The sequence below is a fragment of the Chanos chanos genome, chromosome 2 (assembly GCF_902362185.1).
Source record: "Chanos chanos chromosome 2, fChaCha1.1, whole genome shotgun sequence".
Lineage (NCBI taxonomy): Eukaryota > Metazoa > Chordata > Actinopteri > Gonorynchiformes > Chanidae > Chanos > Chanos chanos.
The window spans coordinates 26,954,837-27,096,271 of NC_044496.1; the positions used below are offsets into that span (position 1 = coordinate 26,954,837).

General features: G+C 41.5%; 2 protein-coding genes across 2 annotated transcripts in view; both read right to left on the reverse strand.

Annotated features, from left to right (window-relative positions):
* arhgap42b (Rho GTPase activating protein 42b) overlaps positions 1 to 19,306 on the reverse strand; it is a 56,315-nt gene extending 37,009 nt beyond the window's left edge. The window contains exons 1-3 of the mRNA XM_030794380.1: positions 19,049 to 19,306; positions 7,046 to 7,141; positions 2,990 to 3,051 (exon numbers count right to left, since the gene is read on the reverse strand). Of these exons, the coding sequence (XP_030650240.1) occupies positions 2,990 to 3,051; positions 7,046 to 7,141; positions 19,049 to 19,202 (312 nt within the window). The 5' untranslated portion in view covers positions 19,203 to 19,306. The remainder of the gene's footprint in view (positions 1 to 2,989; positions 3,052 to 7,045; positions 7,142 to 19,048) is intronic.
* A 28,393-nt stretch (positions 19,307 to 47,699) lies between these two features.
* On the reverse strand, positions 47,700 to 121,521 carry cntn5 (contactin 5). Its single transcript, XM_030764617.1, has 22 exons — positions 121,329 to 121,521; positions 109,068 to 109,191; positions 108,311 to 108,486; positions 96,421 to 96,516; positions 91,603 to 91,806; positions 86,276 to 86,378; positions 80,921 to 81,102; positions 78,244 to 78,380; positions 76,718 to 76,847; positions 73,443 to 73,587; positions 66,952 to 67,079; positions 65,671 to 65,846; positions 63,256 to 63,376; positions 61,828 to 61,986; positions 58,994 to 59,143; positions 57,482 to 57,552; positions 52,269 to 52,503; positions 51,160 to 51,269; positions 50,428 to 50,614; positions 49,836 to 49,948; positions 49,546 to 49,714; positions 47,700 to 47,803 (listed from the first exon to the last, which is right to left on the reverse strand). Exons 1-22 carry the CDS (start codon positions 121,465 to 121,467, stop codon positions 47,700 to 47,702), a joined length of 3,159 nt encoding a protein of 1,052 aa, XP_030620477.1. The 5' UTR covers positions 121,468 to 121,521.
* Positions 121,522 to 141,435: the final 19,914 nt, after the last annotated feature.

The following is a 141,435-nucleotide window of genomic DNA, read 5'->3' on the forward strand; positions in this document are numbered from 1 at the left end:
ACAGGTTTCATCTGTTTGCTGGGACCTTGCATTCCACATGGCTTCTCATTAACTCTGGCTGTCCCTGGACCGTGCAAGGGCTCTGACTAAACGCACGGCTCAGAATGGCCAATTGTTCTAACATTCTAGTGGCAAAGAAGGGGGAAGTCCCTTGTATATAATGTTCTGAGTGACCAAACATTCTTGCTCTGAGAAGCCATGTCCAAGCTCCTAACTGTTTAACTCCTAAAGGCATTGACTCATTCCAAGAGACAGCATTTCCTTCATTTTTTTCCTCCAGGGTTGTGTTTTAGACATCAAAAACTCATCACAATTCTAATGCTACTGTAAAAACTATAAGCTCTGGCCCGAACTTTGTTTCAAACCATGTAAACAGCTTTGTGGCCGTTAAGACCGAGGAGCGAGAGCTCTGTCTCTTGTGTTAAAACATAAAAGCAGACAGTGGTCACACCAGTCAGTTCATCCCAAGAGAGAATCTATCACATAGCCTACTGGAGAGAGGGTGGAAAAAATGTCAGTCAGTTAGCTGTTTGTATTAAATAGACTATTAATCTCTCCATCGGAATGTGAAAGGCTAAGATATCTCCATTTTCCCTACAGAATTTGACTTGGTGATCTGGAAATCTGGGATCCAGCTGCATGTTCTAAAATGTGCTCAGATTTGTCAAATTTTGACATGAAAAGAGTGGGCGTTAGGGACAGGACAACCAAGGCCACAAACAAATCATTAAACACTTCTGTGGGATTTCCTTTGGCAGATTCTTCTCTGAACAAAGAAATTGGTGGGAAAATGTGTAAATACTGAGCCAGCGAGCGAACGAGGATGCATTTCCCCTGCTGACCAATAGAAAACTGAACCATTTCCCCTCTCTGCTGTATTTATTTGGTTTGCTGAGCGTAGTGATTAGAGCCTCCGTGTGCCCCTGATGTGCTGTTTTCTTCGACATAAACATGATTTACTCAAGATAAATTTCTGAGACTACATCAGCAAGTAACAGCACAAAAAATGACTAAATAAATAAATGAATCTCTCCAAATGAGCTCCACCGTTATGAGAGGGTAGCACTATTTTTTATTGGATTCAAAATGGGCATTTGTTAGTGCGTGTGGGTGCATGTCTTTCTGGGGCCCAACATAGACATTTGGAGACATATTAGAGACATATGGGGGCATCAATAACCCATGTTAGTCAATTAAGGCATCTAAGGTTTCAAATATGGTGATGTCAGCGAAACAAGCAGTGAGGTAAACAACTTGCCTGTCTCTTTTGGGGACTAAAAAAGTCACAAATGGAAGCCCCTGAAGTAGACTTCACTCTTTCATAACTAATACATTCATTACCCCACTCTACCACATCACACTGTCCACTGGGTACTAACACTACATAGAACAGTACCATCAGTAATGCCATTTGGCCATGCTAACAAATTGTTTGTTTGTTGGGATTTATTTATACGTATACACACCCTGCATAACCCTGGAAGCTACTCTGAACATCAGTACTTTGACAGTGATCACATGCCACTGTGTTGCCTGTACCAGCCATCATTTCCTCTCCTCGACTCTATCAAGTGCCAGAAATTGGGTGCCAGCTCTTGGACTGGTGGACGTTAGGGGTGTAACGGTACACATATTTGTCCCGAACCGTTGCGGAATACGCAGTAGCCTATGTGCGAAGATTGATGAATGTAACGCGGAACCAAATTTCACAAGCACGAGTCTCCCATTTCACTTTCTCATAGTTGGTTTGTTCTGTTCTCTCTAAGATCTGGGATCTGACTGTGGTGCAAACATATTAAAACATAAGTTTTCAAGGACCTCATGTCCTTGTTTACTGGTACACTGTAGTAGTAAGGTAACCGCATTTCTTAATGAATAATAGATGGCAATGCTGGCTGTCAATAGCCTACGATTGGCTACACGCCGCTGTACGCGGCCATGTACAGTTGTGACATCACAAACATACGTAATGAAAGGTTTGTTTTCTTCACATAGATCGTACGGCTGTAGAAGAAGAAGGCGTGTTTCCATACTTTGACAAAGTTTTCATAGCACGTTCATCTCAATGAATTCAAAAGGGCAAGGAAAATCGTGATTCCCATTCTATGGCACCCTTTATGCGCTACAGGCTGTACAAACTACCTCAGGGGGGGAATATATGACACTACGTGGAACAAACTGTAACTTGCACTACTGTCTGTTCAAAATAAATGAAAGAAACGTAGCCTTATGCATTTAGGGGATTTTGTTGCATTTTCCCGTTGTACCGAACTCGTACCGAACCGTGATGCCTAAACCGTGGTGTGAAATGAATCGTCACTTTTGTGGACCGTTACGCCCCAAGGGGACGTACAATGTGTCAGAGCTCACTGAGCTCCAGTATTGCAGAGAGTAGCTTGTTGCTAGTGCTCCATATCTCTGCCTGTCTGTCTGGATCTACTGATAGAGCTACAGCGGGGAGCAGAGCTGAGGTTATCAGATACATATGGACACAAACTGACGATAATGACTGGTTTTACCGACACAGCGGAGATAGGATCTTTTTATTTTAAAGTGAGAATCTCTCTTCATGCGTATTCTTTTTGTAGATCTCTCTGCAGCGCAGTATCAGCCCTTCAGCGAAAACAAGGCTGAGTACAATCAGACTTTGTATAGAATAGAGTGAACACGGCAATCACGAGGCTGTATGGCACAGGAATCCAGACGTAATAGCAGAAAGCGGCATCTCCTAAACAATTTTCCCAGCACTAAGCCATTAACAGATTAACGCAAAAAGCATGTCTGAAAAAGTAGTCAGCAATGCTTTGACTAATCAGTATGTAGAATTGAGTTTGGCTGCTCACTGTTAGAGAATTGTCCATACAATATTACATTATACATGCTAAAAGTATAAAATGAAGAGGTAATGCTTAATGTATAGGAAAAACATGGTGCACTGAACAATAAAATGAATAAATATGTAAGTGCACAGTTGTGATAAAATGCTCACCAGGCGTCTCCTCTCCTCCTCCACAGTGTTTAAGAGCTGAGAGAACTCTTTGAAGGACTGAGCTGAAAGAGACAAATACATGGTCATTACACCATAAGCATTAACCTGATTAAAGATCAAATATGCAACAACGTGATTCATTTGGATCAATGCAAAAAGCATTAAGAAAATATAATTTGCATTGATGAATTGCCTGTAAGACTAATACTAATGATGAGGCATTTGTGACTCATGCATGCTGAACAATTGGAAAGGATCAATGAGTATAAATCAATATTTCATGGCTTACAGACCCTCTCCCTCTAATACCTTCTCCAGTCATCTAGACCTACACTTCTGGCAAAATAACCAACAGTAACAACAATATCAGCTTTCATAACATTCGTAGTGTACATATATATCTATAGTCAATTTAACAGCTGAGCTTCATCATAAACCAATGCAAGACCATGAAAGCTGAACTTGACATTTGATGTCTGGACACCAAAAAAAAAAGAAGAGAACCTGGTCAGTGGCTCATTATTTTAAAGCATTTGACATTGTTGTTAGGACTTGTCAGTAGCACATCGTTATATTTGTATTTGAAGATTTGGTATCATAATTTTGTTTAAAATTCAAGAAACAGAAGGAGAGTTTCTTCACCACTATGTTTCAAGTTGCCACTGGTTCAGTTGCTCGGTTACCACTTTCAGCTCTAAAGTCCTCTCTTAAACCAAAGCTCTGAGCTCAGAGTTATCGAAATATTACTTTTACTAAACATCCGGCTGCAGAACAATACCACATTAAGACACACATGCTTCTTTTGTCACACAGATGTATTCATTGTCTAGCCAGATCATGAACAGTCAGACAGATTGGGCAATCACAGCATCCTAGGTAAGAGCTCCAGGTATGAGAGGGTGGATGTGTGTTGGTCAGATGCAGCGCTGACCAGTGCTTGGCCAGTTAGCAGAGCTCTGAGCTTTGATGAACCTCATGGGCTGGCCAGCATGTCTCACATTATTATAAAGGTGTAAGCTGGGTATGGCTGCCCATGCATCATCTCAAACGTTCTGTCACTTTAAACACAGGAGAGAGGACCTGGTTGGCCAGGCCAGCAAGGATTACATTAAGGGCCCCATGTGTAAGTCTGGGAAAAGAGCATATATGTGTGTGTGTGTATGTGTGTCTGAGACAAAGAAAGAGAGTGAGAGAGAGAGAGAGAGAGGGAGATAAAAGAGAGAGACAGAGTGAGAGCGAAAGCAAGAGGAGAGGGTATTTTGGTTTTAATGCAGAGGAAGGGGTGAAAGCTCACAGCTGGAGTCATTGATGGGCTGAGATTAGAGGTTTGAAGCAGGAAATTGATGCTAAAAGGAGTTACAATGTGCATATCATTCATGGGTTAATGGACAGAGAGGCAATAGATTTGATGAGTCATTGCCTGCAATGTGCTCTCACTGTGTCCAAGGGGAAAAAAAAGGCTGAGACGGCAAGATCTGACGCATATTCATAAAACCCTGATGAGAGGGGCAGACACGGAATGCAAGTTAATTTTGAAATTCCTAACGTGCTCTCCATATATTTCCACCAATCACCCTGTTTTAAGACTAATTCAACTCTAAACATTTATTCAGACGCTCCAATTACCCTGGACCATTAATTTTGTCTGGTTTATATGGAAAAATCGCTCTCTTCTTATGCCACAATAAACTTTTCAGAAAATGAAAGTTGCAAGGCCCAGCCAAAAAAATGACCTTAAAGAGAAATAGAGAGAGAGCAAAAGAGAGATTGAGAGAAAAAAAGATGTTGCCAACTTTTCGAACTATTAATATGTCTATTGTCGCATCGGTCTTGCTGTCAGATTGATTTCTGGATAACTGCCGTGGATTCTGAATGTCACTGCAGGAAACCAGGAAATGAAATCGATAAAAGGTCAGGTGACCTCTCTGGCTCGCTCAGACAGACCGGAGAGACTTCAGCGGGTAGCGCCTAGCATCAAAGTAGATTACAAACTCCGAAGAGTCGAGATTCAGGGGCTGAGGTTTGCAACAAGGGTCCGGTCAAGACTTGGCTTTCATTGATGACCAGACTGATTCCAGAAGACAATTACATCTCTCTTCACCCAATGTAATTCTGCCCTTTCAGAGCCTGGATGGGGCTAGATCACAGCATCAATATTTCACGTGCGCTTTGGAAAGTTTTGGGCGATTGATGGCAAACCCTTGCCCCCTAACAGATCGATAGCTACTCTTTGGGACCAAGTTAATCAAACTGATTGACTATATGAATGATGTAGTAAGACACCTATACTGAAAACTGCTATATTCACCAGCCTGTCAAAGACACACATCAAAGACATCAAATGAGACACCCTGATAGTCAACCTCTCGTAATGTCAAGCTTCACTCATTATTAGAGATCACACGGTGATACATTAAAGGCTTCTCCCATTTCTTATTCCTGAATCTCCATTCCCAAGGCTTCCCTGCAGCTCCTTCACTTCTCACTATCCACAACCCTTCCCGTTCGGATTGAGTCCTCTGTCATCCCATTTCACTGGCTATCAGCTAATTTGCTGAAATCCAAACTGTTCAAACTTCTGAAAACAGCAATATTTAGCCTGGAGCCAGATTAGACAAAGGCTGGTCCTACGGGGAACTGACTCTCTCATTAAGCGTGTATGTATGACTGAGTAGACCTGGTATTCTAAAACCTGTCTGTCAGGCAACTCTGGACCTGGGCCATGTGATAAGAAACATACAAATTCACTGCATAGCGCGCTGTCTCCTGTAGTAGGCAGGGGCATTCAGTATCAGGCTTCAGATGCAGATGGACTGAGAGTCAAGTTCACAAAGCACAGAGGGGGCCAACAAGATAACAAGCAGATAAGAAAAAGTGTGTACTGGGGAGGGGGGGGGAGAAAGAAACAGAGTGAGTGAGAGTGTGACGAAAGGGAGAATAATGAGAAGTGTGAAGAGAGAGAGGATACACAGCAAATGGCAGGTGGACAGAGAGGGTGTGAGAAAGGGACCTATAGACAGATAGAGGGTCAGTACTCAGAACGGGCCAAGCGGGGCATTTGAACCCTCAACGCATCTGCTTCAGAGTTTTGTCTGAAGCTGAGCTGCTCCATGCTTCCATTAATCACTGACACAGATCACAATTAATCACTCTGATCTCTAAAAGCCATTAAAGAGATGCCTCTGCTTCTACAATAGGCAAATCAATACGATAAATTATGCACTGAATATAGACGATCATAAGGGGACACCATGTTGGACTTAGCCTGCTTAAATCCTCTCACTGTAAATTAGCAGGGTGACCATTGTTGTCTCTTCCACCTGACCACCCTGTCTGCTCACGCTGAGACAAACTTGTTATCTTACCACAGTATTCATACACTCGAAAAACCCTGAAGTAGAATAATATGTTCAGTATGTGGTCTAAAGGCTGCCAGAGACAGAAGGAAGGAAAAAGAAAAAGAAAGAGAAATAGAGAAAAAGAAAGAGAGAGAGAAAGAGGGAGAGAGAGAGATAGAGAGAGAGGGAGAGAGAGACAGAGAGAGAGAGAGACAGGGAGAGAGAAAGAAAGAGAAAGAAAAAGAGAGAGGCGGAGAGATGAAGAGACAGACAGACAGCGAGAGAGAGAAAGAGAAAAAGAGAGAGAGACAGATAAAGAGAAAGACAAAGAGACGGAGAGAGGGCCGGCAGCCAAGCCTTACAGGGATGAGTCCCCCAGGGGCCCTCTTACGGAAATGCCAGGGAAAGGTCATAATTAAGATGACAATCCTGCTCATCCGGGGAAGGCCGTCTGCTTGCACGTGTGTGCGTATGTGTGTCTGTGTGTGCGTATGTGTATGTGTGTGCGCGCGAGTGCGTGTGTATGTGTGCGTGTGTGTGCGTGTGCATGTGTGTGTGTGCATGTGTGTGTGTGTGTGTGTATGTGTGTGTGTGTGTGTGTGTGTGTGTGTGTGTGTCTGTGTGTGTGCATGCTTGTGTGTGTGCGTGTGTATGTGTGTGTGTGTGTGCATGTTGGGGATAGCTGTTTAGGTAATAGTGTGGTTTAGTCTAGACTCACCGATGTTCAGCTCATCGTCTGTTTCAGCATCACCAATACACTCAAACTGGAACTCCTGTAGAGACTGGGAGAACTTCTGCACAGCCACAGAAAGGTCTGGAGGAAGGAAAGAAAAGTTCGAAGAGCAAGTTAGTGTGGGTGCAGGACAGAAGAATGCAAAGAGAATGAGTCTGTGTGTGTGTGTGTGTGTGTGTGTACGTATATGCGATCATATACGAAAGAGAGAGAGAGAGAGAGAGAGAGAGAGAGAGAGAGAGAGAGAGAGAGAGAGAGAGAGGGACAAGGGAAGTGACAAAAAGTTTCCATTTATGTTCTAAGTTTTTGCTTTTAGCAGAAATGGAAACCAAATTTGATGTTTCCAAACTCCAGCACCAAATATTCCAATCCCAGGAGCCAATCTTCCATACCAATCCCAATCAGCAAAGGTTTTAGACAACCAAGAAGGCCCCTGTCATCTCTGTTTAAAAACTTCTCTTCTCTCTCATACCTGATAAGGAAAAACTGATAAAGTTATTATCAACTGGATTTAAAAGACAGCACAAAAAGAGTGTCTAACTAAAGATGAATCCCACAGAATCTGCAGAACTCTGAAAAGACCTACCTATCATTAAAGTCACTTAGTAATAGCTAAACTCCGCAACTTGCCTTTCATTTGTGATGAAATGACAAAGACTTGCTTCTGTTACGGTCCTAAACATATGCACCGGGCATGTGTTTCTCTGTGTTTCTCTCTCACAGTGTGGGCAGAGAGCACCTAAATCAGCAGCCATGGAAAATTTAAGCAGCGATGGCCATACAATCCTCTTCTAAAGAGGTCATGATACACTTGAAAAACACTTTACCTCATATTTGTATGTCTTCAAAGAGACGATAGACGACTCACGTGCGACTCTAACATCTCCTGTCTTATAATTTTCTACTAATTTATCCTTTGTCATCTTTGATAGAGACATTTAACTTTTCCCACAAAATGCAGAATGGATTACCAGAATTACACGTAAACTCGTACTGTGAAAAGTTGTCAGAGGGGAGAGCCATCCTTTTGTTGATGCCTCAGTGAAGGCCCAGATAGAAACAGACTGAATCTTGAGTTGACCTACTGCTCTGCTCCATTGTGCCATAACTGGTGGCTTTCAGATGTATTTGAAATCCAAACCACTCGTTGCTGTTGACGCTGACAAGAGGTCAGTTATAAAAGTATAAAAACAACTAAAAACAACAACAATGACAGTTTTTTTTTTCCTTCTGTTGAAGTCTAAAGGACTATATCATAACTCAGATTCTTAGAACACACACTGGAAGGCCTGCCTGACTGCCCGCCATCTCATTCAAAAACTCTGAGGTCCACGATGAAGTTTGAAAGATCAAAGAAAGATCTTTCAAACTTCTAACACTGCACCATCACAAACTGCAGCTTTTTAATTCCACAATCTTTTTTTTTTAATGTTTAAACCTGTTGATTTAGGGGAAAAAAAAGTTTGAGACCATCTGTTTTCTTTCTTTCATGTTACAATATCAAAGCCAGAAAACACAAACAAAAGCAAAAACAAAAAACAGGTGAGCCAATCATGGAAAGATCCACATCCCAGCTCTGGGGATCTGAGGTCTAAGAGTCTACATGCAGTACTATTTTTCACAGTCACATAACCCAAGCGTAAAATGCAGCTAAATTAGCCTAAATTAGCCAGTAACAATAGGAAAGAGAGGATGTGGGAAAGGTCAGCCGTATGAAAATAAACAGTTTCCTTATAGCATAAAAACAAACAAGTGGAGAGGACCTACGACACTGGTTAAAGAGGGTTCATTATTTACTAAGGCTACTTATAGAATCAGTTCAGTGGACCCGATCATGTTCTTTCTGGGAACAGCTTCAGCCAATACAAGGAGGTATATCTAGACAGAGTCTTACTCTTAGATCAGTGTCACTGTCTCATCAGCCTTACTGTCTGATCTTGTGTGCATGTCAGAGGCAGCATTTGGGTGATCTATACTGATTCTTCCCTGTTAAGGATCAGTGGAGATTCTCTGACATAGATATAGTATAGTGTGGTATAGTGTAGAAATAGACACAGTGTAATGGAAAAGAGACTTTGGGAGGAGTTGAAACCTATAAGGCCTGGAAGCTAAACAGACTCTTCACTTTTCTGAAGAACATTTCTATAAATACCTTACAAATTAAGAGAAAACAAGGAAACACTGAGAATCTTCTTTGAGTTATTTTTTTTTTTTCTCAAGAGGAGAGTCCACAGATTTCACTTAAACTGACACGCAGAACAAAGAGAAAAATTCATTTCAATATATTTCCTCCATTAAGACACTTCTTTTGACTTCACACAACATGGTTCATGTATACCACCTATTACTCTCACTGACATAATCCAACAGAGCAGGTTTATGACCTTCCACTACCTCAGCCAAGCCTTTACCTAGTTTTCAAAGGCTATTTCAGCCAACTATTTTCTGTATATATTCTGGATTCCAGAAGCAGAGACATGCAACAGGTCACACTGAGGATGTGTGTGCATGTCTGTGTGTGCCAGTGTATTGTGACTTATTCCGCATGATGGCTCCAACGCTGTAGATTTCTGGTCAATAATCTTCTTTTCCTGGCTGTATGCCCAGTCAAGGTGAGTGAGATCCATCAATAATGCATTACCTTTGATACTCACAATGGAAGGACCAAGAGATCCTCAGAGAATTTACGGGGAAAGTGCTGATCTAGGAGCAGCGTTCCAGCACTCCACATCTCCAGGAGACCATTACAAAGTAAAAGGCTCAGTTGAGTTCAAATCACAGTCCAGGAGTGAAGCTGATAACACTTCATTAGAGATTTCCAAAGGAGTGAATCATTTCCTGCTATTTACATGTACAGTATAACTATCTTAAAATATCTTTTTAATGGGGTACATTTTTCAACAGCTTCGGGTGGCTCACAAAGACTACAATTCAAACACTATAAGGAGCTTATTAAGGAGCTTATTCTTTTAACAAGTTTTCTGATGCACTAGCCTACAACTTCTTTACCAAGCAGTGCTCTGTCTTTTTTTGTGAAGTCATCTAAGAAGAAGGCCATAGTCAAGCCGTAAGCATCCTCCAATTACACTGAAGATGGGCAATCACTCATCTCTCCCTCTCCTATTGTTTACAGAGATCTGTCAGGTGCCAGTGTTATCCGACAGGAAAACAGGACATCTCATCTAGCCCTCATATCCTGCCCTCTGTTCTCCTCCACTGGCCTTTTCTGTGGAGAGGATGGGGCTTTTCTCTCCCCATCCTTCTCTCCCCTCCCTATTTTTCTTGAGTTTCCCTCTTTCTTCTCTCAGGAGGATGACAAAAGCTGCACAGCCTAGTCCCATAGGAATGCACCTCTCATTTAACATGAGCTCTTCTTTAACCCTTTCCATATCCATTCTTTTCTTTCCTTCAGAGAGGTTTCTGTTTATCACAACACACTCCATAAGTGCTGACAGCTATCTGTTTCATCATGTCTGTGTCGTGCTGTTCTGTTTATTACCAAGAGACCAGACGAACGATGAGCAAATGAAGAGAAAAGAAAAATACAATGGTAAAGCCCCTTTGGCATGGCGTGGTGTTTCATTTTGGGGGGGGGGGGGGTGTTTTTTCAGAGATGCAGAAGTCAGTGAACAAGAGAGTGGAAGCTGAAAGCCCAGGATTACACCACACAGTGCGACGTACACGCTATGAACTGTCAAACCCACTGACTCACAGGAGGTGGGCAGAGGGTGCAAGGATTAGCAAACACTGCGGCATTTGACACATTTACGCACCATGGACAGACACACAGACACCTGCTTTCTGACTAGTGACTTCCCTCAGCTTCGAAAGTAGAGCGACAAAACACATCTCTCAACAGGAGTTGAACCACTCAAAGGGCAGCACTTGAGCTGTGAGAACATTTGTACCAGCACATAGAGAGGAGAGAATATTTTAAAAGGTCAGAGACAGCTGACTACGTCCTGTGCGGGAGACGTTTATCTTTCTTTCTTTCTGCCCTTCTTTTTTCCTCCTCCTCTGTTCAACTTTGGGTTTCATTTCAGGAGACAAAAAGGACATAAACATATAAATATATGCAGTGATGTACCAATATGTCGGATCTACACCAATCAAGAGACAGCACAGACAGCTGTTGAGACTTCCAATCAACACTTATTATCACCGTGACTACCTGCAGCTCAAAGGGATGAGATAACTGCTCAGGGCCTGGAGGGCATGGTGATTCCATAGCGGCAGACTGGGCACAAACATTGCAGAGTTTCAGTAGGTTATAAACACACGTTTCCATTTGGCACAAAGCCTTGAAAATGAGCTGGCCGTGAACAAGTGGTCCCCAGGGTGCACCGTCTGTGAGGGCTGGGCAGCACTGGCACTTTCCAAAAGCTTCCACACAACAACACTGGGCCTCAGGGGAGAGAGAGATTGTGTGTGTTTTGAAAGTCGTGGGCGGGTACAGGGGGGGATGGGGGTGGGGCGGTCCTCAGGGCCATCTCTAGGGAAACCACATTCCACCGAATTCCATAAGTTGGAAATTTAACCACATCAGAGACAGGTGTCACACCTTGGCTGCGTGGATTCGTACTCACACTTTTCATTTGGAAGAACAGCTGCAGACTGTCAGTGAACACATCGAGAATCCCACCATCACTCACTTGATCTGAGCTGCGCTAGAGGCCCCCACCAGTAAATCAGAGCTATGGCTGCTTCAGCAACTGGAGTTTTGAATTTAAAAATATTTACCTTTCAATGGCAAAAAAAATTAACACAAAGAAACAAAAGGATTTCACACATGAAGATGCTAATGCCCCTTTTGGACTTGATATTTAAACAAATGGAACAATTTGTTTAAATATCTGGGGGTGGGGGTGGGGCAGAGGTGACGCTTAACAGAGAAGATCAGTCTGGAGGCAGAGAAAGTAGGCTTAAATGCTTAAATGATTTCACCTGCTCGGGGTGTTTCTTAACTCAGAACTTTTTCATGCCATGTTTTCACTGCTATGTTTTTTGACTGCTATGATTTCTGACGTTATCTGCCAGGTCCCATTATGTTCACTATAGACTGGTGACAAATAGCTGAGATTGGTGCTGACAGACAGCTGAACCAAACATTAATCCAGAACTGACATTTAACTGAACCCCAACGATATGTTGATAACTTGACGACTTTCATGTGTAAAACATCACATGGAAAAAAAAAAAAAGAAATTTTTTTTATACAATTTACCACTGAATCGAACATGTGAAGACTGCATATTTCGAACATCAAATCTCGTCTTACTGCACTTCAAAGATGACGTGAATTACATGTGCGCCAAATTACCTGAAATCGCAGATGACGCTTTCCAAATCTTTGACTTGAAAGGGATTGACAGCATGCCTTTTCAAGTGTAGTCCTCTGCTCGCTTTCACATGAAAGCTCAGGCAAGAAAACTCATAAAAAACAATGTTCCTTTGAAGGCGAGAGGAAAGTGTGACTGGATGCGCTTGGCCTATCCATATACCAGACTCTCTTTCTCTCTGCACTCGGCCCGCATTTCTCATACCAACCATAACCTGCCAGAGAGACAATGCAGATATGCCATGGGGGGGGTGGGGGGGGGGGCATCAAAGACAGCGTCTCCCCTCCCCCTCCCCATTCTCCAGCTTAAAGAATGGCAGGGGATCTGCCTCTGATCCTACAGAATATTCTCTCTGTTCTTTGATTCCTCTTGGAGGGATTCAGCATGAGGCTTTGCTTCGGGGTGACTCCTCTAGCATCTGATAACAATGACAATTGCTTGTCAACCTCTCAGCAGGGGGCTACCTTCATGTCTGCCAGAGGAGATGAGGTTGGTCAGGACTGCTTCTACCCCACCCTCCACCCTCCCAAAACCCCTCTCATCCACAACCCCTCTTCCCCTGGATCAGTGTTCCTTTAGCTCCTGCCAGAGTCAACTTTCCACTAACTCACCAAAAGCATCTCAACTAAGACTTGGTTTCGAAAACAGCCCCACCCCAATCCCCTTGCTCTCAGACTGACCTGCTGCCGTGGTTAGAAATTAAGGAACAGTAATGCATTTCTGATGCAAGAGGAAGATGAGTGGTAACATCAAATCCCTGAGTCCCCCCCCCCCCCCCCCCCCCCCCCCCCCCCCCCCCCCCCCCCCCCCCCCCCCCCCCCCCCCCGAGTAAACAGTCTAACTAACTGAATGTAAAAAACTACTTCACAATCTGACTACAGGGGAGGATTTTTTTTAAATTAAGTCATTTACAGCGAAAGAAAAACGACATGCAGCGAGTATATGCAAGTTAAGCTTTTAGTCAGGACGTTTTGGACTAATCTGGAGGACACACAGTGCTACTAGTCTGATGTGGATATTGACAAAACTTTTAACTGTCAAAACAAATGGAATAAAAGTTTAAAAAACTCTTATTAGCCTGTAAAGAGACACCACAGTTCTCCTAAAAAAGGGATTTTTTCCACAAATAAAATTTTTCTCTAAATTGAACTACCAAGGACAGGCCTTCATAATACTTTGCAAAACACAAACAAGTCTGCTGAAAGTGGATATTAAAAGAAAAACGCTCAACTACTTAGCCAGCTGATGACCTTTTTGAGCTGTGTTCTCACAGCAGCAGTAAGGGAAGGGCTTAATGAACTTCATCTAATAACTGCACTACTTTACTTGTACTTTCTGATAGCAAAACAAAAACAACAGATGATTCTTTGCTCGATTTACTCTAGAGCTCTATGAACGAAGTTCATCTGAATATTTAGACATACGTTCAAGAAACCCCCTAAAATGAAACAAAAACAAAAAATGGGTCTAAATCTAGGAACTTGACGAACAGTGTCTCTGATGATTATCATTCTCTGTCTACGTGAAGAGGAAGAGACAGAATGACAAAGCAGTCTTTGTGTCTGCTTGAAGGGGCTAGGAAGATATTTTTAGCAGGTGGCTTGTAAAAAACTCACAAAAAATAACAATAACAGCAACAAAAAGGACAATAACAGTAGCTATAGGATACAGGATAGCTGGCAGACAGGCAACACTCTTCTAAAACAGACGGAGATCAATCACTTTTGTTTCATCACCTTGTGTCGCTTTCAGTGCATATTGTCATACCTGTTCCTGGACTACTCCTCCTTACAAAAAGAAAGAAAAAATCATACTTGGGTGATAAGGAGTGTTTCTGTCTTGCATACGACTCAACGGTACAACGACTAAACAGCTCAGACAACACACAACAAATTTACAAGATTCATTCAAGATTTGTTTCTACAAACCGAAATGAATGGAGGCTTCAAGACATCATGAACGTTGGAGGGAAATTCAGAAGCCAGAACGGTTTTGGAAATGGAAACACAAAAGAATCACGCAAGTTCCTCAAAGAATAACAAAATACACAGATTATTTGTCGTGAAAATTGAAAGTGAATGAGGTGAAACATTGTGTAACCAGTCAATCCACCACACATGCCACTGAGGACTGGACTCATCCACAGGTGAAAAAGAATCTGTCCGAGACAGATTACTTGTATAAACTTCAGATGCATAACATCACCTTTATCTCTTATCACAAACACATCCTCAAGGTCCCATGACTGAACGCAAACCTGAAAGGGCACCTGTACAATTATTGGTGTCTGAACTTAGACCAAAGAACCAGGATAAAATCAAATAGTTAAGTGACGACAAAAATTCTTCAAACACCAGACTGTTAGCTCCTGTTGGTCTATTATATGTGTCAATAATTACTTCAAAAATGCACTTGTGAACCCTGCTATCGAGGTGATTTTTTTCTTTTTTTGCAGTGCGGCCCTTACACAGAATAAACTATACTTGATGATTTTCCGCTACTTTTAAAAGGATCTCAAGGACAATTATAACTTGCATACGTTAACAACATTTGCAAAATGACGGCACTACAAATACTTTGAGAAATCATTAACTACATTAACTGCTATAGCACAATGGGGATCTTATTAAACCAGGCCTGTGACTGAAGACCTTCAACAATGTCTTTTAAACTTTAAAGAGGCAGCACTTAAACCCAATAATGTGAAGACTGTCTGACTAACTTTAATCAGGCTGTCACAGAGTTGCTTGACAAAGAGAGTGTGTCACCATTCTTCTTGACTTAATATACGAATGCTGTAGCTCCAGGAATGGAAACCAAAGACTGTTTGCAGGCAGTCTCACGGGAGTTACGCATCTCTGATACAAACGTTTACACAGATATTTACATTTAACCGAATCATTCATCTCTAAGTGAACGGAGAATTAGGTTACCTGCTTCACCAGATTAAACCCTTGGATGAACATCAGACTGCTAATTCTTCTTCACGCCATCAGATGAAAGGGCAGGGAAGGGACTTTTATCAAACCTTGATGAGGCTTAAGTCATACCATCACAGGCTTTCCCAGCATGTGGTTATCTCCTGAGGAGAGCAAACTGACTAAAGTTGCTAAGTCATGTGCATGTGCACAAAATTATTCTTCCCTATGCTGTTTTGGGATATAAGAGCCTCAGCCATGCCAGAAAACTGACTTCACCTCACAGCGATGAGATGTTTTAATCCAGTCACTGAGAACAACAAAGCCTCCCCAGCTCTTTCTTTTTTTTATTACACTCATTCAGACAAACAAAAACAATCCCCAACGATGGTTGACACCAAGCAAAGACTCATGGTAGTGAATTTGTAGAGGTCAGCAGCTCAGATGTCAGTGCCCTCCTGTCACCCTAATAGAACCACTCCCTATTAACTGCAGCTTTCATCCTTACACTCTCATTAACAAAACATGGAACTTTCCAGCAATGCTATTTACAACAAGTCTATGTAGTAAACTGTGTTGCTCACTGAAGTGAATCAAAGTCATGATCAGATTAAATAGCAGAGCGTCCACTAACAGGTCAAAGCTATTAGTCATTGCATTTATCTCCTTCTCTCTCACGAGCATGCATAAGCACAAAAAGAACACAGCATCAGTGGCAAGCAGTGTCAGTGGCAGCTAGGACACAGTTACACAACACTGTTTACAGTGTATTTCCTGTAACCAAGCCCTGGGAGAAAAGGTCCTCTATTCCATAAACACGCACACACACAACACACACAACACACACACACACACACACATAGAGAGAGAGAGAGAGAGAGAGAGAGAGAAAGCCAGCAGAGTCATACTGACATCAAGGACCTCTAAAATACCACCAACGTGCTTACTGACATATTAAATCCCATTGTTCCATACAGCCAGACCAGTGGACGTCTGGTGAAATTAATTCTGTGCCCAACGACCTTATTAACTATGAAATGAACTGACACTAGATGATCAGTTTTTTTATTCCACTATAATCCAGCTAAAAAAAAAAAAAATCTATCTTCAGTGATGCCCCTGTATAAATAGTTGTTCAGAATGAGACAGATGAAATTACGGTGTGGGCAACAATTACATTTCCCCCTCTCTTAAAAAGCCTTCTACCTCATCAGAGGGCAGATCATTATCTCCGGAGCAAGGAAAATCAGACATACACATTCATAATCCTGCTCGTGTAAATCAAGGTCCTTAGCACTTTGACCAGGCCCTTTGATCAAACAGGATATCGAAACCACAACATGTCAAAGGAACATTAATTGCAGGCTCTAGAGCTCACTCTTTTTTTTTCCTTTCTTTCTTTTTTTTATGATGAGACTAGAAAGCTTTCAACTCCGAAATTGGCTGGGACTAACCTGTGTTTCAGACAGGGCAGGAGCTTATATAAAAACCCTAGCTCTCAGGTAAATGCATGAATAAGAGGATTATGTGAAGGCAGACAGTGAAAAAGACTAGAATCCACTTGGGGACTGAACCTCCCTCTCTCGGCGAAACATCCATCAAATGTACCAAGAGTGGGTGGGGATGGCATTCAGATCTGTCAGGGGAGATTTCGACTGGATACGCCCGGCATAGACTGAGGTCTTACTTAGGACACTGTCAATAAAAGAAATGGATACAATGCTACATGCGTCCTTTTTTAAGTCCTAACAAGAACTGAGTGAGTGAGTGAGCGAGTGAATGTGTGAGTGAGTGAGTGAGTGAGTGAGTGAGTGAGTGAGTGAGTGAGAGAGAGTATGAGTGGGTGGGTGAGTGAGTGAGTGAGTGAGTGAGTGAGTGAGTGAGTGAATGATTGAATGTGTGAGTGAGTGTGTGAGTGAGTGAGTGAGTGAGTGAGTGAGTGACTGAGTGAGTGAGTGACTGAGAGAGAGAGAGTGTGAGTGGGTGAGTGAGTGAGTGAGTGAGTGAGCGAGTGAATGTGTGAGTGAGTGAGTAAGTGAGTGAGTGAGTGAGAGAGAGAGTGTGAGTGAGTGAGTGAGTGAGTGAGTGAGTGAGTGAGTGAGTGAGTTAGTGAGTGGGTAGCAGTAATCTCACCTCCCCAGAGACAAGAACTGTATGAGGAATTAACCACTAGAGCATTTGACCTTTACAAAAAGACAAGCCCCCACTGCTCCAGCGAATGAAGCGAACCAAACTGCATCTTCTCACAGGACGGCTTTAGTCATGTGGGGACACAAGCATTTAAATTAGTTTAGTGTGCATGGCAAGGAGATCTGTCATTGTTTCCCGTTGGTGAGGGGTTCTCTGAGCATAGAACATGCTCCTAATGGGAACAAAGAGAACTTCCTGTTGGAAAGTTTGGTCAGAAAGATAACATTCCTCCCAAATGAATGCACAAAAAAACCCAACAACAACAATGGGAAAAAGTGTGAATTCTGTGCAATTATAGGCCATCAGTTGGAAACACACACATCTTTTCATCCGTTGGAAACTCACATCTTTACATGTCCAACTACTATGCTATTTCTTCAATTATACCACCCTAAACATAACAAAGACGGTAAGAAGATATGTGTGATAAACTGATAGAAGAGACTGTGGATGTTGGAAATGCATCTGTTGAAGAGCTCCGACTGTGTGTATCCCAAACACATCATCTGTCAGATGCTGGTGCTGGCCCAGCTGACGGTCCATTAAAACAATCCCTCTTTTGTGTGTCTCTATGGCAAATGAAGGCCACAACTGTTGCAGTGCTTTATCTCTGAGAGAAATAGTTTGGCAAATATTGATGGTAAGAGAGAGACATTGTAGACTCTGACATGGCCTTGATAAGGCAGACAGACAACCCAATAACCTTGAGGATAGTGACTCTGGCCTTCCAGACTGCATCACCTCACACTCATTGTCCCTTCTCCACTTTCTTCACAGAATCTAATCTTTCCTCAGACAGTAATCATAATATTACATATTCATTCTGCAGCTGTGAACTCTGTGTGAGTGTCTATGAATAAATTTCACAAACAAGGCCATTATTTACTTTTCATACAATGATTCAGTTCCTTCAAAAAAAGAAAAAAAAAATCATCAGAATCACACTGTAATATAGTGGCCAGTGGTAAAGCACTATTTCCAAGGTTGCCCGTAAGGGCGCGCGTATGTGTGTGCCTCGAGGCCTGACAGATGAAGACACAATACAGCAGCACAGTCATTAGAACAGCTACGTAAGCATTGTGTTTCTCTCCTTCAGTCAGATAGCATTCCTTATTGATGAACTGCGCAAACAACAGAAAGAGGGAGTGAAAGAGCATTTCGTAAATCATCGGCTCTGTAAACACACAGGTGTATAGTTACACATACACAAATGATTGGAAGTACAGACAGGCACTGAATCTCAGCCATCAATACATTGGCATATGAAAACGATGTTTTTATGATTTATCTATAAATATGAACACATTTTCATTATCATTTCATTCTTACACTGTAAGAACAATGAATATTGAGTTTTAACAGTATAAAGCTTGACATCAAACGTATACATACATTTAAAAAAAAAAAAAAAAACTGTACGGATGAAAAATGCATGAATTGTGTCGGAAAACTCTATTTTAACATGTATAGGGAAAATAAATGAGCGGGAATGCCTAGGACTCTTTTGGGTGATCTCCAGAATTTCTGTATTTAGTACTTACTTTTCAGCGCAGTAATAAGCGAGTTCCCGTCTTTTATGAGTTCCTTAATGAACTTGTTGGTGCGATCCAACTCAATTTCATGGCATTTGAGTCTCTCTCTGAAGTCAGGACTGTCCAAAAAAGAATCGCTAAACTCCAAAGTTGGTAGTCCCATTCTGAATTCGTTGCTTTATAACCGCACACAACGAGACGTATCTCTCCAGGTCAACACACTGTATAAGGGTGTTTGAGTTAGTACTCTAATTCGGTAAACTCATATTTTCGTCAACACTCAACCCCGGAGTTATTCACAATTGACACAGTAATTCACATCATAGCTGCTGAAACTTTTCCTTCCCCTTTTCCACTGCACTTCCGCCCCCGGTAGTTTCTTGCCAAAAATGTACTTTCCCACAAACTTCTCTTTCAAAACCTGAAGTGGTGAGACTCCTGCTGGCTACTTCTAATCGCATTACCAACACCCGTCTTTGAAATGGGAGACACTTTGGAGCAACGCGGGGTGCTCTGCTGGAGGACCTGAAATAAATGTGTTAAACTGGATTAGCGTTTGTTAGAGCTGTCACACAACTTTCATTACGATTCGACGTGAGAGAGATAGGTTCCCATCCAAGATTATTATTTTTTATCGTTAGTAGTAGTGATAGAAGTAGTAATAGCACAGTGGTAGTGGCGTTATTGTTGTTGAAATGAGACTTCAGCGGGGTGACACAGTGATGCAGTAATCAGCTGAAGCTGAGCACTTAACTGAAAACATATTCAAATGGTGACAAGCCACAGTTGCTTTTCAATACGACCACCATCCCTTACAGAAAAGTACTACTACTTCCTGAAAAGACACTCAGTTTGTATGAGGGCTGGGGTTACAAGTATGGTAGAAAGTAATGATAATAACAACAACAACAACAACAACAACAACAATAATAATAATAATAATAATAATAATAATGATAATAAATATTAACAACAACAACAGCAACAATAATAAATGTATAAATGTTTTTATTTGACAAGAAATGATGCATTTTCACATATGAAGTGTAAATAAGAGGTTTTTCCATGAGATGTTTTGAAGTAATGAGAACCATCAGCTTGAACCAGTAAGACCAGTAACAGATCAAACCTTTGGTCAGCTTGCTCCAGTTTCACCAGTAAACAGTGGGACAGCTCAAACTTGAAGCTGCTTGCGCTGGTTAACGAGGCAGATCCATATGGGTCCCACTGGTCCCAGTGGGTAAGTCTCAAAACATGTCAGTGGAATGAAAACATGGCTAAGGCTAGTACGTGCCCTGACCAGTTCAAGACGAGTTTTTCATTTGATCATCATTTTGATAAACATCACAATTTTTATGTAGCCTAAACAGAAAAAAACCCTGAATGATACTTGTCAACCTGGATAACAAGCATGGTTCAAGCAGGAACGTTGAGAGAAACTGAACATAGCTGGAGGGCCAGGACAAAAGTCAAGATTTATTTCTGTAAAATACTGGTAAAGCTGTTTGATTTCGAAAGCCCGAGAGCCACATAAAATCTGATGAAAACAAGGAGACATATTGTATGTAGTAAACAACCCCCAATACAACACATCACCAAGATGAGCTATGCAGTCCCTATGCCCCATCAAAAACCCATGTAAAAGTTTGTTGAAAATACAAAAATGTCTGGTGAAGCAATAAACGAACAGAAGTGAATTATAAATCAGGACATGTGTGATTTTAGCAAGTGTCAAAAAGAAAGAAAGAAAAGAAAAGACAAGACAAGAACACACGTCAGACAAGGTATCCCTTTACCCTTCCTCATCCCTGTCTGAAATTGAATATAATTACGTGTTGTGGTAGATCACGCGAGAACTAATGAGACTGGGAAGACATTGAGCACCGAATTAAAACCTTGCTAAATGAAAGTAATTAGGCTTGAATCTAATTGGAAACCAATGAAGTTGGACACAAATAAGGGGCAGCTAGGGGTAATAACGATGTCAAATTACAGACAAGTGTGCTGTCTACGGTTGAGCAAAATATCATCATCTCATTTGTATGCACCTCTGTGTTCTCTCGCTTGTTTTTCGCATCTTTTTTTGAGCAAAACTGAAAATAATTGCAGAGAAGGAAGGGGACACGAGCAGCAGAACTTTGTGGCCCTGTTCACATATTGGCAAAGTACAATTCACTGACGTCTACCATTTTCAACCTAGCCTCAGCATCTGGATGGTAGTGTCTGCGGAAGAGTACTTAAATTGGCCTGTGTAAGCTCACAGAGGCGCTAAAAACAAAGCTTATTTTGATTCTTACAGTTCCATACAACTGAGGTGAAGTTTGTGGCTGCATAATCATGCTTGTCTTCACATGCTGAAATGACAGTACGGTGGAAAGGGGCGGAAATGAACATGTTTAATTAAGGCTGGTTGTCAGGTGACGCTACAGTGGAATGCAAACAACGTGTCAGAGTTGCGTTTGTAGTGTAATGAGAACTGATCAGCTTAAGGAGCTGGACAGCCCCAATCCAATCATTCTGGTAACACCTGTGTGAACACCTGTTTTGTAAAGTGAGATCACTGAAATGCCGTCAATATCACAATACAAGGTATATTTAGGTTCCTGGTCTAACTGTAAGATAAAAAGAGACAATGCTTGAATATTGTTGACTGTACACAGATAAGAGCCCAGCTCTCTGTGTGTATGAAGCCTTTTTAAGACATCACTGAGCAAAGTTATGATCACATATGTTGCGATGGCATCTCATCTGAAGCAATACGCCACTGAATGGTCGATTTCTCTGACAGGCACAACCGAGGGAATTTTATAGCTTGATGAACTGTGAACTGAGCTTTAATACACCACAGTGAATTAGCTTTCCCACTCCTTGCAAACACTATACACGAAAAATAGTCTTAAATTGTGGTAATAGCAGCAAAAATGGCATTGTGAATGTGCCACATAATGTCATTGCATGTTGCTAAGGGACATGATTCGACAGGGAAAAGGCCTTTTTAAAAATGGCATGAGAGCTTTTGCTAGGCTACAATTGGCTGTATGAGGTACGGCTAATTGCAGTCTAGAATGGCTGCCTGCGGCGTCTTTCAAAGCAATTCAGTTTAATTAGGATGATACTCGGCAAGGAAACAAATAAGGTGCTGTGCTCTTTGCACTAAAACAAGCTCACAGAAATGCACAGTGTATAACCCATCGATCACACGTTGGATGGCAACTGTCCTTAGCGAACAGATGTTGCCAACTCTCTCCACCCACCCACCCACACACACACACACACACACACACTGATGGTTAGAATTATGGCTTAAAATAGGGACAGCTTTCAACGTTAACAAAAAGCATACACTAACGCTGCCCGGATTCGCCCCATATCAATAAGCCATGTAAAAAATGCATTGATTAGCTTTCCCCCGTGTGGTTGGGTTATCTGCGTGTCAAGTGACTTTTGATTAGATTTCCTCAGATATCAGCGCACTACTCTGTGGCCCATGCTGCACACATGTAGGGAAGCCTGGCATGGTGGGGGTAGAGGTATGTGTCTCTTATTTGCCTATGCAGCCACCCCCCACCCCCCACCTCTCCCCCAAGCCCCCAGCATCCCTTGCTGGAAGCAGGCCCTGGGGTGCTGTTTGTCTCATTAGTGTAATACATGAAGATATGTGATACATCAGCAGCAATGCTGGTGCTCAGACTGCTGTGTAGTGGTTATAAAGTGGAATCGACCATGGTGCTTTGGTGCTTTGGACAAGAGTGTGTGTGTTGGCAGAGCAGTAACAAGGCCCAGTCTGGGTCACTGCACCGTACAGGGTCAGGCACTGGAAAATACTGTTAAGAACTATTGATGACTCCTAATGAATTATCAAGCACTGCAATTTCTATTTACCCGAAGGTTAAAGCAGCTGAGATTGAATCACTTCAGTCAAAAGACTGGGGATGATTGCTTGAGTTTACTGTGTGAAATGAACTGTAATTTTCCATAAAGGTCAACATAGGGTAGTCAAACAGTGAGCAATGTTGTTTTCACAATATATATAATGAGCAACACACACACACACACACACACACATATTTATATGTATATGTATATGTATATGTATTTGTATATATATATGTGTGTGTGTCCGTGTGTGTGTGTGTATGTATATATATATATATATATATGTATGTATGTATGTATGTATACACACATATGACGAGATTTACAGACAAATGAGTAAGTGGAGGTTAGACAATTAGCCCACAGCCACCAACATGCATAAACAAGACTTAATTATAACCAACAGTTTTGATTAAGTCTTGTTTATGGTTTTAGTAACAACCCAAGTCCATGTCTGAGACGACAGGTCTTTTTTTTGGGATTTAGACAGTATGGGGGCTTGAGAGGCTGTTGTATGGGTTGTTGAGGTAATTTCACAATTGCGGGCAGTGTGGAGTCACAGACGGGAGGCTGTCGAGCAGAGAGCCTGTCACAACGTCACCGTCCTTGCATGATTAATGGCCCTAATTGAGATTCATTTCTTATCAATTAGAGTGTGGCATTTAGTATTGGACAAGCCCCCCCCCCCAACACACACAAACACACACACACACACACACACACACACACACACACACACACACACACACACACACACACAACTCCCATTTTATTTACATTCTGACACAAAGCAATCTGCCAGTGATGGCAGGACTGTAGTCTTCCACTTGTGACAAGCATGTCCAGGCATATCCGGAAAGGTTATATCTGATTACTTTTGACTGAACAGTATGCTGTCACACAAGTTGTGACGAGGGCTAAAGACCACAGCACTTTTACTTTGCAAGAAGTGAAGGACAGCATCCCCCCCCCCCAAATATATGTATATGCACAGAGAGAGAGTGAGAGAGTGAAAGAGAGAGAGAGAGAGAGAGAGAGAGAGAGAGAGAGAGAGAGTCTGTGTGGGAAATGACACCAAAAAGCATCACGTTCTCCTCTCAGTTCTGTATATTGGTCCACTTTCTGAAGTAAACATCAGTCCTTACACAGCATTTTGAAACAGTTCAGTTCCCCAAATGAGAACAAATATGAGTCATCTTCTGCAAACTTTACAGCTATATATTTTTAGAGCTTTTCCTCATTTTTATCCTCTTAAAAAATGTCTTTTCTGACCTTCACAAGGAAAAACTTATCTAGTTAGGACCCCTTGAGTAAACCTTAGACCAGATGATGAATTGCCAAACCCCTGCCTTACAGGTCTTGTAAGCACACCCAGTGTGTGTATCCTACTGGGAGTTTTGCTCCTGTTTGAGCTTGTGGGCACTCAGGGGGCACTCATCCGCTGCCCAGGCAGATAAACGACCCCAACGGCAGTCTGCATCACCTTTTAGATAATTTGGATAAAAGGTGCTCACTGTGGAGGTATTTCAGCACATGAGGATTCATTCTGTAAATCAGAGGCAGGAAAAGGGATGTGGGATAGGGGAGTAGGGGGCTGCAAATCCGAAAATCACATTGCTTCGAGTGCACAGGGATTTTTGTGCACCAGTAGGAGGCCTTTGTTCTGGGGATAAAAAAATCAGGCTGTTTTTTTTTTTTTTTTCATTTTTAGTGAGAATCATTGCTTTTGATTTTCATTCCTTCAAAAAATAAAAAATCAGAACAGGCTTTGGAGTGAGTGACCGAGTGAGCGTGCACGGCAGGGCAGTGCGCTTGGACACGGACAGGGGGAATGGCGGGAAATGAAGCTCACTGATTTAATTAGTGCTTCATTGAAATGACGCCTCTCAGGGTGGATGTGTGAAGTGGAGTAGACTGCAGATTTCTTCCTGCGGTACCAAGGCTCCTTCAGTGGCCATGGGGAGGGGGGTTGAAAATGACTGGGTGGTGTCAACATAATTACGGCATGAGGATATGAGCATCAGTCATGGGGACGCTCGGGCTTATGGGAAAAAAGAACTCAAGCACAGAGCTGGAGCTGGAGCTGGAGTTCAGAGAATGACCTCAGGATGAAACCAAAACCACTCATGATTATCAATGTAATATGACAGAACATGAGAAACATAATATGAGAATTAATTTAGACCACATATGTACGAGACAACAGTTTACATCTCTTACGTATGTTTTACATGCATAATCTTACATTTCCAGCACGACTAGCCTTCCTATTTCAACATGTGCAACAATCTCTTATTACTGCAAATGTAAAATGAAGTATTGAAAAAGTCATTCATCCAACTTTTGCTGTTATTAGTAATGAGCGCTCACATTTCACATGAGTGGTAATAACGTCCCCAGAGCACCTTATCCACAGCAGCATCACTAGTCTCTGAACCAATGAGTAAGAGGACTCACCTGCAGGGGGCGATATTATCCCTTTTCACATGCTCCTTCTATTAAGGTTGGGTGAGCTTCGAGAAATGAACCAGTGACAAGACCCTTAACCTAAAACTCTGAGTAATAGGGGAAAAAGAACCATCTTGTTATTTCAAATGATCTGAAAGCAAACACATATAGGAGATTTTCAGTACTGCTCTGACCTAGGACTGAATCTCTTTCATATCAGAATTTAAATAACAGAGGGCAGCAGTGATATTCCCAATTATCTAACAGCAAATAGATTTTAAATACTACATTCCCAGCAATATCATATGGGGATGAAAAAAGTTGCTATGGTTTGCACTAAATTTATGTCACAATACAGAGATCTTTCGCTGCTGCCAATGTCATTTCTGAGGGAACATTAAATACATGCATAGACACATTTGACAGATTTGTAGGAACGGCCAATTTGATCAGCCTTTCATCTTTCACACCGAGGGTGGAGAGCAGTCCATCTACCCCCTGCCGAGGCCAACAGATTGCCTGGATCACAGTCGTCCTCCATCGTGGTGTCCCTCACCGCTCTCTCCATCTGGACCGGCCTCGGCAGACCAAACTGCCCCCACGCACACGCTCTGTGTGGTACGATAAAACCATAACCTCAACCCTGTGCTTGTTGCACCACATTAGAATGCTCTGCATGTGCTGTCCAAATGAATTCTCACGGCGTCAGAAGCACGGTAAAAAATCTCATACCCGCAAGCTTTAAAGCTCTGCTATTAGTTAGTGCCTAAAGCACATTTCTCATTTTGAACGGCTCTGAGTCATCGCCACACTACAATTACTCCATGGTCGTGAATTTGGAAAAGAAAAAAAAAGGACAGAGAAAGAGTGAGAGAGATTCATGCTTGTTTTTGGAGAGATCTGAGGGCAGAGTTACATAACAATGCCATTTTCAGTGAAGTGCAGAGAAAGAAACACCAAAGGATTGCTAAATTCTGACTTCAATACATACAGCGCCGACAGCGCTGAGCACAACTCGACGACCTTGTTGACCTTTACTCTGAAGTTAAGGTTTTCATCTGCAGCCGCATTCAACAAAGCAGAACTCGCAATGTCAGAAAGGAGCTTTAAAAAGCCATCAGCTTGTGCAGAACTCAAAATTTTCTTTGTAAAGGAATACAGAAACCTTCAAAATGATTTGTTCGCAGCAGAACATGACAACCTTGTAGCATTAGGTTGTATCTAACTGACTGGTACAGAGGCAGTTTTCACACACTATCGATGTTTTGTGTCACAGTGATGGCCAATGGTAAATTCCATTGATGTGAAAACAAGCACTAGCACACTGTGCATTATCTGTACTGGGGAAAAAGGGGGAAAGCAAAACGATCCAAACAACTAACTGACATGCCTAAAACCAAATTTTTTTCAGAGCACAAAAAATGACAAAACTCCCAACAAAGAAAAGAGAGTAGATTCTGAGAGGTGAAGTTCTATGTGGAATGTTATCAGTCTCAAACCGCAGTGCAGTTTTGTCTCACTATCCAAGGAAATTAGAGTTGCCAAGGTAAGAATTAGACAAGCTCAAGGAGATGTAAATAAAGAGAGCTAAGCTGCACAGGTGCATGTCGTATTTCTCTCTCTCTCTCTCTCTTTTCCACTTCATCTCTTGAATGAAACCTCATTTTCTTTTGGTCAACACATTAGTATTCAGACAACGGCGCTGGAGCGCAGGCAGTGGCGGAGGAACCTTGATAAGATAGAAATGGCATTAAAAGTCTCCATCAGGCTGAGAATTACGAAGGTCGCCTTTGGCGTGTCGTTTTCCCTCAGGGCCCTCTCTGAATTCTGTCCTGATGCTTCTTCAAACTTTTTTTAATCATCATTTTTCTCATGGTTAGATTTATAGGCCGTTAGTCTTCTGACGTTAGCCAAGTTCTGCCAAGAAATATGCATTTCATTGACGAGCAAAGAGGAGGTAAACTGGAGAAATTAAACTCTCCCCACTGCAGGCAGAAAAAAAAAGAATAGACTTGTGAGATAGGAAAAAAAAACATGTGATGCTATTGCAGCTTTCCTCCAGAGATTGTAGAGAGGCAGTGGTTGTGAAATGCCTGGGAATGTGGGAAAACACAGTGACGCGTTCTTGATTGGGTAGATCTGCTTTAAATAAGACGTGATCCAAAAGTGAGACGCCAGTCTGATTGGAGGGCACGTTCTAAGGCAAAGAGTCAAGAGAAGGGCCCAGTAACACACACACACACACACACACACACACATACACACACACACACACACACACACACACACACACAAGTCCATAAAATCCAACTATGTTGTCGAATAGATTTTTGTCTACCTATATCAATGACATAAAATCTCAAATGGAAAATATAAAAATGTAGAATGGAAGGGAAATGAAGAGTCAGCTTCACAGTGAAATGATGACATAACAGCTATAGTGTGGAATTCAAATCCATCATCAAAAACCTGTTTTATGGGAAACATTTTTTGTTCAGTGACAGGTTTGTGGATTTCCAAAGGATTCAAACGCACACACACACACACACACACACACACACACATATATCTGAGCACTTGTAAACCTGCACTAACCTACTGGTGATTCCTAAGACTGTGGGTATGTTCATTGCCTGTCAGGAGGACTCATGGGAAATGTGTAAACTTAAGCCATAGGACACTAAACATTTTCACTGTTACCCAGCTGTTTAAAATGACTTTATTTATCTGCTGCAATAATCTGAATAAATTTGGAGAACTGGAACAACTAATGGATGCTGTAAAGAAACAGAGACAACAACTTTGAATACTCTGACACATTCAGAAGGAGACCGTTCTTTACCTCTTGTGTTCTTCTGAATTTCTTTCCAAAGAACACAGTTTACTCCTGCACAGATGGTTTTGATAGTTCTTTAGACTCTTATGGTATCAAACAGGAAAATATGTAGGACTTTCCTTTTGGTTGATCTGTGGGTAAAAAAGAACAAAACAAACAAACAACAACAACAACAACAAAACTGGGAGAAAAACAAGTCAAAGTGAGTAAAATCAGTCAGCTTCAGCCGGACGGAACATGCTTTCATGTCTTTCATGTTCTAATTGTCAGTCTAGTGATTACACCTACTCTCACACATGCAATTAAATTCAGTTACACAGAAGCTCCAATCATTCCATGATACCTGACCTTGAATGTGATGTAGCGCTCCTTGTTGGATTAAATGGTAATTTATACTTAATCAGGCACGATCTTGATCTGAAAGTATGTGTAAACTCTCTAAAGACAGTCATTAAATGCAAATCTGAAAGAGAGGCTATATTTAAATGGTGATTTAATTGTCATAGTTTTCACCGATAGCAGGACACGTAAATGCCAAGACAAACAGGCACTGGATGCTGATCCACTGGCCAAGAATCACAGATGTCTCCCATGATGCCATATTAAAGGGGGTAGAATTGTATCCTGAGCCTCTGCTTCTGTTAGACAGCTCCCCCCCCCCCCCCCCAACACACACTTCCCTCCCACCCAGCGTGGCAATTGCACTCACCGTTTATCTTAAAAATGATAAAACTCATTATTTTCCCGTGAGACCACTCAAACCGGTCTCAGTAGGCAGATCCACATGGATGAATGTTTTAAGTACTCACTGGACGCTCCTGTCTATGGGTTTCAGCAGAAGGTTATTTCAGATAAGGATCGGTTTATGCAGGAATGGATCTGATTAATGATGGTGTGGGTTACCATTTTTCAGTCCCCACCCCCATTTTCTCCTACACAACTCGTTTCATCTGTCCAGTAACCTTACTGCAAACTGTGGCATACAGCAACCTACTTTAATATAAATGAGGCTTTTGTCAAAGGTTGTTACCATGCCTGGTTAGGCCCTAGGCTGACGGCACTCTTGTGGACCTGTCATCCATCTCATTTGCACCTGTGCTTTATTTCTTTTTCTTTCGTTCTCTTTTTCCTTTCCTTTTTTTCTTTCTTTTTTTCTTCCTTTCTTTTTTTCTTTTTTTTTGTTTGGCCCCTCTTTGGGGAAATCTGGCCTGTGAACATTTGAGAGAACTGCAGAAAGTGACAAGGGCTCAATAGCTCAAGGGCATGACGTTTAACACACAAAGACAAAAAGCTTATCTAAGGTCTTTTTTTCTTCCCTCCCTCCCTCCCTCTCCTCCCCAGCCATGCCAGTCAAGAGGCATTGAGTGACAAGACCCCATTAAAGATTTATGGTAATGTTCGGCCATTGTCGTTCATCGACTGCTGCCTTTAACTCAGCTTCAAACTGACTGTCACTCGATTGCAGTGTTCAAAAACAGATGAGGACAAACACGAGTGCATAATGTGACCACAGAGGTCAATGTTACTGGAACAAAAATTGAACGTGAATAGCATTTTTGGTTTAGTAAGAATCAAGGCACTGGGAAAATGATCCTTCTCATATCTCTTTAAAACAAATCCATTTCTCTCATTTTATTTGTGTGAATATATGTACTTTGTACATTACTCAGTGTCAGGTTTTATGAATTCTGTGGAATTCATATCGGGGGACAGAATAGGATATGTTTTTTTTTTCCTCAGACATGCTCTATTGCTTTTATGGCAACTTCAATATGGAAATTATTGATGACAAAACAACAAACATCTAGACATGACAGAGTAAAACACGGAGGCCTAGTTTTTTGCCTCCTACACTAGTCTGTGTGCAGGACAACAAAGAGCTTTCCCTAGAGACCATACTTTGGAGCAAGACCAAACTCTCAATCCAGCATGGAAGAGTGATACAACTTTTAGGCTTCACATATTTCAAAGCTCCTTGTTCACAAAGTTGAGCTGCTGTTTTTTGTAGTTACAATGGGTGTTTACCAAGCCTTTGGCTGATATGTCTCGCTTTATTTCTACAGCATAATCTTTAAAAGGTCTGTGATGTTGTGAAAGTTTGTTTCTCTCTTCTCCATAGTTTCGAAATTCTGAGTAATTTTAGATCAAAGGAACTCCGAACTCATCTCTTTTCAAACTAAAGCGAAACACTGTGCTTCATACAACCACTCCATTTCCTTATTCGTCTTCTACTGCTTTTCTCCACAAACAATACCCACTCCCTTAAAGACACAAGACAGGCAGCATTGTAGTTTAGAGCAGTCTGTGTATTAAAAAAAAAGTAGTAACTGAGAGAAAGCTGCCATTAAATTGGTCCAGACAGACAACCTTCCTGCATGCACCAGCAAACTATTCATCCTCTCAGGGAAATGGAGAAGAAGAAGGGAGGAAAGGAGGAGAGGAGGACAGGAGCTCTGCTTTCAATGTCCCTCCAATTGCTCCATCACTCTGGAGCTGTAAGTAGACCTCCAGAAACTCCAGGCAGGCAGCTCTGTCTTCGCCTTCAGGTACTGGAGTTCATTAGACAGTGCTTCTAGGTTCCCCACCTTCCACACAGCCTGTGCTAAGAGCTGAGCTGGCTCTTGCAGGGAAGGGTGCTGACGTTATGCAATCGGCTACCGGTGGTTACTTAGCGAAACATGATACATCTGGGCTATGTGGTCCAGCTCTAGCTTTTTTCACGATCAGAGAAGGCTTAAAGGGTGAGAGCTAATGGACTATACTGAGCGACAAATTAAGACTCCAAATATCCAACTGCTGCTGCATGAAGGTTTTCTGAGAAGTAGGGAGTGGATGGTTGGAATAAGTGGATTTTTTTTTTTTTTGTTAGTTTGTATGCTGAATGCCTGCATTCTGCCGTACTTTTATTACAGTAGTGATTTCAGATATGTTCAGTGAAATTTAATATTAAAACTGGTATCTCCTTATGGTTCACTAAATGAGTGTATCTCTCTGAGACTTTTCACTGTTACAAAGTAACAAAAGATTAATATTTTAAATCATATTTTTCAAATATTTTTTTCTGTATATGTATATGGAGTAGTAATTCATTTTATTTTTGGTTCTCTCTTTCTTTATTTATATATCTATTTAAGTTTTGAAATTAATCTGTGTCAATTCATCTGTACAGATACAAATTATCTGCTAAAAATGATCCTGGCACTCTTAACAAATCGATGATTATGATTGTAATGCATTGATTCTCTGTATTGATCAACAATGTAAATATTTTCATTTCCACAGAGGGAATAAAAACCACCAATATAAAATTTGCAGGCTTTCTAACATGTAATTCAAAATTGCAAGGTTAGCTGCAGTTGAATTTAGATGGATCAATTCTGCAGAGGTCGATAAGAAAACAGCATGTCATAAGCTCAGCGTAGTCAATTAACCAGTGGGTAATTAAAAAGCAGAATGTGTTAGCCACTGTCATATCAGAATAACCTGTTTTCTTCGTATGGTCTTCAGTGTAAAAGAAGTTATACTGTGATAGAAATTATAAGTTTTATCATCTCTCAAAGGTATGATAGAGAGCCTCTCTGACACACACACACACACACACACACACACACACATCTTTGAGCACGATGAGATTAAGATAAATAAAAAGATAATTTGTTAACTAACCATGATATTTCCCCACCAAAACTAAAAATGACATTTTATTGTATAGATTGTTGACAACAGTCACCATTTGGATTTGGAGCTTCTGGAGGCATGGTTATGATCTGGAGTTGCTTTAGTTGGTCAGGTCTAGGCATAGCAACATTATGTGGCAATACAGTGAAGTCAGCTGAGTACCTGATTGTACTGAATGACCAAGTTATCCCATCAGTGGGTTTTTTCTTCCCTGGTGGCAGGGGCATATTCCAGGATTCAATGCCAGGATTCATCGAGCTCAAAATTGTGAAAGAGCGGCTCAGGGAGCATGAGGAATCATTTTCACACATCAGCTGGTCACCACAGAGTCCTGACCTTAACCCCATCGAAAGTCTTTGGGACATGCTGGAGAAGACTTTATGGAGTGGTTAGATTCTCCTGTCGTCAACAAGATCTCAGCCAAAAATCATTGCAACTCTGGACGGAAATAAATGATGTGATATTGCATAAGGTTGTTGAAACAATGCCATGGCAAATGTGTGCTGTAATCAAGGCTAAAGAAATATTCCAATGAAATATTAGAGTGTGCTGCTTTTTTTTTGGCCAGGCAGTGTATAATACGTATGTTCACAGTGCCTCCACAGTAATCCCCCACTCACACTCAGCTTAATTACTCTGACTCAAACATTTTCACCCTCTCTTGTATACAGCCACACATTCAGAAAATGTAGAGTAATGTAGAGTCTTTTTTTATCCCACCTCTAATATTTGGAGGCTCATTAAATTTTTATAATCATGTTGTCTCATAATTATTGTGTAAATTGTAGCAATTCTAAGAGGACAAAAGCTTTTGCAGAAGGTCAGTCTTAAATGCCAAGCCTATAAACAACTCTCTTAAAATCCAAGCTGAAGTTATAGCCCCGATGACAACAATAAATACATAAATAATTATGACAGATATTTAACCAAGGTAGGTTAATCAAGTACAGGCCAAATAACATGTCACTGATCTCTCACCAAAACAGTAACTGTCTCAGGACTTAAAACATGACATTAAACAAAACTGTCGACATTGACAAACATAATTGCCATTGGCTTTACTGATTAGCTATAGCGCTTGGCTTTCATTGTGAACACTGATTATCCAAATCAGAATGCCAAAATCCTTTTGATAAAACACATAGAATGTAAATGAACGTGAAATTTAACATACTGATCAAAAGGAATGAATCTGATATTCTTTCCAGCTGAAGCCCATTAAAGAGATGCTTTGATGGCATTTTGTTGTGGGAGTGAATTGAAGATTTAATGAAGGAGAACAGTTTACACTGGCTGAAGTTCAGGCAGAGGAATGATGGCTAGAGCTTTTTTGGCCACACTGGCTGGGTCAAGGCTGACTTTTCTTTAAAGGCAGGCAGATACACAAATGAGACATTACAGTTTAAAATGACAAATTTCCTCTCAGAGAAAAAAAAAAACACTCTCTGTTTTGAAGTAAACATTTAGGAATCCTGGAGTGTAATTAAAAACATGATTTGTAATTACATAGAAAACTGAAAAAACAAAACAAAACCAAACAAAAAAATCTGTACTTGACTTAAACTAGCTTAAAGCAGCGATCCAAAACAATGCACACTACAACCTGTAAAATCACATAATTTGGGTAATTTCTCACTTTTCTTTCTCTAATTCTTTTAAAACATTAATTGCTATGTAAAGATGTCTATACTTTATAGAAAAATGGCTTGCAAGCTTGAATAAGCAAACTTAAGTAAGATGAAAACCTCCCCTGTTCCACAGTGCTTTCCTCCCTTCTGTCTGTCTGTAAAGGAAATGTCTTTGTTGATTCCGCAGTGGGCCACCTTTGAGTAAGAGCACGCTGTAAAAGGACAAGTCCGTGCCTGAGAGGAGGGAGAGAGCCTAAGCCTTTGTATTTGTAAGCATTTTACCTCTCTCACTGTTGAAGTCAACACTTTTACAGTGTCTGCAAAAGAAGCATCTCTCTGCCTGGAGACTTTCAAGTTTAATCAGACTTGAGCCAAGCGGTAAAACTGCTGTATCCAGTAACTACTGCTTTGGACATGTAAACAAGACCATTGGGGTCTGGGGGGTAGGGGGTAGGGGTTGGGGGATTTGGGCAACTTTACATGCTGACTGTGTTAAGTCCGACCTCTTTGAGACAAGAGCCAGTGGACCTTCAGAGCGGTCCTGCGTGGAGAAGAACAGAAGAAACAGCCGCTGGAGTCTTGCAGTTTTTGTTGTTGTTTGACTGTTGACAAATGGCCGTTGTTTGATAATACTAAACCCAGATTAGCGAGGGTTAGAGTCAGGCTTGCTTCTCCCGGGGAGATACAGTTCCTCCCAAAAGCAGGGAAGGCCTTGCACTGAACCAAAAATGAAAGAAAGACAGACAAAAAGAGAGAGAAAGAAAGAGCATTCTTTGTTCTAAAATGATTTTGATATGCCTGTTTTAAAAAGAAAGGCTTCAGATTGCATGAACATGTTAAAGACACGTTAAAGACGTTAAAGAGATTCAATACACAATCAGTTCTCCCTAATATATTAAATTAGACATCTCATCAGTTTCTCTCACAAAAATCCTAAAGTTAAAGCCAATTCATAAAACAGGAACACCACTCACTGCAGCAGAATTTCCTCTGCATGAAAGTTCAGCAACATCTTTAGTTTGGAATAAAACCCCCTGCCGGCAAAAAAGATGAGTGGACATAATCTCCTCAACAGAAACACCTTTGAGTGCAGTCCTCTGCTTGGCATTGCTACTGTCCTTGCTACAGCAAACATCCAAGGAAGAAACTGCACCTGCGTTACTGGAAAGCTAAATTTCTTTCTTTCTTTCTTTCTTTCTTTCTTTCTTTCTTTCTTTCTTTCTTTCTTTCTTCCTTCTGAAACACTTTTAATTAAACTCCTCTCTGGCTGTGGTTTGTCTTTGCATTGCTCTCTTTGTCTTATTAATGTGCTTTGTAATCAAATGCCTCGCTGTGTGCTATTCCTAATGGGAGTGTAAACAGTTTCTGAATATACTGATAATCCTCGCATTTCAATCATCCCATCGTTTAGCTGCTTAAGTTCCTTTTTGTGCAGCGACTGAAATAAGAGGGAGATCATCTCATCCCTCTCTTTGAGGGCTTCTGTTTTTCTCGTTATTTTCTCATGCTGTTGGTGTTTGTCAAGAAGGCTACAGACAGCCCCTGCTATTATTTCTTTCCTTTTTTTGGTCTTGATTTCTGATGAACAGGCATCTGTTACAGAATCTTGTCCATCACACCTCTCGACGGCCCACCCCTTTATATCACAGATTTCTTTGTCTGCTTGTGCCACTGTCTTTTCACTTGTAAAAAGGCAATGCAAAAGTCTTGATTCATCACCATAGCAACTCCTAGTCAGTAGCATTTCCTTCCGAACTGACTTACCTTCCGCCCTTGTCACTGCCAGATTTACAAGAATAAATGTCTCAGAGACTCAGATCAGCTGAAGACTACACTCTCTCTCTCAAATGCTTTATCTGTTTTTGCGACTCATGACTTTCATTCTGAAGGGGTTTACAAGGCTGTGTGTCATTCAGCTTTGCATCTGTGCGCTCTCTATGGAGGGAGAGAATCCAAACAAATGAAGTTACTCAACAAGTCACAATGCTCTTAGGACTATATTCAAGTCAAACTGTCATTGTTAGGATTAGATGCAAGTATGTCATTATTGCTAAAGCAAATTAGTGGTCAAATATTTACACTTACAAAGCAACTGTGACATATCAAAAGGTCTTCTAATGAACAAACTTCGATGTCTGAAAGATCTACTCGAGAGTTTGGGAAGATCTTTTTGGTTACATTCTCCGAGTACATTCTGTTTTGTACTTAGAAAGGCATGCAAGGCTCCTCTCACTCTGATCCTGAAGGTGATGTCAGAACTCTCTGATCTTTAGTTGTCTCTCCTTTTTTTCAAGCTGTGAAAGCAGGATGCTATATTTGCTTTGCACACACTCAACATCTTTGATCAGATTTTTAGTGAGACCCACCCACTAGGGCTCCACATAAGCAAGTACAGTTCCAATATAAGAAACATAGGCATGTAGGAGTGCAGAGCCCTGGCTGCTAGCTGAGGCAGTAGACTCACTGTCTTCAGAAAGAAGCTTACATGTTCACCCCAGTGTAAATCAGCTGAAACCTGTCTGCTGAGATGTTTGAAGATTGTGATGCACTCTGTGGGTGGGACATTAACTGTGTGTGCTGGAGGCTTTGGGTGTAAGAGCAGTACTGACTGGCTGCACTATGGCTACTTCAGTGGAACAGTCCATAACAAATTGGCTATGTATTGTCTTAAACAGTGTATAGTGTGAAGAGTAATGGACCAATAGTGAGTTGATCAACTTTGATCAACTCTCTATTGCAAAGTGATGATAACAGCATACCCACTGATATTCATAGAGAGGACAGTCATATTGTCCAGGGTAATGAGAAAAGAATAAAGAAAAGAGAAAGAAAGAAAAAAAGCAAATAAAGAAACAAGACATGAAATGGTGCAGTAAACATGAACAGATGAGGAGAAAGAATAGAACTAAGTGTGATGATGATGATGATGGTAATAGTAGTAATGATGATACTGAAGATAACAGTAGTAATACTTACTTCAGAAAAAAGAAGAAGGTTGTGAAGAAAAAAGAGAAAAAAGTGAGGCAGTGTGATGAAAAAGGTAAAGGTTCATGAAGATGGGGGTGGCAGGTTGAAAAAAAAAAGAAGATAACAACAGCAATAACAAAACTAAAACCACATCAGTCATAAACTATGCTGTTTGGTGCACAGTAATGAAGAAAAGTATCTGTCCTGAAGCAGTTTTATAAAGATATGTGACAGTCTAAAAGGATACAGCCCTCAGTCAAACTCTCATGCTGTGTTGGTTTCTCACGAGGACTGGACCCCCATCAGTACTGCTGTGTTTCCAGCCCGCCATCACCACTGCATCTCTGCGTATACACAAGTGCCTGAATTATGGTCATTTCCCTCATAAAGAACAGTGAAGATTATTATTATTATTATTATTATTATTATTATTATTATTATTATTATTATTATTATTATTGTTGTTGTTGTTGTTGTTGTTGTTGTTGTTGTCGTCAGGATATGCATTACATATTCAAGGTCAGTTTGTTACAACTGTCACAGGAGTTTGGGAATGTCAGCTAAATATGCCATATACAGCATGCCATATACAACATGCCAAGTACCACATGCCTTATACCACATGACATGCATACGCTTGGTCACTTCAGAGACTATGAACTAGTCCAACTGTGAACTAGTCTATCTGTGAACTAGTCTAAAGACAAGCAGTTTTAATGAAGTGTAAACCTCATTAAATGATTTGTCTTTGTCCAAGCACAGGAACAAACCTTTTTGAGAGCAGCTAACATAGTTAAAATCACAGCTCTGGGTATTTCTAACCCTATACAACCCTTCTGTCTTTCAACTACAGCAGACCTTTCAGACAGGGAGAGTGTACACTGCTGGAGTCCTCTCTCAGAGCTGCACTGGCCCCAAACTTCCAACTCAACTTCACTTTGCCAGCCAGAATAACAAACTGACACACACACTGGGGGACGCTGATGACTATAATGTATTTTCTAGCATTTAAAATAACTTTCAGGTTGTTGCTTATGGCTTGTGGGGTGGCAGAATCCATTTGTAACATCTACAATAATCTTTTACATTTTGTAGCTGTAAAAACAATCTCACAATATAACTATTACACTGACTTCCCATCACACAACACTTTTATGGCAATGTTTTTATGTACATAAGTACATGTTTAAACATATATGTCATATAACATATATTAGACATATGGGAAAAACCATTGGTGGACATGAGATGGTCAGTTCCCTATGCTTACAACATTGCCTTAGTTATTGATGCTGATTGTCAGATCTCCCGCTTTAATTTGTGTGGACAATGCCCATATCAGAAATGTGATGCACTGGGACAGTCTAAGAGGAGTTAAAAAACAAGGTAGGGGGAGGAGAGTGTGTATGGCTCTTTATTGTTTCTCATTGTGAGGTGACACTAAGTGAATAGGGAACATCAGAATCCCACTTCACTGCTCATCAAATGTTTATGTCTTTATATAACGGTCGTTTTTTCAAACCTGTCGTAAATTTTGTGACAGATACTTGCCGTGAACTCTTATTTGAAGCTACGAGGAAGTGAACAACTTCTTATGACAATACCGTGTCTTTTTAAAGTCTTACGACTTTTCAAAAATGTCCCGTTATTTCTTTCATTGGCCAAGGTGATGAAAGGTCAATTACAAAACTTCAGACAGTTGTTCTATCAAGATGCATTTCCAAATATTATTTCTAAAAACTGAGGAGAAATTCTTTCATAAATTTGCCACAGTCTTGCATCTCTGAAAACCTTGAACTGGTGTCTGATAAGGTTTGACTAACAGGGAGCACAAAGACATAAAACCCCTCTGAGGGTGAACTTCAAGACGTCTATCAGAGAGGGATGCCCTCTCTAATCAGCCAGCGGAGGAGATCCACTGTGTTTTCTGGCCTACACTTCATTAAACCTGAATTGGATTTCCTTTCGTTTACCTATGGTTCACATCTCTGCTCGCTTGCCCACAATTAAGGGATTGGGTCCCCGCCTCCCCTAAGTGGGTTTGACTTTGGATGTGTTGGGTGGGTGGGGGATGGGGACGGGTGCCAAGGGTCGTGTTTCAAGGACGTGTCTGGCGCGCTGTGCGTCATTTGTTTTCCCGTCGATTGTTACCATGGTGATGCTCCAACGTGGCCCATATCACAAGAACAAACATGACTAAGTGTAAGTGTAGACTAGCGTGTGTGCTGAGTGTGGAGAAATGGTGAGATCCAGTGAAGTCCAGCAGTTTGTCAGAGAGATGACTGCCACTGCTAGACACAGTTAAGAGGCTTCCTCTCTATTAAATTAGTCTACAAAGCAAAGGAAAAAAATGATCCCATTATTCTCACACTCTGTTCAGTCGTGGGGAGAAGATTAATATCATTCATTGTGCGGCACAGTGTGTGTGTGTGTGTGTGTGTGTGTGCGTGTGTGTGTGTCAGGACAGTAATGACCATTGCCCTAAGCTGAACTCATTTAGTCTGAATTCAGACCTCTAACGCCACATGACTGACACAGAATACAGATTGTATAGTATCAAGGATGTGTCTAATTGAACTGGTCTTTTGTCCTTTCTTTCCCACCCGAAGGCGTTTTCAGTTTCACGAACACATCCAACTTATCCATTGCCATCTGTAATTTGCACTTAGAATAACACATTTACTTTGCACTGAGGGAAGTTAGATCACTATGTATTTGCACAGTATACTTGGCACTGTACAGTAATTATACCAACATGAAATAATTTCCTATCTTAGTTTTTAAGAGGGCATATGATGAAATTAGCAAATACACTGGCATGCAAAAAAAAAAAAAAAAAGAGTAAGAAAAACCCAAAAAGCAAAAATGTTTTGATTTTCTGACTGCATAAAGACTATGTGTCTTTGAAGCCACAATCAGTAATTCAAGCACTTTCAGCAGCCTGAATGAACTGTAATCAAAGACATTTTTTTTTTCTCCAGCACCAGAATTTTTTAGAAGAAACTTCTAATCAGTTTTTACTGAACAGATAATTCTGACAGCACACCCACACATAAAACACATGTAACTGGTGGAATGAGTTGATACTAGGTCAGGGTGCCTGATCTTTTTATATATATATATATTTTTTTTTTTTCCATGTCAGGAACTCCCCTTTTTAAGGGCTAAGGTGGAGCCCTTTACAGGGACTTTGGATGCGGCCATGCAGCACTTTACTTGACCGCATGCCTTTATGCCCTTGCTGACGTCAACTGTGGCTCAACCAGACTCAAACTCCTGACCCTCACATCGCGAGGCAAACGCATAACCAACCGAGCCACAGCGGCTACCTTTTTATCTATACATACATATATACATATATATATATATATACATATAAATACACATACACACACACACGCGCGCGCACACACACACATATATAATTACTATAATTACTATAACCACTGCTTAAACTAACGTGTTCCAGGTGGAGTAGAATTAATACACATTGTATTGTTTCAGTTAAGCCTGTTTACATGCAGAACTGTCTTCATCTGATTCTCATTCTTTCCTTTCTTAAGGATTAACAAATAAGATTTTAAATAATAAATAAGATTTTGAATTTGTGTGACTTTAAAATAAAATCCATATGGTTTCCCATACACGTTAACCAACCAGTGAGTGACATCACAGATAAAAATAGCTTCATGCTCTGTAAAAGGCCATACTGTCATTTGCAGTATGGGCTCTTACTATACGCATTCAATCACAGGTTTGAACATCTAATCAACTGAGGTAATAGAAATGATTTATCTATCAATAATCATCAAAATCTTGAAATGGACAGGGTGCAGCTATTTTCCAGTAATCAGTCAGGCAGATGTACAACAGATTAGTCTATGGAGTGCATTGCTATGCTCTGGCCAAAAGAACACTTAGAATAATCAATTATTTTTTTTATACCAGCTGCTGAATAGTGAACCAGGAAAAATAAGATTTCCAGGGTATCCCTAATCTCACAGTGTGTGTGCTGTAGGCTTCCTTTCTGAGGAGGTGTGGCTGGATTTCGTATGTCTGACTGTGTTAAACACTTCTGAGTAACAGTAAAAGGCTACATTCACTAGAGCACTGGATGACGAATATGCAGATTGCAAAATGATGCACACTCAGACGACGGCCTGCCCCTTAGAGTTAGGGAGACACTAACTGGTGGTCAAACAGGCCCAGATCTTTACAAGACCATGGCGAGGAGCAGAGATCTGTGGGAAGACACGGTGTGGCGTGGCGCTAAATCCCGCACTCGGCTCTTGTTTAATCCGATCGATGCGGCCCGGTGACCCTGACGTAGACACTAAAGATTTCAACTTTGCAAGTGTCTTAAAGCATGCTCTGTCATTAAGGCCTGTCTCCCAGAAGATCTCTGGGCTTAAAGGCGAGTCAGAGAGGAGCCACACGACCCTCCTGCAATCCATCCAATTTGTTCAGGACTGTATCGACAAAAAGACGGGAAGCAGTGAGCTACTGGGCAGGTGGGGGGAGGTGCTGCTCTCACTCATTGCTGTCTTAGTTGGTTTCTCAAGTCGCAACGGCCATTCGCATTGGTCTGTCTGATTTGGGAGAGTTGTGATGCCACGCGGTGAGGGAAGAGGCTCAGATCAGGCCGTGCTGTATCTGTGCCCTGCAGAAGGATCAGCATTGCCGGACATTACCTCAGAGCAGCAGCCGAAGCTGTGAAAGGCCAAGCGATGAAGCAGAATCTCTGTGACTCCCCTGTACACCTGGCAATCAGACAAAGGATAAAACCTGCCTTTACCTTCCCACCCCTGTGGAGAGGAGAAGAGGAGGGAAAGGCAGGGCTTCAATTCAGACAGGCACACAGTGCGTTAGATTCACTGATGAAGCTTCCCCTCTGTGGGTGTGCTACAGCAAAGCAATAAATAAAACATTGGCAGCAACAGCAAATCTAACTGTCGTAAAAGTACAAAAAAGCAGAGAGAGAAGGTGAGCACAACAGATATAGACAGCTGATTCCTGTTCAGGTTTAGCTGTGCTGAAGGTCAGTGTATTGACCTTCTGTCTAAGCTGCCTGGGCTTTGAGGATGCAAAAAGGAGTATGCGATTGTGAAGCTGCGGTTGTATTTGTTATCTAAGTCAGGATTGATGTAAACTCTTATTAGAGATGATAATATTTAAATGTCAGTTTATGCTTAAAATACACCAATCAGTTCCGGAATTGCTTTGAGGCAGGCACAAACTTCTACCTGCAAGACTACACATACATCTCCACTACATGAACTCATCAGGTCCAAAAGCTTTTCTTGCCATTTTGTTCAGAAGGTTTAAAAACTGAGTGTAATGGTGTTGTGGTGTAATGTGAAGGGGAAAAACACAAGGAGAGACTCACAACACTACTGCAGACACAAATCAAAGCAGCAATTTATTCTGGTTTGTGCAAAAGACAAGTAAAATCTCATCTTTACTACTCTCTTTTCCTCATCAAATAAAACATACCATCTCTTACTCATCAAAAAGACAAATATACCCTTAGGGCCTTTACTCCTCCTCCTTCTGTCCATAGGTAGTGGATAGAAGACAGCCAAAAAAATGGATGCCAGCATCCAGCAGATGGCCTTGTGTTATTGGCCAATTGAAAGAACACCCTGAAACTCAGGAGACATTTGCCATATTGGTCTTTTCTTGCTTGATTTGCATACCAAATGTGGGTAAACTTCCCTGCTGGGATTTCTCATTAGAGAAGGGTATACTAATATAAATCTTAAAGGACAATGACAAATTGAGTTGTTTAAATTAGCACCATGCAGGTTATGCTTTTTTGCCGTTGTTGTTGTTGTTGATGATGATGTTGTGTGTTGTTTTACATTCTGAAAACTTGAGAACAGAAAAATAAAACACAAAATAAACTGAAAAAAAAGGTATAAAAAAAAAACAGTTGTCCTAGACTGACTCATTTATGCTTCAGGAAGGTCAAGGTTGCAAAGAACACAGATGACAGTATGCAACTTCCTGTTAGAATGAAATTTGAGCTTTTACAACAAGCATAAGGAATCAGAGTCATGTGAAGTCTAACAGCATAAACATGTTGGCTTTTTCAGACTTTCACTAAGATAACTCTTTTGAGGACAAAGAGCTAGAAGTAGAAGAAAAGACTGCTGACGAAGGCCACTGAGTTGTTATAGACACAGATATAATGGTGTCTAAAATCTGCTGGATCGCTATTGAGATGTGGCATTAGATGTCCTTGAGCATATATCAGCATATACACTCTGAATGCTATTAACAATATAAGCTATAGAAAATATAACAGTAAAAAGCTTTAGATAATAATGAATGAAAAACATAAATAGCAGAACGTGGGCTTGTTTTTGTGAAACTGAATGGCATGGTCCTTATGCCACATGCCAACCCCCTCGAATGATTTTTTTTTTTTTTTGCAGGTAAGGTCAGGCTGAGAAAGGGAGTAGGCTTCACTGACAGAACTCTGGCTTACAGAGTGATGTAATGCATGGTAAACACTGTGTGGGTGAATCTCAACAGGTTATTGTCCTCGAGGCACAGAAGCTCCTAAAATGCCTTACAGATGACAAGTCTTACTACACTGAGAATCTTTGTGATCAGATTATGCATGCTTATACATGCATGCTTGCTACTTTACATCACTGATTTAACAGATGTTTGATTAGAGGTTGATATCTGAAAATCTGGAAAGAGGCACAGCATGCACCATTGCCAAAGAGTTCCAAAGCAAGATTTAACCACTTTGTGTAGATCCAAATTCAAGTTCATTTTCAAATGATTTGCGCTACTACACTATAACTACACTATAACACTAGTTATCTAAAGTTGTAAATGTTGCACAATAATAATTCAGGGCCTAAACTGAATTAGATACTTGGGCCCAGATATTCATTCACCTCCAAGTGTTTATTTCCTTCATTCAGGTTCCATTTGGGAACATCATATACAGACAAAAATGTCTTTAGCAAAATAATGGATAAAAAAACTTGTCTGTGGTTTGAGATTTGTTCTTTACAGCTGTTGCCCTGGACCAAGTCTTTACATAATCCTCACTGCTGACAACAGACCAGTGACACCACACTCACTTATACTGCAGCATCATGCAATCAACATTACCATGTCACAAAATCTAAATGCTTTTTAACAGAGGGTGAAAATGAATAAGCGGGTTTTGTGTGTCTCTAAGACAGAGCGTTGTCGTTGTGTCATGATGGAGGTTTGCGTTTAACAAATGAATATTGTGAAGTTATTGGTCCTCCTTATGGATTTTACCTGTCGAGCTCTTTTTTTCTTTCATTTGTTTTTCTTTTTACCTGGTAAAATAAGTGTGGCACTGCTTGTTAGACAAATAACTCGTATTACTTAAAATGAAAGAATAAGGCCAAAAATAACAAAACCATGACCGTGCAAGTCATCGAGTCAAAAGAGAATCGATTACCAAAAGTGCCCTAAAAGTAAATTAGAAGATTGGTTACAAAGCATCTACACATTTAAGAGGCTGGTGTGATGAAGGCGAGAGAAACCAGACAGGAAATACAGCTAAATGATTTTTTCTGCGTTAAGCCTTACAAATTACGTAGCAGAATTCAGCAAACATGACTGGGCCTGTTTGGGTGCTAAGTGATTTCCATCATCAGTATTAAGTCTCAGTCTCTCTATGATAACAGTACAAACTCCAACCATAAAGCTTTTGCAAGATCACGTAACGTCAGTTTTTTGCCACTCCAATTTTCTTCATCTCCTGTCTGTGCTACTCCTCACAGGTTTACCATGAAGCACCTTCAACCTCTAATTTCTGCTACTGCCACAAGCAGAGCCCCTTGGCAGTACACCCCCTAATCTCATCAGCTCTCTCATTAAAAATCCTTCCCAAGACCTCAAACCCTGGCTCACCCGTCGATCTCTCTGTTGGTTGTTTAATTACCTTGCCGTGTGTCGCTGTGTCCCATACCCCTCTGCCCAATGTTCTACCCATCATCTCGGCCATGCTAGAAGACCATTTGCACTTCTTCTGGGTCTCTCGGGTCTCTCCATTCAAAAATAGCCACAGACAAATGAATGAGTCAGAGATTCATCTGTCCAATCTGCAATGTGTTTGAGGGATGAGCTTTTAGTCACATGACAAGACTCAAGAAACTCAATATATTTTAACTTCAAATATGTGTATAATATAATATATAATATATAATATAATCTTTTTTAGATGTGACTTCCTCATCATTATCTGACAGTGCTGAATATGACAACAAATGTATATTTTGACTTGTGACTTATCTTTTGACTTAAAGAGATCTCATTACATGGAGTTCTTTATTGACCACACTTTTGTTCTGAAGCCAGAGGCGGGTGATCCTGTTTTTCTGAAATGTATCATAACAGGTTTTATGTACTGGCTTAGCTTTTAATTATGGGACCAGAACTCTTAAGCAGACATTTATTGCCGACAATAATTAATGACTGACAATTAATTAAAGCTAATTGAAAAATATTGCAAGTTCAATTAAATTAGCACCACAGCTCAAATTAGATTTGATTTGATAAAGTCACAGACTGGTCATTAGGAATCATACTTTTTTTCCTCTCTATAGTTCAAATCATCTGTCACACAAACACACACGTCTACGCGTACACACAGAAACACAATCGCTACATGTCTCTCAAAGAAAGCCAACAAAAAAAACCCCTCATAACATATGCAAAGAATCCCACTAACATAACAAGTCACTGTCTCCATTGCATAGTGTTGTCTACTGATAGTTCACCTATACATAAAGTCCATTGTTAAAAAAAAAGAAGACTCTTAGCGTCCATTAGGCTGGTTCATATAACAGCTGTTTCCCATCCATGTTATCTGTGTCTGTGGTTGTTGGCTGTGGAGTACCTGTCCTATCTATAAGCCTCTCCACTCGACCTGCTTCCATACTCTCTGAGACTCATAAGCCTGAAGGAAGAGCACTTTCTAATTGCTGACAGAGTATCTCACCACCAAAAACAGCTCTGTTTGCTGGCTACATAAATCCATTACCATAAATCACATAAGCCCGACACCGACAGGCGCTAGATGAATAATTGAAGGTCGGTCCATTAGCGCCCGTGTGGGAACACACCGGGTCCAAGCGAGCTGTTGTTGGAGGAAACAGGGGCAAAACTAACGCAGCCATACCAAAACACAAAAGAAACAGGTCTCCAGTCACCTGCTTAAAAAGGTCCTATAGCTTGTGACTGTAGCCACAGGAGACTATTAGCCTGAAAGCTTAGCTGGTTACTCTGCTAGCTGGTAACCTGGAGCTGGTAACCTATGCCGGGAGAGTTTGAGTAAGTGAATCAGAAATGGCTGTAGAGCCATCATGGACAGTCTAGCGTGTCCCGAGGGTGGGGGTGGGGGGGCAACAGTGGGATCCACTTAGCTGTTCCACATTCACTCGGTACAAACTCAGCCACCTGGAGCACAGACCGTGTGTGTGCTTAAAGGCACAAGGAAAAGGAGTTTACCTCAGGCTACACTGTAACAATAATTAAACTTGGGAAAAAAAAGAGTCATCACTGACATTCCCTTGAGACATAAAGTTTTTCAATGGCGGAGTGAAGAGCTGAACCACAGTTCCAGACATTAGCAATCGCCCTGTGAAACACCTCAGGGCTCAGAGAGGTGTCTTTTATTGGCTCCAGAGCCACACTAGTGAGAACCAATCAACTTTCTAGCATTTGGGCCAACCATAAGAATGATCATGAGGGGGAAAAAAAAGTCATTATTCGCTCCTTGTCCTTTGAAGATCAGTTATGAAAATGCTCAGATAGGAAATATGCGTGCCTCTCACTGAGGAGTTAAAGCCATTTGTGATGTTATACAGGGTATTTGAGCAATTTGTTGTACAGCAGGGACCTGTTGACATTTCTCCATTTCCAAAATTGAATTAGGAGAGCAAAGGGGTCACAGCTCATCTTGGTTTTTATGGGAGTAAAGGGAGAAATACAACATCACCATCAATAAGTGATGCCACCGTGACACCTGTAATTGAACACAAGTCATGTAAACTACGACCCACTGAAGAGTTTTTCGCCCACTCTGATCTTTTCTGGTCAAGACACAACTTTGTCTCGGCTTTGACGACTTACTCCAAAGAGACTTTAGAGAGTCAAAATACTTGGTAACAGTAAGAACAGGGGTGTCTGTCATGCTTGTAAAGAAAACATAGACTCAGAGACAGTGTAAAAATATACATCACGTTTATTGGCACCCACACCAAGAGTCATCACAGAACCGTTTATGTCTTTGACTAATGATGCCTGGGCACTACAGGTGAGTCTCTCTTTATCTATCTCTGATACATCCAACACTCTGTCTTTTGCCACCTAGCGTCGACACTGCCTATGTGAAAAGAAAGGAAAAGAAACTTCGACGCAGCCCGAGACACCCCACTTTTTTCAGCTGTTTTTTTTTTCCTCCCTAAAGGTAACACAATGTACAAAAAAGCAAGTCCAGAAATAGTAAGGTTTTCAGCACTATAAAAAATGTTTTCTTTTCCCCTCTCTCTCTCTCTCTCTCTCTCTCTCTCTCTCTCTCTCTCTCTCTCTCTCTTTCCCTCTCTCTCTTTTGCTATCCACTCTGTGTGAATAAAAAACAATGCACTTCTGTCTACTGAGTGTTTCACGGCGAGGCTTCTCAGGCAGCCAAAAGGGTAAACCAATGCAAGAAAACAATGGGCGGGAGGAACCGGGTGGACAGATCCCAGAGTAAAAGGCTCAGCAGCTTCGGGGACGGGAGCGGGAATTGTTCACGATCTCCGCAGAGCATGGGGCCACCCAGAGCACCTCTGGACCATGTCAGATTCGCAGTCTCTACAAAATGAACAGAAAACACTCCCCTAGGGTTTAGTTGTGTGTTTCATTCAAATGCTCCTCTCTGTAAGACGAAAACCACAATACTACAGTGATATCCCCCCAGAATTCTGAAAGGAAAATGAATAGGCCTAATAAAAAAAAGAGAATAAGAAAAAAAAAAAAAGAAAGATTTTTTTTTTCTTTCAGAGGAACTGATTGATGAAATGCATATTGGTTTTTGGACTGTCCATGTCTGGGAAAAAAAAAGGATTTATTCTCCCCTCAACAGGCCCCAGGCCCCGTGGATGGATCAGGCCAAAATAGGCAGTCTGTATATGGGAGGGAAAGCCCATTTCACCCATTTGGGGGGAGATTTGGCTCTATAGCCTCACAATGGGGCAGAAGGCACCAGTTTGGCCATGAGTAGAATGGTCCACGCTGTACCCCACGGCAGGCCGTGTACTGAGCTTTGCCCACTCTTTGCTCGGACTCCTGGAACAGACAGACAGAGAGAGAGAGGGGAGGGGGGGAGAGAGAGCGTGAAAAGAGTGAGTGTTGTTTATTGGCAGACACCCATACTGTCAGAAGTGCTTGGCACCTGTTTAATGTGGCAAAGACAGGCGCTAAAACCTGCAGGTCCTGTGCCTCCAAGAAGAGAGAGAGAGAGAGAGAGAGAGAGAGAGAGAGAGAGAGAGAGAGAGTGAGAGAAGTTGATGCATACTTATTAAAGTAAAACGAGAAAAAAAGCATAGCCCCCTGAGTCCCGCGTTTAACGGGTAAAATTTGATCCTCTCGGCAGCATAATCAGGAACTTTCAGCCAAACACAGCCGCAAACCAGCCAAAGTAATTTTCGTAACAGTTTTATCAACATTATTCATCATTTATAGTGGCTTCTTCTACATGTATTTAATAATGCATGCATGTGAAGCATGATGCTAAAAGCTTTCGTGGTTTTAAGAGCTGTTGATGCTTGTGGAAGATTGTGTTTAAGTGAGTAACCAGATACAAAATCAATTCACGTTTGCTATAGGCTTCTCCACTCTGCCTTGACTTCTCTGGTGTGAAATTTTATTTGATGCTTTCAATTTGTGAAGGGATGAAGAGATGTGGAGGAAAGAAACAGAACAAAAAAAAGAAAGAAAAAAAGTAAAACAAGAGAGAAAACGAATTCAGCTGTGTTTTGTTCCAAATGGCTTGTTAGGTCTGGTGCACAACTGATAGTAAACTTTAAATGTGTCTTGTCATCTGGCCGTGGAGAAGAAGCTAACTAGCTGCGTGAGTCAAGAAAGCAATCAAAGAGGAATTAAAGTAGGACACAAACTTGCTCTTCGCAGCTGCTGCACTAACTTAGTTAACAAGCTGCCATGGAGTAGAAACGAAAGAAAAAAAACTTTTAAGCTTTGTTTTTTGAAAGATCTGTTGAGCAAAAACACTTCAGCATTACACATTCAGGCACCATGTAACCGTTTTTTCTGACTTACATTTCGTCACCAATAGGTATTTTTTTTTATTTATAGTTTCTTTTTTTTTTTTTAACTGGACTTATTTATGTGGATAGAAAAAAAAATATAAATTGTATTCATTTGAATAGTCTTGAGATACTTAATTGACTGCCTCTGAATTCAATGGTAGTGAGATATTGCAGAGATCAAGCCTGCCTGAGAGACTTTCTACCCAGGTCCAGCACTAAGCAGTAAGGGCTTGGGCCAGTATGAGATTTAGTTGACATCACATGCTTAATTTTCAAATATCCCTGTATCACACTTATCGTATGTCTCGGAAAGGCCTTGCGGCAAAATGGTAAAAATTGAAGACAAGTTTTGAACCACTGAAAAATTAATTATGGAACATCACTGAACCCTTAAAAGGAAACACATCAAATGAAAGATGAAAACGCAATCTTCTCAATTAGATAAGGAGGTAAAATTTCAGTGATTTTCAAAGCAGTATGATTTTAAAGTTTTGAAACTTTTGGAAACCTATCAGTGCACCCTGTCATACCAAGGACATGAGGGAATAAATGTTACTAATAATATTTAGCTTGGTTTTGTAGTGTCGTGGAGTGTATATTGTTCTCTTGTTTTCATGACAGTATCAACACACCTGGTCAATCAGTATATTTATTAAAAGGCTCTAGTTCTATTAACGCTTATTCACCTTGTTACAACACACATAATCAACCACCTTGGTCCCATTAGTGTCAGAGTCCAAGCACACTGCAGGGCAGTAATACCTGAAGAGGTCAGTACTCTGACTTGGGAACTGGCCACTCCTTCTCCGCCCTCGCTGACTGCTCGCACCTCGATGATGTAGGTCCCGCCCTCGGGCAGGGTGAGCACAGCCGACGAGTTAGGCGTCCTCATCACCTGACTGTGACCTCGTCCGTCCTGATGCAGTAACACCTATTGTTAGGGCGAGGGACACACACACACACACACACACACGAAGAGAGAGGATGATATTGTCCTTTCTATGTGACCTTGCACAGCAACTTGTCAGTGTTTATTGGCAAAGAATGCTCACCTTGTACCCAATGACGTCAGACTCATTGTCCATGGCCTTTACGGGATCCCAGGTTAAGGATACATTATTCCCCTCCTGAATCCACATCAGATTGCTCGGTGGCTGACTAGGGGCTGGACAGGCACAGGCACAGAGAGAGGGGAGGGGTAAGACCCAGAGTCAGGCTAATATGTCAAGCCTTATCAGTCTCTCTCACCAACAGATCCATGCAGCAGAGGCCAAAATACAAATGAACGACAAGATGCAATAATGTGGTCCTAAACAATTTCTGTGTATGTGTGTATATGTGTGTGTGTGTGTGTGTGTGTGTGAGTGAGTGAGTGAGTGAGAGAGAGAGAGAGAGAGCCTTTCACACTAACAGCAATACATTTTGAAATAAAATGGTTCAGTGCTTGCACTGAAATCCTCCACAACACGCTGCTGTGTTGAAAGCTTACACAGTTTTACAGTTTTAAGTGCATAACGTTCTGATGACGAAAACACATACTGCGTGACACACACTTAATTCATATTTCTCTCTGATGATGCACACATGCTGTGACTGACGCCTGGTCTGACTGACTGACTAGCGCGTGGCAGGTTGGAAACTCACGGGCTTTCCTGGTGGCAGCCTTCATGGCAGGGCTGGCTGGACCCTGACCGATGCTGTTGAATCCTTTCACTGTGATCAGGTAAACTGTGCTCCCCTCCAGTCCAGACAACAGCATAGTAGTCTCATTCCCATTTGTCCTCCTCTTCTTCCCGGACTCCTCCTGTTCCACGTCTTTCCAATAGCTCACCTGTCACAGACATAGACAATATCATTGTCTTTCATGGTCTCTTTAAAACTCATTCTCAAAGACTAAGTGTAAGAAAGGAGATAGAGAGGGAGGAAATATGTATTCCTTTGATGTAATATTGGAATGTTCAGTTTAAATAACTGTCAGGCATTTTGCATAGATAGTGTAATATCTGCAGTCCCTGTGGGCAGGGGAATGTGATAATTTTTCTCTTGAGGGTGGGGTTGTATAGACCTCCGGCGTGGAGTTATCTTTTCTCCATTCATGTCGAACAAAAGACCAACTTACCAAAAACAGATGCGAACCAGGAATTTTTCTTTTTGTTTGTTTTTTACTGATATTCCACAATTGAAGTAACACGTGCATACATGAATGCAATCTCTGCATGCACACACACACACACACACACACACACACACACACACACACATACACACACACTAACATATACATACACAAAATCACATGTGGGTATGGGGAAACACACACACACACACACACACACACACACACACACACACACGCCCCAAAACACACATTCTAACCTCATATCCCCATGGTCGTCCTGGGCCAGGGTTAGGTGGTTTCCATGCAACTCTGATCTCTGAAGAAGACACAGCAGATGCTTGTACTTCAGTTGGGGCTTCCCGTGGCTCTGCAAGGGAAAAAAAAACAAAAAAACAAAAAAACAGAACAAACTGTAGACCCCCCACAGAGAGATAACACATTCTACAATACTACACAAAACCACGTCAGATCTGTAACAAAAACGACAGTTTTGTGCTTTCTGCAAAACAAAACAAATGCATAATTAATTCAGAGAGAAAGAGAGAGAGAGGGGTAAAGACAAAAAGAGAGAAGTGGAGGAAGAGAGAGAGAGAGAGACAGAAAGAGAGGTGAAAAGAGAGAAGTGGAGGAAGAGAGAGAGAGACAGAGAGAGAGGTGGAAAGAGAGAAGTAGAGACTTGATGTGTATAAAACTTCTAATCTATCCACATCTAGCATGCGTTAATAGATTCAGTGAAGATTCATAAACTGAAGTATAAATTGTGAGACTACGCTTGCAGACATTCCAATGACGTCACATTCTTGCTGTGAGAAGGAAGCAGTCAGGAAAGTAAAACAAGTGACAAAAATACAGGGATTTTCTGTCCAATGACTTTGACTTAGTCAGGGTAAGCCCTCATACTGTGAGCAAAGACTCCACTCCTTTCTTATCTTCATCTCTGTCAGAACAAAAATGAACAGGCCCCTTTGCACATTACTAGAACATTGTCACAAACACACTTACTGTGAAATGATAGTTTACTGCTGACAGTAAAAAGGCTTGAAATTGCTTAAAATATGAACTACGACAGTTGTGCTCTCCAACACAACCCGTTATAGACACACTGAAAAAAAAACATCTCCAGAAAGTGTTACTTTTGATGATTCTAACATATGCTATATAGGAATTAAGCTAAAAGATCACACTTATTTTCAAACAGGCATGCTATTACAGGGAAAAGTGCTGAAGCTACACAAAACCTTTATGGGATCTGTGGTAGCAACTGGTGCTCATGAGGGCTGCGTGTGAAACAGAGACAGAGCAAGAATGGCCCAGGCCACATTGAAACGTTAGGAGAATGCAGTGAAGGGTTTATGTTGAGGCATACCTCCCTCTGCAGAGAAGACCGTGACCTCTTTACTGAAGGGGCCGTCTCCCTTGTTGTTGTAGACTCCGACCTTCACTTCGAACGGCGTGAGGGGAGGAAACGTCTCATCCCTGTATTTGTAGGTTGTGGAGTCAGCCGACGTCACCATTTTTTCTTTCCAGCCTCGTGTCCCGTTTGCCCGAAAAGCAACGATGTAGCCAAATCCTTCACCGTTCTGAAACTCCTCAGAGACTGGCTAAAAACACAGAGAACCTGGTTAGTAACGGAGACGTATCCATGCTGGTGCAACGTGAAGAATAAAAGGCTTGATCTTTCATTTTGGAAGGTTATTGTTAATGGTCAGGATTAGCGGAGACTAAATGAACATTCCTCTGCCTGTGATATAAAAATTGAAAAATTGCACAAACGATCACTGGTCTTCTCAGGTTGTTATAAACTTGAATAAACATGTAACAAATATGACAAAGTCTAGGTGGAAGCTGTGGCTCATCTGGATCGTTTGGCTAAAGCACAACAGCCTGTGAATTTTCAATGCAACTTTTAGTCTGGCTGGTTCAAGGCACAAGGTCATGTCCAGCTGAAACCTTCCAGGCCAATGTACTGTGAAATGCTGTGTCTTGTCCATGAAATTCCATATGTATTTTCTTGGTTTCCTAGAAACTGTACTGGAGGGCTCTTGGATTAAAAAAGAAAATAAAAAAAAAATCAATTACAAGCAAATCTCCTGTAGCAGGTGAGCTAACAAATTAAATTCACAAACTCATCTTGAAGGACGGATTCCACGGTGTGGAATACATTATCTTAATATTTACCCATTTCACTTATTTTGAAGCATATTCTAGGGAGAAAACATCTGAAACATCCGAAAGGTGATTGAGAATAGAAAGGGAAAGCTCAAGCTGAATGAGCTGTGGACAGTGCGTTGAAAGCAGTTGTGTTCACACAGGTTTAATGCCTGCCTTAATTAGGCCCATGCTGATACTTATTCCTGCTGAGAGTTGATCATATGTGTAGAGCAGAGCTTTTGGATAAAAAGCATTTCCTAAACCTATGCTGATGTAATGGTTTGGAGGACTGAGTAGGCCTTGGCATAGACTCAAAAACCATTTTGTTTTAAATGAACAATTTATAGCAAAAATCAGTGTCAAGAAGCCCCATGCACATACTGAAGAATTTCCATGTTTTTCTAACTAAATGACATCCTTCGTCAAAGCTGTAGAGAGAAAGAACACATTAAATAGCATTGACTTACAGCAAAATGTCAGAAATTCCCCAAAGAATCCTTGAGATTTTGGCTTGTTAGGAAATAAAGCACTTGTTAATGTCACGCTCTTTGATGACAAGCCCAAACACATCAGCTCACTGTGTGATAACTCAACATAAATGGAAGTCTAAATAAGGACTAACCTAAACATTGTTTGTTGAAAAAACTCATGGGGTAAGCACATTATATATACAACAAGTCAAAGGACTGAAACTCAGGTGCCTTGTTACGCATTCTCATGCTTTATAATTGACTTGGCTGTAGTATATGCTAGAATGACATGTCTTTGATGAATGTTTTTCAGAAAGGGCAGTTAACATGCTTAAAAACCGACTAACTGAGAATACACCGGACAAGGAGCCAATGGATGTGTGTGAATGGCTGAAGGCTTGAGTAGAACTGACTGACTGCCTGTTCTAGAGCCTTTGATGAAAAGAACCTGCTGTTAGTCCTTCCGGAATAGCAGAGCATTCTGGAAGTTGAAAGGTGTCACTAACATGACAGTTTAGCATCTGGTCGCACATCTTGACTCAGAACTACTGTAAAACCATATATGGTTTGCACATTTAGGTCTCTAAGGATTGGACTTGGATTCTACTTTCATATGTGTGCGTGTGCTTAAACTGATATTACTGGAAGTCATCTCCAACACCTGCTATGCATTTAATAGCACCAAATACAATTTATTAAGGGAGATTGAAATTTAATTAAAATGTGAGCTGTTGGAATTACATCACGGGCAAATTTAATAAATGACAAACACCTGTACTCTCCTCCTCTTTAAGGCAGCATAACTGTCCGTCACGCTGAAATTTGAGTGATTTGTACAGGCTTCAAAAAACTCTTTTGCCCCTAAGGAAGCTGGGCGCATTAACAACCTCTCTAAGGGAATTATGGGAGAGGGAATGCTGATGTTTCCTCATAGCGAGGCGACGAATGATTGCCATGACTGTCTAATTAAGTTATGCCAGTGTTCCTTGAAAATAAATTAGCTTCCATCAAGCTGACATTATTGGTGTTGGCTGGGTTTTTTCTCTGTGCGGTCGCCAATTGAGCGGTGTTTAGGAACAGCATGGTGGAATCAGTCATGCTGTAAAATATAGTGGAATACACGAATTGAAAGGATTATGAGGTGCGGAGAAAGAGAGGGAGAGATTGAGAGGGAGAGAGAGTGAGGGAGAGAGAGAGAGAGAGAGAGAGAGAGAGAGAGAGAGAGAGAGACAGAGAGAGAGAGAGTAAGAATGAGGCCACACAGTGCGAATGGAGTCTGCCACAGTCAGTCAGATAGTGGTATGAGAGAGAGAGAGAGAGATTAAGAAGAAATGAGAGCATCTTCCAATGGTCAACTACATCGCTCTTGGTGCTAAAACAGCCTCCCGCTCTCTCTTTCTATCTCCCTCAGCAGACACTAATGAGATGGCCGAATGAGTCTGCACGGGCTGTTTAGTCATTCATCCTACTTAATAAGCAGGAGCCCTCCACAGCCGCCCAGTCTCCGAAAAAAACACTCTCAGATGATTGGAGAGGCAGCGAGCCCGTCTGTCCGTTTGCTCGCACACCCTGCCTGCCAAAGTGCCTCACTTTTCTTTTTTGCCGTCTCCTTCAATAATCATCTCCATTGATCAGAGACGACTGCACTGATTCATCTGCCCCAAAAAGCATTTAGCTGGAACGGCAATAAATAGGGCAGAGCTAAAAATGAGTGGACGTAAATAGAAATCTGAGGAAAAAGAGGAGCCACGTCATCCAAGTCAAGCATGTGAACATTGTCACCTCAGTTCCAAGTAATCAGCCAGGCCGAGCGATTTATTGATGACTGACTTGTTATCATTCTACAGGCCACCGCTCCAAATGCCATTTTTCCATTGACTGAGTTAACTGAGGAAATGGGAGAATAAGCTTGGCTCAGATCAGGCCTTGGGGAAATCTCTTCAGAGCCTAGAGCCACGCTGAGCACATGTGCTACTGGACAGGGAGACAGAACGATAGATAGATAGATAGATAGATAGATAGATAGATAGATAGATAGATAGATAGATAGATAGTCTCCTGAGGTTAGGAGAGTAATGAATATGACCTGTCAAAGTAAGTGTAGCAAAATATTCCTCCTGAGTCTCTGTAAGGTAAACTGATTTTCTGGCTCAGGACCCGACTTCATCCTTTCACTGCGTTCGGAAGAATTTGACCGTTGATTTTAGTGCATCTGTCCATCAAAACTTGGCTGCCGGCCATGGCTCAAGTGTCTCAGATTTTGAGCGAGCATTTTGGACTTTTAAACAGGACCTCCATAAAGAAGCATCCAAAATTCAGTCCCTAAGAACACAAAAGTGAGTTTAAATATCTTCATATTTTATGACTGCTATTTTTTGCAATTTAAGACACAGTCTTAAAAAAGAAAAAAAAAAAAAAAAATCCAGCCAGCGAAAAGAATTTTTTGATGCACAGCAGAGATCTTCCGGGGTGGCATTTCCATATTCCCTGTCAAAGCTACACATTGCAGCTTGGCCTAGGCAATATTTAATGAACTCTTCTGCGTGCATCAGTACTTGTTGAACAAGCTGACCCAGTGTAACGGCTGTTTGTAATTGAACTGTCACTGCAGATATTGGGAATAAACTTATGATTATTCTGTAGTTACTGTGATGAGTTTCCCAGGGGGTTATAAACACACAAAGGGGTAAAGAAAAAAAAAAAGAAAAAGAGAAATAAAAAAATATTCCAACCAATCTGGACCGAGCTTTATATCTCTCCTAATACTGCATCACGCCATTCTCTTCATGCCATGAAGGTTATTTGGCTACTGACAGTTGGGCCTCTGGGTTTAATATCTAGGAGAATAACCATTACATCCCACATCTGTTTCTCGCGCCACGGTTAATCGTACCTTCACAGCGCTGCATTTCAGGTCCCCTGGCCTTCACTGTTTTATCATTTCACTGAGTCGTACCCACAATGCCAAAGGTGAGCTTTTCACTAACAAACATTCCATGCTAATATCTTTTTAATGTTGCAGGAAATTAATTAGGCTTTTGTGTCGAGTATTTTTTTTATTGTTGCTGTTGTTGTTTTTTGGTAGGATGATGTAACAAAGAGGCAGAGAGATATGTATGGCATTATGAGAAAGACTGTTTGAAGACAGTATATTCTCATCATTTACATGTCTCTTGTGTGAAAGATGTGAATGTGTTTTCAAATATATTAGACAACGCAGCAGCTTCAATGCAATCCAAACTCCACATCAAGATGCCAAGATGACTAAAAATAAAGCTACATCTCCACAAAAGTCACATGATGAACACATCTTTGATAAAGAATACTGGCAACTTCAGTTTGGAGATATTGTGTGAGCCCAACACCACAGGAATACCATGCATTTCTATGTAAGCTTTCATAAACATGAAGAGTTATTACTGTAGAACTGAGGTCTTGTCGTATCAGTGCCAGTAAACCAGCAGTCCCTCATAAAAGTGGAAGATTATTTTATTAATGAAAAGGTGACATTTGAATGATCAGAGTGGCTGATTGAGAGATGCTAGCATGACATCACCTGCACACAGTTACCTGGACGTATGCTAACCTTGTGATTAGCACTAATAATTTAGCAAATAGATGTCTTTTCTGTGTTTATGAAGCCTGTTTTCTGTGTGTGTGGACTGCATACAACATAATCCTAAAAAATAAAAGAAACCCAGGATGCTAAAATCCTGTTTTGGAACAAAGCACTTCATTGGTAGCAGGGGGGCTTTTTCACTGAAATCTGACTGAAGCTGTCATTCAACACGACGCTGCAACGGTAATTATGTCTGCCTACCATTAAAGCCCCCCAAAAAAGTCAATTAGTTCTGAAAATCCATTTGGACAGCAGAAACAGGCCCTTTTTCTGCCATGTTCATTAGTATAGCACATCTCTCTGCGGGGAGCCCATGGCAATCACTGACAGCAGACTTACCTCCCATGATATGACCAGTTCGTGTCTGCGTCCATTTCCTCCTCTCACATTGGCTGGAGGCACAGATGGAACTGCAAGCAGAGATAGCAGGGTGCTATTTTATCCATTCCTGCTGTCCCAGGACTAACTGATAAAACACTGCTAATGTAGGACTAACACTACAGAAATGGCTTTGCTTTGAACTGCCTCCATAAAAGGCGTGTGAACGCCTCTTAATTGTCCATAAAATATGCAGTTTTAGCAAAGCAAAAATACTGTGCATCTCATCTGTGTAAATGTAAAAACTCGTGTGGCTGGTATTATGCATAATTGGGAGAGGGTTATTACTGTGTGAAAGGTAAATAAGATGCACTGACATGTATCCGCAGAGCCATAACATGGAAGATATGAGTCAATCATTTATATAGAGTGGAACTACGAGAAAACTCACAGGGTTCATGGCTGTGTTTACTTTAAGTTCCCTCTAATTTACAGTGCTTCCTGCCATTATGCGCTTGGTACACTCAGGGAGTCATTAGTTCTCTGTAGTTTGGATGATAATCTGTGTACATCCGCTAATAATTAATTCATTGTCAGTCGTCACTTTTAATAAATTCTGACAGCCGAAAGCACACACCCTATAACTGAAATCCACTACTCTGAAAACTAGATTAAGCTATCAAAAAAGGCTGGTGACAAATGTTTTGTTTCAAATCAAACACAACACCCCAAAGAAAACAAAACTTTTCCAAAAAACTCTCTGATAAGTAACTCTGATAAGTACACTGATGACATTTCTGATGCAAATAGACTTTGTGTCGCTGTGTTATCACAGAGAGGAGAAGCCCCCTGTATGAAGTCTAATCCACACAAAGGAAACATTAGAGGATTTTTTTTCTTTCTTTCTTTCTTTCTTTTTTTAAAATTCTTTCCATAAATAGATAACATGATGGTGGGTCTGCCTGCAGGGTGCAATAGCCAGGCTGCTACAGCGAAAACCTCCTGAAATTCATGTAAGTGGCTTACTTGACACTTCCTCTCCAATTAAATCAGCAGGTTTATATATAGGAGCTTTAAGTGGTGGAGGTGCTGTTGTGAAAATGTCGAGACATGTCCATACTCACTGGAAATGCTGCTGATGAAAGACATCTGAGTGTTGGGCGCTAACACTGTCTAATGCTTAACAGATAGCTGGTTCACTGAGCCAAACGCTCTTGGGAACGGCTTTTCCCCTGTGTTTTTTGCTCTGTCCTTGGCTTTACCATGACCTGAATATACTCTCAGCATAGTGTTCTGGATCAGTCATATGTCATAACAATAACTTATTCAAACCAAAACCATAACTACTAGTAGTAGTAATTGTAATAAGAATAAGAATAATAACAGCAACAACAATAACCATCATTATCATCATCATCAGCATCATCATCAACAAGAAATATATGAATATGAATAAAAATCATTGTCTGTGTATACAGTAAATCAGGTTGGTATGTTGGTAGTTCTCTTTTTTGATTGTGTCATGACTGGTACCTGCTTCTTTTGTGCGGACAACTCTGGAGGGTGCACTGGGGTCTCCAGTTCCAATGGCATTGGTGGCCACCACCCGGAACTCGTACTCCACCCATGGGTTGAGTTCTATGGCCATGGCAGACTCCATGTCCCCTGTCACAGGGTCTGGGTCTGTGGATTCACCCAAGATGCTTATTTTATTATTTATTCTGTCCAAATGTTTGCATGAATTTTCTAAAAGCCTGCCTAATAGTTCTCAACAACATACATGCTTATCATAATTCCACAGACTTGGGCCCATTTGATCTTGCTCTATTAGTTAAATGGCAGTTTTGATGAAGACCCTGAAGAGCATTTGATGTTTGTTCAGTGCTGCTTAGACGCACTCGGTCTTGTTAGAATTTTAGTAGCTTTAGTAGAAAAGGACACAATATAAAGGAACTGCTTGACCCAGGTCTGTTGTCCACATGTATTCATGTTTTTCCCTTGTCCTTAATAAGTGGCATATATCTCAGTAAATCAGATGAAAAAAAGCATCGTTTTTTTTATCTCTCCATCATCATCGTTTATTTTGTTTTACTTTACGTCCAATAGGTATCTCCCTCTTTCATTACTCCAAGTGTGAAAATATTGAAATGTCAATATATTGCATCATCATCGTTTCTTTGATGTTATGGATGTCTCCTCTGGTAATGGTAAAGGTGAATTTGGAGCCAAAGGCCTGCCAGTCTCCCCTGAAAACAACTGACTTGAAATGAAATGAAAAGGCTTTAAGTCAACCAGGCGTTTTAAGTTTTTTTTACTCCTTTTTTTTTTTTTTTGTAGTTGTTGAGCTAAGAGCTTCCACCCATCAATGTGACCGAGTACACTGCTGTGGGTAATCATATTTCTGGGGTAAAGACACTTGAACTGAATTTACAGATTTGTTCTGACAGACTGATGGCATTCAACGCAAATGGCACAAAGTAACATCATCGTTGACTGAATATCAACTGAAAGCATTGTTAATGCACTGCATATAAGGGTTAAAACAGCCAGGGACAGTCTGATCAATAAAGCCTCATTGGTTTCTCTAAACAACAGAAATATGCAACAGAGCCCAAAACATGAATGAGCAACAACACACAATGCTCTGACTTTCTCATTCCCTCAACAATTTCAGCATTAGACACACGACGCAATTGATAGTAAAGACTTCCCTCTCATCCATAAAGAATCATTGTGACTACTTCTCAACAGGAGCATCATGGCCTTGATTTCTGTCTGATTGTAAATTAAATTGGTTTAGAGTGGCTTATTTGGATTGAGAGCTTATCTGAAAAAAAGAGAAGAAAAACAGAGAGAGAGAGGTGGATGAGAGTTTGCAGCACTTAGGAGGAGAGAGAGAGAGAAAGAGAGAGAGGAGGTAATGTGAGTGAGGAAGAAATAGCAGTTTAAGAAGACAGTTGGTGGCCTTCACCACTGATCAAATGTGCTATGTGCAAATGTGTGTGTGTGTGTGCGTGGTAGTACTTCAAATCCATGCAAACACAGGCCTTTTAAAATACGTCAGTAGCAGTACTCAGCTCTGACTTCTGTATAAACGAATAGACACCTGCTGCCCTTTTGTTTTTTGTGTTTTTTTTCTCTTTTTAGATCTGCATTGTGCTGTTTGATAATGTTGAGAGGAAGGATCATGTGCATCTTGGACAGGCTTGGCCCGTAGCCATCCCATAATGAACAACAGAAAATAGTTCTAGTGCTCACAGCATTTCTCTTCTCTCTCTCTCTCTCTCTCTCTCTCTCTCTCTCTCTCTCTCTTTCTCTTCCTTCGAGTGCTGTATGCAGGGTGGGAGCCAGCTCTCATCCACTAATGCACACTAATGTGAGGGCCCTCTGTCAAGCCCTGCGCTTTTCAAACAGTAACCGATAGCAGTGTTTGCTGGAGAAGCGAAACAGCGTAAACCCTCTGGCGTTAATCTCTCTCTGAGTTCACCACTTAGCAGGCCTCACGCAGACCTTGATTGCGCTTTATCCGGTTTTGTGGCATCGAACAGAACTCCAGCGAGAGGTGTAAGTGAATAAGTCATCCATCCACACACATGAATTACACACCAGAGGCCTCCCAAAACTTTGCTATTATCCTTTTCAGACCTCCAGGGGTTGGACTAGTTTTAAAAAAAAAAAAAAAAAAGATCATGGTTCTCCAACACAAACAGATAATTAGAGGTGGTCGTAACATCATGGTACACAGAAGTGACCCCATTTAATTTCTGACAGTCTGATGTGAAAAAAAAATGCTGTGGAATGTGTTCTCTTAGGCCTGAATTAACAGTGAAGAGAAAAAAAAGCAATTATGACAGAGGTTAATTTACTAACAACCCTAAACTTCATTTGGCACATGATTTAAACCACTGACATTCATGGTGAGCACAACAGACCTTGTAATGAGCGTTTTAGCGAGCTCTCATCGTACCCATGCATACACAGACTGTGGAAATGAAGCTGGTCTGAGGATCTGAACCTGTAGGCAGTGGGGCGGTTTAGCATAAGGGCATAGGTGGGCATGTAAGCTCCCTCACACCATTTGCAGGAGAGGATTTTTCATGAGTCAAAACACATTAAGACTTTGGGAAGGTGAAAATGATAGTGGAACAACAACACCTGTGCTGTCACATTGGGCATTCCGCTATCGCTGGAATCTGTGACCTTGTGCTGGTCGTTTGCTAGTGAAACTTCAGTTGCCTGTCAAACTTTTGACTTCTGAACTTGGTCTTACCACATTCAACATCCTATCCAGACACCCGTCTACCCCCCACCTCCTCTTTACCCTATGGGATCGACAAAGAGATGGTGTTTACTTTCAGACTGATTACCTGTTTTCACAGTCTGCCAGCCCAGCGAGAAGGGGCTGCGTGCCTGAAGGTTGTAAGTGCTGATGGGACTATGGTTGTCCACGCCATGACTCCATGACAACGTCGCTGTGGTGTCTGTGATTTCCTCCACGATTACAACTCCGGGTGGCCCTGGGGGACCTGAAGTCAAACATCAGGTAAACATTAGACACAGGCGGTGCGATGAAACTCAATACCTTTCACTCTGCAGACCAACCGAAAACATACAGAAGGCTCGAAAACCGTCCGCAATCTTTTGAGACTGGCGATATTAATCGTTAATGATTCGATCAGTTACATCCGGATCTCAACCAAGTCCTCTCACACAAACACACACACATACAAAAAACCTACACCCAAAGCGATGTGCATATGGTGTAGAATTCAATTCCCCAGTTGTAATCTCTAAACAAACAACAAGCAGAGCTCACAAAGACTTACTTAACCACAGCAGGATTTGGGGATGACAATGATCTCCTGCCAAGGATTTCATGCTGATTAGGGAACAGTAAAGCTTTTTTCTTTTTTTTTTCGCCCTCCCTCTCTTTTTCTTAGGCAATGTGCCAGCTCCACAGAGCAGGCTTGTATGGTGGACCTTCTTCTGTTTCAAACTGCCAAGCATATGTTTACTACAGCCTTCAGAAGTAAATGTAATCTGCAAGAGCAGCGAATGTCTGAATGCTCAGGAGGAAACAGCTGTAAAAAGGAAAGGCTGACAGCTGGTACGCCCAATGAAAACCAATGTTCTGTGTCCCTGGGAAGGGTGCATTAAAAGGTAGCATTGAAAGGTACATTTGCATTTGAGGATATTAATATGCACGACGAGTCGCTATGGAAGCAGAGACAGGAGCTTCTGTTTTAAGTCTGGATGAAAAAAGCACGTGAAAGGTTTATCCCTGTCTGAGCCTTAAACCAACCTCTAACCAAAACATATTACATTAATTAAAACAACAACAACAACACAAACACAAACACAACAATAACACCCCCCCCCCCAAAAAAAATGATACACCTCATAATATATCCATTTTGTCCATGCGATTTGATAAAAGAAAATAACTATCACAAGCCTTGCAGAATGCAGCATGGGATATTTATGTGAACTATACTGTCTTGTGATGGTGGGGGGACAGAATATTGTAAAATGCTGTATGTATAGCTTCACTCTCACACAACAGCCACAATGCAAACAGTAACAATGTAAAGTAATACGCACTGTGAATGAGATATCATTGTAGTGATACCACAAATAATATGATAACTACTGACAACTCAATACGAAAAAATGAAACCATTTTAAATGTTTTAAAAGACTGGATCTCTAAACTGTTTCAAGTGTGATGTGATTATGTAAATGTGTCATTGGCCAGGTCATAGGTGGGTGTGGCTTGAGTTCCTTAACGAGCTCACCTCTAACGAGCAGTTCCGCCTCAGCATACACCGTGTCTGCACTGGTCTGCACTTGACAGCCATACTTCCCAGCATGCTTCAGGAGAATGCTTCTGATCATCAGGTCTACAGTGGAGGACTGCTAAATGGATAAGGACAGGGATGCAAAAAAGATGAAAAAAAAACAGTTAGAGGTGTTTGGAGAGAGGGAGAGAAGAGAGAGAAACAGACCACCTCAGAGTGCTTGACATCTGAGAGATGGGCTGCTTTAACACTCTGTATTGGCTCATGCAGCTTAAGAGATTTCTGTTCAGCTCGCTCACTACTGCTATCCCCTCATCCCCCCCCACTCCCCCCACACACCCGCCACCTTCTCTCTGCGAAATGAGAAATGCCTGAGGCAACAGTGGGAATAATTCAAGGTTTGCAGGCAGGTGTTTAGCACAGAACCTGATTAAAATTACAGCACATGAATCAGACAGCCATGCCTTCCCCGCTCTCCACTGTCTGCAGTTTGCTGTCATTGGAAACGCATAGCCACAGAAGCCAGCTAAAGAAATAAATCTTTTCTTTCTCTCTCTCTCTCTCTCTCTCTCTCTCACTCGCCCCCCTCCCTTCCCTATCCCTTCATAATTTAAAGAAAAGAGTGAGAAACTGAGAAGCTCTAAGGTGAGGAGGGAGAGAGAGAGAGAGAGAGCACTTTGGTCAAATTCACAGGACCTTTGGAGTGGGGAGGTATGGCTGTCCAGAGGAGTGTTAATATGCTGTGGATATGTCATTCACGACGTGCCTGCACATTGACCCATTTTGCTGAACACGTCTTTCAAGAGACAGAACTGTAAGAAACTAAATGGGGAAAGTGAAGCATAAGTAACATCAATTTTTTATTGTTGTGAGCAACATGGCAAACCCATGTATACCCAACAAATGACTTAAACCAACATAATGCATTACTCTGTATGCCTCATAAATAATAACATATATACAAGTTAATGACAAAACAAACACCAATCCATTTAACAGATGCCATTATTATTTCTGTCTGATGCAGTCAGGAAGCTGTTACCATTTGGAACATTCAGCTCCAAAATGCCATAGATTCCAAAAGCCTTAGTTTCATCTGCAATATTTTAAAGTTAAGACCCCAATTACTGTAGCCCTGAGGCTGCTTGGTGGCTGAGTGATGGTAAGCGCTGGTCTGAGGTTAGGTCATATTAAATCTTAAACCTGGAGGGGGTCATCAATACAGCCTGTATAGAGATACGGGCGTTAGAAAGAGGAAGGGATCCAGGCTCATAATGAACAGATGGAGAGTTCCTTAAACAGACTTTAGTAGACAAAGACTTTACTTTGTTCCAAAGCAACATGTGACAATAGTTCATTGAAGCTATGGGCATATCCCCCAGTAAAACATATGCTACTCATTGCCTTGTCGTCCATCTTGACACGTATTGATCGATTTGAAAACCTTATTTGAAACAGAGCAGTCACACAGTATGACATTATTTGATACATACGGGATGAAAGTATGTTCAGAAATGAGACGGGAGACTGCCTTACACCACTACTTAATACCCAGCATCAGAACAAGTGCGAGGGCTGTCACTGCGTTAGCAGGAATTTGTCAAGAACCAAAGCTTCCTATCTGCATAAACGTTCACAGAGATGTTCTGAGGGCTGTTGACTCTTTAAGCCTTGAGAATGGGGAGGACTCCTTTGCTGAGCTCTGTAATTTGGAGAGAGAACAAATCTCCCAGAAGCACCACTATGTGTTGGGGTTTTATCCGTCTTTCCTCGTAGACTTTGATAAACACGATGCTGTGATTCCCTTTGGGTCTTTCATCACGATGACATGCGAGCCTAGGTGACCTTTCAAGGGGATTGATTCTCCTTCAAGTTAAACCAGGATTTGGTGCAATGTGCCGTGCCTAAAATGAGCAACTGCTCGAAAACTGAGTCCAGGGCCCACAAATTGCAGATAGAGACATGACAGAGATTTATTGATTTAGAAACAATTCAGTGTTGGGAGAGCCAAAAGAAAACAAAATTCTAACGATTTCAAATTGGTGAAAAGAGGGCAAAAAGCCTAACTGCTCAACAACTTAAAGAAAAACACATCTTGTTAATGAGCACAACCTACTAGCATGTGTAGTGATACAACGTTATTTTACTGAGCACGTACACGAACACTTACTCTCATAACACATATTGGTTCAGGTTTAATCAGAACGCTGCAGATTTGTGAAAGCTAGCTAATTTCACACAGTTGGTTTCATCTAATCTTCTGAAAATTATGAATGACACGTACATCAGTCAAATAAACCTAACTGTGAAAAGTTTCCTTTGCATAATAACCACTGAAATACCCAGAAAACAAACAGCAGTCCTGACTAGACCCCTGGCAAGGCCAGTATTTGCCTGAGCTGCGGCACTTACTGTTTGTATGTATTCAAAGTGGCTGCCCTCCCGCTGGAAGTCCAGCGGCTGGTTGTTTAGGAGCCACAGGAAGCTGACATCCAGTGAGGGGTCATGAGTAGCTTTGCAGCTGAGGACTACGCTCTCTCCCACTGTCACCTCCACCCGGCTGGGGCTCAGCTCCACCCGCATGGCCTCTGCAAACACAAAGCTGCCACACTGTCATCTTGGGACAACCAATGACATTTAACACAGCAGGAATAAAATGACTCAGCTGACTTAAACCTCATACAGCCATCTTAGAACATGCTAAGGGCATGTTAACAAACAACGTCAGAGACTTCCCGGCAATATCTGCTGTTTATATTATGAAAATATCAGTCATGGATTTCATTCGTTACAAAAATTCATTACAAGTTCTGTTATTGATCTATGTTATATTAGTGCATGCCTGATGTTGAAAAGATGTATTTTCTATTAAATACCCTGCTGCTGTACAAAAGGCTTTATAAAAATGGTTATACCAAATTAGGAGTTGTTATAAACAAATTATTACACGTGAATAAGTACTAAACCTGTAAGCTGCAGTCTTGGTATCGGTATACCAAGATTGCTTCTTTCTTAGTGGCCAGCATGCTTTACAAATATCAAAATGCTAACTGCTTTAAGACAACACGGTGTGCTGCCATTAGAGGAAACACTGATATTACACTCTTGCTTTAAGGCACCGAGGCACAAAACAAAGCCATCTTAGAGCAGCAAAGAGGAGAGATCCCTCGTGGCACTGAATTTTTAAAAGCCCAACACAGAGTTCAATCAGGACCAGGACAGAGATGTAGCATCTGATCAGAAGTCACGGTCTTAATGGAAGGAGCTGATTCACGCTGGGTTCAGCCTGAGGCACTCACAGGGCCGGTTGAAACAAAAACATAAAGGGAAATAGAAAAGGAGCTGACTAAACCAGACGCTGCCATCTAGTAAAAGCCCTGCTATTGATTTTGAACCCTCTCCTGCAAACCAATCTCTAAACGTCACGGACGCTGAGGCTCTTCGATAAGTAAATCGACTCATTGTCTCATTAAAGAACATTTTTCCTCATCTTTGGTACTGAGCTTACCGTGGCGATATCTGAATATTGGATAGTCTGAATAGTAGGATAGTCTGAACACTGAGGAGAAGAAAACTTTGCTTTCAACAACAAATGAATTTGAGTGACAGCTGAGGGAAGGCTATGTGAGAAGCAGAACTGGGTGCCGGGGTTGCAGAGAGCAGAAAGGAAAGCTGGCCCAGGGAGGGGCTTACCTTTCACCAGCAGCACAGTGGCCATCTCAGCTGAGCCGAAGAGGTTTTCAGCCCTACATGTGTACGTGCCCTCATCTGCCCGGCTGGAGTTCACTATTCGCAGGGTGTTGTTGCGGAGCAGCATAATCCTATTTTTAAAATAAATAAATAAAGGAAATCCATATTATGTGGAACAATGAATGCATTCTTAAACAGGGTAAATGTTAAAAGTTTTATCCAAAAAGTCTGTGACGAGGAAGAGAAGGAAAACAGAGAAGAGGTTGTATTTTTTGTGACTACATATTTTAAGAATAAAAGTGTTGCAAGATTGTTCCTTGAGATGAAAGTGAAAAATGAAAAAAAAACATGTAGGCTACTTTCCTATCTGCTAACAGAATTATTTACTGTGATTTTTGCATTAATTTAAACATTAAAAAAAGACTAGGAGATAGAGAGAGAGAGAGAGAGAGAGAGAGAGAGAGAGAAAGAGAGAGAGATGATGTAACTCTTTACACTAAATGTGAAAATGTAAGACTATGATCGTCCTCTACATTCTCAAATGATCTCAACCCCCTCCTACAGAAACAAAGAAAAAAGCAAACAAACAAACAAACAAACAAAAAAACAAAACCAACCTCAAATATCAATACATATAAGACAAAACTACAATGAGTTTCCAGAACCCCTCCAAACACTCTGAGGACAGCATACAGCAAACTCTACAGTCTTCTGCATCCAAGTCTAAATGAATGTCAAAGAGGTAGATTTACAGATAACATTGTCAATAAGCTTTTTTCTTTTGATGGTAAGAGACAGATAATGATCTATCAATGAGGATTAGAACTTAGATGATTATCAGGATAGCTAATTACAAGCTAATTGTGTACACATAGTGAATAGGTCTTCCCACATAAATACATACATTTAACCTGTAAGACACTGCCTAATGTAAGAGGTGCTTCATCAGAAGGCAAGAAGAGATCAAACTATTCTTTGATAAACAGTATAAATGACACACCAACATCCAGTTAATCTAATAACAAAGAGACCAAACAAAATTAAAAGTCTTTACGATTAACGATTTGTGATTATATGCAAATTTTCTGTTCTTAAATCTACTACACAACGTTTAAAAACTGTTTGATATTCTAAGATCATAGTGCAGTCAGACTTAGAGACACCAATCATGACATTTGATTCTCCACAGAAAATGGAGCTCTCTACAGAGGAAATGGAATTAAATAAAGATAACTCGACTCAGACTTTAATCTTATCACCTCCTTTCATCCTGAGTTCTGAGGACTTACTTTCAGACAGTACAGTACTACATGGCCTAACAACTGGTCTCATTTGGTGAATGAATTTCACACAAAAGAGTTTCTTATTTCAGTTCAACAGTTCACAAGAGTCCGGAGAAAAACAGAAAATCAGAAACTGAGCTTTTGAACTGAAGACACACCAGCCAGAAAAGTTCAACGAAGACAGAGAAGATTTCAGTTCAGTTGACTTCTGAGGCTGGCAATTCCAGAGGCCACATACATCAATTTCCATTCACTCTAAACCAACACATAAACACAGATCTGTCAACATTAATCACAGCTTGGTTGGTTTTAGAGTTAAGTACATGTTTCTAAAAGGCTTTGGGTGCTTTCAGTTATTTAGATCTGAATCCAAGAGAAACATATATCAGAAAAATCTCCTAGGAGTTTTGTTTAAGCCTTGATCAGTAACTGCCTTTGAGACTGGAATCAGTGTCTGGGTACCACAACATTTCTTTCGAGGCGACTGTCAGTGTTTTCCTTCCATATATTCAACTTTCTCCTCCTGTTTTTTTTTTTTCTCACTTTGCTCAGGGTGGATGAAGGTGTGAGTCTGAATATTTACAGAGCAATCATTTTATTAAAATTCAATTTCGGGTCCAAAAAACCAAACAAATGTGAATGAAAGGGAAACGTCGGTCTCCTCCCAGCCCCATTCATTTGTCTCTCGTTGTTTGGCTAACATATTTACAGCACTAAGCTCTTTCATCTTAGAGGCAGTGATGGGAATTGGCAGTCTGAAAATCACAAAGGCGTGACAAAGTCTTGCCATACATGTAAAATTCATAAGGAGACAGCAGCTCAGAAAGAAAGAGAGAGCGAAAGAGAGGGAGAGAAGGGGAGAGATAGGCGAGAGAGAGAGAGAGAGAGAGAGAGAGAGAGAGAGAGAGAGAGAGAGTTTCAGCAAGGACAGGGGGAGGGAGAGGACAGAGGAGCAGAGGACAGGGATCAGTGGGTGTATGTAAATGAGACGTGATGGTAGAAGAAATACAGCCTAAACATCTCCTTACAGCCACCTAAAATACATTTTTTTTTTGCAGTCCACTCTGAACAAAAGCCTTAAGACACATCAGAGGTTACGATTCTCTTCTATGACCCCATTGAAATGAAAGTTAAGTCTACCAAGAAAACAGCTTTGGAAACCATAAGATGTTTGGAATAAACCTCCTTTACCTTATTATTACCTTGCATTTGTGCCCCACCCCCCCCCAAAACATCTTACGGACACACCAGAGTAGACAAACAAGCAAGCGAACAATATAAAAAAAATAGAAAAAATCTAGGGTAGAGAAAAGTGCAACATTCTTGCTTGCATGACTAGGCGTTCCTGCTGACAGTCGCTATCACATGAGGTTTCTAAACACATTAGTGAGCCAGATGACTGTAAAGCTTGCACAGTGACAGTGAAACTCTCTTGGCCAAAGTTTGTGATTATATTACATTACATGAAACTGATTATATTACATTTCATATAGTCAGTGATGCTGTTTTGTTTGATTATGCTTCAGAGAGACATAAGTTTGGGGATTCAGTCGACTCAGACGCATACTTCAGAAAAAGAACTGGGATTCATACTTTCCATTTAGGATACAAAAGCCTTGAACATTAACGGAAATCCATGTTAATTAGGGGCCTTCATTAACTTGGCACAGCTGTCAATGAGAGATAAATGCAGGGTAGCTTCGATCCCCCCCAGTTCATCTCGCAACTGACCCCCCCCCCCCCCCACACACACACACACACCCTGCTTCTCTCTCTCTTTCTCTCTCTCACTCTCTCTCTCCAGAAAAAAAGAGCTCTTTTCTTGGCAGCTGCTACTGCCAGAAAAAAAAAAATGCTTGGCTAAAAGTCAAACTACTCCTAGACAGCTGAACAAGAAATGGCAAGCATAATTTTTTTTCACTCAAATGGATGTATTTTTTTGTCAGCTTTTATTAAGCACCTGCTGTAGTTGGAAAACGGGTAAAGTAATACAACAACACCACATTCACGATTTAAGAGAAAATCTCTTGTATTTATTTTATTATTGTAATCACATTTATAATATTCACTTTACATTGTTCATAGTATACACATTACTCTGTCAAATACATAATTAAAAAAAAATCCAAGATATCATAAGTGATTCTAACTGCGAGAAACTGTGAACAAGGAGCATGTCTGTTTGGTATGGCCATGTATATTCTACTACCCTCAGATGATGGAGATGTAACAGTTGGTCGCTCTTGCTACTCTCAAATCTGTCTGTCTCTCTCAAACTGTTCACACAGAAGTTCTCAAAAAGCAGACAAGAACAAAAAAAGAACATAAACGACGAGAGAAATATTTCTGTCCTCGCCCTTTAACAACAAGAAAAAAAAGAAAAGATAAAATACAAACTGTAAAAAAAGCTTTGATATATTTGTTCTGCAATTGATCTGATGACATAAACTCTTTGCCCATTTATCACTGTGTTACCTAAAAGAACAACGCTTTCACACAACTTTCAAACCCCCTTCAAACCTCTACCTGCTTCATCTATCAGCTTGCTCAAAGTCCCTATCTATAAACAAACATCTATCACACAGCAGACATCATTCCAATTGTGATGTACGCTCTTTTAAAAACGATTCCCACATAAAGCTGTGTCTGCCAGAGCGCACCACTGACCTTTAAAAACACTTAGAGCAGAATCCACTATATCTGTTACAACACAAAGCGTAGTTGCGGGAAGGGTGAATAGCTTTTTGAATGTTAGCTTCAACGCTCTACCTGAATTATTGATCAGCGTGTAACGCGGAGCTTGATAAGCACCACAGAGCAGAGGGTGTCATGACGGGGGCCTGAGCTTTGTGCTGAGCGTGTGCGGTTTTCGCAGAGCTCGGTTGGTAAGAACCGGGGAGACTGCCGTGGTGTGTTTATGGCCAGTCTGGGCTCGTTGGCTGGACGAGGCCATTTTGCACAGGCGATTTTAACAGTCCACGTTTTCCCAGGGGCTATTTCTGGAGGAATAAATTGCCTGCATGGCGACACTTCCACTGTCAGCAGAAAAGCTGGTAAATAATTTCAGTGCGTCCACTAGCAGTGAGAGCACAGATCATGATAAATATGAGGAGGGCCCTGGGCCCTGTGTGCGTGTGTGTGTGTGTGTGTGTGTGTGTGTGTGTGTGTGTGTGTGTGTGTGTGTGTGTGTATGTGTGTGTGTGTGTGTGCGTGTGTGTTACACCTGGACGTTAAGGCCGGGGGCATGAAGTGTATGTGTAAGAGAGCATGTATCCTCGTCTTACACGGAGGGCACACGCGACATGGTCAGATTCTTTGCTGAGCTTGTTTTATTTACATTGGACAACCATGCCTCAAGGACCTTACTCAATGTACATTATAATTTTTTTCCTTAGATTTAGTGTAATGTTTTGTGATGGAAATATGTTCATTTACTGTGTCCATTATTATGACTGCTGTAAAAAATGGAAATGAACTAAGTCTTTACTCAGAGGCTCTATAGAGGGAATTTCTCTACATATGCTTGCAGTTTCGTTATCATCTTATCAGAGATGAATTTGACACAAATTTTACACTAAATATCCAATGGTCTCCATCATTCTTATTCATATTCAGAAGAGTGGTGCTCCTCAGGGCCTACATCATAATTGATTTCAATTAGCCTAAACGTTCAGTTTTATGCTGAGCCCCACAACACTTAGGAGGAGGCGAGGTATAAAATCAAGGGAAGAAACAAAACAGAGAGAGGCTGAGGCTCAGAGAGACAAAGAGAAAGAGAGAAGACAAACACCAAACACACATCAATGCAACTACACACCCATATAATCACTGAACCGTCTATCCTAAAAGTATCGAGAGAATATCTGCATCATCTAAAAAACAATGCCCACAAACACTAATATCACACAAGATATTCAAGATAAAATGCCATCACAGAATCCTATAACATCATAAAGCTTCAACATTCCATCCTTGAAACCTCAAAGTTTATCACTATGTCATATGTGGCTTCACTGCTATGACATCACACTTCACCACACAAACTTATGACAACACCAGTCCTCAAAACCCAACTTTGCTGCACAACCATATGTCATCTATCATTGAACTGACTTCCGATCATTAACGGTCAGATTGTAAAACTTACATGACCTTCTGACATCATCAAAGCTCACCACACTTTAGTTCTCACACTATTCTCAGCAGCGGGCTTCTGAGGAAGCCTTAATAGAAGGGGAGTGATCAAATCAGTCTGTGTCAATTACCAAAGCGCTCCCTGTGTTGCCCGGGAGATGAGTAATTCTGCAAATCTGAAGCAGAGGGCTGTTCATTGGGCAGCATCACTGAGAAGAAAGTTGATTGTGGATTAGTAATGTCTGCTCTGTCTGTGTGATTGACATGTCTTCATGACCAACGCTCTTGGTAGCGTTTGATTTTCATTTTGAGGGATGCATGGATCATCTGCAGAGTTTTCCCACTGTGGGGGGATTTAGAACATCACGGCTCTCTGTATTATGCAATTAAGGGGCTATTTCAGATAAAAAATCAAGATGTCCTACTGGCTCATATAGAGCAAGAGATTATATTGCTTAGACTGCAGTGGTCCATTATAGAGGCATTGTAAAATGTGAAACAAAGTAAGCCTGAGGGGTTTTTAATGCGGTATAACGGTAAAATGAACTGCCCATTAAAACGGCCTTCACTGATGTCACAAGCCATCAGAAATGTACTGCACTACAACAACAGTTTTGCTGACCAATATCTCGTGGCAGAAAACACACACACGCACACACATGCACACACACAGCTATGCAAAGATGAACATATTTCACAGCACAGACAAACCAACATGCCATCTACAGTAGCGTTGAGGCAGCAGGCTCAGCATGAGGTGGGTAATCAGTGGTCCCCAGCATTAATCAGACCTCACGATACAAATACATTAATGCTAATGCATGCATGTTTTATGGCAAAACAGAGAGCACACGGCAAACTGAAACCAATTATGATACAGACTGCGCTGAATATCTTCATTCCGATGAAAAGTCAAATGTAAAGTAAGGTACACAACATAAAGTAACAATGGCTGAATATTCAGCTGAAAAATGAGCAACAAACAAATAAATAAATGTGTGATGGGGTGACCCTGAGAGTGAAGGCGGAGGTGAGATGGTCTGAAGAGCTTGGTTTGGATGTGGGAGCAGGCTTTACCTCCTATTGGGCTGTATCCTCTTGTCTCCTTTTCTCCACGTGACTCTGGGTTTGGGCGACGCCCGGGGACGGCACTCGAGGGAGACGTCCTTACCCATGGTCGCAATGAACTTCACCGAGTTTGAACTGAACATGGGCTTAGACGCTGGACAAATCAGACAGAAATACTGATAAACAGAACAAGCGTATGGGCTCTCACAGTAGTGCTCTGGTCTAAACCTGACAAAGGCTACTGTCTTGACATGCAGCATTTGACAGTGGCTGTACTCATTCTTTAAAACACCGTTTTAATGATACGTTTTAGACTAAGCTAACATACAGAGCAAATTGCATTTCTGTGTATGTGGCTAAGTGCAAAAAATGGCAGCATTAACTGCTCATATAACAACACACATCAGCACATTGGATGGATGGTCAGTTCTAGTCAAGGTTAACAACAGTGTTTGCTGCTGTGTCATGCCAGGGTAGGGGAGAGACATCTCCTGTCCTGCATAGGGAGGAAGCATACTCACACAGACAGAACAAGAGTTAAACACTAAGTCAGTGACCCCAGTGCTCCAGCAATCTTTTACATGTGTTTGGTTAAAAAAAAAGACACAAAGAAAATGAAAAAAAAAAAAAAAACACAAGAAAGAGAGACTGAGACGTGTTTTCCATGAGAGTGAAGTCTGATGTTATATCAAGAATAAAAAAAGAGATATTATTAAAATAAAACTCCTCAATAATCCTCACATCAATATTAATTATCTGAGATCTTTTCTGCAAATCGAAACCACTTCTACAGGTGAGTGGTCCTCCAATCAACACACTGTCAAAAGAGGCATTACAGTGTAATCCCAGATTAAAATGAAATTGAGGACATTAGCATGCCTTTGTGAGAAATGCAGTCTTAATTAGTGGCCTTATTGTTATACTTGACTGTCAGACAGAAAAACAAATATTTCTACTCTAAACTGATAAAAAATGAATGCGGATGATTAATTGGTGCCTTGACACATCCGAGTCAAATGCTGTTCAAAGCCAACGCTTGCCCCCACACTAAAAACAACAAAAATCTCTAATCTTGTGACACACAAATGAGGATGAATAAATACTAACCCAATTATAAGAATTTAAAAAGTTTAAAATATTTTTTAGCCGAACTCAGGTTCACTTTGCCTGAACACTGCCAAAAACAACAACAACAACCAAAACAACTAAAAACAAACAAACAAACAAACAAATAAATAAATAAATAAATAAATAAATAATGTAATTGGAGTTTGTGACGAAACTGTTATTTTTCACACAATGGTTTTCTCTGAAGAAAAAGAACATCACAGGAACAAAATGCCATGTGCAAACTCCTAATACAAGGGGGCAGATCACAAAATTTTTAGGCAGGGGCACCAAAAGCTAACACGTGAGATGGGAGGGGGTGGGGGGGCATCTTCATATGTGGGTTAAAAGGCACCACAGGGTCTGCTGGGATTAATGCCCCCTGCCAACACACAAACACATGCTCACATGCTGTGAGGTGTCATCAGGAGCGGTTAGTCAAAGGTTGTGCAATGTCTTTTTTTTTTCTTATCCCTCTTTCTGGGTGACATTAGACACGATGACATTTCAATCTCATTTATGGCCTCTGGCGCTTACTCCCTCAGCCACCTCCACAGTTTGAACCTATAGGGATTTGGCTGGGAGAAAGGGGGGGGGTGTTGTAGGGTACTGGGTGGATTGGGTATATTGCTGGGTTCCTGCTGATGTTCTGCTCTCTTGTTTTATCTGGTACAGTAAGACTGCTCCCCCTGATTGGTACCTGGTGACTGATTGGCTTGCTATGCCCTGTGAGTAATAAGAGTGCAACCTTGTCCCAAATGACCTCCAGGGCACAGAGTATGACTGACTGCTCTTATTAGGTGTGTAATATTACAATGTATGTTTTGAGGGAAGATCACAGAGAACACACAGGTCACAGGGGATTTCCCACGGGAAGTACAATGTTCACAAAACTGAAGCCTGTCACAAGCTTCCTCAAATTACCTTCAGACTTTTGACATCCACTCCCTCAAAGTGAAAAGAAGTAAATTCTGGTAGTTCTGAAGTAGATAAATACGGGGAATAAATTTTCTGAGCAGGCAGGAAATATGACTATGGAGTTGACTGACTTTCAGCTTGGGTTGGGTGAGAAAAAATGTCCATGTAAGTGTGCTGAATGCATTTGTCAGGAGAGCTTTCTGTGCTGACACATCAAATATCAGTCATTTCTCAGACACTCAAGCCTGTCTTGATCTCGGCTGGATGTTGGAAGCCTGACAGAAGCCGGGCTCATTTGTTTGTTTGTCTAAGCGTAACCTGAGGATCTGTGAGCAGCAGAGCCACCTAATGAAGAACACAAATCAGAACGACCCACAACAAAAGGCCGAGACAAAGCAATGGCAAACACTGTTACAGCACGTGTGGCACAATCAAAGGTGACAGGGAGAAAATGAGCGAAACGTTGACAGCCACCGTGCAGTGGAGTACCCAGCAGCCACTAAGCCCCAGTGTCATCCTTGATGAGTTTCAGAGTCTCTGTTTCTCATTTTTATCACACAGACTTAAATAACAAAGTAACAGACTTTATTCAAGGCAACAGAGGCTCTTTCCCCTTTCCTCTCTCTGTCTCTGCCTCTTTTTATTTTTGATTTTTTTTTTTTTTCCCTTCGGGCACTCCTCCCTCCTGTCGGGGAGTGCTTTTGTCGTACTGTGGTGTGCCACGCCCAGGCTGGCCAGTTTCAATCTGTGTTGATGTGTCTTTTTTTGTCTCTCTCTGAAGAGATTCACTCTTATACTATTAACATTGTTAATACCAGTGTCAATGTCACTGTTTCCTCTATTCTTTACATCATTCCACTCTGTTAACTCCACTAGTTGTTCATTGTCCCAAATCAAAAACCAAGCATGTACCTACAGCATACGAACTGTGAGGTGAACGAGAGAAGGCTCCACCTGTGACGCTAAATTACCCTCTTTAACAGCAAGCCTATTATTTGGTTTGCTAAATCTGCCTTTGGGATTAGCATTTCATGTTCTTTAATGGAGTTTTCAAAAAATGGTATTGTTCAGTCTGACACATGATGGTGGACCACTTGGACTACATTTAGCTCTGATGAATTTGCTGGTCAGACTGATTAACCAACTCGCTTTTTTCTTTCTTCAGTCTGAATAAGCGCGTTTAAAAAGGACCAAATGCAAAATAACAAGACGTGATTCTGGACAGAAGGAGATGGAAGGTAAAAATGACCAGAGCTTACCTAAGATTTTGAGCTCGGCACTGGAATAGATGGCTCCGTATTTGTTCTCAGCGATGCACTGGTACATGCCTGAGTCGGCCTGCTGTACTCTGTGGATGATCAATTCGCCATTCACTATCTCAACTCTCTTCTGCTGGGGAAAAAAAAAAAAAACGACAACACAGCCTCATTCATTAAGCATATCTGGCCACCAAACGTCTCATCACTAACACAGACATCAGTCTGATGTCTCCTTCACTGACTCTGTTGGGTTAGTACACTCTGAAGTCTGAGGTCAATGAAATACATAATTGATATAGGGCACTGTACTAGGCATGCCCAAACACAGGATATTTGTCATACATGTTATATAAATGCTATGCACAACAGGGTAAATAAAGATCAAGCTGGATTTCTCTGTTAGACGGCCCAGATCCATGCTGCCGCTACAGCTGTGTGGTATGTGTGTTTTTATGGTATGTGCAAGGTGAGCATACCTACAGCCTGAATTTTATACTGTGTGAAGAAATGTGTGCTCTCTCTCTCTCTCTCTCTCTCTCTCTCTCTCTCTGTGTGTGTGAGTGTGTGTGTGTCACAGCTTCGGTCATGATTCTAGTTTTTTTCCCCTTATGTTTCTGATATTGCCCTGTACTCCTGTCTCCTGTGCTCCCCCTGCTGTTTCTGTCTGTGTGTGTGTGTGTGTGTGTGTGTGTTTGTCTGCGTGTGGGAGTGGCACTTCCCAATCCCAATCCACCGGCACACCTGCAACCCATCTACTCTGCTGCACTTATACCCCGGTTTTCCATCCACTCACCAGTTTGTTGTCTCAGCCAGTCCGGTAGAGTTTCTTGTACGGCCGTTAGAATTGTGTATTCTAACTACCTCCTGTTGTTCATACTTGTATTTACCTTTGTCTCTTTCTGTGTTAGGATCACTTAATCTCTTGCCTGCCTGCCTTCTCTGCCTGCTTCTTGACAGCCATCCTCATCTTCAGCCACATTCACCGCCCTGGAAACTGTGATACATTTCGACCAGTTTCCACTCACCTGCTTCGTCTTCATCAGCCGCTACCTCCGTGTGCCTCTGCCTGCCTGTCAATATCTCCAACAGCACAATTCTCCATAACTCTAATCTACAATAAACCTACCTCTAAATTTCACTCTGTGTCTGAGTTCTACATTTGGGTTCACTTCATTGGTTGCAACAGTGTATGTGTATGTTACATATGGTATATGTCACTTGTGTATACAGACTGACTGGCACGTACACACTGCGTGATGAATAATGCATTGTGTGTGTGTGTGTGTGTGTGTGTGTGTGTGCGCGTGTGTGCGTGTGTGCATGTGCAGTGTGTGTTACATATAGTGTACTTCACTTGTGTATACAGACTGATTGGCAGGTGCACAGTACAGTGTGTGATGAATAATGCATTGAGTGTGTGTGTGTGTGTGTGTGTATGTGTAAGTTTATATAGGGTGCATGTAGCTGTGTATACAGGCTGATTGGCAGGTGTATGGTGTGTGGGGGATGTGTGCGTGTGTGTGTACCTGTGGGGTGAGTGGTTCTCCATCGCGCAGCCAGCGGTAGGTGGGCCTGGGCTTCCCTGTGGCACGGCAGTCCCAATGGAGCTGCTCCCCGCTGTCTAGCTGTGTGTCATTAATCACGTTGACCCACTGGGGGAAAGCTACACACAGAACAAGAGAACATGGAAGAGTTATCTTCGCAACCATACACACACACACACACACACACACAGAAGTAAACATACACATTTATACAGAGCTTTGGATATTCTGAGAAACAAAAAATGTATTTATTATGAACTGATTTTTAACTTGCACACAGTTAAAAGCTTAGAGGTTCTCCTCTCACGCTGATAATGTGCACACCGAGGGTTAATTACAACAAAGCAGCAAGTGCCTGTAACTCCATTAGCCTCAGTATTTACCGAACAACAACTGTCTCAATGCTCAAAAAAAGGAAAAGTTAATCAGCAATTAATCATTATGTCATGAGATTATTGGATTAGCAAACGGCAAATGCCTCTGCAGTAGTCATGGCAATTAATGACAATGAGCATCATTTGAAAAAAAAAAGAAACCCTCATCACCTGGCCCCCGCGACCAAACAAAAAAAAAGAGGAGAGAGAGAGAGAGAGAGAGAGAGAGAGAAAAGAACAGACTGCAATATTTGTGTAGCTTCAGCCCTCTTTGCTGCTGAATACAGACAGGGGGTTCAGTAGGACCTGATTACTATGCATCAGTATGTATTATGTGGATGACCGGGGAGTAGAGCGAGCTGCAGGAATCTGGCCCTCCGGTTACACTTTTGGGTCTAAACTCATCAATACTCTGTTATAACTCAAGGGGAAACCACCTTTAAAATTAATATAAACCTCTTAGTATGCAGATGCATGGTGCAAGACCTTGTGATGTGATGTCACTACTAGCGCATGAACAAAGAGAAGACAAATAGTATAATTCTGAACAGGTGAGACTGATAAGGCAGCCCACAGGCTTCAGAGACATGGCTCCCAGCATTCTGTCTATTATTCAGAGAGAGAGAGCGAGAGAGAGAAAGAGAGACAAAGAGAGAGAGAGAGCGAGAGAAAGACAGAGAGAGAGAGAGAGAGAGAGAGAGAGGGAACTGCGAGATGGAGGACAGGCGATTCAGGGTGAGGGGGTGGAGTGGGGGTGGGTCCACTAAAGGCACTGACTCCTGGATATATCACTCCTGCCTGGGTTCATGAAACTTTTTTGCTTGAATGCCCTGTCCCTCCACTGCCTTGTACATATGAGCATGCTACACACACACACACACACACACACCGGATGCAAATTGCATGGCAACCACCAATCTATGGTCTGCCTCTCACTGAGGGGGTGGGCTGTGGGTGAGTGTGAGTGTGTGTGTGTGTGTGTGTGTGTGTGGGGGGGGGGGGGGGGGGGGGGGGGGGGGGGTCTGTTTTGCAGCTGCTGCACGTCGTATGCACCGTGTCATTTGCTCAGGTCATGCTGAGCTGTGAACCATCACTCAGAGAACCAACATCCCTGACCATGATCATCCAATCCAACCCAGGGCAAAAAGAGAATGAGACCATATGCATAGCATTCTGCCAGGACGTGCCTGGCATTGGCAGGGTGGACGAGTGGACGGCTGCAGCTCATTGGCTGATAGTTGAAAGGCAGAAAAGCCGTAACAGTTGTTTACTGATTCGCCATATCACAAACGCCCATACAAACCGTGATACTCTCTGTAAAATGTCTAAAAAGCCCCTTTTATTCAAATGCGACACAGTCCAACATCAGTTTGGTAAGAGTTTTCTACTCTGTCTCTGTGGAGCACAGAAAAGTCTGTTGAGCGGATTTACAGGGGAACCCCCCCCCCCCCCCCCCCCCCCCCCCAAAAAAAAATGGAAAGGCCTTGTAAAGAAGTCCTTCATAAGAAACATAACAAATAATATGGACCGACTACAGATCAGATGAAGAAAGCTCCACACAAGTAAATACATAAAAACATGAGACATGAGTTTGTTAAACATTTCAAACAAGTGGACAAAAAATGAAGTAAAAGTGACAATTATTTTGATGGGTTTGGAGAATACTTTGTCATGGAGGATGCAACAGAATTACAAGCAACACTGAGGCTAGTTCAGGCCAAGCTGCAGAGGGACCCATCATTTGTCATCAGTTCAGGACATACTCTGCTTTTATGACACCACACAAATTTAATCTTAGTTAGGAGCAATATCTCGTGGATAAGAGAAGACAAGCTCCAGATAATGAATAGGGACTCCGGACAACAGAATTAGATCAGTATCACTGTCAAAGAAGAAAAGTGGGTCAGAAATCTGGAATTCCCTTAGTGAGAGAAAAGAGAGAGGATCCTTTGACCTTAATTGGGCAGCAGCAATTTTAGAATATAGTTATTCTTCCTCTGAAAGATTGCAAAGGAGATGGGAAAGGAGTGTTGGCTTCATTTATCATCACAGGGGTGGACAGAGAAAATTATGCAACAGGGAAAGGGAAGGTGATTCAGTGTCAAAACACAGTTAGATGTGGAGGCAGAGGATATGTTCAGTGGACACCCTGAGAGATAACTAACTGTCTTTGTCTGTGTGAAGCAACGATCTGATCTAATAAACTCATTGTCAGTGTTTGCACTCTCTATAATGCATGCTTGGCCCTCCACCCCCCCCCCCCTTTCTGTGAAAGCAATACTCACTGTAGACCTGTAGGTACCCTCTGAAGGCAGTCCCTCCTCTGGAATTCTCTGCTTTGCACTCATAGCTTCCAGAATCTTCCAGCTGGATATTGGGGATCTCCAGGACAGCCTGTGATTTGCGCAGACGAGCTTTTTTGGGTATGTTACCATTCATCTTCCGCCAGGTGATAGTTGGGACTGGACTGTGAGAGAGAGTGAGAGAGAGAGAGGGGGGGAGAGAGAGTGAGAGAGAGGGAGAGAGAGAGAGAGAGGAAGAGAGAGAGAGAGCAGAGAAAAATGACTTCTCGTTTCGATGACATAGGTGTTCAATTTGTTTAAATTCACCATTCACATTTGTTACAAGCTTAGTGTCTAGCATTTGTGGGTGTATATTCAAATAAACTGTGACAGTCTGACGGTCCATTTCTTGGATGAGCGCAGCCCCAAGAAAAGGAAAAAGGCAACATTCGGGCCAGTACTTATACAGGGGACTGAATAATCACAGTGTATCACTGTGTGCAGACTGATGGCTGTTAGGGAGAGTGTGTTTGGACAGCGCAATCTATCCCTATTTGTGTGTGACATGAGCGTGTGATGTGACCTCATCCGTGTGCGCCGCACGTCCAGGTAACCTTCTCTATCAGATGCTATCAGCGCTACTCCGGCGTGACAGCTTGGTCTGACAGCCTTCTCTCACCAATAGAAACCTGACACGGTGGCAAAAACCCATCGCTCATATCAATCACCCTTTCAAGCCATGATGAAAATGTTACATTCCTTAGCTTTCTATCTTTGTCTCCCACCTACTTCTCTCTCTCTCTCTCTCTCTCTTTTCCTACCTAGTGTCTACAAGGGCATTTAAGCACTCAGGATGAAGTTTCTCTGGCTTGTCAGTTTGAATCAGGTTGAGTTGCAAACACAGCCTTGAGAGGAAGGCTGGTCCATCCTTTTCCTAGAGGACAGGTGTGTCTGCAGGTTTTTAAAGGGTAACCTTTTTTAATTGGTGTCTAATGAAGGATTTGATATCCAGGTGCAAAAATTTTCAAAGCTAATCAATTCCTTTAATCACTTAATTACATGATACATGGCGGCCAGTACATTGGCACTGTGGAAATCTGTGGAAACAAAAATTTGGTGGTTAAATAAAAATATTCCTAGCCATGAAATTTATAATAAAGATCTTATAAGGATCATAGCTTATAACATTTTTAGGACTAAATACATTACCAAGTGTGTGTGTTAGCAGCAGGCCTAATCAGTGCTATGTCTTTATGTTTGTTTTTGAAATCTCTGACTTATATGACAAAGCAGCCATTGTAAAGCATCCTGGTAGACTTACAGCAATGCCACTGGCTGCACAGACTGCATTTTCCACCGATAAGAATAAAAAAAAAAAAAAAGAAAGAAAAAAAAGGCTGTAGCCCTTCCAACACACAAAAGACCTCTCCTCTCCTCTTTCTTCAGGGCTGCTGGGCCCGTCATCCATACTGATTGACAGCAGTCGGAATAAAAAGCAATTCAAGCTTCAATTTTTCGTCCTATATAAAGACTGACATTTCCTAATAAGGGAACATTGATAAATCATTCATTTGCAGGTAAAGAAGGTGAGTGGCACGGTTCACCAGAGGACTCCAATCATACGGAGAGCCGACAGGCCCAAATTACTTTAGAGGAGAAGAGACCGAGGCCAAGGTGTCCTGCGGTTTTAGCCCATTTGCTGAGAACCAAGCGGCAGCACCCTGTGAAGCTCAATTTAATGAGGGGAACGAGAGAATAAGAACGTGTCGAGCTGTGTCTATAGGTTTAGGTAATGACTGATTACTCTAATAGGGATAATTAATTGTAAACGACGTTTTTTCACAAAGAGCTTCTTTGAAGGCACCATAAACAATTACTCGGTGCTTAGGATGTAGATTAGAAGTGCTGTTTGCACTTAAGATAGGTCTCTGGAGATGAATAATTCATAACAAATAATGACAATCAGCACAAGTGAGACACAAATGTACTGGGATTATGTATGGGCAAATGGAAAAGTTGTATTGTTTTATGCAAAACATCCCATTTGTTTTTTGTTTATTTTTCTCCTCCAAAATTAACCGCAGGAACAAACTCTGAAATCCTCCCTAAATCTAAAATGAATATGAATAAGCTGCCTTGCCATCTCCCCTAACCAAATCAATCAATTAGAGATCAGAGGCATTATCTTAATGAGAGAAAACGACACAGAGATTTTCTCAGGACCATATTTTTTTCAAGGGCCATTTTCTTGGGCTGATCACCAAACCTTGTTGTCATTGTGAATGCACATTCTGTTAAACTGACAAGAATATCCTCTACCACTCAAGTCTCTCATTATCATCACTGGCAACATAAGAAAAGCAACAGCGATTTAACCACATAACACTCATACCTCTATTTGGTAACATTTTTCACAGTAATGAAATTTAAAACTCATTTGCTATTCGTGTGGTCGTCTCTGATTTTGGATCAGACCTACGGGTAACTAACTATAGACAACATTCTTTCAGTGTTAATAACTTGAGAATTTTTCCTTTAACATCAGAAAACCTTCATGCTTAAATTTATAATGTACATTATAATGTACTTTTTATACCTCCATGTTTGTTTCTGAGGACACGGTAAAATGGATGGAAACCTTGAGAGGAGTTGAGAATGTTTGCTCAAATAATTAGCCACTAATTGAACGACCTATCGTGTCCTCCAGGGGTCGGTTTTGAGGCTGCAGTTGTTTACCATTTATATAAATAATCTTTCTGAGAATACAGACACAGACAAAGGCCTACACAATTAACTTTTCCTCCTACAAACTGTTATAGCCAACAATTTGCATAGAAACACATCAGCTACAGCTAGGATCTTTGACTGTCACGCAGAGTCCTATCTTAAAATGAACATACACTGATGAGCTGAAATATTATGATCACCTGCCTAACATGCTGTTGGTCCTCCTTGTGCCGCCAAAACAGTGCTGATCCACCAGGGCATGGACTCTACAAGACCCCTGAAGGTGTCGTGTGGTATCTGGCATCTAAACATGAGCAGCAGATCCTTCAAGTCCTGTAAGTTGCAAGATGGAGCTACTATGTATCAGAATTGTCGGTCCAGCACATCCCACAGATGCTCAATCAGATTGAGATCTGGAGAATTTGGAGGCCAGGGCAGCACCTTGAACATTTCATCATGTTCCTCAAACCATTCCCGAATTATGTGTGCAGCATGGCAGGGCGCATTATCCTGCTGAAAGAGGCCACTGCCATCAGGGAATACCATTGCCATGAACACGACTTGAAAAATTTCCTGTGAATGTTTTGATGCCACATACCACAGGATACCTTCAGGGGTCTTGTAGAGTCCATGCCTTGGCAGGTCGGCGCTGTTTTGGTGGAACACGGAGGACCAACAGCCTATTAGGCATGTGGTCATAATGTTTTGGCTCACTGGTGTAAACACCTTTACACAGTTATGATTTCAGGGTTCAGATTATCTCAGATCTGAAGAATAATTATTATGTAATAACTTATTCACATTTATCTTTTCAGAAACATGTAAAAATGGTCATTAGCACAGTGAAATTTTATCTTAGTAATTTAAAGTTTATCTTAACTTCTACAAAATTATTAATGATCTCTAAAATTTTATTGCATTTATTATATAGTTCTACTAATGGGAATAAAAATACTGCTGCACAGTTTGGATAAACAGACCTTGGTATTTTTTAACAAGAGGCTGCACATTACCAATATTAAGAATTTACCATTTTTAGAAGTAAAATCTTCAAACATTTAATAACTCTACATGTTTCGTTAATGCTGTTTCTTGTAAATGATAAATGCATGAATACCTCCTCTACTGAAAGAATGAATGATGATTTTCTTAGGCAATATAAGGCAAAGAGAGACCTCCACGAGAGGAAATTTTTAAAATAAAAGATTCTCTGGGTTTGGTTAAGAAACTTACAATGAAATAAAATCATTCTTGTTACAATCACACTTCGATCACTAGTCTTTCACTCTAAAGTAATGTGTCATGTGACACATTCTATTTTAAAATGATGCTCTAGAGAGTAAACAACACTTGCTGTATTCTTTGCTCACCTGAACTGTAAAACTTTATGACTGTTAACTTGTTTACTCTCATTTAACCGTTTGTGCTTGAACAGCAAATGACCCTTAGCCCGTAGCTCACTTTTTTACAGAGTCACAGAAGACAGTCCAATATCTCTGTTAATTAAACGCACAAATAAACACATATTAAAAATAAATGTACGTGATTTAGCAGTTGTGTTTTCTGACATTTGATTTAAAATCACTTTCATGGAACCAGATACACGTGAATTACAGAGACCTTTTCACAAAGATAATCTAACATTCCACCAGAGGAGTCTTTCAGAAACAACCAGAGAGAGAAAAAAAAGAAAAGTCACAATATCCTTGAATCTTCAGTGACCTTCAGCAAAAAGAATTCATATATCAGCATATATGACTGAGAGATCTGGTATAATGCTCTAGAGAGAGAGAGAGAGAGAGAGAGAGAGAGAGAGAGAGAGAGAGAGAGGGGAAAAAAAACCCCTCTCTTTCTTTATTCAGCCTCACTCTGCGGGAGGACACATGCGGCATCAGACCAGACCACATCAGAGAAGGGGATGGACATTGCACTTCTCAATACGAGAAAGCCTGTTTGGCCCATCATTTCTGGGCCTGTACACATCCTTGACAGAGTGTACACTGGAGTGCATTTCTTCCCCCTGGCTGTGCAGGGGAGAAGGCCCTCTCTCCATTTTTCATACGAGTATCCTTGGCTAGACATGAACATAACAGAGATTAAAAGCATCCACCGCTAGCATGCAGCTCTCTCCGTCTTTTCTTTTCGTTTCGTTTCTTTTTCTTCTGTCTCTCCACCCCCCTCCTGCCTTCTCTTTACAGCTATTATCAGAACTCACTCTGCTCCTTAAGGCTAAATCACAGCACAGATCTTATCGTCCATCAGACCAAGAGACAGTGTGTGTGTGTGTGTGTATCAGGAAAGCCAAGAGGACTTCCTTACACCAAGATGCTCATTCAGCTTCAGGATGACAACTCAGTGCAAAAACAAGAAAAGAATCATAAATAAAAACAGAAAATAAAATGGTTCCATTTCATCTCTGTCACAAGGTTGATGTCTCCTCGTCCACCTTGCTGCTTGAAGCTGGCCATAATTATGATTATTAATGAGTCGTGAATGTAGAGGGATGGCAGAACATGCGGTTACATATTGCCCATTAACAGCGAGTGTCACCTTGGGACAGTGTTCGAAGGGTGGGAAGAGGGCGATACATTCAGTACATATATTCACACGGACTTTTTGTGCTGTACTTACTTCCCAAGGGCAAAGCATTCCAGCCTCACTGTGACTCCCTTGGCGGCCATGACGGTCTGTGGGAAGTGTACCTCGATTTTGGGTTCGTACTCCCCCATCACTCCTGTGGTGCACGCACGCACGCACGCACACACACACACACACACACACACACACACACACACACACACACACACACACACAAGAGCAAGACAGAAGGAGTAAGTGAGGGAGAGAGAATATAGCCACAGACTGCAAAACCTGGGCATTGTGTGTAAAAGCAGATTTGGGAGGAGAGTGTAGAGTTAAATGTTAAATCCAGTACACAGAGGGCAGGTGGAGGCTGGAGCCTGCTCGGAGAGTGCACTGACTGCATGGGTGAGCTCTCTAAATCATGAGGTTCACCACAGAGACCAAAGATGATTCACAACCCTGCTCCTCTCTCTCTTTCTCTCATAAGCAAAAATTCTACCTTAGCATCTTCCCAAATTCTCATCTGAACACTCATTCATTTAGAGTCACAGAACGACTAGTGTGTCCCAGATATGGCTGGATAACTTTTTGTTTTCTTTCACTCTTTTTGCAAGTCTGAGGGGGATATTGCTGAAACAAATGCTCTATGGTGTGTTTACTGCAGAACAACAAAACACCCAGAGATACGAATCAGTAAATATTCAGACAATATGTCACGCATTTCTTCTGGATCAACACCTTAAATGTGTAACTTCCTATATCACTTCCCACAAAGCACTGTAGTGGGACTGGTGCCCTAATGACAGTCAATTCTATTTGTTCTCTTTTCTTTCCTGGCCCGGCTGTTGCACTGAGGTAACACGACAGTGGCTTGCTTGCTTCAAATCAGTGTCAAAGGGAATCCATGCAGAATGCCCCCTGGCCACCAGGCATGGTAGGTCTCTATCTTAAATGATTTTGCAATTACACAACAAAGGGCTGGAGGGAATGGGAGTAGCTGCCCCAGTAAGCTAAAATACAAACAAACAAACAAAAAAACCAAAACCCCTCTCCACTCTGGACTATAATCATTGTGAAGAATACAGTGGAGCACAGTGCCTGTTCTCCTGTACTTTCCCCCTCTTCATCATCTTCTCTGTAGCTAGAGGACATGCTGTCTGTGTTTATTCCACTGCATGCTAAAGACTCATTCTGTCCATAAGAAGGAGAAATGTGTCAGGTGGAATTGAGGAAAATTCGCAATTACGCAGGAAAACACTCCCATTCAGTCTGCCTAATTATCATGATCAGTCCTATTAAATAGGAGGCCATACAATGAATTTTACATGAGAGTATTTCTTGTTAGCTTGGTTTCTTTTCCTTTTCTTTTTTTCTTTTCTTTTTTTTTATGACACAACTACAAACGTTACACAGAAATCGTTAATTTCGAATGCGTCTTTGCCACAATGAACGCAGATCGGCATTGTTTAATTCAAAATGAAATGAAGAAGAAAGCCACAACCGTGATGACAGTGGGAGAAACACTGTGCTATGGCAGGATACACAGTAATGCAAATTTTCATGTTGTGAGAGGTCTGCAACCCTTTCTGATATCTATCTATCTATCTATCTATCTATCTATCTATCTATCTGTATAAATACATACATATACATATATAAAGAGGAAGACATTAGAAAGAAAACTGTTATTGTAGACTACTGTACATGAGCAAAAGATTTTAGGATTTTATTTTCTCCTATTTTTTTTTTAATCCCCTCTCTAAACAACCTTTTCATTTAATTCTCGATTTCCCTACTTGTTACACATTTATGGTTCCGAATGAACTGCCTGTGCGTAATGAATTTGAAATATTTCACCAGTTTATGCAGCTGTGTTCTCTTCATATTATATTTACTGTCTGCAGAGGCTAAAATTAATAGGAATGAGTCACGGACTGGTTGCACCATGAAGCAAACCGCCAAAAAAAAAGGGGGGGGGGGGTGGAGGTTCCCTCCAATTTAATCCATTTATTAAGATGAAATGGAGGAGCTTTTGTGCAGTGCAATTTCCCTGTGTCTTATTTTGTCACTCCATGCAGAACAATTACCTGATGAAGGTCTGAGCAGCCATCAGTTAAGCTAAGCTTTTAAGTCCAGCTCCAGATGAAGAAAACCCGTTTTTCCACTGCTGCCTTTCACATCTGTTTGCTAATGATTACAGCAATCTGAAATGCATTTAAAGGAAACGAAGACGAGACTCCACAGACCTGACACAGATACAATATACTGGAGGAAGGACATGATGGACACCATGCTTTTTGTTTACAAATGGCAACTCCAACTGCCTGACAAAGGGGAATATCCAAACTCTCCATCTTGGAATTAAACTTTCCTGTAATATTCGTTAGAGTCTTGATTTTTCAAGGTTCACTCAGAAGAAAAGCATCGAAAAATGGATATTCTCTCACACTGTGTTTAATGTCACTGTCATTAAAGCAGTTACATACTTTCATGCGTCTAACCTTCAGTCTGACTACTTTACACAGCCACAAACTCTCAATGCATGCTTTTGAAAGACGACAGGACAAAAGTGTGTGTGCGCTTGTGTGCGTGTGGGTGAATCCAAATGGCTGCCAGAGAAAAGGCCTGTTGTGAAATATATTTCTGTGGTGATTCAGAAAGCAATGGAGGATCCTGAGAATAGACAGCAAATGAGCATTTAACAGTGCAACAAACCACTGGCTTTCAACAGCCTCCTCTGAATGACCAACTGTGTACCACGTGAGTTAGCTACCTGGCCCAAATGAGTTGGTGGCGCCATTGAAAAATAAAAAGAGCAATAGATACACAGGGCGGCTGCGTGTTCAGCTGATTGTCAAGCTGTTTAGGCAGCGTGAATTGGCAAATAAGAGACTGTCATTTCTGCCGGAAGCACAACAACTTTTCAGACGGTAGTGGAAAACTTAAAATTGAGGAGAGAAAAAAAGGCTCCTTTGTTACTGTTATTGCACCTTGGCTAAAAGTTTGCATTTTAATGCTGCTTTTGTGTTATGGAACAATTTTCTGGATCATTGAACACCAAAATTAATGTAATCGAGTCCCTTGTTTACCCATGCTCATCAGGGTATGCATACCAGTGCTGCAGACAAGACTAAGTACACCTACTTTTCTCAAGGACGGGGGTAGTGGTGAGATGTCCATATTGAGTAAACGATGAACAGGGCAAAAACAACTGTTTGACCTTAATCCACAGCTCCTTGGTAGATCTGACCCACCAAGAACCAAGGCCAAGCAATTACAACATCTGCACCTATTTTTGTCTTTTTTTTTTAAACTTTTTTCAAAGGCTTGCTCTCTGACTCTGCTAACGATTATTTTAAGAGTTATTGTTCTAACCACATCACATCTATCAGGAAACCATTCATCACCCTGTGGTAGCGATGATGTGCCCGGTGCTCCTGCAGATCCATGTTCAGAAGATGCATGGCTTACCCCCCCTTCTCAGAGGTGGAACTGAGCACAACTGGAGCCAGGCAGCTTTGATTAAGAGAGTCTTAGCTAGAGGAAGGACGAAAGCAAAGCTGTACTGCTACCCTCTCTCTTGCCCTCCCCTCCCTTACATATAATGCCTTTTGCCTTTTTCAGTGGTTCACAGAATGATGGTACTTGATTCGTTGCATTCTGCTTTCTGGAGGTGGATCGAACCCAGAGAAGCCAAAGTCATTTTAAACCTTTTTTTTTTTAAGCCAGGATTCTGAAACTTCACATCTGCCAAGAAAATGACTCAGGTCTTGGCTTTAGACAGAGTGAGTGAGAAAAAGAGAATCTGGCAATCCGCTTGTATTACTGGTGTGTGTACTCTTATAGAACTCCCTCATCTTGATGGATATTACAACTCAGCTATACATTTAGCCACAAACTAGTTCCCCTGCCCCTTTTTGCTTTTCTGACGTCACCTGTGACCAGTCAATATCAGTCACAAAAAAAATCTCACTTGCTCTTACTATATCTCTTTTTACACTCATCTGATTGTGAAGTGTTGTCCTCGTACAGGCCGGAACAACAAGATGCCCACTCCTCTTTTCTCCATGCTAATGTAAGTGGTCCAATTTCATTTTAGCATGCTAATGTGCTTAACTGTGTAGCAAGGTTATGTAAACAAATTGTTGGTAGATTGCTTTTTGAGAAAGTGGTGTCCTTATGAGCTAGAAAGGCTAAGACACACTGGCTTCAGGGCACAGATGTCCTTTTGCCAGGATGCTGATCTGGGACTATACTCTTGCACGTTTGGGCATGGTACACACCTAAGCTGATAGATAGATGTAGCCAGCCAAAAAAAAAAAAAAAAGCAAAAAAAAAAAGCTTTTTTTTTTTTTTTGCATTTGTGCACCTGTTCCCAAAGAAGCCAGTAAAAAGCATCTGAATCCTGAATTTGTAGTGAAGACCATTGATTCAGTTAATTTTATGCGGGAGAAATGATTTCCCTGGTGGCTAGTTTGAACAATACACAATGTCTTTGGAAAAAAAAAAAAAGCATTCTAGGCCAATGATAAAGCATTGCTCACTTTCTATTTGGAGGGGATGCTTAGAATTCACAACAGTGTCATTCTGACCTCCTGAAGAAGCCTGGGATAGACTGAGGGGAGAGAGAGAGAGAGAGAGAGAGAGAGAGAGAGAGCGAGAGAGAGAGCCTGGTGCCACTTATAGACTCAATTCCGTTATATCATGGTTACAGTAAGACTAGGGAAAGAAAGTAAAGAAAGCTCCTTTAATAAGGGCTTTCACCTCATTTTTTTGTTGGAAAAATTTTGCCTGAAATGTATCTTAGGTGCTGCCATTGGCAGGCTATTAATAACAAAGTTGTCAAGCTGACAAAGACCAGATTTCAAAAGTGCATTCTGACTAGGAACGACTAAGAAAAGCACTATATATTAAACAAGAGTTTCTTTTGACAGGGAGAATTTGTTTTGACAAGGCAGAGATGGTTGAATTCATAGCTAATCCTAAAGTGGAAAATACAGGCTACACTACCTCCGTGGCAAAGCTGTTTTATATTATTTCATGTGGCAGGTCCTTAGTGCTATAATACCATAATGTTCTGACATTCTGAGTTTTTCATTTTTCCTATCATCTAAAGTCAGAAAAGTGAAAAGTGAAATCTAAACTTGGTATTGTGGCTAGAGAGGATATCTTTTCAACTCATTCAGACAGTATCAAACAACCACATCACATGCAGGTCAGGATGTATCGATTATCCTCATCCAAAACACCCTGTAGGCATAGACTAGTGACGTAGAACATCTGGAGGAATGTGTGTGTGTGTGCGTGTGTGTGTGTGTGTGTGTGTGTATGCGTGAGTGTGTTAAGGATGTGTATTTCTATGGAAGAGCTCTTACCATCTGTTCTGAGTGTCAGGGGTGTGGGAGGGCTCAGGACCTTGACGTTGGTCACACTATTCTTCACAAGGCAGATGTAGCTGCCTACGTCAGAAGGTTGAACCTTGGAGATATACAGGTTTCCCGTCTCTTGGGAGATGAAGCGCCGGCTGTCCTCAGCCACGAAGGAGGGGAATTCGTTAAACACCCAACTGTAGATGATCTCTGGAGGGAAGCAGACAAATAAGCTGGATGATCAACCCTCTGCAATTTGCAAAAGGATTTTCTTGGTCCTCTTCTCTCTCTCTGCCTCTCTCTCGCTCTCTCTCACACACTCACACACATTGCATGCAGATATCCTTGCCAGAAAAAAGGTCCTGGAGAACACTTGGGAACTGACGTGCAGGTCATGTTTATTTATTCTTACTGCTGTAACGCATCCTCAGGTAGAGCTTTCCAGATATGAGAAGATAGACTTGCATCCTTATTGTGTAGCATGAAACAATGTCACGTATTATTATTAATGTTATATTGTGGCACAGAAGAGTGAGTCACTGATGGGTTTTGTACTGGTGCATTGTGAAGACAATTATTTTCACTGGTAATGCCCTGCGAGTTAAATAAATAAACAAATAAATGACAACTGGTCTATAGAAATGACTTACAGAGCAGAGGGACACATGGCATGAATGCACCCAGTTTCGTTATATTGTATGGGGGACAAGTCATTTCATGGATACAGAATCAGAATGAACTGAAATGAGCTGAAACAGATTGTTGTGCTGCCACCTGTTCTCACGGTGGACACATGTAGAAAGAATGTCAACTAGTAAATGAATATCAATTTGTTTAGGCTAGTTTGTTCTAGTGCTCTCCCTATACTGCTAATGCCCCCTACTGAATGCACAGACGGAGCATGTCTGAACGTAGAGGAGAACTGGAGGCTTTGTAAAGTCGATGACTATTAATCATAGACCTGTTTTGTCTTTGGAGCAAAGAACTAAGGAATTTAGAATCAGTCAATCAGACATCTCCAAAAGCTATATGACAAAAACCTAACCAAAACAAATTGCGCTTGAATGGTAGAGCCCGTTTTGCGCACATATTTATAACTAAAGTTAGTAAGAGCTCAAGCTTGATGAAAGGCAACAGAAGTTTCTTCAAAGTTTTAATCTAATTTACCCTAAAAAAAAAAAATCACCTTCTAACTTTCAGGTCTGGCTCTTACTCTCTGTGGAGTCATTCATGACTAGCAAACAAAGGTCTGGAGGCCTGCTGTGGCAGGTTTTGTTGGACAGATGTGTATAAAAATGAGGTATTCTTTGTCGGATCACACTTTTAAACATCAAATGGCACAAGGCAGAGGACGTCAGACGGGTCCCATGCTGCCCTCAGGTACAATGTGATTTTTAAAAGCAACGTTCAATCTTCCGCATTACACACAACAAATCCACAGGACACGGGAAATGAAGAGTTCTCAGGTACCACGCTGTTTACCTTACATGTTAACCTGAGAAAACCGTATTTATCTTTATAGAGCGGATGAAGACAGAGGATGAGGGGAAAAAAAATCAACTGTCATTTGGATGGGCAAAATCAGTTTTTTCCAGGTGCAATTTATTCTCCAAATAATTACTGCACTGATTTCACAGACCATCGACTTCTTTTGCATTTTAAATGAGCTCTCGTCCAGGTGTCGCCGTGGATCTGGGCTGATTCATCGCTGGCGGGGAGGGGGCTCTTTTAAAAGGCATCAGGTTTAATCTTTTTCAGACACAAAAGCTAACTTCACTAGGGTAAACAATGAATATTTATCTGGTAAACAAAATTCAAAAGGATTCTTTTATGAGAGGAGTCCTCATAAAACATGAATAGGAACAGGGTCACATGAGTGTACAGATTCCACTGTTTCAAATGCTTAACAATCTTCATATATTTGATAAATGTTCTAATGTCATGGCCAGATAGAAATGGACACAATGTGTCCTATGAATAGTACCTAGCTACATTTTAAACGTTAAAAAAAAAAAAAAAAAATCCAATCAGCGCTGACAATTTGCCAAAAGACCTTTAATGAAAAAGTAAAGTAGACAACAATGAAAGGGAAGCAACTGTATCAAGTTCTAGTATCAGCAGGAGAAAATATTGAGGACTTGAAGTACATGCAGCCTTTATAATCGACAGATAATGTTCTATGACGCTACTATTTTTATATTTCTAAAATTTCTAAATCATGTCTTTCCTTTAAAAAATAAAAGTTATAGAAGAGAGAAAAGTTTCCTGAATGGTGATTCATGTCTGGCCAGCTCAAAACGAAGGCAAGGTCGTTATGACTTTCCTGTTCTATGTGTTCAACAAGCTTTTTTTGGGTGTCTGTGATCTTCATCAAGGTGAAAAACAAAAACAAAAAAACAAAGTCTCCTCTAGCTCCTCTAGAGTTGCTGTGTGATGCTAATAAAATTGAGAGTAATATCCTATTTACATCTCAGTGATTCCAAATTATTTTCAATTACTTTGCCACTTTAATTTTACAATCATCTTTTCATATTAATGTGAACGAACCCTCCTAACACAGCATCAGGCAAATAAAAAGATAAATTAACCCAAGAATCCTTTTAATAAGCCCTGGTATAATTTTCACTCCACTCCTCACACTCACATCTGCATAAATCTCTCATTAATCCTTCCAGCAAACATTCCACAAATGTAATTCAAAAGCAAGGCAATATCCCACAGGTTACATAGCAAGTCATTTCTTCACTGCATGTGTCTGAATGGCCGTTAGTCAGTTGGCATAAGTGGGGAAAATCACTCTTTTTTTTGCCGCATTGTTCTCACAAAAAGCTAACTATGAATCAGAGAAATGCGTGTTGAGTCCACCAAACTCTCAAAGGAGTCCACTCTGACAAGAGCTCTGCATGAGACTTGGTGCAGGCTCTTGGTGTGTGTGTGTGTGTGTGTGTGTGTGTGTGTGTGTGTGTGTGTGTGTGGTCATATGTATGCTTTTTACTGTAGAGAGGATTTTATTGTCATTTAATGGGGCTCTTTCTTGAGCATTGTGAGCAAAGAATAATGATTTTCTCTGAGCTACAGTTCCTTGTCAATCAAACATACAGAAAAATCATTTGGCAAAAAAAAAAAAAAAAAAATCTCAAGCTTCAAACGAATAGGGCGTTCTTTCCCTTTATACATGTTCAAATGCTACACACAGTTTTTATCTTAGTGTGAAAGCCTGGATAAGACTTTGGCAAAAACAGCTTAGTATTTTATTTATTTATCTCTGTATCAGAGGTACATATAAGTATGTTTAAATTAATGTTTGCATGTTTTTTCCTTAGCCAAAACAGATGTCCAGGATTCTAACTCTTATGTAATTAAAGTACAGGCAGCTGTCTATGGATCTTTGAGCATTTGGCAAGGAAAAAAAAGGAAAAAAGAAAAAAAAAGAAAAAAGGAAAAAACGAACCCCAGACCCATGAGATAACGTCGACAACACCCTTGGAGGATTCACGTTTTGGAGAGAACAGAAGCTCATGCAGGAGTTGATCATGGGCGGAGACTTGAGATTAGCGGTGACAAACTCTCCCATGAACTCCCCTGCTTATCATAACAGTCTATGCAAGTGTCCTTTTTATTTGGTACAGTCTACTAAATGTGAGCTCAGGGTAAGAGGGCAGACTGGGAACACACTCCATGGAGTAGTCAGGAAGGGACATGCTCAGAGGTTAGCCAGTGAATTCCTAGAGCGGGTGACAAAAATTTTCATTTCACAGATGGTGAAGATAAGAATAAGATAAATTTAAAATTTAAAAAAGCGGACAAAGAAAAAAGAAAATGGTACAAGTATGGCAGAATGGACAGTACTGTCTTGGTGTGAGGAAGCAGTGTTTTGGTTGTCCAGTGTTTAGCTGTTGGTATGGCGAGTGCATTGGTGGGACCTCCACAGTGCCCGAGTTCATGGCAGAGGAATATAGGGGGAAGAAAAAAAAATCAATCATATTTTACTGTTGAGAATGGCAATGCAATAAAATAATGGATTATAGTTATCAGATGACACGCGCTAAGCGAGGCCAGGCTGCACTCAGTGAAAAAGAAAAAAAAAAAAAAAAAGCCGGCTGATGCTATCTACCAACCGTAAATAACTCTCTGGATAGGGTGATGAGGACCGGGCTGGAATTGTGTCAGCACTGGCCAGAAATTACTGCACACACAGACCGGATAGAGAGTGATTTGATTCCATATTGTCCACCATTCTCTCAATTATCTCACAAACACTCTTTTCCTCAGCTATGTAGCTAGACGTGTGTCAAAGCTGCTTTAACTTGTATCAACTGTGCTAAGAAAGTAAGGATCTTGACACGGCTTGACTCACCTCTCATCCCTGCCTTTTCTAAAATACTCACTAACTTGAAGTTGCAATACTGAGGAATGTCTGCTAGCTAGGACCTCTGGGATGGGCTGGTTTGAGAGGTGGCTGTAGTGTGAGGTTAAAATAAGACCTTCCAAAGAAGTGGTTTACCACAAGTGATTTATCTGATAGCTCTGTTTTCTGCTGTGTCTGTCTGCCTCCATCCAATCAATCTCAGCACTTCTTACCCCGCTTAACCCCAAATAATAGTGACTTTCACAGAAACCAGCAAAGGAATAGAGACACACAGAGGGTGTAACTGATGAACTGATGAACATTGACAAGCACACAGGCACACAAACAAACACAAACAGAGGAGACAACTAAAAAGAGAGAAAGTCAGAGAAAGAGACAGAAAGTCAGACAGAGAAAGAAAGAAAGAGAGAGAGAGAGAGAGAGAGAGAGACAGACAGAGGGAGAGAGATTCTTACCTGGTGAATGAGGAGGGGGAGTGCACATAAGCACCACTCCCTGGCCCTCCCGTACTGATACACCACCTCTAGTCCTCTTGCTAAAAGCACCCAGATCTAAGCAGCACAAACAGAGAGGGGGAGGGACACAGAGAGAGAGAGAGTGAGAGAGAGAGAGAGAGAGAGAGAGTCAGTCAGTGAGTACTGTAAAGATAGACAGAGGGTGTAGACAGCTTGCAGATGGAGGATCAGAGGTTGTATGTGAGAATGAGTGTTGAGGGCCTGCAGCCAGATCAGATGCAGTAGCTGTCTGTCACCAGAGCCGGCGACCTCCACACCCAATTCCTCTTACAATTTTTTAAACCTGACCTCCAGCCTCCACCTGCGAAGATGGCCTAGCGGTAATTAAAGCTATTAACCTTGCCCCAAGCCTTCGCTACTCCCGTTGCTGGTCCCAAAACCCCAAACAGAAGATGGAGGCAGGTCAAAATGATCTCTTTAAAAACGTCCAAAGCTCCGTGGACTTTCTTCGGTCACTCTGTCCTTCAAAGGAGGATTTACAGTACGCCCTTGAATAGTTTTGCTTAAAAAATAATTGACTTTCTCATTGGGGATGGCAAAACATCAGAGTTTGTCTAATTACAGGCAGGCTCTCACAACCCTGTCGGGATGCAGGAGACTGTTAAGTGCTTAGAGCCTACAATGTGCAGTCTTTGGAGAGGGTGGTGGTGACAAGTGGAGGTGCAATCATTAATCTGCTGAAACAAACTGAATTTGCATACCTCATGATAGCCAGTCAGTGAGTGAAATCATACACTGGCAAGTGGCACTGGCTGCCCGCCTTGCCAAAGCAACAGTACAAATGCGTCAATGGGCCTGGAACTCAGTGCAACGGCAAATTTAGAAGCATCTAACATAATTAACCACTCTGTGAGAAGTGAACATTCTGACACAGCATGAAAGCATAGAGGGTTTTCATTTTTTTTATCCATATGTGCCCAAAAAACCCAACAGTTAAAAAAAAAAATTACACATGCACAGATTTAGTGAAGCAATTTACAGGCAGTCAAACTCCTCCACCCCTTTCACAAATTGAGAGTAGTCGGTCTATATGTGAGCGCAATACAGTTGTGAGAGCTGATCTGTACTTGAAGTGCATGTATGTATTTGCAGTATGCAGTATGTATTTGATTTGCAGTATGTAAAACATCTTTTGATGAATTAGGTAAATTTCCCCGCATGCACTTCACTGCATTAAGACCAGGCCTACAGACATGACTACTTAATTATTTATTCATTTAAAATCAACCATATTTATATATTCAACCTCACTCGGCATCATTCGTGTGTCCGTGTTCTCCAGGGGTGGGGTTCTATTTCTTTAATGGTCAATTTCACAGTAAACGAACAGACACACCTCTCCCTCTGTAAATTCTCACCTGTGTGGTATGTATGGGTACGTTTTGTGCATACATGAGTAAGAACGCACCAAGCTAAAGAAAAAAGAAAAAGAAAACTGTGACTACTGTTTAACTGATTTGCAGATAAAGGAAAGAACAGACGATGCCTCACGAACAAACGAAGCAAACAAAGTAGCACAATTCAACAAGGGTTTTATGTGGGATCGTTTCCCAAGCATGAACATGAACTTAATGTTACTTTCTGACAAGTGGGCTCCAAGATTGAACTGAAAGCTTAGTGGCACAGGAATTGTGTGAAAAACAGGTTTTGACCTGCTAATACCAGCTGGTTCTCACTGTGAGATATGGCCATGCTTCACTCTCTGACAACTGTTTCACAGAAGCAGCTGAATTTCAACCTATCTGTCTAAGCTCTGTGGATGCGTAACTCCAGCCTTCGACATAAGGGTAATTAATCTCTTCTGTATGTCATCGTGAGCGGAGACAGATACAAAAGAAGTGGAACTTCTCTAACTCCTGGTGGAGCTATTTTGGGACTGGTTGTGGAGGGGTGCCTTGATTAGCCCCTTTCACACTAATACCAGACGCGTTTAATTTCCAAAGGCAGATCTGTCACACAGCGGGGGACTGATGACAAACTGTCGACCAAGGGGCAGGTTTATACGCACCCGAAAATTTCCATCCTCTCTCTCTCTCTACCCCATTCTCTCTCTCCCTCTCTCTCCTTCTCTCTGATGGGAGTGTTTACTGTCCTGCTGATAATTAGGCTGTACAATAACTCAAAAAACAAGCCGCCTTTCTCATTTCAGGAACACTGAGACAAGAGCAAAGTTCAATGCCTTTGACTGAGATTTTCATAGGCACTCTATTTATCTGTCAGCGTAAACTATTTTCTGGCATAATGGTTACCAGTGATAGAGTTAGTGGAGTATGCTAGGACAAATATGAAATGGAAGAGCAGAAAATAGACAACAGAAAAAAAAAAACAAAACTTCTGACTGAATTAGTTGTCCTTAGGGACATAAAGACAACAACTGACCTTTGTGACAGGAACAGGTCACTTTCGATCCTTATTGGCCTGATGTCTGTGAATGGTTGAACTATAAAAGAGGATTCACCCTGTTTTCACCCAAAGAAACCGTTTGTTTTCCAAAAAAAAAAAGAAAAAAAAAAGTGGGAGAAAGTGAGCTGAAACTGTACTTGGTGCAACATCAGAAGAGTTCCTGTAATCAGATTCAGATGAACAGAGATTTTGTAATGTTTTTCATAATCACACAGCACTGGTCGTTGTCTCCCCACAACTTATTTTCACATTATGACAATATATTTTTCACACAATGGATAATGATGCAGTTGTGCGCCTCACACAATAAACAACAAATTCCATCAATTAACACTTACATGCTATACAGTCAATATATCTTTGTAATGTGCCTCATTCGTAAAGTTAAACAGAAGAATGTGTTGGGATAGTGGTCTAGAATACACGACTCATGAGATGCAACGTCTAATTTTTAAAGTGTACTGTCAAACTATAAAGCGTGCTGACTTGGAGTGTTATGTGCCAGGCAGAAATCATGTAATTAAACAAAACAAATGAAAAAAAAAAATCAAATTAATCTACAAATTTCTCTGAGGTGTATGTTAGTTTTATGTTTCTGGCTGGGCTGGATGGCTTGAATTCTGACCAACAGACTCATAGATTACCTCTAACGCCTCTCAATCCCCACTGAGAGTCAAAACAAAACAAAACAAAACAAAACAAAACAAAACAAAACAAAAAAACCTTCTTTCGCCTAGTTGCTAAAAGCATTCGTCTCTCAGTTTAATTTTTTGCCATTCAAGATGACACAAAAGCCATGTGTTGCTACAGTCTGGTTGCAAGCGGGTACATTAGTGTCCACAGAAAGGGAATTTACTTTGCCTGCTGTTCTCTCTGAACTCTACACAGACTACTGTCTAATTTTTCTCTTCAATCCAGTACTGTTCTCAGTGAACAGAGAAGGGCCCAGCTCCGAGATAAGCAGGCACTTCTTTCAGCTGTAAATGGTTTAACACGAAGCACCACTGAGAACCTGTTCATCTATCTCTTTTCATGCACCGCATGTGTCTGAGAGAAAGTGCCACGGTGGCCGTCTTCTTGCTAATGTGGTTTGTCCAGGCCTAAAAGGTCCGATTAAAGGATGAGTCACACAGTGTGCATGTATGTGATGTGGAGAAATCTGTGAAGCCACTGCACCCACCCAAACACGCACACATACACACACGCGCACATGCACACACACAGAGGCACAAAGACACCACTGCTGGGCACACCAACTGTGTTTAATAGTAAAACCTACGGGAACTCCCCTTCATGTCTCTCCCGTGAAAGAGAGCCAAATCAGTGCTGCTCTCCTGTGAAATACAAAAAGGAAACTATTGCCAAGGATAGAAGCTAAAGCCAAGGACTTGCAGAGCTTTTTAAGACAGGAAATGCATGAATATTTGATGTCGTGCTTTAAATGTTGACTATGAAAGAGTCTGTGCTTCACTAGTATAGTATGTTAGCAAATGGCTGGAAAAGGAGGCAGATAGAGAGCAATGTGCAAGGAATGGCCCGAGGACTGTTACCTGCTCTAACAAGATGCCCAAGGATTGGTGGAATTGAGGGCCTCCAAACACTGTTGTCATGGCACTTGTGACTATTGATCCATCCGTCCCTGTCACAGCTTTCCCCTTGTTCTCAATATCATCGCCCCACACCCCAGCACGGCACACCCGAGAACTCACACACGGAGATGTATGAATTATAGCTAATCGATATCTGCGGCTGTACTCCTAAATGGAAACATAGATTTTCTTTGTCTAGCCCTTACGTGAATGAGAAGAAGGAGATGAAAATATATATTTAAAAAAATGTTCTGTGATAGCAAAGGGTTGTGAAAATCGGATGAGTTGAACTGATTTAAATAGAGGAGAGTCAGTAAATGGCTGAGACAGGTAGAATCAGTTAAAAAATGGACATAATTTACAGAGGTGTCATGGAGCATGCTGAGTTCTCTTTTGTGCTTCCACCATAAAAGAAAACTAAAGACAATAGAGGGTCCTCAGATGGCAGATGGAGGTGATTAGAATCTGTCAAGATCCCTTTTTATTCTTGACAGTCATCTCCTTTTCTCCTGACCCTTCATTTCTCATGGTAATGTGAGACAAGCAGAGGAGAATCAATATTCATCTGCCTTTAACCATGCAAAAAAAGAGCAAAAACAGTAGATGAGACTCAGATAAAAATCTGAAAGTTTTTTTTAGATATTCATCTTTCAGTCTAAACTTCTGTGAAAACTAAGAACATGTCTTCAGAATGTTATTAGGGTTTTATATGATAACTTCATATCCAATTTGAAATGATGCAATTCCGTAAGCAAAAAGACTGCATCTTTTTATTTATTAATATTTCAGCTCAAACAGTAATTACAAAAAAAAAAGTGAGACGAGAAATGTCCAGAAATCGAAGAGGAAGATGAATCAGAAAGGCCATGCACTCAGCATGAACAATAGATGTTGACCAATCAGAAGCCAGATCTTTTATGGCACAGGTTAGAGTGGCCACAGCTTAGAGAGTTTTAACAGTCTGTGAGGAGAAAATTCAGTCTGCAAACGCAGTGCTGCTATGAAGGATGGCATGTTTGAGAATGCACACTTGGTGCCTGAGAGGACAGGACATCCATGGTATAGGCATATTCTGAGTTTCAAGTGCTTTACAAACATAAATATTACAAGGTGTTTGACTGTTGTGGAAACAGCATTATCTGGCAAAAACAAGTTTTGATTTTTCATTTCAAATATTTCATATGTCATATGTCAGGAATCTGAACACCTCTCGTGGGCCCACCACCTGCGAGGGGAGAAATAGGGGCCGGGTGCGATGCCACACGGGTGGCAGGATGGGGCGAGGGCCCCAGCGGACTGGACTTACGGTGCAGAAACTGGCTTTTGGTACGTGGAATGTCACCTCTCTGGGGGGGAAGGAGCCGGAACTTGTGCGGGAGGTGGAGCGATACCAACTAGATATAGTTGGGCTCACTTCTACGCACAGTCTTGGCTCTGGAACCAAACTCCTGGATGGGGGCTGGACTCTGTCCTTCTCTGGAGTTGCCTGGGGCGAGAGGCGGCGGGCAGGTGTGGGGTTACTTGTTAGCCCCCGACTGAGCGCCGCCGTGGTGGAGTTTGTCCCGGTGAACGAAAGGGTTGCCTCACTGCGCCTTCGGGTTGCAGGGGGGAAATCTCTGACTGTCGTGACGGCGTACGCGCCGAACGGCAGCTCAGAGTACTCAGCCTTCCTAGATACACTGGAAAGTGTCCTAGTGAAGACACCATCTGGGGACTCTGTAGTTCTACTGGGAGACTTCAATGCTCACGTTGGCAATGATGGAGAGACTTGGAGGGGAGTGATTGGGAGGAACGGCCTACCTGATCTGAACCCGAGTGGTGCTTTGTTATTGGACTTCTGTGCGAGTCATGGATTGTCCATAACAAACACCATGTTCGAGCATAAGGTAGCTCATAAGTGTACCTGGTACCAGAGCTCCTTAGGCCAACGGTCGATGATCGACTTTGTAGTTGTCTCATCAGACCTGCGGCCGTATGTGCTGGACACTCGGGTGAAGAGAGGGGCAGAGCTGTCAACTGATCACCACCTGGTGGTGAGTTGGATCAGATGGCGGGGGAGGCTGCCAGACAGACCTGGTAAACCCAAGCGCATAGTGAGGGTGAACTGGGAACGGCTGGCTGAGGACCCTGTGCGGAAGATCTTCAACTCACACCTCCGGCGGAGCTTCTCCCTGATCCCGAGGGAGGCTGGGGACATGGAGTCTGAATGGACCCTGTTCAGAGCCTCCATTGTTGAAGCGGCAGCATTGAGCTGTGGCCAGACGGTCGTTGGTGCCTGTCGTGGCGGCAACCCAAGGACCCGGTGGTGGACGCCACCGGTGAGGGAAGCCGTCAGGCTGAAGAAGGAGGCCTTCCGGGCTTGGCTAGCACGGGGGACTCCGGAATTGGCTGAGGGGTACCGGCATGCCAAAAGGGCAGCAGCAACGGCTGTCATGGAAGCAAAAACTCGGGTATGGGAGGAGTTTGGGGAGGCCATGGAAAAGGACTTTCGGTTGGCCTCAAAGAGGTTCTGGCAAACCGTCAGGCGACTCAGGAAGGGCAGGCAGGGCCTCGTCCAGGCTGTTCTCAGCAGGGACGGGGAGGTCCTGACCTCAACTGAGGATGTGGTCGGACGGTGGAAGGAACACTTTGAGGAGCTCCTAAATCCGACTGACACGCCCTCCATAGAGGAGGCAGGGCCAGAAGAATCAGGAGGGTCGTCACCCATCTCTCTGGCAGAGGTCACTGAGGCAGTTAGAAAACTCCACAGTGGCAAGGCGCCAGGGGTGGATGAGATCCGCCCTGAAATGCTGAAGGCTTCGGATGTTGTTGGGCTGTCATGGCTGACACGCCTCTTCAACGTCGCGTGGGAGTCAGGGACAGTGCCTGTGGAGTGGCAGACGGGGGTGGTGGTCCCCATTTTTAAAAAAGGGGACCGGAGAGTGTGCTCCAACTATCGGGGTATCACACTACTCAGCCTCCCTGGGAAAGCCTACTCTAGGGTATTGGAAAGGAGACTGCGGCCGATTGTCGAACCTCGGATACAGGAGGAACAATGTGGATTCCGTCCTGGCCGTGGAACAACGGACCAGCTGTTCACCCTCGCACGGATACTGGAGGGATCATGGGAATTTGCCAATCCAGTCTACATGTGTTTTGTGGACCTGGAGAAGGCTTACGATCATGTCCCCCGGGGTGTCCTGTGGGGGGTACTGCGGGAGTATGGGGTGCCGGGTTCGCTGCTGCGAGCCATTCGGTCCCTGTACAGCCGCAGTGAGAGCTGTGTCCGTATTCTCGGCACAAAGTCAAGCTCATTCCCGGTGAGTGTTGGACTCTGCCAGGGCTGTACCTTGTCTCCGATCTTGTTCTTAATTTTCATGGACAGGATCTCAAGGCGCAGTCGGGGTGAGGAGGGTGTCCAGTACGGTGGCCTTAGGATTGCATCTCTGCTTTTTGCAGATGATGTGGTTCTGTTGGCCTCATCAAACTGTGACCTCCAGCACACATTGGGGCGGTTTGCAGCCGAGTGTGAAGCGGTCGGGATGAGGATCAGCACCTCCAAGTCCGAGGCCATGGTCCTATGCCGGAAAAAGGTGGCTTGCCCCCTCCGAGTTGGGACTGAGTTCCTGCCTCAGGTGGAGGAGTTCAAGTATCTTGGGGTCTTGTTCACGAGTGAGGGTAAAATGGAGCGGAAGATCGACAGACGGATCGGGGCGGCGGCGGCAGTCATGCGGTCGTTGTACCGGACCGTCGTGGTGAAGAAGGAGCTGAGTCAGAAGGCAAGGCTCTCAATTTACCAGTCGATCTTTGTTCCAACCCTCACCTATGGTCACGAACTCTGGGTAGTGACCGAAAGAATGAGATCGCGGATACAAGCGGCGGAAATGAGCTTCCTCCGCAGGGTGGCTGGGCGCACCCTTAGGGATAGGGTGAGGAGCTCGGACACCCGGGAGGAGCTTGGAGTAGAGCCGCTGCTCCTCCGCATTGAAAGGAGTCAGTTGAGGTGGTTCGGGCATCTCGTCAGGATGCCTCCTGGGCGCCTCCCTATGGAGGTGTTCCGGGCGCGACCAACTGGGAGGAGACCCCGGGGAAGACCCAGGACACGTTGGGAGAAATATATATCTCGGCTGGCCTGGGAACGCCTTGGGATCCCCCAGGAGGAGCTGGTGGATGTAGCCGGGGAAAGGGATGTCTGGGCGACCCTCCTCAGCCTGCTGCCACCGCGACCCGGTCCCGGATAAGCGGGAGAAAATGGATGGATGGATGGAATCTGAACAGAAAAATTAAGAACATATGCCAAGTAGGCTGGAAAGCAGTGGTATGTGCCAAAGCTTGCAATCAGCAAGTGAATATCGATTAGTACACACACATATGCTCGTTCCTCTATAACAAGACTTCCTGCAGACACCATAAAATAAGCATATCTGCAGCATGGGACATGTTCACCAAAAAATTTATGCCAGTCAAATCCCAATCGCAATCTCTCACAAAATATCTTGAAATATAATATGTCCTCATTTTCCAGCCATAATGCTAAAAAGTGATCTCTCCCTCTCTCCAATTCTAATGTCTACGAACCAACATACCCAAGTTATCAACAAAGCTCTATTCTTATTAACTCATCTCTACTGCAGAAATTTTCTCCTGATTAGTATGAGTTTCTCTAGACTGCGCTCTGTTAATTGTTCTCAGGTTCTCATTCTTGAATGGAGCTCATGATCTTTGGTCAGAGTTAAAGGAGAACCCGCCATGCGGACCAATTTGTACCATGCTGCTTTTGGTGGCAGGATTCAGAGGAGCACCACGGGTTGCAGGGTAGGCAGAGAGAAAGAGACAGAGCGAGAGATGGAGAATCTCGTGGGGAAAGGAAATCAGAGCACTGCTTTCTGCCTGCAGTCTTCAAAGGTTGGCCTGTGAGCTTGCCCAACTGTGAGTTCAGCTCCTCAGAATTTCAAAACAAAGAGAGGGAAAAAAGGTCCAGCGGGGGAAAGGTTTGAAGGCACAATACGCGCTCAGCCTGTGAGAAGAATAGTGAAACCCACATCTGTTGTTGGTTTTTTTGGTTTTGTTGCTTTTTTTCTCCCTGCTTCCCAAGGATATGGATACTCTATCCAACCCAATATGTTTCCCCTGCAGAATATTCTTTTTTTTCCCCATCTATAAAGGATAGCTAAGCCACCGGCGACCAGTCTCCGAGACTGTACGAGCACCATCAAACCAACCGTGCTGACCGTCGTTGGCCAACACATGACCTATCTCTTCAATCAAAGTCAGTTAACGAGGCGAAGCTAGACAGATCTGAGGAATGGTCCACGGGTTTGAGTGGGGACTTGTATAGGAAAGCACAGAACGTTTCATGAATTTCAAATAGGCTTTCAGTTTGTTCTCGGTATACAATAAGGGTACCTCATCACGAAGACCTTTTTTTCCTCTTGTTTTTGCCTGAATCATGCAAAATCAGCCGCTTCTTGAGGATGTCTCTTGTGATTCTAAGAAGTTCTTGCTTCAAAGCATGTTTTGAAGAGAAATCTTGAATTGTTGAAAGTAAAAACAACAAACAAAACTATGAAAGACCCTGTCATTCACACACACACACACACACACACACACACACACACACACACCAGGTGCAATGTTCCGCATTGTTTCATCGGATCACAGGATTAACTTTTTTTTTCATACCAGTTTCTTGATAAAAGAAGTGTTATTATTTGGATAAAGTGCTAATGACAATGAGCAGGGACAAAAAGAGAAAGCTTTTAAAAATATCCCCTTTCAAATCTGATGTCTTGCTGTGTGTGAATGAAACACCAAATCTGCAAAGTGAGATTAGCCCATGCCAACATAAGAGAAAAAGTCCTTGGGTTTCCAACAGGGTGATAAATGGTGGCCATTCGTTATGCAGAGACACAGGGAAGGCCCTGCATCCCAATGTTTGTAACAGAGAACTTTTCTTTGTCTCTTTGACAGGGCTTTTTAACTTGCCACCAACGTGAGAGGACGGAAAAAAACAAAAGGCTGGGCAAAACATCAAAACAAATAAATAAAGAAATAAATAAATCAATAAATAAAATATATAAGTGGTGGTCACTGAAGATTTACCGTATGTGAGTCAGATGAGGTTCCCAGAATAACAGTAAATATCAATATGCCTGACTGTGAAACCAAAGGCAGATGTGAACCTGCATATATACACAGTTCCTTGTATCAGTGCAAGACTGCAGGCGGTCTGTGCAGAAGAAGCTTAGCTCTCTGGGTGGAGAGAAGAATCTATAGATCCGTTTGGATGCTCTGTAAGATGTCTGTGTGTTTGACAGGCTACATGCTCCACCCCACTAACACTGCTCTTTTCTCCATCTCTTTGAGGTTGCCTATACGGAGGAGTCCTGACAGAATCGGAGCTAATGACTGAAGCTGGGATTTGGTAAGTTAGGCCATAAAAACTGCTATCTTTAAAATAAAATAATAATAAAAAGAAAAGCAAGTCGAAAACATGAATCCAGTTTTCTGCAGGTACATGCTAACGATGCTTATGAAGGTACCATCTGTGCTGTTCCAGTGGTAGTAATTTCACATAATCGTACTTTGTATCATCAAACAGTCAAATGTTAGGAATGAAAAGAGATACAAATTTAAGATACGATCCAGTTGAAAGCAAAACTTGGCAAACAAACATAAACACAAAACAAAGGGTAAAAAAAGACGAAAATAACATCCTTGTTCACAGGATATCTGGAGGGAGCAGTGGCAAAAGAAAGAACGAAAAAAAAATAATAAAAATAATTTAAAAAAAGAGAATGAGAAGCGAGATCTTCTCTCCCTTAAAGCATGCAAGAGAACATGAACTGTACATGGGTGAATACTTCTTTATATCACTATTTAAGTCAGTGAGCTGGCACTAGTTGCCTGGAACGATGCGGTTCCACACAGTGTCCAAACACATTTGCTGCCTGCAAGCACTCAGATAACTCTCCTTAAAGATCCGTTACATCAGCCGTGTGTGTGTGTGTGTGTTTTTTTTTTTTTTTTCCTTTTTCAAAATACTTTTTTCCAGGAACAGGCCATGGGTAAGAAATAGCAAAGCATATAGTCCCCGTAGGCATGCCAATAAGACTATTACGGTCATTGCTCCTGGGGAAACTGTAAGCAAAACTAACAATGTGTTTTTCTATCGAGCATTGTGCTTCTGGCCTTTAGCTCTATGCTTCCTTGGCTTGCGATGATGTTTTGGAGCTAGGCCAGGGGATTACTGGGAAGAAAAAATGTGCTTTTCTTGCTCTTGTTCGCCAGTGAGCCGCAGCGTTCAGGGCACTTTCCCAGCTAATAGGACAATCTGCGAGACTGTTTTGTAAATGCAGCCAAGCAGCCCCCTCCTGGAGTCTCTTTATTTACCCCTGTAACCAAACGAAGCCTATGTCAAATAACACAGTCACATTTATCACCCCCAAAGCCAGACCCATATATCCGGCCATATATCTGTAAACGCCAGAGATGGTACATCAAGAATTACTTGGGGGTGTTTTTTGTTTTGTTTTTTTTTCCTCAAGAGGGCTCTTTTAACTAAACCGACAAAACACGTTGATCTCTGAGAGCTACCCTCACGTAATGTGAGAAAAAATGAAAGGGTTGAGACAGACAGATCACAAAATGACAAGGTGAGAGATGAGATGATTCAGAAAAAAGTCAGCCCTGAGAAAGTTGGGAAGCAATCAAAAACAGTACTTCATCAAACTTTACTTTTAGCTCCCCAGGTTAACAACATAACTCTCATTTCTCATTGCTGTTCTTCTCTTGCTCTCCATTCAGATCAATTGAACACTAAGGTGGATTCATGGAGCGATCAGAGAACAGACACTCACATGCAAACTGCAGGAGGGCTTCTCGGCTCAGTACCGTGCCAAAGCTGTTCTCAGCCCTGCACTGGTACCTCCCGTAATCGATGGTTTCACTAGCATTGTTAATGATCAAGTTGCCGTCAATCAAACTGTAGCGGAAATCAGCCTCCACATCCACATCTGTTCCGTTGATCAGCCAGCTGGAAATACAAGGACAAAATTAGTGAAACAAGACGCAGCAACATAAATAAAAAAATCACCAGAAATTAAATGCTAGCAGCCTTTCAAAAAGTGACATTCCGAGGTGTAAAGAACTGGCATTTTTGGGAACGGTTTTGCCACTGATGAGACAAAAGGGTAGTCTCAAGATCATCCCTGATAAAGTGTAATAATAGGGGGCATTAAAAGCTTAGGCAAGGATATTGATCTAAACAGATGACTGGGATTCAGACCACATCAACATCTGCCGGTTCAGTCTTACAGCAGATTGCTTAGCCACAAGATCTACCCTTTTCTTTTTTTTTTAAATCAACACAAGCCAAGCTCAGCATTTCCTACACAGAGGAAATCAAGCCCATTGTTTTAGCATTCCCATAGAGGCAAGCAAAGCATTTACTCATTGAAAACATGGTGAAGAGTGCCTGTACAGATCATGTGTTTTCATACACTGAATTAGAATGCGCTGGAGTATACCTTGCCTATATGAGTGTTTTGAAGAGACATGGGAAAGTCTGAGAGACCAGAGTTAATAAAGCAGGTCCTGTATGGATAAAGCCCATACCTGTAAGTTGGTTTGGGATTGCCTCGGGCCTCACAGTTCATCATCACTTTCTTGTCTTCTGAGTCCAATGCAAAGATGGCATCGTCAGGCTCCTGAATGAACACTGGTCCAAATTCTTCATTTTCTGATGGAAAATGGGAAACCGAGAATATCAGTGATTTCCCACACTATATTTTTACGTAACTTTAATGATTTAATGACAACTGGAATGTAGACAATGCATAATATATGAACTGACCCATTACTAGCAATCTTACTGGCTTTTTGCGCAACCAGGAAAACTGTCATTTCATCACAATTTTTTGTAACCCACTAGGGTAAGAATATGTTTATGCTCGATTAAAGAGATGGAGCAGACATCAGTGTGTTGAAACAAGAGGGTTTTGTTAAATTTGCTAAATAAAGTTATTGAGAAATTTAGTTTTAAAATAAATGAATGTAAATGAAATGGATAAGTCATTAGGGTACTTTTATATCAAAGGAAAACAACATAGCAGAACAAATGGAGCATTATACCTCAGTCAGAATGTTCAAACGCAATTTCAATATTAGTTACCAGTATACAGCTGACATGTTGGGTGCACCCTTACAAAACATCAGTGTGAATCTGTGTGTGTGTTTGTGTGTGCGCCTGTCCTGTGTGTGGACTACACAGTCATATCACACAACACAGATCAAAGTTCAGCTGGCGAATCCAATGGACACTAAACCAAAGCCTTCCCTCCCTGCATGCAGTTTTCTTCTTAATCTGGGTGGCTCGCCATCCCATCAAAAAATCCAATCACACCAAAAAACAGTGCCCTGTGTTACAAAAAGTTTACAATAATCTATTCACAACAAATGCACTTACCAGTTTAAGAGCAGTAACAATTATGGAACCTTAGCAAAGTTAGCAATATATACATCACAGTTGATTCCAGTGAAAGCTGTTAATCTTGATCTCTTCACACACTTACCCCTTTAAATGAAAGGTATTCTAAATAAGCATTTTTAAATGTGTATTTGCAAGCATGGTGCAAACCATCAACATAAAATGATAAAATAACCAGAAATGAGTTACTACAGTTGCATAAGGATTGTGAAGAAGCTTCTAAAAAAGTAAAGTTTACTCACACATAACAATATAAACATAAAGTTATAATCAGCATAAGATTAATGATCTTTCAGTAAAACACTTAATAGAGCCTCTCCCCTACTTACGACCTATGCGACTTGTAATCTTACTTACAATCATCTGGACATACGACCAAAAAAAAAAAAATACTGTATTAATTTAAAAAAAGAAAAAAAATGTTAATATAAAAATTACGCTTGCTAATAGCTGCATGCGTATGATACTGACCATCAGACGATATCCTGGCATTGTGTACATCACAGTATCTCTCTCAATTCTCCCTCTCAGTTGCCATTCAGTAAGCACACGTTATTCAAGTAAATCTAACGAATTTTCATGCTGGATTAAACCATTTTTGTATTAAATCCCAAAGAAGATGACAAGCAAGAGGAAAAACCCATCCCCTGCTGACAGATCTGGCAAGAAGCCGAGGAAGACGCTTGATTTGGAATTGAAAATGAAGGCACTCAACCAATATGAATGATCTACAGTTGTCCCATTCCACGGTCTCCACAATTTTAAAGGACAAAGAAAAATATGGGAAGCAGTGAGAGGTTCAGCATATAAAATGTCAATTAATAAAGCTGATTCTAAAAAACGAGATAATCATGATCGAAACTGAGTAGGATAAAAGAATGCTGTACAGGTATAAGACTTCTACATGCCATGCTAACATACGTCCAACTTACATCCATTTCCGGTCAGAATAGAGTCTGAACGTATGTTGGGGAATGGCTGTAATTAAGTTTATATGTGCCACCGGTCCAATCAAAAAGCTAATAATGCAACAGAATGCAGCCTAACTGAAGTGGCTCAGTAAAGGCTAATTAACTTGACTCACCAAAAAAATATCAACAGCGTCCCTACTGAATTGTTTCAAACTCGTTCAAATGCGTATTTCAAATGTCAAAACAGGAATTAATTATGATTTAATCTGTAATTTGTCGAATTTCTAGTCTCTGTGTCATGAACTGACCGTTTTCCTTCAGTTTACCTACTTTGCCAATCAAGAGGGATTAACAGTCACAGCTGATGTTAGCCAATAGTATGATAGCAATTAATTTCAGTGACACCGTTCAACAGAATACATGAAAAACTGAGTAACTATGTTTTGCATTAGGGTGGTACGGTGGCACTGGGTAGCGCCGTCGCCTCACAGCAAGAAGGTCCCAGGTGCGATTCCTGGCTGGGCAGCCGGGGTCCTTTCATGTCTGCATGCCCTCTGCGTGGATTCTCCAGTTTCCTCCCACAGTCCAAAAGGCGAATTGGAGACGCTAAAATGTGTGTATTGAGTGTGTTTGTCTGTGTGTCTGCCCTGTGATGTACTGGCGACCTGTCCAGGCTGTTTCCCTGCCTTTCGCCCTATGAGCACTGGGATAGGCTCCAGCACCCCCCTTACTCTAATTAGGATAAGCAGCTTTGAAAATGAGTGAGTGAGTGTTTCGAAATAACATTGTAAACAAAATATTCATCAGACATTTATCTAATGGGTTACATTTTACTAAAAAAAAGTACAAAAGTACAAAAAAAAAAAACATTCGGTCTACCTTCTTGCAATAAAGCCCAAAAACGAAAGATATAAATTAGCAACAAAACACACACAAGCTGCATTAAATATGATTAAATTCTACCGGTGACACAGTTTATCCTGAAAAAGTGCAGTCCATGTCATTTATTCCATTTCTGAAACAAGGAGTTCCACCAGGAGTTCAATTCTGTACCATTACTGCAATCCCACTTGGCTCAGCTGGGACCAGATGTGGTATCTTGCATTTTCTTTTGCAAGCAGTAACATTTTTCAGTTATTGCCGCTGGGCTGCAGCATACTGAAGCCTTTGCTGTCAACATGTAGATGAGATGAAATTGCTCTGGCTCCAAAACTGATGTTTAATAGCCAGTGGCATCTGGTTTAAAAGTATGCAGTTTATATTACCGGGCGGCACGGTGGCGCAGTGGGTAGCGCTGTTGCCTCACAGCAAGAAGGTTTCGGGTTCGGTTCCTGGCCGGGTGGCCAGGGTCCTTTCTGTGTGGAGTTTGCATGTTCTCCCTGTGTCTGCGTGGGTTTCCTCCGGGAGCTCCGGTTTCCTCCCACAGTCCAAAGACATGCAGGTTAGGTGAATTGGGGACACTAAATTGCCCTTAGGTATGAATGTGTGTGTGAGTGTGTTTGTCTGTGTGTCTGCCCTGCGATGGACTGGCGACCTGTCCAGGGTGTTTCCCTGCCTTTCGCCCTATGTGCGCTGGGATAGGCTCCAGCACCCCCCGCGACCCTAATCAGGATAAGCGGTTTAGATAGTGAGTGAGTGAGTGAGTTTATATTACCAGCCATTTGGCTAGCAATATTGGATAGCGTAAGCCACTGCTTGAGGAGAAAAAAAAGTATAACTATCACACCAGCATAGCTTTCCCAGCACTGTCAGAGATCAAAATTCAATTCCTTCAGTTTGCTTCCAAAGTTTATGTTACCAAACCAGCTCCTCTCAACACTCTCCCAGTGAGAAAGACATCTTGGTTGTGAAAATATGACCAAATGGGGCAACAGTAACTAAGGCCAGTGCACTGGGGATGTGGCCTGGAAAAGGTTCAATTAGTCTGCTTCAGAATTCCCAGAACTATATACAGTTACAGGTACCGGTATATTTCTTGACAGAATATTTGATCATCTAGCGTTTTCCTGATGACTGTGGAAGAGACTGTCTCAAGGGCTGCTTCAGAATAAGCACTAAGATTAGTTTAGATTGAGTTCTGACCATGGTGGATGGATTACTTAAAAAACATTGATGGACTATTAATTAAGAAACCAGAAACCCTGCAGAGTCGACTGCTTAAAATATCCTTTGTATTCATTTATTATTTAAGCGTTTCCTTTATTTTATTTTACTGAGAGTTACCTGTAGATTAGGTGTTAACTGTCAATAAATATACAGAGAAGAGTCAAACGGAAGAAAGCAAAGACTGGCTTAAATTATGAATCGGGTACACAAGGCTCTCTGAAATGCAAGACAGAAAGAGAGAAAAATGTGGGTAACAGACCAAAACAAATTGCACCATAGCTGTGTTTATGTGAATCCGCTGACAGTTTCATGTCTTGTGTCTCTTGGCTGCAACATCATCATGTGGTTATTGATGTTTGTCTCCTTCCTCCTCTGAAGACGCTGGTCAAGGGGACTTCCCGTTCTCTGCGCTGAAAAGTGTTTGTTTTACACTCTTTGTTTTTTTGTATTGATATTCACTACACAGTGACAATGAATTTGATTCACTCCCTCTTCCTTGGTGAATAGCACAATTAAGCTCTAAATTTTCGGAAGTTTCACAATATTCTGTTCTGCGGATCTTTTTCCCCCCACCTCTAGGCTCACGGAAGCATTCTTCTTCTTCACAGTTTGGTGCTGGCATCCCTCTTGTCTATGCGTTCACGTCATCTTTGCACTCTACATTCAATCACATGGAACATACTGCTAACATCATTGGTAGTTTGAAACGATCACCTCAGCATTACCTAAATGGTCTCAGAGGGCAGCCACCATTCGTGACCTTGATGTGCTATGAAGCAGTCACTTCTAAAATGAGCGGATAGGTTAATCTACAGCAGTCTGCAGTTCCTATCATACCTTGATGGGTCAAACGGTCATTTTCCACCCTGCACTGGAAATGTATTCACAGTGATCTGTCAAAGATTCATCAAGAAGATCGGCTGCCGTTGATGTAAGAGCTGACACAGGTGAATTTAAATGTGTTTATCTTCATTCTCCCTCACATATTTCTTTGTAATGAAAAAGAGCATTTCATTTATAATAACAGCAAGACTGTAAGACTTACTTTGCTGGTCTCCGTAAACAAATTAGAGCTGACATTTGCTAAAACTTTGGTGAACGGGGTAGATTTGTTAACGGGTTATTTAGCTAGCCCAATCATTAACTTGGGCACGCAGTTTGCTAGCCAACATTCATGACCATATATTTGTGTTGTAGGGACAAATATTCAGTATTCAGTATACAGTCCACACCACTAGTATATTGAACCCATTCTTAATGAAATGAATTTATGACAGATAAAACATGATGACTTTTTTGCTGTTCATCTTTCAGATCCAAATGTTAGACAGTCAGGCTTATTTGATTTCACTCGTCAATCCTTTTGCATTGGAAATTCCACTTAGCTTCTATTCACTTCTGCCCTGCAGGCACACTCAGTAACATTCCCCAGTAATGTTAAATGGAATCATTCCAATTAGTGATCTAATGGGATTCCTCTAAGCTGCTGTACTTTGGGTTTACACACACTCTGATGACAGATCCTAGTGATAGCTAATCCCAACCAAAAGGCTCGCTAACTGGTCCCTTGATGTCACTTATACTGGTGGAAGTGCCGAAAGTGCTATTTAAAATCTGAACATTTATTAAAAAGAAAAGGAAAAAATCTAAAATGGACAAATGGATTTCATTACAGTTAATCAAAGCATCCAGTCACTGAGTCTCTCTGTAGTGTATGCTGAGCAAAACACTACAAACCAGAAGATATGTAATTTAAATAACAGCTAAATTTGGTCAGGTGGGTCTGGAACTGCAGAAAATCTTTTCTTCTGTAGACAAAAAAAATTAGACAACAACAAGCTACACTGCACAGAGACAGAACACCTATTGAGCAGGTGTCTGGGCATACAGTGGTCTGTTTGCATAGATTTCAAAGGACGGATATCTAAATCAGGCCTGTTTTACTTATGCTCTCTCTCACTCTTTCTCTCTGCTGCATGTAGAATACATCCCTAGTGTAGCACCACGTCATCAGCGGCTACAGCTCCTCTTAGCACATCTGCCAACACGGAGTCCTCATCTACTGCTGTAGGGGCACACACACACACACACACACCACTATGTCTCTGAGGCTGTGTGTGCCTGAATGTAGCCAAGAATAGGCCAAAGTGGGATTTGAAAGGCAACTCCTCACCCACCTCTTGCTGCTGTGATGCTGAGAGGAAGACATAAAGGTTACAGTGTGAAAGGCAGCGATTGCATAGGCTCCAGGGCTTTTTTTGCTTTACGTAATTGGATTGTCATGACTTGAGGCCAAATGTTTTACAAGAGCTATATGCTGTTCTCTTTTTTAAGCAATGATGGAAAAGTCTTGTGCTTAATCAAATCCCTGGTGATCATATGGAATAGTGCTCTTTTAGGAATTCAGTCTTTTCTGTTACATTAATTCGTTTTTCTATATCAGTTAAACAGCTAAACATTGTGATCTTCAGATTTGAGAAAGGCAAGTATGGGAGGTGAGAGAACAACAGAGAAAGAGAGTGAGAGGGAAAAAGAAAGGGCTGCATTTGCAACTTGTTGCTAATTGCTTAAGAGACCCGAACCAATCTGACAATTAGCAGCTTTGTTAGCTAATCCACACCAAACTAAAAGCATTGCTTTGTGCAAACAAAGCCTTTGCTCCAATCCGAACACACTCAAACCAGTGTGTCTGACCGCCTCGGTAAACCCGGGCCCTGTGAGATTAAAGAGCTCTCCTCCACACAAACACTCCTACGCTTCCATATGCTCGCTTGCTTCTTTCAAACAGTCTCAGCTTTGATTCACTCCCTCTTCCTTGGTGAATAATTCACACCTCTGTGTCGCTTGGACTCACTTTCATGTAAACTCACACCATTCTTAAACAGTTCTTCACTGGAATAAAAATAGAACCGTTGATGTCCCTTTTGGGGAGATATATGACAAACGCATAAAATGGCCATGTCACTGTCCTTTGACATGTCACACTGCACGAGAATGCAACGCCACTGAAAAGCTCTTATGGTACATCCACCTCCAAAAACTGTCTGCTCTGTGCACAGGATGTCAATCATCTGTCTTATTCCTGCTTTGCTCTCATGTTATTTGCACAGACTCTGTGAAGTTTTCCCGGGGTGACTGAATGCCTCCATTGCTTTTCAAGGACGTCAGCAACAACTAAAATGTATATTTGATAGGAAGCTGTCAGTGAAACCAGTCCCCTACATATAGAAGACATGATTCATTTCATGTGAACATGAAAACCATATATTACATATATTAGTCTTTAAATCCTACTTACAATGCATTATAATGCTGTTAATTTGTAAATGTCTGTAACTGTAATTATATAAGTTTAAAATGTGTCATAAATACTAAGAAAAGATTTTGATAACATTTGACTGAAAGCTATCACTGAAATTGTATGGTTCACTCCTGATAAACTCTCTTGGACCACATGTTATGTTCTTATGACCTTTTGTACTGCACTACTGTCAAGTCAAAAGGAATCCTTCCTCATTATCAGACACTCTGAGTCTGCCTCAATACAGACTCATCCAGAATTATTAAGAAGGATAGTTCTGGTCCTTGATGCTGATTGGTCAATTCAGCATTCCAGCAAGGAGTATATTCATGACACACTAGTCAAAGCCTTCTTACTAGACTGTGACACTGAGTCCATAAATAACCCTTCTCCAACTGAACGATAACTGTTTCAGCAACGATGGAATCATTCATTATATCAACATCAGTCTCTTTGGTGGGAGGATAATAAATGAATGGAAGTAAAGAGTTCTCAGAAACAGCTCACAAACTGTAGTTCAGTAATTACCTGCCAAGTTTACAATGTTCCACTTCAGTAATGACCTTTTTGGGGTCATGACCATGGATGGATGCTTTAAATGAGTGTTTGGAGATGACTGGCTGAGCAGATGTGTGTCGTGTTCTGCTGTTGATGACCAGCAGACAACCTGTTTCTAGATTCTAGATTCTAGTTTAAATTAAGTGGCGACAGAAACAGCCTCGAACAACTGTTTACAACAGTTTCATGGTACAACCCAAACAACAGTCCAACTGTTTCACGGTCTGGATCGATAAAACAGGCTAACGGGATGATTTAATGTCAAAAACGACATAGACCTTAACATTGTCTTACAGTGAAACACAAAAGGTAAATGTTATGACATCAGTAGTCTCTGTCTGAACTGTTGAGACGGCCCTGGCGTCTTATGGAGGACACCAGACTCGCATCATCTGGCAATGTCCTTGATGGATTTGTAAAAACTCTGTCAGTAAAACAGCCTCCAGGCTTTATTACTTAGCAAAAATTGGAACTAAATTCCAGCAAAGTTTGGTTATGCTTTAGTTTCACAGCACATTTTAACTGTGACAGTTTTCACAATATAGCACAGCCTCTCATGTTTTATGGTTTTAATATGGCATGTTGTGTGCCTCTGGTGAAAGAGCAAGTGTGAGAGCTGCACATTTCTTAAGAGGTAGCATGCAAGAAGATGGCGAATGTAGAGAATACAAACACAAATAAAGCACTGTGCAGAATACAAAACCACCTTCACTGCATTTTCTGCATTCCTTACAGGGCACTCAGTGTACCAAACAAACAAACAAACACACACGTACACACACACACACACACACACACACTGCTTTAATGTTATTTATCTGACAAATTCAAGTTCCTTTGGAACCTGTAAAAAACTGTGTCAGGGTTCCTGATGAAAGCAGTGTTATCTCTTACTGTTTAAAAATGATCCGGTGACAAAAGAGGCTAGGGTACACATCAGCCACAGAGCCTCCCATAATCTCTGCTGCCTTTTGTCAGCAAAATGCCGCTCCACAGGGAAATCAAATGCTTGGTGGAATTAGACATAAATCACAGCTTGCTACTATGTTGGAGGGAAAAGGAGTGAAGACAAAGCTGGCTACTACCCCCCGCCCCCCCCCCCCCCCCACCACCCAAAGGCAGCCAAAAGATTCCTTCGCAAACACTGCACAATTTGGTGGCTGATTGGCTGATTGGAACAATGAACAGTTTCAGAGTTCATTCTCACCTTCAGGGTTAACGGACTCCTACTTTAATATCTAGGTCTTCAAAAGAACCTGAAATGAAAGACTTGTAATTCTATGGTCTGTGGTTTTACTTGTGAAAGAGGCATGCTGGGGCAAAAATACTCTAGACCTCACAGACACATGAAGGTTTTACTTTGTTTTTTCTGTCTTTTTCACATTTTCCCACTCATGGTTTTATGGCAATGGGATAAAATAACAGCTCACAGACAGCTTTTACTCAGACCTAACAAAAGTCTTGCTGGTAAAATACATTCCTTTGGTTTGGAAAAAATCATGGCCCTCCAGGCTTGTAGTTATCCTGCTTCATGAACACCTTTAAGTGATCGATCAACCGTTCAGTTTCCACGGGCAGAAACAGCTAATGTGCTTTTTGCACATTGGCTATGACACATTCTAATCTCAAATGTCATTGTTTACTGCCATTGAAGGAAAAGAAGTCATTTTTACACCTGCATTCATCCTGAGTTGCACATTGGTCTGTTATGTTTGGAGGCAGTCTGCTATGCATAAGTGTATTATTCTAAAAGCAGAGGGGTCTTTGCCCGGGTCGTGGTGAGGTTGGTAGATGAGCACAGTGGGGAGTTAGTGGCTTGGAGGTAATAACAGGACTATTCATCAGCAACTGCATAAAGCATAGGAAAGAGAGGATCCAGGGAGCCGACTAGAGAGCTCTCATACGACACACGTGAGACACACTCCAGAGAGAGGCCAAATACAGCAAGTGCATGGAATTAAGCCCATCTGATGCAGCCAAGCTATTTAAGACTGGATATAGGGAGGACTGTTTTTTTTTCCTCCACAAACTCTTCACTGTTTATGCATGTGGGAAGGCAAAATATTTCTGTGGCTGAGCGAAAAACAATGAAATAATCTCCCACATGCCTTAAAAAAACAAAAAAACAAAACAAAAAAACCCTACAAAACAACAACAACAACAAACTTTCAGTTTTTTTTTTTTTTTTAGAATCTTAACTGAGCTTTTAACACCCTTGTCCTTCCCATCTCCAACAATGATGAGTTTTATCAATACTATTTAAAAGCTACACCAAACAACAAATTTTGAAATTCACACTCAACATTACTGGGAAAATAAAAGATTCATTAAACAGAAGACAAGAAATTAAATAGAAGACAAAAGACAAGAAGCTGGATTTGCCTGAGAATCTATCTCAGTGCTGGAGTGCTTGGTTTGACAATAACAGCTTGTAAACTGGCTTGGAAGGTTTTAGTCAGCATTGTGTGATTTAGCATCTAGGCATTGAGACATAAAGACCATGCGTCGGAGAGCAGAGCAGCAACCTGTCAGTCTCATGCCAAGCACATCCTCCTTTGCTGTGAATGCCTTAGTCATTCCTGACTGTCTCACGTTTGTCTGCCAAACTGGAGAGAGTTGTCTCAGACAGTCTGAGCATGTAAGGCCAATGTACCCAATGTTGCACATTTCATTTGTGAGATGTCTTTGCTTTCAATCTCCTGTGTGGGCCCTCAAATCAATGGAATGCAGAGATGCAAAAGAATTGATAATGACATTAAGAATTGAATCAAAACCCCTCATTGGCTATAAAAGACTCTGTGAGTCTGTTTGAGTCTATTTTAAAATACTTTGCTTTAAATGGGTCTGCTGACACACAGCTAAAGAAATCTCAAGAGCCCGCCTTACTAGGATTTAATTCTAATTCTTAATTTACCATATTTAATGTTTTGTAAGTGTTACTGAGTTGTTTCATTCGAACATAACTTATTAATTTATCAACTATTCCTAGAGCTTGGAAACCAGGAAAAGTTCAAAACATTACAACCATTCGTTTTGATGTACTATAGCAAACACGTTATTTTTTCTGTAATTTCTCCACTTTATTCTAAAGCTCCTCAAACTGTACGAACAATATGTTGCGTGAACTGTAACCAAAATCAAAACGACCTTGAAGGGAGACGAATTGTCCTGAGGTGGCTATCATGTTCCCAAGGCAGGCACAGCAATTTGTCTCTCAGGTTAACCGCCGACGATTCCATGTTCCGTGACCCCGCCCGAGTCTTGGCACCAATCGACCAAAGCAGAAATTATTTATTTGTAATGTCGGTTGTCATATTGTGGCTCCCTCCTACTCTTGTGAAAATGAATCTTTCCTGTTCTGACAAACACATCCATCAGCTCGTGGCTCCTGCAGAGAGACGGGGGCTCGGGGACCTGCCGAATGTTCCGCTGATCCCTTTTTAATTTCACACAGGGCAGGACCTCAGTCAACTCATTCTGAACACGGCCCTGATGGAGATGTGAGATTCCCTGGCTAGGTGGCTCATGTCATTTCACAGGGTGTCCCACTACTGTGCTTGACACCAGTCGGCTTTCTCTTGCTTAGACTTTACTTTAGGCAATCGCACAATACAAGCAAAACACACGACAGGGAATAGCGCAAATGTGTTCAATAACAGCACCTACTCACAGCGTTAAACCAGCGCTTATTCACAGAGAGCATACAAAGATGAGTCAGGGATGGCACTGGTTCATTTTTAGCTCAGTTCCAGGAATGCAATGAAATTATATACATAAATTGATTAATATTCTTGGAAAAATGATTGGCGATTTACCCATAAAGCACGACTGTCTGCATTGTTCTCAAAATGTGATGTGTGTGATAAACTATTCAAACAAATATATTTCAAAGTGCATCCTTTGGTGAATTCATAATTATTAAAAGTCCATTTAATAAATAGTGATGTCATCATCTCCTAGCAACTGTTCAGCAACATGTTAAGCAAAAGCTTTGGGAGCAAGTAATTTTTTAGTCACATAGATGTGAAACATGAATATTTTCCAAGTTAAATGCAGTACTGCTGAACATCAAAAGAGATTTAAATTGTCAACAAAAATATTTTAAATACATTAGAAACCTTTCAGAGACCACTTTAAGGTAAGTTTAAAGCTCCAAAGTGCACAGGACTCGTTGAAGAAACCATACCCCCTTATAAGCCTAAGCAGCCATAGCCCCCGATAAGTCTAAACCGCTCATATAAGTTATTTATGTGCCAAAACAGAGAGGGGAAGTTTTGACATTATGTTGATTATTACTCAGAGCTTGTTTTTTTCCCCTCAGTGGGACATTTGAAAAACCATTAGTAAAGAATTTACGCTCTTATAAGCACTAATGTCTTTAGCAGCAGGCACAGAGTGGTTGTTGAGGATGGAGGGAGATCTAGCTTTACTTGATGGACGGGTGGAAGGGGTTTGTATTCAGCTTGTCAGCAGTGCGTGAGAGGATCTGTCAGAGTGATCTGTCTGATTCTCACCTTCGCTCCTGTAGTCCTCCTGGGAGCTGAGCGCAGACATGCTGTACCTGGAGAACGGGGGCCAATCGGGACTGCCGCCGTAGTCGTGCCTGGGTCGGATTCTGGGGCTGAGTGAGGAAGAGGAGCTGTCTGGCTTCATCCTCAGCACAGCAGCGTAAGACACTTGACGACCTGCAACGGCTTTGGCAAAATCTGACAACGAGACAAAGAGATCTGAATTAGAGAGAACTGACAGTGACCACGTTCTCCCCTCCATGTGCACACTACAGATCTGAATATTTTGGCTCCCGTTCCTGTTTCATACAAGGTAGAGCCATTAGTCCACTCTTATCTCATTCAGTAGTGATGGAGATGTGAGACTTCCTGGTCAAATCACTCCAGTGTTTGTCATTTCTCATGTTTTAGTTGCTACAGTTGCTTTATTCATACCTGGACCCAGTAGGAAAAATTCTGTTTGAACAAATTGATAAAACATAACTCAAAATTCTTTGTTTTCAGCAGGAGTGTTTCAGCATCTGCATTCATAATAGAACTCTTTTCCTGTAATGGTGCAGGATACGAGAGCAGAGCCTAACTGCTACTGAAGAAGACGTTGTATAGTGTCACTTTGTACTGCAAGGTGCTTCTCGTTCAGAATTCAGCCTAACACAGAAACCCCCAATACTTGCTAGTTACCTATTCCACACGGGGAACAGGGGCGCTAATTAAACTCCCATCAAGTTATGTCAATCAAATCTTTTTCTGCATAATTGTACCTAATCCTTCTGAATTCCACTTTTCTGCTAACAACCCTGCCAAAGGAGGAGGAACCCCGTTCTACTCAGTATCTTAATTAAAAAGTCTCCTTTAAACCTGTTAAAATTCCTCTCTCCCAATTATAACTCAGACAACCGCTGACTAAGTGCCAGTACGTATTGAACAGCCAAACTATTATCTGGCCGTAGGCCTCCCGCAGTAAAAAATAAAGACAACTCTAATGCCTCATTTTGCCTGTAGCACAAAAAATCATTTATATAAAGTCTCACTCTATGGGAGGAGGCCACACTCTGGAGACTGAAAGTGTGTGGCAGGGGGATTTCGTATTTATGGAGACAGGCACAAAAGTCTGCAAAAGTGTGCTGACATTTCTAAGCTCCTAATTAAAGCCACTCGTATAATACTTGCAAAATATGACCTTTCTCCTGTCCTGCACCTTCCGTTCATATGCAAACTGTAGAGGGTGATTACTGAAAATGATCTCTACCGAAGAAGGAAATGAAAGACTGCAGTTTTTTTTTTTTTTTTTTTTTTCGTCTGCAGAGCGTTTGACTGCCACGTCGGGAAGCATGTCCCTATTCAGGTCTAAAGGCCCTGAGGAGAAGGTTACTCTCAGACCTCACAAGACCTTCTCATCTCTCAAGTTTGTACCGGGTTTAGGAAAATAAATTAAAAAGAAAAATGAATTCAGTGAAAGGAGACTAGGTCTAGACAGCGGTCTGGACATTCACAAGGACTGTTACTAACTTAGATTGGAAATACAGATGAATAGATTCACAGCCAGAAAGAAAGATGAACTTGCAATCACGTTTCTCAAGAAAAATATCAGCCAATAACTGTGAGCTGAGGTTGAAAAGAAAAAGAAGTATTTTAGTTCCTAACAGATGCACAAACAAAGACAAAAATGAACTGGAGAAAAATGGCAATGGATCGATGGCTGGTTTATCAGAGAGTTGAATGTAAGACTTAGTGAGGGCGGGGAGGGGGGGAGGGGGGACCTCTGACAACTTCCATTCATGTGAAGATGTTGGGTGTATCTAGAGAGGATCTCTGAGCTAAGATATAAATGATCTCTCAGGTTCACCCCTATGCTCTCCCGACACACACACACACACACACACACACACACACACACACACACACACAGTCGCTGCAGTCTCATTTTTCCTTCCCCGCTCTCAGCAGCAAGTTCTCTGCACATACATCAATGCCATTTGCAATATAAAAATATCATAGAGAATAAAATCACACAACAAGAAACAAGAACAACTTACTTTAACGCAGAGCCATAGGAAGAAAAAAAAAAGCCCACAATGATTCATTCTCTTAGGTTTAGACTTTAGCCTAGATCGCACTGTCAGACTATATTAGCCTCAGACAGCTTTTCTCCCCAAACACAAACCCCATAGGAAAATAATAACGTCACATTCCCACACACATCGCGGCTAGCTATGTCTAACAACGACTCACACAGCCCAGGTGCTATGATTGTCAGTTTGCGTCAAGCTTTCATAATTTGCTCAGAGACCATAACAGAGTTTATAGTTAAAGTACTTAAATGTTTGGAAAACTGCTGTTTTTTTCCCTTCAAATTTTAGTGATTTTGTTGGTATATGTGTTTGTATCATGTTATCTTTGTGAGCTGCTTTAATGTTTATTAGACCATTAATTTGTGTTTGAATTTATGTTTTAACCTGCAGATGGCTGGGGAATCTCTATGTATATACACTCTCTACATTGGTATTTTTTGATTACAGATCTCTGAGTTTGTCAAACCTGAGCTCAGAACAGGGAGACAGAAACACCTGATGAGACGCTCTGACAAAACAAAACAAAACAAAACAAGACAAAACAAAACAAAACAAAACAAAACAAAACAAAACAAAACAAAACAAAACAAAACAAAACAAAACCCCAAAGCTTGGGGACTCTGTGTGTGTGTGTGTGTGTGTGTGTGTGTGTGTGTGTGTGTGTGTGTGTGTGTGTATGTGTGTGTGTGTGTGTGTGTGTGTGTGTGTGTAAGTGCTCAGTGGTGGCAGTGGTGGTGGTCATGGGGGGAGGGGGCTGGTGTGGAGGTGTCTATCTGTATGTTGATTTCTCTCTGTGTGCTAAGGTGCAATAAAAAGCAGAGCACAATGGGAGATGAGATCCTGCCTGCAGCCGTACTCTAATGCCAGTCAAGTCACTTACTCCTAATTGCATTAAACTTTACTCTGGAGTGAGCATTTCAAATGTGAGAAAGCTCAAAATGAAAAACAACAGGATCAGTAATTAAACTTTAAAGACATTTCTGTGCTTGACAGTTAATTGGCAGCTGTTTTCATACGCGGCTGGCAATTAGGCACTGCCAACTGCACTTTCTGTGCTGGAAAAATATGGAATACATGCAAATGGTGGGCAGATGTAAAACTACTATTATTTAGTTATTTATTTATTTAGCGTTGTACTTATGGAACGACTGTGCAACCTCTATCTCCACTAAAGTTCACCTTGTGTTTCAAAAGATGTGGTTACACAGTTTTGGCTAAAGGTCAAAATCAGAACACAGAGATTAGATTTTCAGTATCTGGAATCAGGCTTTAGTTTATAAGTATTATAACAACAACAAGAACGACAGCAGCATCACAGACAACAACACTACAACTACTACTGCTACTTCTAATAATAATGATGAATCAGTTTTGCAGTTTCAGATTCAGTACAGGATACAGATACTATTTACAGCGTCGTGTATATCTCTATGGAGCTGTATCTCTGTCTCTCTCTCTGTCTGTCCATTTGAGTTTTACAATGGCTCTGCACAGCCCAGATGCATTAGCCTTGTCATGTAAGATCTCTGAGATGCCGGGTCTGTGCCAACTGTCTGTACTCTGCTGCACTCATGAGCTGCTTGCTTCTCGACCATTAACCATACCATCAGCACTACACAAAACTAAAATCCATAATTCTCTAAGATTCTGTTTCCAAGGCACTTTTTTTCTTTTTCTTTTTTTCTTTTTTTTTTGTCGGTGCGCAGATCACTGCTTGCCGCACTTCCCTGTGTTTACATTGATATGATTTTTCAGAATGAATCATGCTGACTCAAATGTATGCCCGTCAACCCAAATCAAATAACCCCGACGTGCTTATGAGCCCTGTGCAAACAGCTCCCGTTAATCAATGTGACAATGGAGAGAGAGAATCTGCCGTGCAAGGCGATTACTCTCCTCTCTGACTCGAGCCCCGCGTCACACTGGACACCCAGCTGTTTCTCACTGGGGGGAGAATCTCATTCAGAGTTCACAGCAAGGCTAGCTCATGACAAATCCGTCTTATTATGGAGGGGCACTCATTCTCTCTGTCTGGGCTGAGGAGTTCAAGCACTTGTCAATTCTCAGTGCTGTGTGATATAGGCGATGACCCCCTGACAAGCTCACCCATTTGGGTCGTTTCTTTTTTTTTGAATCTCACAGTTAAAATAAACAGAAATGGTCTACGTGAGAAGCAGACACTTGTCCTTTATCCTTTAGGGTAGAACTGAACGTGGGGAATGTGTTGTTATAAACTAGCATATTACGCAGCAGTGTTACACACAAACACACACTGCAAGGCAAAATAATAGAAGTTAGCCTGCGAGATCATAAGCTCTCTCTCCCTCCCTCTCCCTGTCTCTCTCTCTCAATTTGACTCAACTATGACAATTACAGATCAACATCCTAAAAATCCCTCAGAACAAAAGCCGAAGTGACCTTGGATTTCGGCCCGTCACTAAAACAGATTAGGCAGACTTCCGAAAGTGAGGTTTGGGAAACGGTTGACAGATCACGACTAGCCTGCGGTTTGGCCACCACACATGATCCTGAGTGTGTAAAATGAATGAGAACAACAGAAGCAGGTGATCCTGTCGAAGGCAGCAGGAGAGCATGGGGAACATGATTAGCTTTAGCCTGAGAGATTAATGGAAACCTTCAGAGAGAGATTATATTGACTAAGTCTGATTACATTTCCAGACCATTTATTCAATAGCATCCATACATCATATGCCTTCTCCCCCTCATGTGCCAGAGCTGATGTCTCAGTAAAGCACCCTCCCCCACCCCCCACCCCCTCCGTTTGTGTCCTGAGCCTGGGCACATGAAGATGAATCCATAACAAGCTCACTGCCTGCTGTCTTACCCATCAGTTCTATCGGATGTCCCTGCACACGTAAAGGCCTTTTGAGACTGAGAATACCTCCATAGTTAATGCTATGATATAGTTATTTTTACATATGTTCAAATAAAAAGCATTTTATGCATAACTCCAGTTTATATGCAGTTTATTTTGATGATTATATTTGGTGACATCATGCAAGTACCAAGAATTTCTGTATCTGATAAGTATTCTTCATTTCAGTTACAGCTAAAAAAAAACACAAGTCATGAGAAATAGTGTCTGCTTGATCAGAACACTTTCATGGGCGGGTATAGTCAAAAATCATGCCGAATCTTTGTCTTTCTTTGTGACATTTATTCATGGCGGTGTCTACTGGTGTGCTTAGCATGCTGATAAGCTATCTCCCTCTCCCACTACAAATGCATGCATAGTAAACTCTGACTGTCTCTGGTGCATGACTTCTTTGCCCTTGGTGAAAATGATTTCATGCATCACTTACCCCTTCAAACCACACACCCACCCACACACCCACACACACACACACACACACACACACACACACACACACACATCTTTATTCCATCTCGCATATATTCAATATTTAAGTTATGACTGAGAAGGGATGACTTGCAGTCTGATGTTTACAGAGCTAGGGTCTCCAATGGCAATGAAGCAGCCCGGACGCAACGCGTTTAAGTAAGTCATTTTGTGTGGTCGTACTGCAATACATGGAATGATATTCATTACAGTTAAACTTGGAGAAATGGATCTGTGATCTTTCCAGTGAAGAGCAGAGACAGATATATGATAGAGATAGCTTTCTAGTAAATGGAGCAACACTTTCTGTGAGATATCTTATTCTCCTTGTACCACCTGGATGCTTTTGGTAAGCTTTACCATCGAACATTTCACGGACAATACTGGATATATATTTTTAAGTGGGCTGGTGAGATTCACTCCTGTTTTATGAGCTGATGTATTCCAACAAAAAGAACAAAGACAACCATTGCCTTTGTTTAAAAAAAAAAAAACAAAAAAAAAACAAGAACAACAACAAAACAAATAGAATCTCTGCCAAGGTACTAAAAAAGGTAACGTCCCCGCTATGGTACATAAAAAAAAAAAAACAAAAGAAAAGAAAAGAAAAGGAAAAAAAGAAAAATGTGTGAATTTCCTGCAACAGATGGCTCCATTTCTCTCTGCCCTCACACAGTGTGCTCAGCAGGGGTTCTTCATTAACACTAATTTCTCATAACAATTTAAGCTCTGATCGCAAACACCGCCAATTATCGTCCTCAGACTCTTTGCCTAACGTCGCCCCAGAATCGATGACACACCAGGGTCCTCTCATCAACGCTCAGATCCTGCCCTCCTGTTGCTTTTTTTATAGGCTCTAGGTCTACTTTACATTTACTCTTCATTTAAATGACTTTGGTAGCTACCTACTTGTAGACTACAAGTGTGTTTAAGAATACCACTGCTAAGAAAAAGCTAGTGATAATGTTTACGATGTTTAAAATGCTGCACTTACTTGACTGATCTCAGTAGTGATGATTGACTGACAGATCAGTGGTACATTGATAATGTGAAAATGATGATCAAACATACGTTCTCAACCCTCCATAGATTTTCTCACCTCAATCATATCTATCTAGCAACGCAATCCACCACAATGGATATGGTAATGCATTTCTAAGACAACAACTGTCACTCATTAAAAGTGCGTTTCTGTATGCCAGTGCATGAATTTAATAAAACAAAGCTCTCTTCAGAGTGACTCAGTGGAGACAAGTGTCTTGGAAATGAAGCAGTGGTGTGTCGGCAGCACGCTGTCTCCCAGGGTGCTAACCACGCAGCTCTCCACGGATGGCGCAGAAATACGGCTTTGTACAAGTGTATTCTGGGGTTGTCACATAAGCTTGTAGCAATGCGGCATTGCTGTCTTATCTCTGCCTGATTACATTTGCATTTAAATGGTCATTTATATTGTTGAATAAACACATTTTCATGCTAACAAGCTCAGACTGGTAAACTCGAATAGGTAAGCACTTGACTATACATCAAGTGTCTAACTTATTTATTTATTTCTTTATTTTTTCTAAACACATTGATGTGTAAACGACTCAGATGCAATTTTCTCATCTTAATCATCCAAGTATTCATGACCAGAAATCCCAAACGCATGCCTCATCATCAATTCACTGTCATATCAGTGTGTGCCTGCTCTGTCCAATTGGTTAAGAAAGGGGTTGAAACATTATGGAGAACTACATTTAGTGACAAGACATATGTCATCTTCCCTTGATATTACTGTCAATAATCATATCGCGAGGAGAAAAAAAACCCAAAAACATAAGTGCCGTCAGCTCATCAAGACAAATCACAGCATGGAGGGAAGATGGTACAGGCTTACAGTAATCACTGAGTACCAGTGAGCACTTTTCAAATCATTAAAAAAAAATGACTTTTTTCCATCCTGAAGAACCTCTGTGTCCCCCAGGCAATATGTAATATGAAAAGAAAAAATCCCTCTTCCTGTACCTATATGTTTGATTTCTCAAGAGACAGCATGTATATCAGGACTGACAACAATCAAAAGATAAATTCCCATGCCCTCAGGGAAAAGAGGAAAACTACATAAACTCTGTGCATTGGTCACAGAACTTATTAAAAAATGATGCAGCTACACATACACATCTCCCTGTCTCCAAGTTGGATCTGACATTTAATTTGGTCCCTTCTAATATTAATAATGTAACATGAAATTGCTGATGTAAGACTGATGGGTAGAAATCAAAAGTCATTGAGTGATCTGAAACGCCTCCCCCATCCCACCCCCATGTGGTGGAGAGGAGTCTCCTTTCACACAAGCCCAGTCGGTGCGCTCAGATCTGTTTGTGCTCAGGTCTTGCCAGCGTCCCCATGTTCTTGTGCAGATTGTTTGTGAATGCATCTGTGGAGATATCTGAGGTAAGCCGCGCAGGTTACAGCTCGATGGGATGACCTTTGACGACTGCAGACGACGGAGTAAAAAAAAACTGTGTCGAGTGATAAAGGGGACTTAAACTATCCAGAGCCCATCTTGTTCACATCTTTATGACACAATGTCAGTTACAGAAAAAGGCTGTATACGATCGTCAGCTGGCCGCGATTATGGCACGCACAAATGCCTCCCAACATAATACAGAGAAAGACCTGCAGTTCCACTTTTAAAGCTCTGTCATTCAGCCTCCCATTAGAATTACGCTGTAGAAATGATCCTTTCATCGCCACCATCACTTAAGTGCTGAAAATGAGTGAATTCACGTGCTGGATCTGCCCCAGACACTCTCAAACCTCCCCTGTCCGTGGCTCACAGAACAAGAGTCCCGGAGAAATTAATTTGAATGATGTCCTAATAAACTCAATTTGGGATATTATCTTATGCATAACCGGCTGTAATGAATTGTAATCTCCGTGCAGCCTCGTGGCAGGCAGCGGCTGAAGCAGCGGAGGGGGCAGACATCACACCGCGTATGTGTGAAAAAGGAAAAAGGGGAGGTGGGGGAGTGAATAGTGAGATGAATCGTTGCTTCTCCTCTCCTCTTATCGTGAACAGATGTGACAAATTGCAGCTCAGGAGAAAGACTTTGTACTGCGGTAAGACCTGCCATATTAGTCCAAGGCATGGAGGACTTTTACCCAACCTGTCTAATTGGAGATCTGGTAGAACATTCCAGAACAGCCAAGAAAAGATAAGGCGCCAGAACCCATCTAACAACGTTGCTGCATGTTTCAAAACAAAGAGCAGGCAAACCAAAAGTGACGTAAGCTGTTACGTGGAAGGGGAGGGCTGATGTTACCTGAATACCTTCTCATATAAGCTTCCAACCATTTTCAAACAGGATTTTTTTGGGGCTCACACCCAGATATGATCGAGTCATTTGTAATCTCATATTAATGAAAAAGTACAGAAAAAAATGGTGTGAGTGGACACATATGCAACAAATATATAAAATGGCATCTTTAAAAAAAAAGAAAAAAGAAAGGACTAGACTGTACTATAGTTGTAGAGCAGAGTGCAGTCCTCGTAGGTGAGCAGTATATGGCACGCGCAGACAGACATTGCTGATTATTACAGGGGAACTGCTGATGTGCAGGTCTGGTTGGCTCCACCGAGAGCACCTTGCATCCATGAATAGAATACCTTTTCATTGGGGAAGAGTGTCCAACGTAACTCCACTCTGGAAAGCTCAGTGTAGGGACAAGACAGCGTGGGCAGACAGCTCCAGCCCTACAACAGGCCTCCCATTAAAACAGAGTGGTCAGAGAAGAGGGTTAGCCTACCGAGCTAGAGATAGAGGTTTGTTCAGCTATGCTTTCACTCCTGTCCAGCAGTTACTGGTGGACCTTGGTTAACTGTACACGGGTGAATGGTGTAGATATCTTGACAAGAGCGCAGCACTGACTGGTGTTGTTCCCCCAATCCACAAACCTCCTTTTTAGCCTGTTAGCTAAAATTAGCCATGCTAGCAACAATGACGAGCTGTCAGCTGTTAAAAAAAAACAAAAGCTTGTTGACATTAATGAATGACCACCATTGTTTGCCCCTTTGATTTTTCACTAAGATCTTTAGGCCAAATGGTTAAGATACCTTTCATACCTCTGTCAGAGCACACTAGGACTGTCTAGCCCACTGATCGCTCCCATTAAAATGCCAACAGTTTAATATGCCATCATAGCTCTAAAGAAAGGATGCAATAAAAGCACGGCGAACTGGAGGGGTAGAGAGAGACAGAACAGAGAGAGAGAGAGAGAGAGAGAGAGAGAGAGAGATGGCCCTCAGGAATAAACAATCAGGGCATGGGCTGTCAGCAGCAAAAAACCATCCCTCCATGCAATGGATTGGGCCAGATCAAAAATCAATAGAGAAAAATTGACTCAGCAAAAACAAATTAACTGTACCGGGCACTCAGAGCCTCTTTGTAAACTTGGTAAAACGAGCCGAGACCTTTCGCAAAACAGCAAAATATAGAGAGAGAGTCAGCACCTTATGCAAACACACTCAGATGACTGGGCTGCTGACATCAGTCTATGTGTGTACTTCTACATATATTTGTTTTTATATGAAACCATATACCACATATACACACTTTCATTTATTTATTTATTTTTTAGAATGATTTATTTTATTCATTTATTTATTTGTTTACATTTTAAGAGGCTAATAGATTAATGGTTTATGCCAGCAGCTTTGGATGAATGATAATTTTTCCATGACAGAACCAGGCCTGGCATCTACTGTGAGATGTGTAATCCTTTTGCTTGCTTGTCTCACCTCTCCCACCTGCCACAGGCCCAGAAATTGCCTTTGGAACGAGCATTGGGCACACACACACACACACACACACACACACACACAAAAATACAATTGTGAAAAGCTAATACAGAGAGCCACAGCCAGCGTAGTCTGAGGCAAGGGGTAATGCGAGAAGGGAAGTCATGCAGAACTCTCTCCATTCCATAACACAATTTTTTTTTTTTAGGGGCGCAATTTATTCCCCAGCTTGATGTGTCTTTTCCGTAGGTTCCTCTACAAAAACCTGGTTCCGCCTCCAGAGGCTTCTAAATAATCAGCCGCAGAGTCATTTTTATTGTGTATTATCTCTGCTATGACAGATCCAGCTGGCCATGCCGTGGCTCGTTCACACCATTTATATATTTATTTATTTTTTGGCTGTACTTTACCAAATAGGTTTCTTTATGTTCTTATCAGAGAAGAAAGGCGCAGAAACAAGTCCAAGGCAGATAAGTGCTATCTATGATCAAATCACACCTGTGTTTGATCATATCAGAGAGTCTCTTTTTAGCTGCTTTGGGCACGGATGAACATATTATCCAGCTCAACAAACAGCATGTTGTAGGGGGAGAAAAAAAAAGGAGAAGAGTGGAGACTGTCTCAACTCAAACTCATGTTTAACACTACAGAGATTATTTAAAATAGTCTACGCCTGAGACGATTATGTCGAATACCCACGCGTCTGCTTTTCTTTTCTTCTACCAATCTTTTGTTGAAACTCTCTGTCTAAGCATTGATGCAGAAAGTGTTTTTTCTTGATGAGCTTTCCCAGGTTTTATGCAGGGGACCTGTGTTTGAGGCAGAGCTATGTTTAGAGTTGTAGAGACTGTGTGTGGAATAAGAGAAGGGATGGAGCCCTAGAAGGGGAGTGTTTATTTTCTGTGATTTGCTGAGGGTTTGCTGGAGGACTTTCTCTGTCAGTGATGGCCCTGGGATAAGAATGAGACGAATTCCTTCACTATCCATTATTGATGAACATACAGTTGCCTCAGGATCTTCACGTCAAACTCCACGTACCCCAGAGTGATTTAGCACATGACTGAGATGAACATTAGAGAATAGTGTGCCACTAAAACAAACAAACAATAACAACAAAAAACAGGACACTGTTAAAAATAAGCTGCTAATAGGCTATGAGAATAACTCACTTAGTAACTCAACAGAATAGCTGATATAATAAGAACGATTTCAATTTCTCTCTGTGTCCCAAACATTTGTACTTTTCTATTTGCTGTAGCTTTTCTCTTATCTTACGAGCAAAAGGAACATTTACAGAGCTTGGAACAGGAGTGAAATCATATTTCAGCTGGAGCAATTTAAAGTAACTACTTCAAATTGAACTAAGATTATAGTGGGCAGTTAGAGTTATGTACTGTGTATATATATATATATATATATATATATATATATATATATATATATATATATATATATACACACATACAGAGAGAGAGAGAGAGAGTGATACATACATACATACATATAAAAATATAAATACAGTCAGCCCTCCTTATTTGCGGGTTCCGCATCCGCAGATTTAACCAACCCCGGATCAAAAATATTTGGGAATCCAGAAATTTCCAAGAGCAAAACTCGAATTTTCCACGCTCCAAGCACTACGCTGAATCCACATGAATGAAGTGATGTGTAGGCTGTAGCCTCCCGTCACTTCACGGATCCTCAGTCTCTATCCAGCACTCATTGTTTGAGCATTGTTCGCCTTGCATCTCATTCATTTGCTACTTGTGTTTTAAAAATTGATATTTTCTTTGTTTGTAATTATATTTTCTATATGGGCTTGTATTTGAAATATTCTGTGTTTTTTCCTATGTATTTCTCTTTCAGGTCATTAAACGAGAGCAATCTGTAAGTGTTGAAAGAAAGAAAATGTTACGTTGTCGCTGATGTGTAGTATGTGGTTAGGCCTACAATTGTTGTGTCTGAACATGTACAGACTTTTTTTTTTCTTGTCATTATTCGCAAAACAATACAGTATAACATCTACTTCCACAGCATTTACATTGTATTAGGGGTTATAAGTAATCAAGAAATTATATAAAGCATATGGGAGGATGTGCGTAGGTTATATGCAAATACTACGCTACTTTATATAAAGGACTTGAGACACTTTATATAAAGGACATCTGCAGATTTTGGTATCTGTGGGAAGTCCTGGAACCAATCCCCTGCGGACATGGAGGGCCAACTGTATATATATATATATATATATATATATATATATATATATATATATATACACACACATATATATATATATATATATATTGACCTTCAGAGTGTCCAAGGTCTGCGCAGTATTAAAAAGGTAAAGGAAAAGTAATAGTGCGATGATTTTAAGATGGTGATGATTTTAAGATGGACAGCAGGAAAAGAAGAGGAGGAATAACCCTTTTCAAAATACTTTACTCATACAGCTGAGGGAGTCGAAACAGAGGAGATATATCGAATGTTACAGATTGCTTTTGCATTCATCCAGGTGGCACAAACTGTTAGAGGCCTTTTTTTTTCCTGTCAGTGAGATTATTTAGGATACAGTCTTTCTAAAAGTCTGAGATATTTTTACATTACAAAATGGAACACGGAGATTGTCCTTCATCCTCTGGCCCAGTGAGAAACACCCTTGACGTTCTTACAATTCACTGAAAGATAGAAAGTTCAATGAAAGAACCCCCCCCCCCCCCTCTCTTTTTCAGTAATGGCCTCTGTTTGAGGTGAGAGGCTTGTGAGGAGTATTTTGAGAAAAGCATTGTCTGTGCCTGTCACACACATTGCATTCAGTACTCGCAGGGTAGGGAAGATCCTCTTTTAATGACTATAGAGAGCACACAGACACAGATGTGTATGCTCCTGCAACAGTGCTACCAAACAGCGGAGGAAGAGGACCACACTAATCTGCCACAGGAAGGTCCAAAGAGGAGAAGCAGTGTATAAAGTCACTCACAACAGTATCAGCAGACATCAGACATCAACACATGTGACAGGTTTAGCAGGTTCTTCACCAGCCCACAGAGAGCCTTTGGTTTGGTCCATGACATACAGCTAAACAGAGAGGCTGCTTTCTGACGTCATGAGAAATGCCCTTGAGTTTGAATAGTTGCTGAAAAATGCACGATGGATTGTTGTAGCACTATTAAATCCCCTGGCATCCCTATGCAAACACCTGAAAGCAGATTTTCTGTACATCCATTCCAGTGTCAGATTACACTGTGGTAGTTGATTTGCATATTCATAACTTTCACTGCTTTGATTAAGAGGCCAGTAAAACCTGAAATCTGGGGATACAGTTGTTTTTTATTTTTAGTATTTCTAAAGCAGATTATCAACTGTGTAAAAGAAATGTCAAATGGAGGGGGGGGGGGGGGAGACTGGAGTCTTGTTTTGGTTCTCCTGCATTTCTGTAGATGGCCAGGTCTCTGAGACTCTTAAAAGAGTTTTGCTCATGTGGGCTGTGCTGGGGGGGCACATGAACAGTCATTGTCTTATCCCTCCTCCTCCTCTCTGTGCGTGCAGTCCACAGTAACCAGACAGAGAGAAATCCATTTCCCAGGGACAGAGAGGAGGGGCGCTGCTATGAATTTTGATGTCTAAACCTTGGCAGTTTATATCTTTTTTTTTTTTTTTTTTTTTAGTTTGTGTGTGATAATTATTGATACGTTTTTCTTATTCATAATTACCTGAATTACTATAGATGCCAGTGTGTCTACAGCACTAGATGGCTTTTGCATGGAGGGGCTGCTGCTCTCTCTGCTCATGTGTCTCATCAGCACCAGTCTGAATGGTTTGGGCAAAATAAAGCAAAGAGATTAAAAGACCATAAAGCACTGTTATTTTAATTGGCATTGTTCAGTCCTATTGGAATTTAATAGCGCTGAAAAGAAACAAAAAGGCTGAGAGAGCAAAACAGCGGAGGTAAGAGTATTAAAAAAACCCTGATAATTCATTTTTTTCCCCTTTCATTCTTACAGAAATCAGTGCCGGATGAGAAGCTGGGAAAAACCTGACAATCACAAAACAAGTCTATGTTTGCATTTAAAGTAGTCATTGTAGACATTCAAGGTAGAGCTTGTACAGTTTACTGAAATGACTGAGTGTGACAGACACTAACAATGACTCAAGGGTAGCACCGACAGGCAGATGAAGACAAATTTGGGAATCATGGCTAATTGTGTGGAAGCTCTTTTTATGACAAGTGTCATCATTAGCCAACTGAAAATGTCAAACATTTCAGCAGACCAACTAAAAATGTCTGCAATTTGTTTGGCCTTAACACTCCATTTAATTCAGCAGACCTGACAGTGGCTTTTTGCCTAAGAATACCCTAAATGAATCTTTACTTCACACATCTCCTTCTTTTTTCCCCCCAAAACACATGTATATGTACCTGCACACACACACACACACACACACACACACACACACACACACACACAGAGTTTTTAACCTTCGGGCATCAAAAGATAATTTAATTGCTGAACAAGTGAGAACTGTGGGTAATTAGTAGATAATTAGCTTTCAGGATGCACCCATAAATGCCACACTAAAAGGTAAAGACCAAGGTCAGTCCCAGATTTACTATCATCCACACATTTAGATGTTCTCATGAATAACTTTACAAAAGCCAGCACCCTCCTCAGAGAGAAGCAGGAGATTAGAATACTAACCTGTAATCAGAATTAGTCTTTCGCACTTAACTCCACTTTCTGGTGAATGCATACAGGCCACAGGATTCTCTGACCTCCTGGAATGTATGCTAATGCCCTATGTGGTTAAAACACAAAAGATTTCCGAAATAAAGATTGACTGATCTAATGACCATGAAGAATTTTTTCTAGTAAGACTCATCGCCTGTCCTTCCAAACAGTTTTTCTTATTTCTTCTACTTATAGAACAGAAAGCCTAACATAAAATCTCCTCACAGCATTGTATTCTGTGTCACGTCAGTTTAACGACCAACTTCTATTGAAGGAGTTCACGGTCTTTGGAGAAGTCATGCCCTGAATGGTACGGTCATTTCCTGTTGAGTGTAAGCAAATCAGGGTGAGACTGATTGTTAAAATCTGTGCAACAATTTTTCTGTCTCATTTCCACCTCAGGATGCTCAGAAGATTCCTGTTCTATATATATATATATATATATATATATATATTTTTTTTTTTTTTTTTTTTTTTTTTTTTTTTTTTTGGGGGGGGGGGGTTAAAGCAAGCCTGATTGTGACACACTTCAGAAAAAGAATTGTTCACTGCAAACAGATGGACGACTTGCATCTGCTGATTCCCTGCTGTGCTGTTTCCCCCTCCCATGTTTTTCCTGGTCAAATATTTAAAGGCAGACTAAACAAACTGAGATGCTCGGGGGGGGGGGGGGGGGGGGGGGTTGTGTGATTGTTGATAAAGCAAAGCTGTAATGCTGATTGTAATTGCGGGTCTGCTGAATCGTTTGCTGTTTATCGAACTATTCTTTGGTTTCAAATTAATTAGTTTGGTAATCATCTGATCATACAAACCAAATCCACTACTTCTGTCTTTCCTCTGATCCCTGTATCAACATTAATTAAAAAACAAAAACTGCCCATTCATTGCACCTAGTTTGTTTAACACATCTTGATGTGTATGTAGCCTACAGTGTCTGAGGGTTAAGAACAAAGCTCAGGGTAATAAACATGTTTTTGATGAACTGGAAAACAGAATTAAGACGATCGGCGATGATTACTCTACTTAAAACACAGAAATCACAGTGTTTGACAAGGTTAAATGTTCAAACATTTCATACAAACAAATCGTTCCTCGCTTCCTGCTAAAGTACACCACAACTATCAAACTTTTTTTTTCCCCCAGAGAGACACTTTTACTGTGTTGTACCACTGATTGTCTGGTCTGACATATCAACCCTTTAGTGTTTTTTTTTTTTTTTTTTAAATTACAGTACCATATACAACTATATTTAGCTAAATTATTGTATATATGTCCTCCCCAGGTGTATGTGTGGGAGTGTGTTGATGTCTTTGTGTGTGTGTGTGTGTGTGTACATATATATATATATATATATATATATATATATATATATATATATATATATATATATATGGAGATGTTTCCAAGACTGCATTTGCTAAATTATCCAATTAACCTTGATAAATGTCTCAGCTACCATTTCATCCATATCATTATGTATGAGAACATAATGTGGGCTTTTATTTGTTTCTTTTTTTCTGCTTCTTTTTTTTTTTTCACTTTTTCTTCTACCAAAGACTGAGCAGGGAAAATGCAAATATTTGCAGAGCATCTAATGGGTCTGAAGGAGATGTTGAAATGGACCTCTCTGAGACTGAATGCTGGGCAGTTTCACCTCAGTAGGTCTTCAGTGTGAAGCAGAAACCCCATGTGCTTTATTTACGGTCGCCCACGTCCAGCCTAAGCACACATTCATTTTCCGGTTTGTAAGCACGCAGCATAAACTCATGGCTATTTGTCTCTCTCTCTCTGTTTCTCTGGTGGATCATCAGTGTGAAGACTCTCTCTTTCTCTCTCCCCCTCTCTCTCTCTCTGTGTTTCTCTGGTGGATCATCAGTGTGAAGTCTCTCTCTCTCTCTCTCTCTCTCTCTCTCTCTCTCTCTCTCTCCCTCTCTCTCTCTGTTTGTTTCTCTGGTGGATCATCAGTGTGAAGTGTAAAGACTCTCTCTCTCTTTCTCTCTCTCTCTCTCTCTCTCTCTCTCTCTCTCTCTCTCTCTCTCTCTCAGGGCTGGTATGGATTTCTGGGCCTGAGTCAGTGCCACTTCAGCAGCACTACCAAACTGCAGAATGACAGACTGAGAAAAGCACTAACTGTTGAGTACACATAAACAGTCTTTCTCCAAAGAGGAGGTTTAAACTGAATACAGTGTGGGTCAGATAGGAACAGTTAACACTGTCAGATCGAATTGGCTTGTGACAGCAGCATAGAATGCAATCCCACTTACAGCACAGAAACAAAACTCAAAGCTACATGTCTGTCTCTGTGGAAATGTGAAATCAGTCGAATAGAAATATCAGAAATAATATCTCAAAAAACATATTAATGAAACTAAAACACAACCTGTGAACTTTATTCAACTATTGAATAATCTTTCCAAAGCGCCATAAAGCCTGGTGTAAGTCCTGGGTGTACTATGAGCAGACCAAACACTGATGTGATTTTTTTGGGTGTTTTTTTTTTAATCAGGCTTCCACTCTCAGGCTGACATTTTATTGGAGCACCCTGGACACATTGCACTTCCCCTTGTATTGTGTCGTGGCTGGCGCAGAGAGGGACCGCTCTCCAGCACCTGCTCAGCACTGAAATGACTACGTGGACTCCTGGGCAACTATTCAAGCCACAGAGACAAGAAGAACAAATGACTTATTTGCCTTGCAGTAACAGACTGTACAACTTTGTCATGACCTTGCGCACGCAGCACTGAAAGCCTGAGGAGAAAGGGAGGGAACAATGAACCAGAAAAAAAAGTCAAAAGTATTTCTTTCTTTCCTTTTTTTTCCATTCCTTTTTGTCCAGTTATCATCAGTCCAATTTTTGCTTCACGGTCAGATTCAATCAAACTGTTGACCTCATGTGCAGATCAGTGCAGCCTCTGTGCCTGTGTCTGGAGATGCAGGCTTGCCCACGTGGACTGAACTCATGGCACTCTGAAAAGGCCTGGATAGGCAGGGGGTTAGCAGATTTGATTGTACTGGAAGCAAAGGCTTTCACTTTTTAAATATCACTGAGTGAGCTTTGTGCTCTGGAGAATCCCAGGCCAAACATTTGCTGTGGACAACTCATGGCAGATTCTGAAACAGGCTGTTAGTTTTGGGAAGATGAAGGCCAAATAAAAAGAGCTTATTTACGACTGTTTCCATCTTCTGCTGTGGATACATTTGTTCAGCTGTGGTAAAGGGAGGAGGTGGGGGGAGTAGCCAGCCTGCAGAGCAGTGCTTTCTCCAGGCTAGGTGTTAACCTATAGGTATTGTGCCTCTGAGGGCCCAGCCTAGAGTGTACTGTAAATTCACCACTTAGTTTTCTCACAGGAGACTTAGTTTTCTCTCTCTCGCTCTCTCTCTCTGTCTCTCTCTCTCTCTCTCTCTCTCTCTCACTCACACACCCACACACACACACACACACACACACACACACACACACACAAACTGCCCTCTCACTACCTGGTTGATAATTTATATAAAAACAAACTCAAATTTCCTGTTCTCCAGCTGTACCAACACCCTCCCCCCTCCACCGACACACACACACACACACACACACACACACACACACACACCTCCTTTCTGTGTGTGTTTATTCAGAGTTAGACATGGCCTTGGGGGACTGGCTCACCTGTTGAGCCCTGGCTCATTCCACTCTGTTAATCTGCTGAAGGATATCTCAGATCAGCCAACCGCAGCTGACTGGATCCTACTAACTACACTCCTCTGGACCAGAGAGGAAAACGACTTGTACAAACAGCACAAACACAAGTGTTTTAGTCTGCACTCAGCTCTCAGCTCAAGTCTGAAATCTGATCCACGGCTCCGGCAGTCCAGATACATGCAGAGCATTTTAGGCCCCGGATGACACCAGCTCACAGGCTGTCAGTGTACTCAGTTTGATAAGACTGATATTACTGTGTTTCCACACATGGCAAACAGAGAGAAAATGACTGTCAATCTGTGCCCAGTCATCTTCATCACTGGCCTTTTTAAACAGGAACAGAACTGGCCTAAGTGAACTGGGTGATGAGTGTCTGATTGACACACAGACACAGTAATTTTCCTACAGTGGAAATCTGACAAGTTTCTTTTGGGGACATGTTTTTTTTGTTGTTATTTTTTTTTCTTTTTTTGCTTATGTGGTGAAAGGGATTTACAGTAAAGGTAAAAGAGTGAAATGAAACAAAAAGATACTAGTTATCAATTTTGTCTTTCCTATGGAAACTACCATGTGTGCTGATATTATTTCTCTTGATTGTGACGTGGGCGGCATGGTGGCAAGAAGGTCTCGGGTGCGATTCCCGGCCGGGTGGCATGGGTCCTTTCTGTGTGGAGTTTGCATGTTCTCCCCGTGTCTGCGTGGGTTTCCTCCGGGAGCTCTGGTTTCCCCCCCACAGTCCAAAGACATGCAGGTTAGGTGAATTGCCTAAATTGTATGAATGGGTGTGTGAGTGTGTTTGTCTGTGTGTCTGCCCTGCGATGGACTGGCGACCTGTCCAGGGTGTTTCCCTGCCTTTCGCCCTGGGATAGGCTCCAGCAGGATAATCAGGATAAGTGGCGTAGATAATGAGTGATTGAGTAATTGTGACGTAAGTCACGTTGCGCGCACACACAGTTTGTGTTTAAAGCAAGGAACAGTACGTACTGTGAAAACACTTCTGTCCAACACTGCTCCCATGGCCATGTGAAGACTCAATACCTGTATCAGCATTTCACTATTAATCTGTCACTGAGCAAAATGTAATTTAGTCTTTCTCTTGTTTGGTTAAATTACTCATCCCAAAACTCGAACGTGTTTCGTGCCATATGCAACAAACGGGTCTGATTTTCAGATGGCCCCAATCTCATCTCATCTCACAGTGCTTCAGAAATAAATGACTACGATAAAGAGGGGATGCAAGATGAAGTACCCCTTCGAATAGATGCACTGTGCTCCAGGCTAAAGATGAAAACCACAATAAGACATCTAACAGCAGGGACATCTCTGTCTACCTCATCTGCCAGAGCTTGGCACCGCAGAGATATCGGTATGATAATTGCGTGTGCTGAGTACACTTCAATCCAGACTGCTTGGCCAACGTTAACGCAGTCAAATGCTATTTTAGAAACTCTATTTCTCTGTTTGCTTCAATGTCTGAAGTGG

Coding starts and splice junctions, on each gene's coding strand:
- cntn5 (XM_030764617.1), bottom strand. CDS start 121,467: ATGAAGCCAGACAGCTCCTCTTCCTCACTCAGCCCCAGAATCCGACCC. Junction 73,588..76,717: donor TGCCGAGCTCAAAATCTTAG/GTAAGCTCTGGT, acceptor TGATTTGTCCAG/CGTCTAAGCCCATGTTCAGT. Junction 51,270..52,268: donor GGTCTTCTCTGCAGAGGGAG/GTATGCCTCAAC, acceptor TTTCCCTTGCAG/AGCCACGGGAAGCCCCAACT.